This window comes from Meles meles, chromosome 6, assembly GCF_922984935.1.
Source record: "Meles meles chromosome 6, mMelMel3.1 paternal haplotype, whole genome shotgun sequence".
NCBI classification, from domain to species: domain Eukaryota; kingdom Metazoa; phylum Chordata; class Mammalia; order Carnivora; family Mustelidae; genus Meles; species Meles meles.
In genome coordinates, this window is record NC_060071.1 from 111242911 (window position 1) to 111375898 (window position 132988).

The 132988-nt window shown below is 36.2% G+C and overlaps 2 protein-coding genes across 2 annotated transcripts; both read left to right on the forward strand.

Annotated features, from left to right (window-relative positions):
• Positions 1–351: 351 nt before the first annotated feature.
• On the forward strand, positions 352–109950 carry LRRC9 (leucine rich repeat containing 9). Its single transcript, XM_046007218.1, has 33 exons — positions 352–419; positions 7468–7548; positions 7810–8028; positions 9294–9434; positions 10158–10221; positions 10530–10600; positions 15319–15501; positions 21379–21534; positions 23524–23720; positions 24623–24754; positions 29534–29710; positions 30044–30161; positions 38541–38673; positions 41024–41146; positions 41781–41896; positions 45268–45480; positions 50654–50773; positions 61072–61263; positions 62867–62992; positions 65839–65973; positions 66917–67094; positions 70133–70353; positions 72279–72401; positions 76029–76159; positions 78425–78533; positions 79285–79424; positions 82544–82680; positions 87977–88194; positions 92801–92869; positions 101643–101783; positions 104130–104274; positions 107892–108060; positions 108812–109950. The coding sequence occupies exons 2-33, from the start codon at positions 7501–7503 to the stop codon at positions 108849–108851; spliced, it is 4485 nt and encodes a 1494-aa protein (XP_045863174.1). The 5' UTR covers positions 352–419; positions 7468–7500; the 3' UTR covers positions 108852–109950.
• LOC123944766 (NADH dehydrogenase [ubiquinone] 1 alpha subcomplex subunit 1-like) lies at positions 31644–33657 on the forward strand. The gene is made up of 2 exons (XM_046010107.1): positions 31644–31676; positions 33330–33657. Exons 1-2 carry the CDS (start codon positions 31644–31646, stop codon positions 33540–33542), a joined length of 246 nt encoding a protein of 81 aa, XP_045866063.1. The 3' UTR covers positions 33543–33657.
• Positions 109951–132988: the final 23038 nt, after the last annotated feature.

Sequence of the window (132988 nt, forward strand, 5' to 3'; positions counted from 1 at the left end):
TCCCTGCCACTATGCCCACAACTCGGTGTTTCCAGTCCGGTCCCCTGATCCAGCGAAGGCAGGTGAAAAGAGCGCACAAACAGACCGCGAGCGAAAATATCCCCACCATTTCCCAGCAGCACCAGCGGGGTCTTCCGGGTGGACCCCTACCTTTGCTGATTGGTTGGAGGTTGCCGCCACGTGACCTAGAAACTGACTAGGCGGCTGCTTTCCCCTCCTCTGTTGTCCCCCTCCCCACTCCAAGGCTGGGGGAGGCGGAGGGCAGGTTTCCTAGGCAACCGGAGCTGCTAGTGTACACACAGCAGGCCCGGGATTAGAGAGGGTGTCGTGTCTGCTGTTGCAAGACAGGGATTGAGGGGTCGGAGTGGACTCTGGTCTGTCTCGGATTGCCCTGGAAGCCACCATCTTTCTGGGATAAGGTGAGTGTGTCACCTTGTGGCCTTCCGGCCTATGTCACCTGTCTGCAGGCCTCAGGAGTCTTTGTTCTCCTGTCCTCCCTCTCTGCCCGTCCCCGAGAGGAAGATGGGAGACTAGCAACGTTGAGGTCAAAGGACCCCGGTAATGGCGCAATGGAGATAACAATAATGAGATACGGACGTGTCTTTGGAGGCTGTCAGGGTGACCAGAGCAAAGGTTAAGAGGAGGAGGAAAGGGAAGGTGGCCCACAGTCACCTGTGCAGACTTTACTGCACACGTTAAGGTCCAGAACTGAGAAAAACAAGTGCTCCTTGGCCAAACTGGTTATTGCTCATCTAGGGCCAGAAGGGTGTTTTTTGTTGGGTCCATCAGTGCTAACAGATGGATTCTGATCTCTTTATACCCAAGGGAGGAGACAGTTTGATCATACAGAGCTTCTAGTTTGTAGAAAAGAAATTTGATTTTCTCGGAATACTACCCTACCAGGCTCTCCTGGCAGACAGAAACATGGTGCTTTACACCCTAATTATTATTACACTCTGGTCATCAAGTATTTACATATTATATATATTATTATATTATATATACATATTATACACATATATACATATTATATATATGTTTTATATATATATATATATATATTCCAAGTTATACCATATAGAACTCTGTAGCATGACAATTAATTCAAACTATTCAACAAATTTTATGGAACGCCAAGCAAGTGCCAGGCACCGTGATAGGTTCATTGTCCCTGCCTTTGGTGAACATATAACCTCATAGGGAGGAAAGACCTGCGGGCATCACAATACAGTGGGACAGGTGCTATATATAGAACATATGCAGACCTTAACTAGAATCACAAGGAAGAGAATGATTATAATATTACCAGAGAGAATTAAAATCTTCACCAAGAAGACCCTTGCTTTAAATCTTTAAGGATGTACGGAGTATGCCATAGAGTCAAGGGAAAAAGACATTTTAGGGAAGGAAGACAGCATATGACAAAATATAGAAATACCCCAGCCCATTCAGAGAACTATAGTTGTGGCCAGATGCTGAGGGTGTTGGGAGTTTGCGGTTGATGAGCTTGACAGGTAGGCAGAAGTCAGAGCATGGATGCCATGAATGCTTTCCAAGGGAAGAACCTTGAACAGGTATTTACCTTTTAGGACGCTGGCTGTCACAGTAGTGTTAAGGTTGGAATGGAGGCTTCAGGGCTTTAAAGAGAGCATCCAATTAAGGTGAAGTGATGAAGGCCTGAACCAAAACAGAGGCAAACAGAATGGAGAGGAGGGGGAAAATGATAGGCATTTAAGAGATATATGCAGAAGGATTTAATGACTGAGTGAACATGGAAGAAAGAGTAGAAGAGTGGTTCAGAATAAATCCTGGGTTTCTCATATGGATGATTACAAAGATGTGCCATTTACCAAGAGAAGGCATACACTAGGAGAAGCAGGCTGGCTGGGAAATATGACTTCAGTATTGAACACACTGATTTTGAGATGCCTGTGATACATTCAGATATAGCTTTCCATGTGGGAAGTTGGATTTGTTATACAGAAAAAAAGAAGATAATGATTAGTAAATTTTTCACCAAGAAGGAAACAATTGATCAGAAAAGTAGGTTTGAGGGGTACCTGGGTGGCTCAGTCATTAAACGTCTGCCTTCAGCTCAGGTCACGATCCTGGGGTCCTGGGATCCAGCCCCATGTTAGGCTCCCTTCTTGGTGTGAAGCCTGCTTCTCCCTCTCCCACTCACCCTGCTTGTGTTCCCTCTCTTGCTCTCTCTCAAACAAATAAAATCTTTAGAAAGAAAAGAAAAGAAAAGTAGATTTGAAATAACAAAGTAGAGAGAAGCCAAGGAGAAAAAGGCAAACCAAAAGAGAAAACTAAAAGAAGAGAGTTATCAACATTGTCAAATGCCATGCCAAGGTCCAGTTAAGTTGAGAGCTGAAACATGTCCAGTGTCTTTGGCAACCAGAAGATTGTTGTTGCCTTTGGCAAAAGAAGCAGTAGTGGCCTGACGTACCCCCAGTCAGGTTTCAGTGAGTTAAGAACTGAGTGGAAGTAGTGAAGTGTTGCTATAATGACTCCTCTATCTTTAAGTTTTTCTGTGAAAGCATCTAAAACATTCATTCATAGAATATAGGATAGGAGGACTTTTTTTTTTTCTTAAAGACAGGAATGATCTAACATTCATATATGAAGAGAAAGGAGACCCTAGAGAAGAAAAATGGGAATGAAAGGAGGAGGAAAATTGGACGTAACAGTGTTCTGAAAGAGAATGAAGACAATGGGATCAGTACACACAATTTAGACAAGAGAAAGAATACTTTTACTAAGACAGGAGTCAGGAAGGAAAAGAAATACATTTTTAGGAGGAAAGGGAATTTAAGGAATGAATGTCTGATGGTATCACTGTTCTCTGTTAAGATGGGGACAAGATCACGGTGCCTGGGTGGCTCAGTCGTTAAGTGTCTGCCTTTGGCTCAGGTCATGATCCCAGGGTCCTGGATTGAGCCCCGTGTCAGGCCCCCTGCTCAGCGGGAAGCCTCCTTTCCCTCTCCTAGAACACCTCCTTGTGTTCCCTCTCTCGCTGCGTGTCTCTCTGTCAAATAAATAAATAAAATCTTAAAAAAAAAAAGATGGGAACAAGATCATCTGCAGAGGAGGGGTGGAGGGAGACTTTGAGGAGAGCGGTAGAAGTTTAGCATACTCCCTATGTCATGAATCCCAGAGCTATATCTCTAACCCTATTCTCCTTAGAAGAGGAAGTTGAAGAGGAAAATATAAAATGTCTTTTGTTGAAGATCCAGCTGAAGTTAGACGCCATGCATTTGCAGTGATTTCAGCTCTGTGCTGGTGACGTAAAATCATTCAGCAGCACTCCAGAGTGGAGAGGGGAAGGAGGGGATTGGAGCAATCCAAGATTTGAGATTTGAAGGTTGAAAGCTGTAGAAGCTCCGAGTGGCTCCTAGTTCCCTGAAGGGACTAGAAAAAAAGATCTGTGGTCTCTTAGATGGTCAGGCCCTGAAAAGAACTTTCCCATAGTGGAGGAGAATGGGTGCAAGCTGGCCAACGGGGCACACCTCTTGATGGAATCAGAAACTTCAGCTGGTCATGGACCTGGGTCCACTTGTGACTGGAGGAAGCATGAGAGGCTTATAAGTACCAGGGAGGTTCAGGCTCTTCTAATTCAGATGTAGTTATGCAGATTATAGAACTGAAGATTTTAAAATTGTATTTTGTTTTGCTGATTAACTGTTGAATTCGAACAGATTTTTTTCCTAAATAAGATGAAGTGGGAAGTAAGGTTGGTATCCAAAACAGGCATATTTCTCTGTCAAGACGAAGTAGTCCCAAATAAATGGGGAGCTAGCTATACCTTGTTCTCAAGAGGACTGAAACTGTGAAGATGGAAGTTCTCCCTAAATGAAGCTTTACAATGGAATCTCAAAAACCCAAGTGAATTTTTAAACACTAAATATGAAATTATCATAGATTTTATTTGGAAAAATAAATCTGTTTTAAAGAATAGCCAAGAAATTTTTACAAAAGAATATGAGGTGGGAATTCATATAAACCACAGCAATTAAAACAGGATAATACTATAGGAAAAGATAGAGCTAAGGGAGAACACAGATTGGAAAGTCCAAAATTAGGCTCAAATATATGCGATAATTTAGTGAATAACAAAGGGCACCGTTAATTTCTTTTGGAATAGACATCTTGGATATAGACTAGATAACTTGGGTCCCCATTTGGTGACTTTGGATGTACTGAGGACAGGCCTTGTTCCTCATGTGGCCGTTGGAAGGCAGGCTTTCCTTTTAATGTTCACAGACTTTAAACCAGAATGTAGGGGAGGCTTTTCTGATGAGAAGTAGTGGTACAAAGCCCTCCTTTACTTAGTATGGCATCCAAATAAGCCTACGGAGGCAAGACTGTGGCCTGCCTCTATTTATGGGCCTCTGATGGAGTATCTAAATCCCTTCAAGTTGTTCCTTGCTTAGTGCTCCCTTGCCTGGCTCCTGCATCCTGCAGTGTAATATCTTGGGGTATCCAAGAATGGGGTCAAGAGACAGTTGCTGATGGCAAGCAAAGAAGGAAAGATGAGTATTACCTTCAACATAGGTCCATCCTCTAACTACTTCTCACCATCACCACTACCTCCACCCTACTACAAACACCATCCTCTCTCACTTACATTATTACAACTATCCCTTAACTGGTCTCCTTCCTTCTACCTTAGACCCCTATAGTCTCTTTTCAACAGATCCTTTGAGGGTGATCTGTTTCAAAACTTAAGACAGCACGTATTACTCTTCCCCTCAAAATCCTCATAGCTTTGCATCTTACTCATAAAATCTAGAATCTTCCAAAGGGCCTACAAATCACAAGCTAGCACATGATCTGGTCCTGCGCTACCTCTCTGATGTCACATCCTACCAGTCTCCCGTTTCCTAGCTGTGCTCTAGCCATATCATTTTCCTTGCTATTCTGCAAACATGCCAAGTATCCTTTCACCTTTTTTTTTTGAACGTGTATGAACAAAACAAAACAACCCCAAATCTTGCAATTTGCAACAACATGGATGTATCTAGAGCGTTAATGCTAAGTTAAATAAACCAGTCAGAAAAAGACAAATACCATATGATTTCACTCATATGTGGAATTTAAGAAACAAATGAACGAAGTAAAAAAAAAAAAAAGAGAGAGATAAACCAAAAAAACAGACTTTTAACTAGAGAGAACAAATAACCAGAGCGGAGGTGGGTGAATGGGTGAAATAGGTGAAGGGGATTAAGAGTATGCTTATCAATAAGAACACTGCATAATATATAGAATTGTTGGATCACTATATTGAAACTTGAAATTAATTTATCACTGTGTGTTAACTATACTGGTTTAAATAAAGCAACAACAAAATACCTTTCTCAACATCTCTGGCAATCAGTGCTCTTTTCCTAGCACTGCTACACATTGTTTTCTTATTTTCATATTTCCCTACTCATTCTAGTAAGATTTGGAGAGAGAGGGTAGATACAAGGACACAAGTCACCATCTTTTTTTTTCTTAAAACTTTAATTTATGTGGGGGCGCCTGGGTGGCTCAGTGGTTTAAGCCGCTGCCTTAGGCTCAGGTCATGATCTCAGGGTCCTGGGATCGAGTCCCGCGTTGGGCTCTCTGCTCGGCGGGGAGCCTGCTTCCCTCTCACTCTCTCTGCCTGCCTCTCTGCCTACGTGTGATCTCTCTCTGTCAAATAAATAAATAAAATCTTTAAAAAAAAAACTTTAGTTTATGTGTACACCTGTACATGTATATAATTTTGCATGAATGAATGAAAGTGAGCATATGCTTTTTAAATAAATACTTAACTAAAATTTTATTTTAAGTAGAATATATATATAGAAATCACACAAATCTTAGATATCTAATTTTATTTTCTCAAAGTCAATGCATTCCTTTAACCAGCACACAGATCATGAAATACATCTTCATCAGCACTCTGGAGCCCCTCTTTACCTCCTCCTGGTCATTCACCCTGAGAGGTAACCACTATCTTGACTACTTCTAATACCATAGATTGGTTTTCAAATTTTATGTGAACAGAGCCACACGGTATAAACCTCACTGTGTGAGTATTTTCCTTTGCTCAGCTTGTGTTTGTGGGAACATCCATGTTGTATACAACAATAGATTCTTTCTCATTCCACTTCCAGGTATAAACTCAGACTTAAGTGGATCTAATGTCTTGCATGATAAAACTATTCAGGGAAGCACTATTGATCTCCAAACTGGAGACATTCCAAACATCTACTAATAGTAGAATTAATATAAATGGTTTGTATATTCTTACTATACAGTACTAAACACACTTTAAAGAAATTTTTTTTTCTTTTCCATTTTTACGTAGCTCTATCCCTATCCAACCCTTCATGTCTATTATAACCACACTAGTTTTCACCTGCATCCAAGGCAACTCACGTTAACAATTCAGTATGTATATTTTCTCCTTACGTAATCATATACACATGCGTATACATATATATACATATACACACAGATGTATACCCATACATAACTACAGAGGAATTGTAAAAAGTGGGATCACAATATTCATCATACCTACATTTTGCTTTGTCATGTCATCATATTAAAGCCTAGATCCCTATATTTTATTTTATTTTTTAAAAATATTTTATTTATTTGATAGAAAGAGAGGATAGCCACAGAGGGAACACAGCAGGGGGAGTGGTAGAAGGAGAAGCAGGCTTCCCACAGAGCAGGGAGTCAAATGAGGGGCTCAATTCCAGGACCCTGGGGTCATGAGCTGAGCTAAAGGCAGACACTTAACTGAGCCACCCAGGCACCCCTAGATTCCTATATTTTAAAAATAGATACCTGGAATAATGAACATATTAGAAATTATCAAAAATTGAGTTTTTATTATAGCTACTTAGGTATTAAGCAGTTCATATAATCTAAAATGAAAATATTGGCTAATTCATTTTATTAAATATTTATTCCCATGCCAGGTATGTCACAAAACCCTGAGGTTTCTTTTTCTTTGCTAGTACACTTAGAGAGCTATGTTCAGTTTTAGACACAGCAGTATAGTAGGAAGGATACACTGGAGCCTGTTCAAAGGACAGAAACAGTTATCTCTTGTGAGAGAACTAAAGAGATGAACTGGGGAGTGAGGTAAGGTTGTAGACGAGAGATGACCATGTTCTTCAAGTATGAAAGGCTTATGACATGGAAAAAAACAACACTGGTCTTATTTGAACTCGGGGGAAAATTAACAATGGAGTGGAGTTATGGAGACACAGAATTAAATTCGAAATAGATTGATTTTCTAACAGAAAACTTTAGAGAGGGAATGGACTGTCTCGGGGACCAGAGAGATGGCTGGTATTATACTGTGTGAAAATTTCAGGCCACGTATGGGTAATTCCACCTAAGTAGCTTTAAGGCTCCTTCAACTTGGAATAACATGACTCTAGAATTTGTCTTATTTCAACTTTTCATTTTCCTTAACAGATATATTATTATGACCTTTATTTTTAATGGAAAATGATTGAATGTGAAAATCTAAACCAGGAAGAAGTAATTAAGGAACTGGTGAGTCAAAGCCAAATTTCTTTACAATTACTTTTGTAAGAATATTAAATGGAACATTTTTACACTCCTTTCTGGAGCTTACCTAGATTTCTTTTACCCCATGACCTTTGAAAGTAGAGAAAAACCATATATATGGTATAACTTACCCTTCTTATGAGTTAAAATGACATCAGTGCAATTGACAGTTTATAATGTCTAATAGCAAAATAATTTTTAAATTATTTTAAATAAGAAATAACCCAAATTCTTTTTTTGAAACAGTGTTTATGCAATGGTTTGTCTTATGAGATGGTTGGACAAGAAGGATCAGATACTTCAAAACTGGAGATGTTTTTCTCAGGGTATCCCCGTATAGTTGGATTATCATTATTTCCTAATTTAACAAGTCTCACAGTTGTTGCTCAAGATATAAAAGAAATTTCAGGACTAGAAACTTGTTTACGACTTAAAGAACTCTGGATTGCTGAATGCTGCATAGAGGTAAGTTTAAACATAACCATATATGAAGTATTTTATGCTGAATTCTTTGGCTTTGGAAAAATAGTTCCTTGAAATATATGTGTGAGTCATGGATCAAAACAGATGGAGAGGGCCATATATGATGAAGTAAAATAAAACCCTTTACCCAGTAAATCAAAACAAACAAAATAAATGGGTAAAATACAGAAATAGATTTCTACAAAGGAGAAAATAGAAACAAAGACTCAAAATGTAGACATTTTACTTTATAGTAATCATATCAGATCTAAATAATGCCCTGTATTGCTTAGTAGTAAATTGGTTTAAATTGGTTTACTTAGTCACTCACTATTGGTTATGTGAAGATTATAGTATCTAGGGGTGCCTGGCTGGCTCAGGGGAGCATGCAACTACTGATCCTGAGGTTGTGAATTCAAGCCCACCTTGGGTACAGAGATTACCTAAAAATAAAATCTGAAAAAAGGAAAAGAAAATTGTAACATCTGTAGTGAAAAGCAAGGTTGCAAAATGTATCATGAGTCAAGGAAAGGTGCATACCTTTCGACTCAGAAATCCCTAATTTAAGATTTAATCCTAGAGGAGTAAATCAACAGCAGAAAACAACATAAAGTTACCTGTTGCAGTACTATTTATAATATTTAAAAAATTAAATATTTCACACATACAGGTATTTTTAAGAATGTTATTATAGCTTATATAATATTTTGTAATTGTTAAATATTATTTGAATGATTACACAAACATTTTAGATGGTCTTAAGTTTAAAAAATCCACAAAATTATATAGGTATCATGATTATAGTATAAAAATAGATATAGAGTTAAAATTTTAAAAGAATATGAACATTGGAAATAGTTGTATTTAGGTAGAAGGATTGCACGTTTTCTCTTTTAAAATGTTTAGTTCATTTTGAGGCTCTTGGGTGGTTCAGTTGGTTAACCGTCCAACTCTTGATTTTGGCTCAAGTCATGATCTCATGGTTGTGAGATGGAGCCCAGCCTGAGACTCCGAGCTCAGAGTGGAGTCTGATTGAGATTTTCTTCCTGTCCTTCACCCCCTCCCCCCACTCATGTGCATGTGCTGTCTGTCTCTCTCTAAAATAAATAAATTTTAAAAATCTTTAAAATGTTTAGTTTATTTTGTTGGATACGGATTTTTGCAATAAAATGTGATTTTAAAAAGAAAATGTACTTATACTCTAGTTTATTAAAAGGATAATGCCAAAACATAAGTTAACACTATTCAGTCTCTTTTTTTTTTAACAGAAAATTGGAGGTCTTCAAGAATGTAGAAATTTAGAAAAACTGTATTTATATTATAATAAAATTTCCAAAATAGAAAATTTAGAGAAATTATTCAGATTGGAGGTTCTCTGGCTGAATCACAATACAATTAAAAATATTGAGGTAAGATTATTTCAGTAATTTGTATGTAAAGTCAAAGTATGTATGTTATCCCTGTGGAGTTTTAATCACAATGTCCAAGATCATATTAAGGACATATTTATGACTAGCTTAATTATTGTTAAGAAAAACTAACATGTATATAGCTTTTTTTTTTTAAAGGCAGGTCCTCTTTTTTTAAAGATTTTATTTATTCATTTGAAAGACAGAAATTACAAGTAGGCAGAGAGGCAGGCAGAGAGAGGAGGAAGCAGGCTCCCCGCTGAGCAGAGAGCCCAACGCGGGGCTCGATCCCAGGACCCTGGGATCACGACCTGAGCCGAAGGCAGAGGCCCCAACCCACTGAGCCACCCAGGCGCCCCACATGTATATAGCATTTTTAATGTGTAGAGAACTTCATATACCATGTTTTCTTTACTCCTCCCACCAAGCCTGGGAGGTAGGATATTATTTCTTCCTTGAAAGTTAAAAACAAAATGGAGATTTAGCAAAGTTCCTACTCATCTTCCTTCTCCCCTCCCCTCCCTGTTTCCTATTCCAATAATTCTCTCCATGTTCCAGAGAAACAAAGATGACTGCATTAAAGCACCTACTTACTTCTGTGCTTGTGAAAGTACACAGTACCCAGTGCTCAGAGCACATGGAGAACTAACCAGATTGATCAGATCATTTATACATATATATTTTACTGACTTCTTCTAAATGATATATTGTCTAAATTTTTAGGGCTTGCAAACTTTGAAGAATTTAAATGACCTCAACCTTGCTGGAAATCTAATAAGTAGCATTGGTATGTATTATTTCATTTGGAATAGGAGATAATGCTACACTAATTTTTTATCAGTATGAAAATTACATTCTTAGATTTCTTTTTTTAGATTCTTTTCTATGATATTTTGCAGAGCATCTCTAAATCTATGATTTTAGGATGTGAAAATATTAATCAGTTGTTACTAACTATACAGTGTTACTGTTAGCCTTACTTATATGCAAGAAATGATGATCATATACAACTACGAAATATGATAGGATATGAACAGGAGGTAAAAAAAGGAAATTAAATTAAATTTTTCTTTCATCTTGTTTTTTAAATTAAAGGTCGATGTCTTGATCCCAATGAACAACTGGAAAGATTAAACCTTTCTGGTAACCAAATATATTCTTTCAAGGTATGTTTAAGTGGAACAGTCTATATTTATAAACAACCTAGGTCATGAACCATCTTATTGCAGAAAATGTATTAAATTGTTCCTTCTTAAGGGGCAATTTAATTATTTTGGACTATTCAATATTCTAGGAAATTTTAGAGGCAGCTGCTTAAGTTGGCCCTAATGATCTCTGACACTAGTAAAACCAAACAAGAAACCATTTACTTAGCTTAGTTTTCATCCGATCTTTCTGGCTACACCTCTGGTTTTTCATCTTCTAACATCTAAAAAATGGGCTGCTCCAGGTTAGTCCCAGGATCTTTTCTCATTGCTATCTGTATTCATTATCTAAATAATCTCATCATCTTATGACTTTAAATATCTCTTATTCATTTATTACCCCAACTTTCTACTTTCTCTAACAACTATTTCTATTTCTACTTTCCCTAATAACTCCCAGAACTATAGACATTCTGCTATCCTAACTCAAACTGATTTCCTCTGCACTGAACCTTCTTCTCCTGCAGCCTTCTCCACCTCTCTAAATGGCATCTCCATTTTTCTAACAACTTAAGCCAAAATCCTTAGTCATTTTTTTTACTCCTTTTTTTCCTTCATAACCCATATCTAATCCATCAGCAAATTCTATTGGCTATACCTTCAGATATGTCCAGTCTGACCATTTTTTACCACCTAGATCTTTATTAACTTGGTTCAAGACACCGTTATCTCTAACCTGCATTCGGGGGGTGGGGGAAAGCCTCTGAACAGGTCTCCCTGTGTTACCCTTTCACTACTATGAGTGTTTTCTACACAGCAACCTGTTGTGTAGAAACCTGCTCCTTAAAAAATTTGTCAGATAAAATCAATCTTCTGCTCAAAATGCCCATGGCTTCTCATCTTTCAGAGAATTCCTACAGTGGCCCACAAGATTCTATATAATCTGGTCTCCCCTCACACTGTGTCTCTGACCACAGCTTCTACCACTTTCCCTTTTGTTTACTCCCATCCAGCCACTCTGGTCTCCTCACTGTCCTTGAACATAGCTAGTGCTCTCACCTTGGGGCCTTTGCATTTCCTCTGGGATATTCTTCCAGTAAATATCTTCATGGCTTATCTCCTCATTTCTTGCAGGATTTTGTTCAGATGTTATGTTCTTAGTGATACCTTTTCTGGCCAATTTTTGTAAAATAGCAATAACCCCTACTGTCCTCCCTAACCTGAAGCATTCCCATCACTCTTTCATTGCTTTTTCTTCTTGGCACTTATCCACATCCCTTACTAGAATACAAGCTCCATGAGTGCAGGAACCTTGCCTATTTTGTTCACTGCTGTATACACAATGCTTAAAAGAGTACTTTACATGTAAAGTATCAATAAACATTTGAATGAAAGAGAGGAAAACAAAAAGAGTTAATGTTTATGGTATATAACATAGGTGAAAACATAAGGCATTTACAATTTTGACAGTGTCCAGTTGAAAGTGCATACTCAAACACTTCCTCTAGACAGTAATAAAGATGAATAAATTCACTATAAAAATAATTTTGAATGATCATTATGAAAATACACATTTGCTCACTCAGAGAAGACTATTAGATACCAAAAAGTTACAGAATGAGGCAGAATGTTATAAACACTTTAACCAAAAGTTTTAAAAACATACTAAGTTTAAACAAAATTTTATTGGTCAAATTCAAGAGGAAATATTTGATGTGAACACTGAGGGGCTGACAGAATTTCAATAGGCATTGGAGGAGGATCTTCTATAATGATTCAGAGGGACTCCTGATCTTGGGGTCATGAGTTCAAGCCCCACACTGGGTATAGAGATTACTAAATATATATATACATGCAGTGGGAAGTAGGCATTCTAAGATGGGGAGAATAATATGCATGGAGATATGGTGGTAAGAAATCAAGGGGTATATTTGAGAACATCAGCAGAAGAGAGCAGAGGGAACTATGAAAGATAAATTTGGAATGCTGTGGGAGGCAATTTTTAAGCTAACTTATGAGACATGAGTAGGAGGTGCCTGGGGAAAGAGCATTCCAGGCAAAGTGTGAAGGACCTAAGTGGAGGGGGAAAGAGCATGGCAAATTCAAGAAACTAGAAATCTGTGGCTGGAACAGAGTGAGGGAGAGAATTTATGAGTTGAAGCTGAAAAAAAGTCCACAGTGCTGTGAAGATAAGGTTTTGTCCGACCAAGAAGCCATGTAGAAGTTTACCTGACCCTGGCTAGCATGTGGTGCTTCAGCCTTGTGGTGCGGAAGAGTGTAGTTACATAGAAAGATCTGTTTCTTTCAGCCCTGCCACAAGCCAGAGGCAGTATTGTACTGTGGTAACATGAAGTTTAAATAAAATAATAATGTCAGGCTCTTAGAATAATGACTAGCACCCAGTCAGTACTCAGTAGGTCTGCTATTTTGTGATTACTATCATTTGAATTACATTAACCTATTCTGTTTCAATCTCATCAAAAAAATATGGGTAAAAATTGGATTGAGAAAATTTATTATATGGCATAAAATTAAAAAGGTTCTCTATAACAATGTTTTAGAAAAACACTGAAACATGATTCACAGCAACTTTTACTATTCTCACAGTAAGAATGTCCCTGAAACACTATTGTCTTGAATTTTTATCTCCCGCCTTAAAAAGATACTATACTGGTGGTGACGGAATAACTTCTGTGCTACTTTCCATCCATAATAGGTACCATACCACCAGTTTTCAGTGAGATTTTGTGCTTTCATAGACTGCAGTGTCATCTGATGTTTAGACTATAGGTGGGGGTAGGGTAAGACTTCAGGGTTCAAACCCATCATAGCTCAGATGGGTGGTCAAAGGCAACACAGCCACCCAGAAATCAAAGAGAGTGTTTACTCCTTGGAACAGTCTGATAGCCTACCTTCCTTTGCCCCTGCAGAATTTGACCAAATAATTCTCTGCACAACTCTATCCAGAAATCTCCATTTCAGAGCAACTCTGCTTAGTCCCACTTCTGCCACGAGCCCAGTACTGGCCTCAGTGCCAGCCAGCGAGCCAAGTTCTCACTTGGCCAGAGAGAGTTCGGACATACATCGGCCACGTGACCCTGTCTTACTTTTGACTCTAGGAGCTTGACTTCATTACTTACTTCCCCATTCCATTTGTACTTTATCTTCAGAGCTATTACTTCCTGGGTTTTGCTTTGGGTTTCCCTTAACTCTGATTCTGACTCTACTAACTAGCATTACATCTGTTTAAGGCCAACCCCACCACAGTACCCTCCTCCACCAGGCCTCTATCGTGAGTTCTTCTTTAGTTTTTTCAACACTTAAAAATTACAACCACCATTCCTAGCTTAGAGACTGAGGCCCAAAGCCTATATAGACTCTTAGCTTCTAGACCTGTGTATATGTAAGCAGTTGGTAATAGAGGTGAGATAAATTCTGTAACAAAGGTAAACCCAGTGGCTAAGAGAGTTCATAGTAGGAGCATCTGGCTCATGCTTGGGTGATGAAACAAGACTCCCAGAAAAGATGGTACTAGATTGAGTCTTGACAGTTTAAGAGGTAAAACTGGGATGAAATTCAGTTCACTCAAAGGCAGCAGTGTGAGAGAAGGTACAATGATCAGTTAGGGTCTAGCACATTCTACAACTTCCACTTGTATGGTAGAGCCAAAACATGAAATGTCAGGTTTGAGACAGAAGAGACAAGAGGGAAGAATTAAGCAAGGGCCAGATGCCAAATAAAGGAAGGTGTAAACAGTGCCTTAAGCCTCAGGATAAAAGATGTTCCAGAGAAGCACTGGTCTGGGTGTGCATTATTAATCTACCCCTACCCCCGACCTGCGCAGGGTATGAGGAAAATGAGGCCCTCAGGATAAAGCTAGGTTTCAGTTGCCTTTAAATGGTAGGAAGGACATTTATAGAAAAACAGAAAAAAAAAAACAAACAAACAAAAAAACAACAACAACACCAAAACCCCCTAAAAATCAGGAAATCAATGATGATTATAACAGAACAGGGGTTCCCTAGCCTTTGATGAGAAGAGAAGATCTGGTGGCCTAGGAGAATTGTAAGCAGTGTTCCTAGAGTGCTAAGTGTAGGAAATGGTAAGAAAGGAAGCAGGAGACCTACAGATACACTGGGGAGGATTGTTAGCAAAGGGGCTGTGCAGAAGAGGCAATGTTGTCTTAATAAACGTGCCTCAGGTGACTGGCTCCAAGATCCCAGTTATAGAATATATAGAATATATGGTTTAGTAAATATTCTTTGAATATTTACTATATTTCTATATTCTTTGAATATAGAAGAGTCTGCTGTTCAATTATTGCTATCTATTCTTCATGTAGTTGACATGTTTTTCACTAGAGAAAAGAAATTTATCCATCTAAGTCACTTTTTTATTTTTTTAAAAGATTGATTGAGTGATTGATTTGACAGAGAGAGACACAGTGAGAGAGGGAACACAAACAGGGGGAGTGGGAGAGGGAGAAGCAGGCTTCCCGCCGAGCAGGGAGCCTGATGTGGGGCTCGATCCCAGGACCCTGGATCATGACCTGAGCCGAAGGCAGATACTTAACAACTTAACTGAGCCACTGAGGTGCCCCTAAATCACTTTAACATGTTTAAGCACATAGTAAAATGCATGACATTAAATTATGGGTGATCTTAAGTGTTCAAATCCCTCCTTTAGAAATGGGACAGTTGCCATTAATTAATTGAACATTATCATTGCTGTTGTTTTAGGACCTCACTAACTTGACCAGGCTGCGTCACTTAAAGGATTTGTGTCTGAATGATCCTCAGTATAAAACCAATCCAGTTTGTCTGCTGTGCAATTATTCCACACATGTATTGTATCACTTGCCCAGCCTTCAAAGACTTGACACGTTTGATGTGTCAGCAAGACAGATCAAGGAACTGGCAGATGTAAGTGCATCCCTAATCAGATATCTGTGACTTAAGTTTAATTAACTGCTTCTTTCTGGCTGTGTCCACATATGGTAGGTGGTATTATCTGGTATTATCTTGTCAGTTCTTGTCACCAACTCTGCTTTTGCCCCAGTGAGCTGGATATTTCACATAAATGTATATAAATAATAATATTAGTACTAGAATCTCAAATTTGATGACAGTACTGGAAGGTGAATTAATAGAAAAACATAATTTACACAAAACAAAAGAAATCTGAAAGATTTTCATGAATCTTAAGAATAACTGAACTAGGGGCGCCTGGGTGGCTCAGTGGTTTAAGCCTCTGCCTTCGGCTCAGGTCATGATCTCAGGGTCCTGGGATCGAGCCCCGCATCGGGCTCTCGGTTCAGTGAGGAGCCTGTTTCTCCCTCTCTCTCTGCCTGCCTCTCTGACTACTTGTGACTTCTCTCTCTCTGTCAAATAAATAAAATATTAAAAAAAAAAAGAATAACTGAACTAGTGCTATAGATATAAAAATTAATAAGGCTTAGCAGCTAAAATAGAAATGAAATAAGTAACCCTCTCATTTGGAATACTATATATCAAAATTAGAAAATGTCCATGGTTGATGGTAGTATGCCAGGATTAGGTAGATTTTAATCTAATTGAAGATGGTTTGGGGTTCTCTAGAAGTACAGGTGGATCAACCTCCCAAGGTTGATCACATCTTGGAGCAAGCCATTCCTGGGCTGTTACTGACAATGAACCTCCCAGTGAAGGGACTACTTTCACATGCCATCAAAGAATTCTATAGTTTCAGAATGGAGTGCTTAGGAACTCACCATATTTATTAATAATAGTCTTTCCACACTGTATTTCTTCCTCTCCTTACAGTCCAGTGTGCCACATTCATTCATCCAGTTAACCATCCAGTAAATAGGTTTTGAGCATCTAGAAAGTGCCAAGCATGAGCCCTCCCATCTTTTCCTTGTGGCTCATCTATCATCTCAATATAAACCATGCCTTTATCTATTTATCTTGTCCCTCTTCTCTTACTGGCCTGAGGATTTATTCTCAGGTTCCATTCTCTCCTCTCTTTTTTCCATAACTGAGATTATCCTTTCTCCCTCCCCAACCTAAAAATGAACTGTCTTGCAGCATCAAGCAAAGGGCTAGAGTTCTTATCTACTAGCAGATGAGCAGAGTCATCGGAGATTCAGGGAAGAATGTCTTCTCTAACAGTGTTAAGTCAAAAATAACAGTAAAACTTCACAGTAACACATTTTTTGAAATATCCATATATCTGCAGAGTTTTACATTAGGCAGTTTCTTCAAAGGTGAGCTGGTTCATGCTTCATGAAATTACTTGGCTTATTAACTTACCCAACAAATATTTAATACCTATTACATTCCAGGCACAGCTCAGGCCCTAGAGATACAGAGTGACTGAAGCCAACAAAATCCCTGCTTGCTTGGAGTTTACATTCTTATGAGAGAAAACAATAAGCACCTCAGTAAGGAAACAACTAGTACCTCAGTACTGATAAATGCTATGGAGAAAAATAAAACAAAGGTGCAGAAAATAGGATTATTGGTGGGGGCAGCGGGAGGTGTGCTGGCTATTGTATACAGATTGTTGGGAGAGGATTTCCTCAGGCAGCACTTTGGCAGAGACCTGAAGGAAGCAAGTGAGCAAGCTTTTTAGGGATCAGCAAATGCAAAGAACTTGAGGCAGGAGCATGCCTCTCATATTTAAGGAACAGGAGGTTAGTGTGGGTGGAGCTGAGTAAGTGAGAGGAAGAGAAGAGATGAAGACAGGAATGGTGGAGGGGGGAGATCATATGAGACTGTAGGATGTTGTAAAGATTTTGGCTTTTACTTTGAGTGTGGTGGAGTCACTGGAAAATTTCAAAGAGGAAAGACAAAATGACTTATGTTTTAAAGGGATCCTTTTGGCTAATGGATTAAGAATAGAGGATTTGAGGGAAAAGGCGAGTGCAGAGAAACCAGTTAGAGCCCAGTCACTGGGATAAAAGGTGTTGATGGTTTGATACAAAGAGTTAGTGGAGGAGATTGCGAAAAGTCGTCACATTCTTTAGTAGTTAGAAGGGCGGAACCCATCTGGATTTGCTGATAGATTGGATGTGAGGTGCAGAGGAAAGAAACAGAGGAATTCCAAGTTACTGGCCTCAGCAACTGAAGGAGGGAAGAAATTGCTCTTAATGAGATGAGGAAGAATAGGGAAGGAGTAGGTTAAAAGGAAAAATTTTAAGCATGTAAAAATTTTTTTAAAGATTTATTTATTTTAGAGAGAGAGAGAGAGCACACCCACATGTAAGTGGGGGGAAGGGCAGAGGGAAAGGGAGAGAAACAGGCTCTCCTCTGAGAGCAGAGCCTGATGCAGGCTTGATCTTATAACCCTGAGATCATAACCTGAGCCAAAATTGAGTCCGACACTTAACTGACTGAGCCACCTATCCAAGTGCCTCTTAGGCATGTAAATTTTGAGCGACCTTTTGAACATCTAAGAGGATATGTTCAGTAAGTAGTTGGGTATATGAGTCTGCTATTTAAGAGAGTTGCCAGGGTTGGAGATACAAATATGAGAGTTGAAGGCAGATAGATGGTGCATAGAGCCAGGGACTGGAGAAATCACCCAGGAAATGGTGTAAATGGGAAAGTGTGTTGGTTGGGTGTTAGAGACTGGGGAGAGAAGAGGAACCTGGAAAAGAGATGGAAGAGGAGAAGTAAGAGAGGTTCTTTTGACATTCTGCCTAAGGATGTCATAACATTTGGTTTAGTCTTGTATATGTCAGAAGTACTATCGTTAGAAGAATAAAATAAGGAATTGTTACATAGTTCCTTATATCTTCGCTTTCTTTACCCTTTTAAGGCAAAAATAAGATATATAATATAGCTCAGGTTTTTATTTAGATCAAGATGACTTTTCAAATTCAAAGTATTTTTATTTAAGGATTGCATATGGATTCCTAAGATACTTTTTCTTCATTACCATTCATAAGAAGACAGGTTGTGCCAGGTTGTAGCAGTTCTCCAGTGTGATAAGCCCTTGAGTAGAGAGTACTGTTGATTCTTCAAATTTTCACCCATGACTATGAGTCATTTGTGTAAACTATAAGTGGCAAGTAAAGTCAGGAGGATCACCATGGAGTCAATATGGGAAAGAGGGAAGAATATGGGAGTTCAAACAGAAGACTTGGATTCAAGCTCCGGTTGTATCCATTACAACCAGTCATTTGGCAAGGCCTTTCCCTTCCCACTATTAAAATAGTGATGATAAAAATAGTCCCTGTCCTGTTATTGTAGAGATGCAGTGAGTTAATGAGCATAAAACCCATTTTAATTGTTAAATACTATAAAAATAATTACTATGAAACTATAGTTGAGCCTATGACTTTTCATTCTTTTGGTAATCAAAGAAGCAAATGGAACAAATTTTGTTAGTATAAACATGTGACTGGATTTAACATTACAGTTAGACTATTAAAACAAATTTCTTCCTGTAATAAGTAAGTAATTCTACCAAAGTGGAATTGAGTGAAAAATGAGTTCGACATTCTCGGGAGCCTGGGTGGCTCAGTGGGTTAAGCCGCTGCCTTCGGCTCAGGTCATGATCTCAGGGTCCTGGGATCGAGTCCTGCATCGGGCTCTCTGCTCAGCAGGGAGCCTGCTTCCCTCTCTCTCTCTCTCTGCCTGCCTCTCTGTCTACTTGTGATCTCTCTCTGTCAAATAAATAAATAAAATCTTAAAAAAAAAAATGAGTTCGACATTCTCAAAAGTCCAAACACAAAAAAGCAAATTGAGTATAGTAGCCTACAAAGTCAGTTTGCCATGTATTTACAATTTACAACATAGTCTTCCCCGCTTTTCCAAAGTGTTAGTATATACCGTCAAATACGGACAAAAAAACTCTGTTTGATAACTTTTACTTACTGTTGTAACACTGTAAGTGATTTTGAAAGAGTTCAGGAATAGTAAAATCTCATAAAGTATGTTCCTAAATCCAGACATAGGTATATTCTTAATAAAATATAGAAGCACAGTAGAAGAAACTGTGCAGGGATATACCAGAAACTGAAATCAGTAGATATCTGTGGAAGGTGGGGCAACTGGCAGATGGGAAACAGGTGTGGGAAGTAGACTTTTCATTGTACACTCTTCAATTATTTTGATATTTAAAACATGAATATATTATTCAAAAATAAAAATTAGGGGTGCCCGGGTGGCTCAGTTGGCTTAGCCTCTGCCTTTGGCTCACGTCATGATCTCAGGGTCCCTGCTCAGCAGGGTTTCTGCTTCTCCCTGTCCCTCTGCCTCTGTCTCTCCTCCCCTCCTCCCACTAACTTGGGCTCTCTCTCTCTCTTGCTCTCTCTCTCAAATAAAACCTTCAAAAAGATAAAAGCTAAAGAAAAGCAGTATTTTTTTGTCCCCCACTTAAGGGATTCCCAGGTTAAATTTAAATTTCAGATAAGCAACAAATAATGTTTTAATATCATACTTCTTAAACTCAGTTATACTTAATTCACTTATACTCAAACATTATTTACTGTTTACCTGAAGTTCAAATTTAAGTTGGCATCTTATATATTATGTAGCAGTCCAATCTCTACCCATGTTCTCTCATTTTAGAATTCAACAGAAATTTTTTTAGCTGCCACTGACTCAAAGAATGCTTTGAGTCAGTGGCAGCTAAAAAAATTTCTCCAAATAGTCAAATATTAAGAAACACGACTTGCCATTCCCTTTTTTCTTCTAATTCAGTTGCATTTCCAAAATAAGCTCTTTTTTATCGAGAATTTGTTATACCTTAATCATCCTAAAACACTTTTTTTTCCCCTGAAGTGTTCTGTGTTATTAATGCCTAATTTTTTGCAGAGGAATTTAGTCATTTCAATTTCAGAACTTCATAATATGCATGGGCAAGGGAGTTCTTTTGGCCTGTTCATCATGCCATGTATTTGTGTCTATTCCATCTTTCACATCAAATAATTCTGTTGGGATTTTGTTTATCCACACGCTACCAAATAAATCACATAACAACAGCCTGCATCTAGTCCGGAACGGTGTACAAGGCTTCCACATTAACTGACGTACAGTTTTCCTAATAAAGAGAAATGCCTTCACTATTTCTAGGTCACATTTAATAGGGCATCTGATTTGTTCATTTTTTTCCTTAGATAGTTCTTTTTGACTAATATTGCTTATGAGTATTAGCTATATTAGCATAGCTGGTGTATTTTTCAATAGTAGATTTAATCTGTTTATCATCATGTATTTATTAATAACTGGGTGATCCATTGGTATTAAGGTATTCTAGGTAATGGGTAGATTGACAATTTAATCAGTTGCTCAATTTAAAACAAGTTTATTTAGAGCATCCTTTTAGAGAATTGGGGGGGAAACCCATCAAATCCATGATTTCTTAACCATCTGTTTAAAAACTCAATTGGATAATGTTACATTTGCTTTTAATGCTTTTCGATGTATTTTTCCCTAAATTAATCAAACAGGGATAATGTAATTACGTATTTGCTTCAGTAGTACTGCTTCTTTTGCAAAATGATATAATTTTATAAACTGAATTCTATTTGGAGGCTCTTAACATTGTCATCTTCGAAATAAATGTGAATATGCCTCACACTTAAATATTATCCACAAAGAAAATCTTTGGAATTTTATATTTTGCTTATTAAGTTTAAACATAGCACTATGTATCCATTATCATTTCAGCTGTCTTCATTATTAGCAAATGTGCATGCAAAACTTTCTAGTGGATTATATAGAACATATCACACTACTGTAATGCCACTAATAATTACTTTTAATGTTTTTTGCTCCAGCTGATTTTTTTGTGTTTTTTCCCCCTTTTAGACCACAGCAATGAAAAAAATAATGTATTACAATATGCGTATAAAAACTGTTCAGAGGCATCTTAATGAAGACCTTGAAAAATTAAATGATCGAAAATGCAAATTACAGAAGTTGCCAGAAGAACGCATAAAATTATTTAGCTTTGTGAAAAAAAATGTAAGATTTAATATAAAATTTCAGTGGCCATAGCTTCAGAAAACTGGTGATAAGAAAAAGCATTACTTTTTAAATTTTATATATATAATGTTTTCATTAAAACTTCCAAGTTTGCCCCCCAATTTTTTATTCCATTTGCTTGACTAAACTTCATTGTGTGCTTAGAAGTCTGCAACCATAAAAAGGTACAGGCTTGTTAATTTATAAACATTTTAAAAAGCTGAGTAACTCAATATAATTCCAAAAGTTATAAAGATCTATTAGAGTTATTTCTGCTGCATTTTTATTAGACACCTTCAGGCTATGCTCAAAATTCATATTTTTGCCTCAAGTGCTAAAACACCCCTTTACTAATATTATTAAGATATTAAGACAAGGTGGGAACTTTAAATCAAGCTATACTTAGGTAGTTATTTTATGTGTGCTTTTTTAACTTGGAGTAAATTGGATTTCCTTTACCAAAAGTAGGCTCTGAAAAATTAAGGATTATTAACTTCAAAATAGAAACTTTGTATATATTAGAACTTACTGTATTTTTTTAAAGGCAAGAAAATATAATCATTCAACGAATGGTATCAAAAACACAAACTATTTGGGAGTAGGGGAATTGGATTCTTAGTTTACACTTCACCAAAAATAAATGTCAGTGGGGAAAAAAGAACTAAACATAAAAATTTTAAAAACCTGAAAAAACTAAAAAAAAAAAAAAACCTGAAAAAACTGAAGACTATGTAAATGAATATGTTTATCCGATCTCAGCCTGCCAAATAAAAGAAATACTAGAAATGACAGAAGAACAGAGTGTAGATTCGATTGCAAAAAATAAAAGTAAAACATTTGGTACTTAAAAAGCATCATTAATAAAAGTAAACAATAAATGACAGTCTGAAAATGTCTTCAACAAACATTCTGGACAGAAAGGAAGTATTATTCATTGTTAAGATAGAATAGTATACTACCACTAAAACTCAAGTCTTTTAAATATATTTAATATTTTAAGTAAATAAATAAATAAATTTAATATTTATAAATACATTAATTATCATTAATTATAGAACATATAGATAAGTTATATATTTCTAATATAAGCAGGTTTTAATTAATGGTATAATAGAAATTTATCCTTAAAGTGAAACATTAACAGAATTTATTTTTGAATAAAAAAATAAACCAGTATATGGAAATCATTTTATATCTACTTTTATGTGGAAATGAATGTATTAAGTAAGACTGCAAATGTGAAAAATAATACCTCTAGATAAAATAAACTATAGACATTTTTATAAATATGCTTAATTTGTTTCTTAACAGCTGGATATAGCCATTATAGAGGGGGAGAACAGATAATTAGTTAATTTCTATTTATATACACTTCTCCGTGTATAGTACAATTTATCTTGAAATCCTGCAAGGCAGAGATAAGGCAAGGCAAGTGAGGCACTCACTGTGGGCCCAAAATCTGTGTGCTAAAAACCTCAGTAACCACAATAAATCATGCCTAGCGCAGTATTTTTTAAAAATGCAAATGAATGCCAACAAAGTCCATTATGAATAAGAAAAAACAAAATACCAAAATTTTAGACAAAGACCTTGCTATGCTGAGCCATATATAGGAGACTGCGGCAAAAAGAAAAAATAAGCATCCCTATATACATGTTTTATACATATGCTATGGTTGATTTTTTTCCCAGAATATTAAAGTACTTGAAAAACTATTGAAAAATTGAATAGAAATCATATTAATTTGAAGTTTAGGTATTTTATTTATACCAAAACCAGTATTTGTTATAATTTTACTTTGCCTTTATAATAGAAACAAACCCGTCACTTAATATTTAAAAATCCATTTCTTTGCTTTTCTCATTGTCAATTTAAAAAACTGGCACATTTGAAGTATTTAACTAGATTTTTATTTTATTAATTTAAATTAACTATATATTTAATAATTCCACTAAAAAGTTTTGCTCTCTGGCACACTGATTTCAACAGCTGGAACGGGAACTTGCTGAACTCAAGGGATCTGGCAAAGGGCACAATGATAGATCCAATAACAATAAAGTAACTGAACTTGAAAAATCAAAGAACTGTGAAACTGTCACAGAAGAACCGAATCTTCAACAGAAGATACTGACCAAACTAAATGCCTTGAATGAAAGGGTAACATTCTGGAACAAAAAATTAGATGAGTATGTTTTATGAATTATCTAGTTGTTCAAATTTGAAAATAAGAGAATAGAACAAACCTTCTAGGCTATCAGTTGAGCTCAGTTCCTTTCTTCATGAGTGGAAAGAACTGTATTATGAAGGAAAACATGGAATGTGTTTCCAGTCCAGTTCCCAGTAGAGCTAGACATCATTGGTTCAAAGTTGACACATGTAGTTTTTCCAGAGGCAATATTTACTTAGGCATAGCGAACTTGCCCCAACTGGCTTCCTGTCACATCACTGCTATAGTGTTTGCAAACTAAAAACGGAGCTGCTTCTGATGCAGAAAACTCACCACATAGATCTGACTGAGCAAAGCATATATATAGTTGTCCGGAATCATGTAGAAACAAACTCTGGTTGTGTACCAACTAGAAATATAAAACAAGAAGACATAGTAAGTACTCTAAATTTTTTAATTACTAGGGCACTAAATGGATAAGTAGGTTTGCCCTGTAAATACTACTACAACTAATAATAACCTAACATTTATTGGGTTCTTACTTAGTGCCAAATTCTTTGCTAAGAGCTTTACAAGAATTTTGCATATAATCCTCAAAAAAGCTTTTGCAGGTGTAGTACTATTAATATTGCCATTTTACTAAGAAACTACAGCATAAAAAAGATCTGAGAGCCATAAGTGGTGGAGCCAGGACAGCCTTCTAACCTCCACATATTCTGAAATTAACATAATTTGAAGTGATTTTAATTGTCAGAAATAGAATATCTTTTCCTTGGTTTAACTGTTAACACCAGGCTTTATTTATTCATTGACAGAAGCCTATATTTTCACATCAGCTATTAAAAAAAAAACTATTTTAATTTTATTGTGATTTTTAAGTGTTTCTAATAGCTTTGGTTTTTTTTTTTTTTTCTTAAATAGAATTGAAGCAATTTATCGTGTTGAAGTAAAGCAAAAGAAGAAAAGTCATGGATTATTGATCCCATTTTTGTTAATTGAATTGGAAACTGTGGGAAATATCCACTTTGAAGAAGGCACTCGATCTGATGACTGGTAAATCTATCTGAAATTTACTTACAGCTTTAAAAATAATTTTTGGTGCTTAAGATAGATCATCAACCAAAATACCAACTTATAAAATCTCAGGATATGCAATTTTCAAAAAAACTTATCATATAGAATATTCATCCACTGGAAACTGGCCATTACCTATTTTGCCACCAATACATTTTCTGTTGCCAGAATACAATTTTTAAAAGTTGATGGCCAAATATTAATTTTACATATGTTTACACTGTTCATTTCTGGACTAGATACAAGCCTGGATTCTGAATACTATATGAGAAGCTAGAATAGAGAAGGAGTGCAGAAGCAAGATTGGCCACAGGAGGTTGCAAACACTGGAGGAGCCTCCCTAGCAAATTTCCTGCAGGTCCATAGTCACAGTCAAACCAGTTGTCTAGAGCTAGCGAGAGTTGGGGTGCACATGGACTTTGTGAATTAAAATAAGGCATACACTTGGGGTGCCTGGGTGGCTCAGTGGGTTAAAGCCTCTGCCCTTGGCTCAGGTCATTATCCCAGGGTACTGGGATCGAGAGCCCTGCATCGGGCTCTCTGCTCACCACTGGGGATGCTCACACACTCCAGTACCACTGAATGAGTGACAGTACCCAGTGAAATGATGGGCCCTTATTCTCCTAGCCTCTACCATACTTGATGCTGCTAACCATTCCTTCTGTAACTTCACCTCTCTTGTTTTGTTTCTTTTTAAGATTTTATTTAATTATTTGAGAGAGAACACAAGTGGAGTGGGGGTTAGGGGGACCAGAGGGAGAAGCAGGCTCCCCACGTGAGGCTCGATCCCAGGACCCTGAGATCACGACCTGACTTGAAGGCAGATACTTAACCAACTGACCCAACCAGGCATCCCTCACCTCTCTTGGTTTTTGTACTGCGACATTTTCTATTTCCTTTTTATATTCTCTTGCTAGTCTCTTGTATTCCTAAACTTTTAAAAACTACTTACCGTTACAGTCTTTCTTCTTTACTCTATTCCTGTAGATGCTATCTGGATGTCCAACTGGTAAGGCAAACTCATCATATTCAAAAGAGAACTCATCTGTGAAGTAATAAAATACATAGTAAGGTTAGAGTCAGAAAACCTAGGTTACACTCTATGTACATAATCTTGAAACAGTCATTTAACCCATTTGAACCTCATCTCTAAAAATGAAAAAAATGAAAATCTACCACAAAAGATTACTGCTAGGATTAGACAAAGTAGTGTGAAAATTCTTAGTTCTTAATCTTTATGTTTTTGTTTTCTATCTACAAACCACCCTTTCTACTGATTCCTCCATTCATGTTTGTGGCACTACCATCCTGCCAGTCATGCAGACGCAATCAACACTGAAGCCATTCTTGACTGCTTTCTCTCCCTCAGTCTCCACCTCCAGTGAGGCCAAGACCCTCCGTGGTATCTCTAACATTCATTCTCTCCTCTCCGTAGTGGCCCAAATCACCTGCACACAGGGCCTCAGAACCTTCCTCTTAGATCTGCATGTATTAGGCACTTGGTATTTGCTAATCAATCAGTAAAGATAACTAAAGGATTTCCTATGTAGTCCCTGCTGGCATTTCCTACACAGAGAAAATTGTTTAAAACAAAAGCCTTTTATAACAACCTGTTACCTTCCAAATTATATTCAAACTCTTCACCCCAATATTCAGCAGCCTTCACTGTATGGTCTCTGAACTAGCCTAACTCCTTTTCAAGCTCCTTCAGAGTCAGCCAAACCATGTGTGCCTCACTGCTTGTGGCACATACCTGCTATACCACCAAATAAGTGGTTTCTTCTATTCTGCTGCCTTTGCCAGAATGCCCATCCTTGCCCACACGCTCTATCACTGTCTGTCAAAACTTACTTTATCTTCAAGGCCAACATCAAGAGCCATCTTTTGTGAGAGATTTTTTGTCATTTTTATCAGATTAGTCATTATTATTCTTTTTGAATCTTCATAGCACTGAGTTGTTCTCTCTCCTATCTTCTACTCTAATTTTGCCTGTACGTGTCCCATCACTTTTATGCTCCCTTTGTTTATAAACTCAATGAAGAGAGAGACTGCATTGGTGTTCATCTTTGAATCTTTTCTATTCCATTCTCTTGCTCAGGATCCATCCACTGTGTTTCTACTATGGGCAAGGTTCTATTCTAGGTGCTAGGGGTAAAAGGCATGGGTCCTGCTCTCATCAGGCTGCATTCTGGTATAGGAGATGATGGTAATGAAACTGTATTCAGTTGTGGGATAATTGTCAGTATGGAGAAGAATGGCATTCAAGCCAGAATGGGGATGTAGAGAAAGTTTTCTAGAAGTGGGGACGCTTGGTAAGGAGACGCTTTGATCTGAATTTTGTGGACAGATAGAAGTTGACTATACAGAGTATTAGGGGAAGGACTTCCCAGGCAGAGGAAACAGCATCTGAGCTAGTAGTCTGAATTTTGCCCTTAGATCTATGGGACTTTTTGGAGAGGTAGAACAGATTTAGATACTACGTTCTATAAATTTCTATAGTCATTATTTCAGATTCAGACTACAATGCATGTATCTCAAGCCAGTAATGACATGCCCTCCAGTGCATGTAGCATGTTACTAGCAATACTGTGAGAAGTATCATCCTCTGTGAGGACCTGGTAAGAGTAATAGTGGAAGTCACAGTACTTCTCTGTCAGCATAGGTCTGGTTCTCCCTCCTCCAGCAGTATTCCAGCACTCTGTGAATGATGTCTTTTCATCCCCAGCATGGCCAGGCAATGCAATGCACTGTTTCATTGCTCTGACCCCGGGTAGCACAGAGCCCATGTTCTCTTAGCACTGGGGTCGCCAGTCTCCAGGGCTCTAGGAATTCCATGCAAGGAAGGGCCCCGCTACTGAATTTCTAGGCAGAGGAAAGTTCTAAGAAAGGACCACACTTTGTGGAGTTTCCTGTGCCATTCCTGGTTCTTGCATTCCTGGGAACCAAACTAGAAGTTAGGTATTGTCCATTTATCACTGATATCTATTCTTTAAAAAAAAAAAAAAAAAGACTAGGGGTGCCTGAGTGGCTCAGTGGGTTAGGGCCTCTGCCTTTGGCTCAGGTCATGATCCCAGAGTCCTGGGATCCAGCCCCGCATTGGGCTCTCTGCTCCGTGGAGAGCCTGCTTCCTTCTCTCTTCCTGCCTCTCTGCCTACTTGTGATCTGTCTGTCAAATAAATAAATAAAATCTTAAAAAAAAAAAGACTAAAAAGAGATTTATTTGTTTATTTGAGAGGGAGAGAGAGAGAATCTCACACATGAGTGGGGGGAGGGTTAGAGGGAGAGAATCTTCAAGCAGACTCCCCCCAACTGAGCGCAGAGCCAAAGGCAGGGCTCAATCCCATGATTCCAAGCCCACTACCTGAGCTGAAACCAGAGTCGGATGCCCAAGTGACTGAGCCATCCAGGTGCCCCACTTACATCTATTCTTGATTGCCCTTTAATTACTATATAACAAAAGCTTTATCTCAATAAAATGCCTACAGCACTTGTTTCTATCAAAGTGCAACAAAAAGAATAATAACAATAAATAGGGTACAAGGAGTAATGAGAGCTTCTATGGTTTCGGGACATATAATGTAGGGGTGACCTGGACTGATTAGGCCCAGACAGTGATCCCTCTATACATGCGACTATAGGTTTCCCACTCCTCGTGATGATGTAGCTATTTAGCCAGACCTCTGAACTAATTATAGTAGTTGCAACACTACTTATTATATATCTTTCTCCCTATGGGCTGGGAGCTCCTGTGGGAATGGTTTGGTTTGGGCAGCTCACTTTTCAGTTCTAAGGGAAGAGTAACTGGGCAGCGCCCAACTGCCCTGGTTTAGTCTTTGCCAGTGAGAAATGCAAATACTCTAAATAAGTTTGTCTCAGGGAGAGACCACCACCAGGAGCTCACTTCAGTGATCCTAATCCACACTATGCTCACGCTTTGGCTGATATGCCGGTAAGGACCAGACATCTCATTACAGGCAAGTATATCCCATATAAGATCACTTAACTTCCTTTTCAAATTGATACATTTTAAAATATCATCTTAATTAAGCCAAATTCTGTGCTACTTTAAGACAGGACATGGCCCAGTAAGGGCAGTAAAGAGCATATGAGCACTTCCAAATACATTTTCTTGAGATCTTCACATAGCTGGCCCTTTCTTCTTCATTTCTTAGTTCAAATATCTTCTCTGAAAGATCTTACCCAAGATCAGTTTTAAGTAGCCCCCACTCCAATCCTTAGACTAAACTTCTCTTTCTTCTAAGACTTTAACAGTCTAGAAGTGATTTTATTTATTTCTTGTTTGGTTTTTGGCCAAGTTCTTACAATATAGGTTCACTGCGAGCAGGGACCTTGTCTCTTTCACTTCTATATCCCTGGTTATGAAGTTATTTGTGGTGGTCCAAGTGAGAGATGATTTGGACTAGGGTAATAACAGTGGTGATGACATAGTGTTATATTCAGGATGTATATTAGACGCAGGGCCAAACAGACTTGCTGAACGTGGGGCAGAGAGGCATAATGGAGGATTACTCAATCAAAGTATCTTTTAGTCAGAACACATATATAATAACTAATAAAACTCTTACTTTAATGTTTCAAAGTTTAGCCTCTCTTTTATTGATCGAATAAATGTGATATGCCAGTGTATCTTTAGCAAAAAACATAAAATAATGGGCTATAACTTTTATATGTAACTTTGTGTTCTTCAACATTTTTAGGACAATCTGTTCTTTGTATATCTTCTGTCTTCCCATATAGGTTTAACTCTTGCTATGAATTAATTCTCTCACGTTTTTGTACATGGGACTTCAGAACATATGGTATTACAGGAGTGAAAGTAAAACGTGTCATCAAAGTCAACAACCGTATTCTGAGACTAAAATTTGAAGAGAAATTCCAAAAGTTTTTTGACAATGAAGATATGCATGATTCAGAGTAAGAAGTTAAACTCTATAAGGAACATTTTTATAGAAGTGTGATTTTATTTTGTACAAGAGTCTTTCTGTTTTAAAAGTTAACACTATTAAAAATACACCTCATTAGTAAATATTGCCTGTTCATGCATTTTGACTAGGATGACTTTACCCACACTGGGGCTCTTTTTGAGATTGAGGGGGATTGGAGGCTTAGTAATGACGGTGAAACATTCATTATAAATGAGAAATATCCTGGGCAGGATATACAATTGTCTCATCTATAGCTAAGCTTTTTAAAAATCAATTCTCAAACTTCTTTTTTTTTTTTTTTTTTGTCTCAACTGTTCTTAAGGAACTCTCGAAAGATGCTGGAATGTCTTTTTTATGTTTTTGATCCTGAAGTTACAGTAAAGAAAAAGCATCTGCTCCAAATACTTGAAAGAGGATTCAAAGACAGTGAGACAAGCAAGGTAGCATAAAATGTCATTCAGAATAATGCTTTCTTCCTAATGAATAAAGGTCTGTCATTGGTTAGGCAGGGTTCAATTCTTAATCCTTTTATCCATATTTAAAACAAACTGCTGTTTCACAGCTTGGTGCTGGAAAGTATAGCATCTTCCTTCTTTGTATTATTCCAGAGTAAGTCCGTCAATTACTTCATCTGCCTGACTTTTTCTTTCTAGGTATCCTATTTTGTGTTGTGATCTTGAAATCTACTTCTCTCATCTGTTTTAAACTCTCTAACGTTCATCCTGAAAACACTTCCCACCTTGAAAAAAAGAAATCCATCCACTCGACACTGCTGGGCTTTCTAGCTATCATCCTGTTTTTCTGTTTCTCTTTTACTGCCATACCTCTTTATTCTATACTTCATTGTCCCCACCTTGCCCCTGGTCACACTGAGCTCTAAAATATCCAACCACCCCTCCTTATTCTTTCACCCTCTTGATAAGGCGGCTGTAACACGCAGGTATAGAGCGGTACCTCCTAATCCTTTTCACATCATGGCACACATGAAATGATAATGTTGCTGCATTTAAATCCTGGCTTTCCTGCTCACCAGCCATGTGCCTTCACATAGCTCTGGCTCTTTCTTCCTATCTGAATGAAGGCGGTATTAGCATCTAGTCCACAGAGTTGTTGTTAGGATTCAGGGAGGTATGCATTAAAGAAGTCTTGGATACTTGTACATCCGTGTTCATAACATCATTATTCACAATAGCCGAAAAGTAAAAACAACCCAAAGGCCCATCAGCAGATGAATGGATAGACAAAATGTGCTTTATCCATACAGTAGAGTGTTAGTCTGCCATAAAAAGGAATTAAATTCTGACACACGCTACAATGTGGTTAAACTTTGAAAGAATTATGATAAGTGAAAGAAGCCAAACACATGGGCACCAGGGTGGCTCATATGGTTAAGAGTCTGCCTTCAGCTCAGGTCATGATCCCAGGGTCCTGGGATGGAGTCCCGTGTCAGGCTCCCTGCTCAGTGGGGAACCTGTTTCTCCCTTTGCCTCTCTGTCTCTCATGAATAAATAAATAAAATCTTTTTAAAAAGAAGCCAAAGACAAATGAACAAATATTGTATAATTCCACTTACATGAGGTACTTAGAATAGGCAAATTAGTAGAGACAGAAAAGTAGAGACAGAAAGTAGAATAGAGGTTACCAGGGGGTGGGGAGGACAGAGGGATAGGGAGTTATTGTTTAATGAGCACAGAGCTTTTATTTGGGATGATGAACATTTCTGGAAATGAATAATGGGGATGGCTGCACAACATTATAAATGTACTTAATGCCAATGAGTCGTACACTTAAAAATGATCTAAGTGGAGTTTTACTTTATGTAGTTTTTACCACAATAAAAAAAAAAAATCACCGAAAAAGCATCACAGCCACTGAGTGGAGAATGGACTGGAGGGAGCGGGAGCAGATGACAGGGGCAGTCGATGGAGGAGATACCGCAGCAGCTCAAGCTAGAGGTGAGGGTGGCTTCAGCAGGGTGGTGTGGTGAGAGTGCCCTCGCTATACTTTCTAGAAGAGAAGTGAGGAGGAGGTGAGGAATAGAGGATTTTAAGGCGGAGGGTGCTCAGGGTGATTCCAGAGAACTATGAGCTATCATGGGCACAAAGGGTGGCGGAAAGACGGGGCTAACGTTTGTGTGTTTTCTGCTTACCGGACCCTGTGCTAGTGCTCTATGCCCTGCACCTCCAGCAGGAGACAGAGTATCCTTAAACCTTCTACCCGCCCTCTGGTAGGGCAGCCACCAACCAGAGGTGACCGTCGAACATTTGAAATGTGACTTGTCAGAATTGAGATGCTCTAGAAGTTTAAAACAAATAGTTTTGAAAGACCTAGTATAGAGAGAAGACTATAACATCTTCTATTGATTGCATTTTAAAATGATAATATTTCAGATATATTAGATTAAATAAAATGTATTATGAAATTTTACCCCCAAAAATTACCCAAAAAGTTCTTGGACCAATTCCTGGCACATGAAAAGTTTTTATGTAAAATTTACCATTATTATCTGAAACATCTGATGCTACGGACTGCTCTTTCCTTTTTGGAATTAGTTTGGCATCCACGATATTACACTATTGTTATCCTCCTATTCTTCTGATTATCCCTGCCTTTGTTTCCTTTTTATGCTTCCTCTTCCCTCTAAACATGAGAATACCACAAGATTAAGGTTCACTAATCTACCCTTTTTTCTCTGCACACTCTCAATTACTCTTATTGTTAAAATCTTAGAAATGGGGGAACATAATTGGCTAGAAAAATCACTGTGTATAGCACATCGATCTGATAAACTAGATTTCTATACTATGATGAGCATGCAAGGAGTAAAGATGAGTATTTGCTGCATCATTTAAAAGACGGAAAAGACTATTAAAACTAAAAACATGAGCTGCATAAGCAGTTTAGAAGATGAATTTGATTTAGATTGGCAGAGGTCTGGAGGGCAGGGGAAAATAAGATATTCTCTTTGATACCCAAGGACTTGGTAAATAGCCATAGAAGAGGCATTTAGTCCATCTTTGCTTTCTCCAGAATGTACATCCTCAGCCTTCTGATCTCTGCTCTGACACCAATAGCTGCCGTTCCTACCTGGTTACTCTGCCTTATCTCCTTATCTATCTAAAACCAGCCTTTAATCTTTTGTCCATAAGCAATTCTCCCGTCTTGTCATTTTCTACTAATAATGCTTTCATTCTCTTCACCGACCGGACCAGGTTCAAAGCCTTGAAATCATATCTGACCACTCCCTCCTCCACTATCCATATATCGAATCATTTACAATTCGTAGTGATTCTTCCTTTATGGCATTACTTGCATTCTTCCTTTCCCTCCCCATTCCCATTGCCTGCCACCACTTCGAACATTTCTTCCAGAAGTGCCTGAGTGGCTTAGTTGGTTAAATGTCCAGTTCTTGATTCCAGCTCAAGTCTTGACCTCAGGGTCTTGAGTTCAATCCCTGCATTGGGCTCCATGCAGGGTGTGGAGCCTACTTAAAAAAAAAAAAATCCGTCTTACTGTTTGCTAGTAGTTTCCTGGTAGGCAGTCCTACCCTTGGTCTTCCTCTCTATTCCATCCACCTTTAACAGTACAAATTAATCTTTCCTAAAAAGTTATTTTCAGAGATCCTGCCTGGGATCGGCGTCATGGCCGTGTGCTTGGTCATCCCCGGCATAGCCACGGCGCACATCCACAGGTTCACCAACGGGGGCAAGGAAAAAAGGGTTGCCTATTATCCGTATCAGTGGATTCTGATGCAAAGAGATAGGCGCATCTCTGGAGTTGATCGTTACTATGTGTCAAAGGGTTTGGAGAATATCGATTAAGGAAGCATTTTCCTGATGGATGAAAAATAACTCAGTCATGCTCATCTAGCCCTTCTAAAGGTTATGCAGTGTATTAACGGAGTGCATAATAAAAAAGTAAAATCAAAAAAAAAAAGTTATTTTCATCGCTCACATTGCACTGTTTCAAGATGAAAATTCTTCAGTAGCTTCCCATTACTGATAATAATGAAATCCAAAGCCCTCTGCCTGGCATTTAAGGCCCCTCAAAATCTACCTTCAGCCTAACTCCCTATTACCAAATATACAAATATCCCAGATGAATTATGTACTTTCCTTACGATTCTCCTAAACACACCTCAGTGCCATGCCTCCCTCTGATGAAATGCCCTTTCCTGCTTTTCACCTGTGGCAAACCTACCCTTCAACTCAAGGACTTCTACCTTTGTGCAGCCTTTCCTGAGTTCTCAAATGGTAGGAGCCCTTTTACCTAGTTTACGGGTCTATCAAAAAGTCAATATGGAGAACTATAAACGAATAATTTACTTAAAGAACTCTTGAGCAAACTTAATATATGTGCTGCCAAAGCGAGCACCCCTTTAGCAAACTTAAAACATATATACTTACAGGGGTGCCTGGCTGGTTCAGTGGGGAGAACATGTGACTCTTGATCTCAGAGTCATGAGTTTGAGACTTGTGTGGAGTAGAGTTTTAAAAAAATTTTTTTTAACTTTTAAACTTGTGGGGTGCCTGGGTGGCTCAGTGGGTTAAAGCCTCTGCCTTCGGCTCAGGTCGTGATCCCAGGGTCCTGGGATCGAGACCCACATCGGGCTCTCTGCTCCGCGGGGAGCCTGCTTCCTCCTCTCTCTCTGCCTGCCTCTCTGCCTAGTTGTGGTTTCTCTCTGTCAAAAAAAAACACAACTTTTAAACTTGTATTTCACTTGTCTTTTTTTCTTTAATTTTATTTATTTGACAGAGAGAGACAGCGAGAGAGAGAACACAACATGGTTAGTGGGAGAGGGAGAAGCAGGCTTCCCACCAAGCAGGGAGCCCAATGCAGGGTTGGATCCCAGGACAGCGGGATCATGACCTGAGTTGAAGGCAGATGCTTAATGACTGAGCAACCCAGGTGCTCCTTTTTGTCTTTTTTTTTTTGAGAGATAGGTATTATTTATTATTTATTTATTTGAGAGAAAGTGCAAGAGAACACAAGCTGCCAGGGGTGGGGGAAAGGGGTGAAGGGAGAGGGAGAAGCAGGCTCTCCACTGAGCAGGGACCCCAATGCAGGGGCTCGATTCCAGGACCCTCAGATCATGATCTGAGCCGAAGACAGACGCTTAACCAACTGAGCCACCAAAGCGCCCCATCTTTTGTCTTTCTTTTTATGTAGGGCTGAAACCTTTGATATGAGGTTGGAACTCCTGAGTCTTTCTTACATCAGGCCACAACCGTATTACATACAAGTTTCAGTTTCTTTAAAGTTGAGCATGAACTTAAAGATTCTTGCAAAGCAACTTGAGTACAAAAATCAAACTAGTTTTAGTTTGTATGATCCTCCCGGCTACCACCAAACTTCTGTGTTTGCCTCACCTTCATATATTCTAAAAGAAGCTTCTAATGATTACTCTCTCTGCAGTCTTACCAAAGCTTTCCACTTAGTTTTCATAGACACAACTCTCATTCTTTCTCATATTTCACTGTTTTATTTAATGTGTATAATTTCAATAACCAATATAACTGGTATAAAAAAAAGTTTAGGAACACAACTGGCTTTTCCTAAACATGAAACACAGCTGGGTGGAATAGAAATACATCTGTTTTTTAAAAAACTTTTATTACTGAAATATAGATGACAGTGTTATATAGTTTCAGGTGTACAATATAGTAATTCAACAATTCTATACATTCCCAGTGCATACCTCGACGTCTAGTTACCATCTGTCACCATACATTATTAATAATATTATTGACCAATTCCCTATGCTAGTATATCAGATATTTTTTAAAGTACCCTCTTATCCTTGAACAGTCACTATACTGTGGGTTCTAGAAAGGATGGAAAATACTGCTTAATCTTGTAAACTGGTTAAGTGGCAGTCAGTGGCAGTTGAAAATTTTATTGTAGCATGTTTGTTATACTGAAATGCAATTGTGTGTGTGTTTCTCTATAAGTCCGTGAGGGGAGGGACTTTCTTTAGAGATTCTTTGTGGAAATCTGATTCATGCATGATGGATAGTTGAATAGATGGGTAGATAACAGTCATACCTGTTTCTATATATCATGTGCTCTTCTCTTAAAAAGACTTTCCTTTAAAATTTCTGATTATCGGGGGTGTCTGGGTGGCTTAGTTGTTAAGTGGGTTCTGTGCTGGGTGGGGAGCCTGCTTGAGATTCTTTTTCTCCCACTCTCCCACCTAAAAAAAGAAAAAAAAAGTAGATCTTATTTGACGTATCTTGTGATGGTTTTATTTTTAATTATTTAATTTAAAATTATTTCCGTCTCCCCCCCTCTTTTTTTTACATTTTTTACATTTTCTGATTCTATTTTTTTGTTGCTATCTATTTTTAAATTTTTTTTTCCACCATAATCATTTAGTGTACTCCTAATCCCCTTCCCTACTTCACCCATCCCCCCACTTACCTTCCCTCTGGTAAATATCAGTTTGTTCTCTATAGTTAAAATTCTGGGGGCGCCTGGGTGGCTCAGTGGGTTAAGCCGCTGCCTTCGGCTCAGGTCATGATCTCAGGGTCCTGGGATCGAGCCCCACATCGGGCTCTCTGCTCAGCAGAGAGCCTGCTCCCTCCTCTCTCTCTGCCTGCCTCTCTGCCTACTTGTGATCTCTCTCTCTGTCAAATTAATTAAAAAAAAAAATCTTAAAATTCTGTTTCTTGGTTTCTCTCTTTTTTTCCTTTGTTTGTTTATTTTTTTTTTAAATTCTACACATGAGTAGAATTACATGGTATCTGTCTTCCTCTAACTGCCTTATTTCACTTAGCATAATACTCTAGCTCCATCCATGTTGTTTTAAATGGCAATATTTCATTCCTTTTTATGGCTGAGTAATATTCCATTGTGCATATATACCACATGTTTTTTATCCCTTCATCTATCAAGGGACACTTAGGCTGATTTCACAATTTGACTATTATAAATAATGTTGCAATAAACATGGGGGTGCATGACTCATTTTGATTTAGTGTTTCCGGTTTTTGTGTGAAAATACTTAGTAGTGTAATTACTGGATTGTAGTCTTGTTCTATGTTTAACTTTTTTAAAAAAGATTTTATTTCTTTATTTGATAGACAGAAATCACAAGTAGGCAGAGAGGCAGGCAGAGAGGGGGGGGGAAGCAGGCTCCCTGCTGAGCAGAGAGCCCAAGCGGGGCTTGATTCCAGGACCCCGAGATCATGACCTGAGCCTAAGGCAGAGGCTTAACCCACTGAGCCACCCAGGTGCCCTTATGTTTAACTTTCTGAGGAACCTCCATACTGTTTTCCACATTGGCTGTACCAGTTTGCATTCCATCAAAAGAGCACAAGAGTTCTTGTTTCTCCACATCCTCACCAACACTTGTTCCTCGTGTTTTTTATTTTAGCCATTTTGACAGGGATGAGGTGATTTCTCATTGAAGTTTTGATTTGCATTTCCCTGTTGATCAGCGAGTTGAATGTCTTTTCATGTCTTTTTGGCCATCTGTATGTCTGGAGAAATGTCTGTCCATGTCTTCTGCCCATTTTTTAATTGGGTTGTTTTTTAGGTATTGAGTTTTATATGTTCTTTATGTATTTTGGATACTAACCCTTTATTGGATATATTATTTGCAAATATCTTCTCTCATTTAGTAGGTTGCTTTTTGTTCTAATTCTTTCCTTTGCTATGCAGAAACATTTTGTTCCGTAGTCCTGACAGTTTATTTTGCTTTTATTTCCCTTGCCTCAGGAGACATAATCTAGAAAAATGTTGCTACAGCCGATGTCAGAAAGATTACTGCCTATGCTCTCTTCACAATCTTTCCCTCTGTTATTTGAGGGCCAAGACCATGCTATAGCTGCCTAATGCCATGCACATAGCTTGTATCTGATGTATATTTAGTGATATTCATTGGAAATCTGAGAAGGTTCTATTTACTGGAATGTGGAATTTATGGTAACATGAGCCACATTTTAGTATTTATTAAAAAAATCTTTAGATGACAGGTTTCAATAAGAAAAAATATATAAGCAATTCAGCATTTATAGAAAGCATATATTTTTAGATAAATTGGCTACTAATATTAAACTAGTAATAATGTCAAAACAGAGATAGTGACAAGGAGGAGCAGACCTGAGTTCAAATCATGACTTTGCTAATTTCTACTTCGTCCTTGGATAGACTGTATACTCTCTCTTATCTCTAAGTTTCCTACTACTAAAAATAGAAATTTTATTAACTTTTCAGGACTGCTTTCGCAGGAAGTAATGTGAATTTTACTGAAGTACTGTATTTCTGATAAAATACTTTAAGAAATAAATCTAGTCACTGAGCAAACCAAGATTTCAATGCATTAGCACAATGAGATGTATCTGGAAAGCAGTGTAGATTATTAAACCAAAAACACTTTATACCAAATCTTTATTTATATATCTTATATGCATCTATCTGTATGTATATATCATATCTAAATAAGAACCTTCACTGATATAATGTCACACAGGATTTTCTTTCTGGAATTTGCACGATTACTCATGGAGTATCCTTGCAAATGTGTAAAACTACAGCTCCTTCACTACACAGTATTGTCAGCCTTGACTCTGGCTGCTTTTATGGGAATAAATATTATACTGTATCACTTTTTGTAAACTTGTTTCCATGTAAATTTAAAATCTATAAATGGCCTTACACAACGAAGTTGCACCTGAAGGTTGTCTACTTCCTTTCAGCAAATCTAGCCTGACTTTTCTTTGCCCACACCCACAAACATTTATCAGTAAACCATCTGTATTGAAGCTGAAGTACTGTCAATTTTATAAAAATACTCAGACTTTGTTTTTTCTTTACAGCTGCCTCTCAGAAAAGAAGCTGTGATTCTTGCTAACAGCCTCAGTATGTGTGAGTGCCCCAGAATTGAATTTTTACAGCAAAAGTACAAAGATGAGAAGAACAACTCTCTTGAGCATGAGCTCTTCAGGCATGGTAATACAAATACACAGAATTTCTGAACTTTTTCGTTCTAAGTCATTAGTTAATTTCATAAAATTTTTTAACACTTGGTTTTATCAATCAGGAAGATTTTCTAAAAACTATTTTACTTATTATTTACCAGTGTGGTGATATATGACTTTTTGATCTATTACTTCAGTCAAGTTATGAACAAATATTTACTGATCATTGTGTAAACATTAATAGGATGGGACTCGTTTGTTACTCATGTTTAATCTAATTATATGGAACAAGCGCTTTTCACAGTCTGCTATGTTCATTGGCAAGACAAGACGAGCCTAGGGTCCTCTTACTACATTGCCATCCTAGCTCCTCTCTCTCAATCTCCTTTTATCTCCATTAACTTGTGTCCTAAAAATAAACTCAATATATATGCATGCCACACACACACACACACCACCATCACCACCACCACCACCACACCCCAAGTTCACAGGACAGAGAAAAGAACCTGGCCCAATGATGCAATAATCATCATACCAAGGCCAGGGGAAGGGAGGCCTTATTTGTCCTTAATCATTATTATAGAAGATAAGAAAACCCTGTTGTAAATCTAAAACTGGCTAAAGGGGTGCCCGCATGGCTCAGTTGTTGAGATGCTGCCTTTGGCTCAGGTCATGATCCCAGGGTCCTGGGACCAAGTCCTGAATTGGGCTCCCTGCTTGGCGGGAAGCCTGCTTCTCCCTTTCCTACTCCCCCTGCTTGTGTTCCCTCTCTTGTTGTGTCTCTCTCTGTCAAATAAATAAAATCTTAAAAAAAAAAAAACTGACTAAAGATGAACTGTGAAATGTATAGATTGCTTTATAAATTACGTCATAGAAGATAAACTTTTGGTACTTTCATTTATTCACAGTGATTAGTACCTTTATTTGCATCTTGAATATACAGATAAAAGTATATGAGCCAATTTGCAAGGCAGTTGTGGGAGAGGTTCCCTGTTAACCACAGGCTGGGGCAAAAAACCAGCTCATCAATCCTCTTACCTCACCCTCCCATTGTTCATTGTTCAGTTCCACCAGTAGTATGGAATGGTTACTGCGTGTTAGGCACCTGGTGGGTGATAGGGACACAGTCTCTGCAAACTAGACACGGTGCTCCTTTACGGTACTGACGAACATTAATAATCACACAAATAAATGTAAAATTACAATTTTCACAAGAGCTATAAGATGAAATATTAGTGCATATGATCCAAGAATATATAATGAGAACGGATGTGGTCAGGGAGTAAGGGATGCCTATTCTTTTTTTTTTTTTTTTTCTAAATTTTATTTATTTGACAGACAGAGATCTCAAGTAGTTGGAGAGGCAGGCAGAGAGAGAGAGAGAGAGGAGGAAGCAGGCTTCCCACTGAGCAGAGAGCCCGATGTGGGGCTCAATCCCAGGACCCTGGGACCATGACCTGAGCTGAAGGCAGAGGCTTAACTCACTGAGCCACCCAGGTGCCCCAAGGGACGCCTATTCTTTGGTCTCCACTATTCAACCTACTGAAGACTGAGCAGTCAGAAATTTGGTTAATTTAACTCTGTAAGAGTAATATTCGAGGTCTCAGAAAATAGTTCTGCTAAGATTATTCATGTTGAACTACATGTATTTGGCAGTCTTTTATTCAGTTAATAATAATCAGAAAATTAAGCAGATTATTGAATATAGAAAACTCCTTATTTGAAAAAAACATTTGCTTCTTTTTTCTCATTTTCCTCTATTCCCATCTTAAGAAACACCTCATAATATTTTTTCTAGATCCTTCTGAAATATGTTTCCCAAAACAATTAAGGTCTCAATTTTCATTTTATGACTCATACATCGTAAAAAAAAAAAAAGGCATCTCAATGTTTTACGCCTAGCGATTACAAGTTACTTTATAGGACTGACTCTGAGAGATCCTTAGGATTGAGTGAATGCAATGATCCCTTAGGAATCTAAAGGGAAAATATGTTTATCCATTCAGTAAAGACATATTGAGTGCCTCCTATGGTCTAAGCTATATGCTAGGTGCTGATGATACAGAGAATTTTTACCCAGTTAATAACAACAAAAATTTCTTACTTTAAACTACTTAATAAAAAACTTATTATTTTCTTTCCTTCTTCCTTTTCTGTAAAGCTCTGCTAGATATAATCACAGGAATCCTCTTTCATACTTACTTCATTTGGTCAACAAATATTTAGTGAGCTTCTGTTTTGCTATACAATGGCAAACAAGGTAGCCAGGATTTCTCCCCTTGCAGAACATATTGTCAGGTCTGCGACCATTAAGGAAAGTAATATGGGAAAGTTACCAAAATGAATTAGTGTTAAAATTATTTTTTATTCATATTTAGGCATCCTCCTCATTACAAAGGTCTTCCTTGGCCAGAGTGTTCAGGCTCGTGAACAGGACTCCATCAATCAAGCGAACTATCCAATGGTTAATTCAGTGTTCGTTCCTCGAAAATATATACTAAGTATGTCTGCTATAAAGAGAAATGTGCTTTAATTTTTCTGAATACAAAATGTTTGTGATTAATACAGATGTGTAGAGTTTAACTTCTACCAACAAAGTTTGTAAACTTTTCTAAAAAATCCTTTGTTAGCTACTAGGGAGTTTCTATTTTCCTATTCCCTACTTCAATGACATTTATGTGTGTGTGTAGATTTTTATTTTGTAAACGACACATCCATACATACTCATATACATTATACATAAATATACAATATATGTGTTTCATATATCATATAATACATATATGTATTTCAAAAGATGAAAAACCTACTTTTAATAGCAAAGGTTTTTGGGAAATACATTTGTCAAAAATATATGGCCACACATTGAATAGAAAAACGGTAAGTATAAAAAGGAAAAGGACATGAATAAAATTAAACCCTACTAGTCTACGTAGTGAAACCGTGACTAGTAAGTATTTCTAGAATTAAGAAACTGCCTAGGAGAGTGGAAAATGTAAGAAATAGAATACTCTTAATAACATGATAGTTAGAACTTGCTGAGTTTATTGTTTATTAATATGTGTATTAATGAAGAAATATATATTTCATTTTGAAGAGTATTTTTCTTGTTTTGTTTTTTTAATTTTACTCTAGATTCTGTCATGGGACAAAGAAACTGTGATTGCAGTGTTCGGCAGTGCAAGTGGTTTGTCTTTGATCATGACCTTGTTTTGCCAGAATACATTGTTGAATTTGAGTATATTACAGTGGTATGGATATATTTTTAAAACTGGAATTCCTTAAATAAGAACAGAACAGTAATTTGAAGTCTAGTAATGTAATGTCAGGTTTATATTAAACATGTCTATTTATACATAAACATATAATGGTTATTTGGTGAAGGGTTTAATTTTCAAAATAAATATTATGATACCTAAATGTTTTTATGTGCACAAATATATTACCTGAGTAATATATGGCTGTAGTCTCACTGAAAAAGTTTCAAACTACATTGAAGAATATAAAATAAACATGAAAATCTGATTTCACTTCAACCCCAGCACCACTCCCTTTCATGAAGAAATCCACTGTTAACAGTTTTGTGGGTTTGCTTTCAATCTTTTTTTCTATGTATTCATATATATAACAACATATACCATTTTACATAGTAGGATCAAGACCTAAGTATTTTGTGATGTTTTTTATCTCTAACAACATGTTTTGGACATATTCCCACTTCAGTACATATAGGCCTATACTACTTCTTTTTTTTTTTTTTTAAGATTTTATTTATTTATTTGAAAAAGAGGAGAGTGAGAGAGAGAGCACGAGATGGGGAAGGGTAGGAAGGAGAAGCAGACTCCCTGCTAAGCAGAGAGCCCAGTGCAGGACTCAGTCCTGGGACCCTGGGGTCATGACCTGAGTCAAGGGCATTCGCTTAACCAGCTGAGCCACCCAGATGCCCAGGTCTATCCTTCATTCTTTTGGTGGCTGCATACTATCCAGTAATAGTCTGATTTATTTGACTATTACTCTGTGGATGAAACACACAGGTTGTTTTCAGTCTTCTTACTATTTATTTATTTAAAGATTTTATTTACTTATTTGAGAGAGAGACAGTGAGAGAGAGCATGAGAGGGGAGAAGGTCAGAGGGAGAAGCAGACTCCCTGTGGACCTGGGAGCCCAATGCAGGACTCAATCCCAGAACTCCGGGATAATGACCTGAGCCGAAGGCAGTCACCAACCAACTGAGCAACCCAGGCACCTGAGTCTTCTTACTATTTAAAACAGTGCTTCAGTGAATATCATTATAGCTGCATCTTTATACAAATATGGAAGTTACTATGCAGAATAGATTTGTAGAAGAACTGGGTAGTCAAAGGATATACACATACTAAATTTTGGTAGATACTGCCAGTATTCTACACAAAGTCTTGGCCATTCTACAAATTTCCAACAGTATGTGACAGTGTTTGTTTCTTTACATCTTTACCAAAATAAGATATATCATATCAATTTTTTATGTTTCCACTATAATTGGCAAGAAAAGAAACTTTATTCTTTCATATACTTATGGATTATTTAGTCTTATAAACTACTTGTTATATCCTTGGACTATTTTCTATTGGACTCTATCCTCTTCATATTGATTGGAAAAACCCATATATGCATTCTTGGAATATTAACACTTTGTCTTACATATATATGTTGCAAATATTTTCTGTCACTTTTCTTTTAGATTTATTTCTAGCAAAAACCTTACTTGTCATTTTAATTTGTAATTTACTTGTTCATTTTTAGGAGGTCAGATCTCTCCCATCTTCCCTGTTGCGAATTCTGTTTTATGTCTCATTTCAGAAGGCTTATATAAATATTCTCCTTTATTTTCTTCAGCACTTATATAAATTATTTCTATAGTTTTCAACTTTTTAAAAGTCCATCTGGAAATTATTTAATATCTCATGAGAGGGGGATCAAATAATTTTTTTCTTAAAAATGGGTAGCTACTTGACCAAGCATCATCTTTTTTGCTCTATTTTGAAATATCCTCTTTACTGTTAAAATTATTTTCATAAATAAGAGATTTATTTATAGATATTTCTATTCTGTTCCATTGGTCCTTTTATCTAATCTTGGAGCCCTACCATATTGTTTTGGTTATTACAACCTTGATGATATGCTTTGATACGTCATAGCGCAAATTCCCTTCCTCTGCCCCCACTCATCTTTTAAAAAATTTTCTTGGCTATTCTTTTTTTTTTTTTTCCCTTGGCTATTCTTGAACACATTCTCTTCCAAATAAAATTCAGAACAGCTTGTTAAGTTCTACTTCAAAAATCTTTTTAGGATTTTGTTGAGATTGTACTGAATTTAAAAGTTAATTTGGGTGAACTGGCTTTTGCAGTAATGGGGTTCTCATCCAGGAACATTGTAAGTTATTTCATTTACTCAAGTCCTCTCTTACAGTTTTCTTTATGCTGGTGTTAAGTATAGTTCTGGGCATTTATATTTCATATTGTTATTATGAATGAGGCTGTTTCAGTCAAGTACGCTTTCAGCAAAAAGACAGAGAAGCCTAGACAAATAGTAAACAGAAGGACTCAAATAACAAGAAGTCAAGAGGTGGGCAGTCCTGGCTGTTGTGACTCTTCAGTCACAGATGTCAGCAAAGAACTTAGCTCCATCATTCATCTGCTTGCTACTTCATGAGCTCTTCCCATCAGAAGATTCACTTCTTTCTTCACTTCTGGGAAATTTTCTTCTCTTAATTCCTTTATTATTTTTTTCTTCCATTCTCTGTTCAGCCCTCTGGAACCTTGATTATTTAAACTTTGGGCATTCTGAATTGATCCTCCATGTCTTTTGATTTTTTCTCTCATATTTTATATCTCCATTTTAAAATTCTCTGTTCAAGAAGATTTCCTCAATAATAGCCTCACCTCACTAATTTGATCTGTTGCCATATTCATTTGTATTGAATATTTTTATTTTTAATTGAATATTTTTATTTCACTAATTGTTTTTATTTTGACTCTAAAGTATTTACCCTATTCTTTTCTATAGCAGCCTATTCTATTGTAGATGCTTTATTCTCCCAGGTTTTAAATTCTCTTATGGATCATTTTGGTTTTTTCTAGAGCCATTTCTATTTATGTGGTTCATGCTCATTCATCTACAGTTCTTACCATAATTATTTAATTACCTAGAGCATCCCACTGCTGTTTTGCTTGTTCACTCTGAACACCAGGTTTCTCTGAATCTGCTCTTCAAAGTGGTTATCTCCTATACATGTTTTGGCTACCAGTTACATTTCTGCTATTTGTCTTCAGTTCAGTCTCTTTTGATTTATGTCTCACAATTCCTTGTCTTTTGTTGGTGCCTTCTCCACTGCTGAAAAACTATTTAAAGATTATCTTTTGCCAGTTTTAAGGAATTTTCAATGGGAGGGGATAAACACATTTATTCTTAGCCTACAACTTTAATCTATTCTCATTGATTTCCTAATGTGATTCTAGTCATCATAGATATTACTATATAACTGAAAAAAAGAGGTAATTCATCTTTGTTACATAGCCTGTTTCTTGTTCAAAATGATAAATACAATCACCAAATTTTCAATACTTTTAATAAATTTTTTAGGTCAAGCCTCGCTCTTTATTTTCTTCATTCAACAATGTTATTTTAGAAGAAAGCAAAAAAAATTCAGAAGGATCAGTATTGTCCCAGGATTTGAAATTTGATGATGAAGTTATAAAAATGGATCCCAGGATTAAGCCCAGACCAAAACTTATTAGTTTGGATGATAAAACAATACTTTCTCTTGCCAAGACTAGCATTTACAGTCATATTGTGGTGAGTATTATAAGGAGTAAAATCTGGAATTTGGACCTCAAATTTGGAATCATAATCTATCATATGAAGTCTAAGGATACTAGAGCATCTATCTGGTGATGCCAGCCATCATGCTGTCAAAGTTAAAAATGCCTTGACCTTTCCTTCTTTGTGGACTAGATCAGTGTTGTTTGGTAGTAATATAATATAATATAATATAATATAATATAATATAATATAATATGTAATTTAAAATTTTCTCTTAGCCATGTCAAAAATGTTTTAATTAAAAGATTAATTTTAAGGGGTGCCTGGGTGGCTCAGTGGGTTAAGCTTCTGCCTTCAGCTCAGGTCATGACCTTAGGGTCTGGGATCAAGCCCTGCATCAGGCTCTCTGTTCAGCAGGGAGCCTGCTTCCCTTCCTCGCTGCCTACTTGTGATCTCTCTCTCTCTGTCAGATAAATAAATAAAATCTTTTTTTTTTTAAGATTTTATTTATTTATTTGACAGAGAGATCACAAGTAGGCAGAGAGGCAGGCAGAGAGAGAGGAAAGGAAGCTGGCTCTCTGCTGGGCAGAGAACCCGATGTGGGCTCGATCCCAGGACCCTGGGATCATGACCTGAGCCGAAGGCAGAGGCTTTAACCCACTGAGCCACCCAGGTGCCCCAATAAATAAAATTTTTTTTAAAAAGATTAATTTTAACTAATCCAATATATCTAAAATATTATCAATTCAATATGCAATCAATATGAAGAGTCATTAATCAGATAGTTTCAACTAAGTCTTTGATGTCCAGAGTATATTTGCAGTCTATAGCACTTTCAGACTAGCCACATTTCTTGTGCTCAACAGCCACATGTCGCTAGTGACTACCAGAAAAGACAGTAAAGGCCTAGAGGGTAGCCTTCTAGTTTACAAGGTATTTTATTCCTGAATAATAAGTAAGCTCTCTTTAAATGATTAAGACAGAAAAGTTTCAAATCAGTTTCCAGGATTCATCAACATAGAATATCAGAGCTTTATCTTTATAAAATTAATGAACAGAATTTGAGTTAGTACTTTATATACACTAGCAACTTTATATACACTGGGGCAGTTCTGTTGAGATACTAAGCCTACATCCATACCTTGACTTACAGATCTGTCCATTTCAAATCAGCTACCATTCTATCTGAACTATCATTAATTATCCCTGACCTCGACTACTGCGACGGCCCTCTAACAGGGCTCCTGGCACTCTACCACTGCAACACTGCACAACTCCAGGAAGATGAAATTCACATTATATGCTATTAATGTATTCTCTAGGTGCCCTTCATTATATAACTGAATATAACTCAGTATGGGGGCTAGGAGGTGCCTCCTAGAGCTGTACAACAGAGGCCCTGTCCTGCTTTCACTTTGAGCCCTCAACTCATTCTCCATGTGGAAGCTAGAGCAATCTTTTCAAAATGCAAATCTGATCATGAAATCTCTCACCCCTCACCACTCCTACTTAAAATCCTCAAATGATTTTCCATTGTTTTAAAAATAAAGCCGAAGTCCTTAATATGGCCTATAAGCTTTTGCATCGCCTGGTCCCTGGTCTGCCTTACCAGACTCTTCATATTACCCTCTCTTTAGCTCTCTGTGCTCAGCCTCCTTTCTATTTCTTAAATGCATTCTGCGTGCATCCAACAGAGCCTCCGCACTTGCTAGTCCTCCACGTGGAATGTTCTCCCCTGACTCCCTTCTCCTAGTTAATTCCCACACACCTTTTAGATCTATACTGAAACATTAAAATTTTCTCTTATCTCTGAGTCTAGGTCAGATTCCTTTGTTATATGCTCTGTATCCTTCCTAAATTGTAAATTCCACAGGGGCAGGAGCTATGGCTGGTCTTCAATATGTATATCCCCAGTATCAGGGCAACAATATAAGATGGTGTGGTGTGCATTGCACAAGAGGGCCATATCCAAAGGGTACCCTTTAAATCATAGAGTAGTATATATGCTACAATTTTCTGACCATTCTTCAAAAAATTTCTCATACTAACAAAATCGACATATTGTGACAATTTTCTAAAAGCTGAAAATAAAGGTATCTCAAGGAAAGGATGGATCCCGCTTTCTAATTTACTCATAAACACTGTGTAGTCTAGCTTCAGCTCTGCCATTTTCTAGCACAACACCTGGCACATATGAGATACTCATTACAAAAACAATACCTTTACAAACAGCAAGCAGTTCATCCAGAGAAAGTAGGTTTGCTTGAACCTACAGCAGTGGCAAGCAAATTGATATTTGATTGATAAACTGATAAAAATACTTGAGAAGACAAGTTATTCTCACAGGACCCTATCTTTCTGTGTGCGTACTGAAAGCTGAGATACAGATAAATACTCAGGATGATTTTTATCTTGAAAGTCAATTACATCGCTCCAGTGCGACATTTCTAGATCACTTGTTTATGATGAGTCTTTTTCAAGTGACTGGGGGAAACAAAAAGAATAAAAAAATATTTCTTAAAATAGTAAGTGTGGCCAACAGTTCTGAGTCTGCTTCTGAAAATATTTAGAAAACATCTGTTTTCAGGTTGTTTATGGGATTGCTGTTGTCCAACTACATCATCACCATTCACCAAATCTTCAGGTCTAGGAGATTAAGTTTTGACCTTAGCCAGTTATTATTAGAGAGGGAGGAAAGTTTTATAACAAGATGACAATATCACCATCTGTATCATAAATAGGCAGTCTAGTGATTACAGGAGCAATCTTTGAGCTGACAGCATGGAGAAATTACTGTTTCTGCACTATAATGTCAAGATTTCATATTTGAGTAATGCATTTTTGATAAAAAAAGCTTTAGTAATGAAAGGCTTAATAAATGCATGAGTTCTGATTGGACTGCATTTCTATGACAAATGTTTCTACAGATTTTAAAGGGATTAAATAAAAGTTAAAAAAAACAGCAATAGTAAAAAAAAAAGTAGGTCTTTTTAATTTTCTTTGGTTTGTAAGATAAATAACAGTGAGGAGAATAAGACTTCAGAATACCCTGGCTTGCTCTTGACCTCCACCTGACTGCCTTAATTTTATCAACACCCTTAGCATAAGAATGAAAGAACTTCTCATCCTAAATGTACCTATATGGCTCAAAAGCCAGAAAAACCTTCAAAGGCTTTTAGTAAGAATACTAGATAGTACAATAAGAATGTTTAGAAATCACACCATTTATTTTCCTTCCTTTTTGCCATTATTATAAGAGAAATATCAGGATACATACCTCTTACTTTCTTTTCAGTCTTCCCCACTAGATGGAGCTTTTTTTGAGGACTTTCATAAAAATAAATAAAATATATAGAAATAAAGGTGGGAAGTGAGGGAGGATGGGTGAAATGGGTGAAGGGGATTAAGAGTACACTTACTGTGATGAGCACTGAGCACTGTATAGGATTGTTGAATCATATTATACACCTGAAACTACCATAACATGTATGTTAATTTTACTTGAATAAAAAAAATAGAGTTGTTGTTAGTTGGACATCTGGTTTTTGCAATGACTTATTCATCTAGCATTTACTGAGCATTTGCTTTGCTTTAGGCAACGAGGTAAGTATTGGGAGTTCAAAATGAATTAGTTATTTTCCCTGTCTCATGGACCTCATTTTAGTGGAGACAGATACGTAAACAAACATAGGAAGCTTGGAGCTGCTGGGAGAACGCCACAGAAAGAGAGAAGTTTTGCGCAGATTTTTGAAGGATATGAGAAACTTAGTTGTTTACATCTTCCAGGCAGGGGAAATACTCTGTCTAGAAGCATACGGTTTTGAAAGATCCTGGTGTTACCAAGGAACACAGGGTGACTACGAACACAGGGTGTGTACCGGTGGAAGGTAAGGACGCGGGCTGGAATACAGGAGGACGCATGAGGCTGTGGCTGGAAGAGTAAGAGGCATGCATCAACAGGATGGGTTTTTGAAGGCAAATTTTAAATATCAGATTTTCTTTGAGGAACAGTTGCTGTGTTTTTAAAGACCCCAACTTTGGCAACTTGTGGCTAGATTTAAGTCAGACTGATGGTATGGCTATCCAGTAGAAACTATGCAGTAGTTCGAAGGACAAATAAGAGTCTGAACTAAGGCACTTGTAGTGGTAATGGTATGGAATGGCTGGTTTGAGAAACATTTCTACAGTCAAGTGTTTATGGAAAAGGGGAAAAGGGGGTGGCACACAATATCTGTTCGATAGACAGTGAAAGTCTCAATTAGGTCCGAAAACATAGACTGACAGGCAGATATAAAGGAAAAATGTTGTATTCAGTTTGGACACGTTAAGTGTAAGGTTTCTGTAGATGCTATCATGGATGATAGCGGTATGTAACTTGTAGAATAAACTACATAATTTCATCCTTCTTAACAATCTTAACCAAGTTTTGACAACTACTCGGATGTTTCTTGGAATTTATGTTATGTCCACAGTATAATAGGGTAGAAGATGGTGGTGGTGAGTGAAGAGAGCTGGGAGGTAGACACTTGATTTTATCATAATATCCATTTGTTGTGAATATTGCAGTCAATTATATTAGCACATTTTCTTGAGCCACTACTTATGATGTAGATTATGCGTGAATGTAATCTTCACTTGATATCATTCACAATGGTGTAGTCGAAAGATAGAAAAATAGGTAGTCATCAGGGTATCCCCTAAATATACAGCTGTATTAACTCCTTTTTATTGAGCACAGGATCAAATGGATAGGGAAAGTTTAGACCAAAATCTGATAGAGAAACATTTTCCTACCCCCTTCTTTGAGTCTGTCCTCCTGCTTTAACACCCTCAGCCTCTGCCCCTTAGTCCAGTGCCCTCATACAGTTTCCTGCAGTCAGGGTGTAGCCCTGCCATCTTCTCTTGTGAGACATCCTCGCCAAAACCCCAAATCTTTAGGGCCTACATTGTTCAGTAGCTAGCTTGAGAAACAGGCATGTCTCAATAAATATCTTAACAATATATTTAACTGTTTTCTAAAAAGAATTTCTAGACTAAGTAGAAAATCAAATTAATCAAGAACAGGGTCCAGTAATGCTATTATAAGCTCTACCTCTTAAAAGCATACATTAGGTTTACTTCTTATTGGCTCTCTCTTAATATTATTTAAATAACTATGATGTAGAATATAATCTGTCTTATTTTTTTTATTTACATTTCATTTCAGAATCTGAATCTCCATGGAAATAGCTTGAGTAAATTGAGAGATCTCTCCAAGTTAACAGGACTTCGAAAACTTAATATCAGCTTCAATGAATTTACTTGTTTAGATGATGTATACCACCTGGTAAGAACTGTCCTTTTGAAATTATTTAAGTAAAAGAATTAATTTAATAGATAAATTATTTATGTAATGAAGACCTCAAACATACTATATTCAAGATTATACAGCTCAAATTAGGAACAAAACACTGTGGTCTGTTACTTTGTCTAAAATAGATCTTAGCGGGCACCTAATTGGCTCGGTCAGTTAAGTGTCTGCCTTCGGCTCAGGTCATGATCTCGGGGTCCTGAGATTGAGTCCTGCATTGGGCTCTCTGCTCAGCAGGGGAGTCTGCTTCTCCCTCTACCTACGCCCTTCCCCCCACCTGTTTGTGCTCTCTCTGCATCAAATAAATAAAATCTTTTTAAAAATAAAATAAAATATGTCAGATTCAGATTCCATTTGCAAACCAAATATATACCTGTGGCCATAACTGATTTCTAACTACTTTAAAGTAAATTTATTTTAAAACTACTCCAGACTTATTTTTAAAATGTTCTTTGGAAATTGTCATTTCCATTTTCTTCTGCTCTTGTTTTCTCATTCTTATTTTTCTCCTTGTGAGTCTTTACTTCTTCATTTTCTGGTTCACCACTTCATATCTAAGGCTATTAGTTCTCTTCCCATTTGTTCATTATTCATGTTGTTATTTCTCTTTCTTTCTGCCTTGTCCTCTCTGTCACATGCACAGATCTTATTTGATTTGTGTTTGCCCTACCATAGATCATAGGACAAACACAGTAATGCACCATGTACACATAGCTAAGCATCTTATCTGGCTTTTGTTTTCTTTGTTATATATCATACAACAAAAGTAATTGCATATGTGGCTCCAGAACTCCAACCCAGCATCCCCTGTTTCCATTGGTCCCAAATCACTGGCCTAACTTTCCAGAACATATCATCATTCTCTGCTCTTACTCATTCCCTACCCCCTTTCAACCATATCAAAATGTCTGCATTGCTGCTTTCTCCCACTGTGGTGGGAGCTGTTGCTTTCCTTACTGATCTTAAGTTTTAGTACTTAATCTCCATCCTTATTTCTTTTCATAAGCCAAAGTCCTTTTGTTTTTTTAAGATTTACTTATTTATTTAAGAGAGAGACAGAGCGGCGGGGAGGAGCAGAGCGACGGGAAGAGAGAACTCAAGCCACCCAGGGGCCCAAAGCCGAAGTCCTTTTTAATAGAATCCCTGATAGTCTGGGTTCGATACACAGTTTGAGGAAAGAAGGTAGTTTAATAGAGGTCCCAAGACGATATGTAAATTGTTGCCATTTTTTATTTAACTTTTTTCTGATTTGCCAGTGGTTACAGAGGTTATAACAGTCCTAATTTTGCTTATGCACAAAATTTAAAGAGTAAACTCTTGAGGTGCCTGAGTGACTCAGTCGATTAAGCATCCAACTCTTGATTTCAGCTCAGGTCATGCTTGCAGGGTGGTGGGATCAAGCCTGCATCAGCAAGGATCAGCTTGAGATTCTCTCTCTCACCCTCCTCCTCTGCCCCTTCTCACCACTCTCACACACTCTAAAATAAATAAATCCTTTGTTTTTTTTTTTAAGTAAACTCCCAAGTCAGGCAAAGCACTTGGATAGTGCTTTTAGATAGCTTAGCCAGCTGCCCAGCATGTATTTTGCAGTATAATTTTATTGTTCTCCTTGGGTAGAAAAATTTCTATCACTGTGTACTTACTGGATTGATATTACTGTGGCCATTTTACAAACAAGAGAACTGGACAAATTGTTTGCCCAAGTGGTATTTTCGAATTTTAAGATTAGCAAAGGTAGCTAGAAATAAACCTCTCAAACATCAAGTATCTGATGTGTAAATGTGTCTTGAAAAATGACTGTAGGGATGTTAGGGGTGATCATAGAGAGGAGATACTCTACAGGTGTATAGTTTTTTATAGTTTTTTCCCCATTCTCAAGAAATCATTATCCTCACCTCTTTAGTAATCCTCTCCCTGCATTTCCCCCCCGTAGTTCTATCACCCAAATGTGCCTCCCCATCTAGCCACAATAGTTTGGTTTTGCCATTCTAGAAATTGTCTCTTTTAATTTATGTCTCTTATAATTTATTTCCCTCCTCTTCCCTTCTGTCCCCTTTCACTCTCCATAATATCTGTAGAAATACTTCGAGCTTCCAAAAGTGTCCCACAGTCTGGACCCTGTTGTTGATTTGCTTATGATATAACCCTACGTGACCTCAACCCTCCATATTGTCTGCTAATTGACAACTAGATCCAGAGACTGGATCAGGTTCAGGTTCCATTCCTCTGGCAAGTCTATAGGAAGCAGATGATAATCTGATTGACTCACTTTTCTGATGCCGGTAGCCATTGTTAATGCCTAGATCCATTAATTCATCAGTGATTACAAAATGGCAATATTCTTACTCTGTCATTTCTTTTTCATTTCTTAGTTAGACTGTTTTTGCATAGACATTTCCTTTTATCTGTTATTTGGTTATCAGTACTCCCAGTGATGTAGAAAATGCAGAACAGGGGCATCTGGCCCGCTTAGTCCGTAGAGCATGCAACTCTTGATCTTGCGGTTGTGAGTTCAAGCCCCGTGTTTCATGCAGGGATTACGAAAGAAAGAAAGAAAAGAAAAGAAAAGAAAAGAAAAGAAAAGGAGGAAGGAAGAAAAGGAAGGAAGGAAGGAGGAAAAAAAGAAAATATAGAATAGATGCTTACTTGTCTTTACCAATTTTGAAGATAATGAATTGGTTCCTTGTGTTTTCTCACATATAAGTAATTCCTTTTTTGTTTTAATATCATTAGGAATACATGGACTTAAACATACTCAGTGAGAGTCCATCCATTGCAACTTTTATCATGACTGAAGCTCAGATGGTCTCATCCTTAGCCAATGGGAGCATCTTAAAGTTTGCTTCTTTTGCCATGATCCTAGTGGTCTCCGATAGCTTCTTTACCACCTGGTATAAGAGATGTTCCACATAAATTTTCTGTGTTTTCTGTTGTAGACATGGGATTAGCCATTTCTTCAAGGAGCTCTAGTTTCTTTTATTTTTTAAAAAAGATTTTATTTATTTGAGAGAAAAAGAGAGAACATGAGCAGAAGAAGGAGCAGAGTAGAGGGAGAGGGAAAAAATGCCCAGCAAGCATGGTGCTGAGCACAGAGCCCAATTCAGGGCTTGATCCCATAACCCTGAGCCCATGACCTGAGCTGAAACCAGAAATCTGACACTTAACTGACTGAGCCACCCAGGCAACCCGAGCACTAATTTCTCTTAGAGACAAGTGATATGTCAGGGTTGGTATTTGTTTCCAGGTCATTCCATTGGATAGACAAATTTATATTGGTATTTCCAATTCAGATTCAAGACTGAAAATCATTTAGCTTAACCTTTTCTCTGTTACTTACAGCTATCTTTTTTTCTCTCACAGCAAGAATCCTGATTCCCAAGGATACAAAGTGATAGTTTAGGAATATTTAATAATTGCTCATTGTTTTATCGCTATTACACACACAATAGTCTCAGAATGATAGCACTAATACTCTCATCAATATGGTTACTAGAAAGATTTTTTTTTATTTTGTGTATGTTCTTTGCATTATTCCTCATTTTAAAAAAATAATTAAAATTATCATTCTGTATATATTTGGTCAGACCATGTAGCCTTGCACTATATACACTCTCCCTTTTAGTTCATTGCTAACTATATTTAATTGTTGTCACCACACCTTAGGCTGGTATCTCTGTAAACATTTGATTGTCTGAAAAATATCTGATTATAGATTCCTCAGGAAGGGCTTATGGGAAAAATATTACAATCCTTCCTTCCATTACTACATGTGGATTATAGTTTTTCTATATCCTTTATACATGAATGGCAGCTTTGCAGGATATAAAATCCTTAGCTCACAATTTATTTCCTTGGTCATCTTAAATGCTATTTTGTTTTCTTCTGACATAAAGTGTTGCTGTAGAAAAGTCTATGAGAATGTATAATTTTTTTTCCCTTAAGTTACATGCTTTTTACTTTTAGATGGCCAGTTTCTTTAAAGTCCAGTAATTTTAGTAGAATATGTCTTGGTATTGTTGCCTGGGCCAGTATTTTGGAACCACAGTGTGCTCTCCCAAAATGCAGATTAAAATGGTTTTTCTTTCTTTTTCTTTTTTTAAAGGTTTTTTTTTTTTAAATTTAAAGATTTTATTTATTTATTTGAGAGAGAGAGAGCATAAGAGAGTATCAGCAGTGGGGAAGGACTGAAAGAAGCAGGCTCCCCACTGAGCTGAGAGCCCGATGCAGGGCTCTACCCCCGGACCCTGGGATCATGACTTGAGTTGAAGGCAAATGCTTAACCATCTGAGTCACCCAGGTGCCCCTTTCTTTTCTTTTTCTAACCTGAAAGTTTTTAGCCATTTCTGTGTTTCCTTGTAGGTTTTTTTTTTTTTTCAGGGTCTCACCTTATTCATACGTTGAGTCTTTATCTATCTTTGCTATTTGTCACTTTCTCGAGTCCTTTTTCTCTCTTAAATTTTTTTATTAAGTTCAATTAGCCAACATATAGTACATCATTAGCTTTTTTTTTTTTTTAAAGATTTTATTTATTTATTTGACAGATAGAGATCGCAAGTAGGGAGAGAGGCAGGCAGAGAGAGAGAGAGGAGGAAGCAGGCTCCCTGCCAAGCAGAGAGCCCGATGCGGGGCTCGATCCCAGGACCCTCGATCCCAGGACCCTGGGATCATGACCTGAGCGAAAGGCAGAGGCTTTAACCCACTGAGCCACCCAGGCGCCCCCATCATTAGCTTTTGATGTAGTGATTCATTAGTTGCATATAACACCCAATGCTCATCCAATCATGTGCCCTCCTTAATGCCCATCACCCAGTTACCCTATCCCCAAGCCCCCTCTCTACTGCAACCCTCCGCTTGTTTCCGGAAGTCCAGAGTCTCTCATGGTTTGTCTCCCTCTCTGATTTCTTCCCATTCAATTTTCCCTTCCTTCCCCTATGGTCCTCTGCACATTCCTTAAATTCCATATATGAGTGAAACCATGTGATAACTTGTCTTTCTCTGATTGACTTATTTCACTCAGGATAATAACCTTCAGTTTCATCCATGTCGATGTAAATAGTAGGTATTCATTTTTTCCAATGGGTGATTAACATTCCCTTGTATATTTGAACCACATCTTCTTTATCCATTCATCTGTTGAAGGACATCTTGGCTCCTTCCAGTTTGGCTATTGTGGACATTGCTGCTATGAACAGTGAGGTGCAGGTGCCCCTTTGGATCACTATATTTGTATCTTTGGGGTAAATACCTAGTAGTGCGATTGCTGGGTCATAGGGTAGCTATATTTTTAACATCTTGAGGAACCTCCATACTGTTTTCCAGAGTGGCTGTACCAGCTTGCATTCCCACCAACAGTGTAAGTTCCCACCTTTCTCCACATCCTTGCCAGCATTTGTTGTTCCTGTCTTGTTAATTTTGGCCATCCTAACTGGTGTAAGGTGGTATTTCATTGTGGTTTAAAATTTTAAATTGATTTGATTTTACAGTTCTTCCCTTTTTTATACCTTCTCTGTCTCTTAAAGCAATTTTCTATTGTATTTACTATTTTGTGTTTGACTATTTAGTCTTTGTTTCTAAAATGTTTTTAATTTCAAATTCTTTTATGGGTTCTTTCATCTCACTTCTGAACTTTTCTAATCCAGATTTATGTTGTTATTTTATATTTTGAATTTTTCTTAACATCTTTTTGCTTGTTTTAAAATAGTAAGTTAATAATCTTAAATTTCTGAGCATATCTTTCTGGTGTACTTTTATTGCCCACAGCAATGTCTCTCCCTCTCTCTCTCTCCGCACCCCCACCTCTCTCTGCCGCCCTTGCACTCCTAGCTTTGTCTGGGATTTGATCTCAATACTTTTCTTTTGCTCATTTTTTAGTGAAATTACTTTTTTAAACTTTGAAAATGATGTGGGGTTTGAGAAAGCTTTCCTACCTTCACAGATCTCCCTCTTGTTTATATGTGCTTTAAAAAAAATGTGTAGTGCTTCTTTTCTGAGATTTTCTGACTCTATTCCCTTCTTCTATTTTTTCTCTCTGTCTCTCTCTCTCTCTCTCTCTCTCTCTCTCATTTTTGCCTTTTTTCCTCCTTATCCTGTTTCATTTTTGCCTTAGCCTCAACAGTTTCTTCTTTAAGAAGGATTCTATTCTAGAAGGGAGCCCTGGTGGGGCAGTTTTAAGGTTCATAAGTGCTAGATTGCTCCAGTTGCTTCAGACCTTTCTCTGATGGGTCCCATGCACTCACCTGGTACCGAAGAGGGCAAAACTCCTCCCAGCTATACTCAGATTTGTTGCCATACTTTCCCGTAAACACTGGCTGACTATTTGGGGGCTCTATTGTTCTCAGGTCCATCAGATACTGCCCTGATGCTTCCTTCTTCCTCTCACATAGACATGGATACGATGTAGGTCTTGTGGTTGTTGGTGGTTTATACTTACAGCATCTTTGGGGGCTTATGGGGCCCCCCTGTCATGTAACTTCATTATAAATGTTGTCCATAGAATTTGGGTTTTATCAATTTATTCTGTTTTCATGTGGGGATTCAGAGATTGAAAACCTATGCTGCCTCTGCCTCTTTGTTCTCTAGTAGTGAGCTTTGTATGTGTTTTTAATATGATTTATGGTTACCGTGACATTACAAAAGGTTATGATCTAGTTTAATCACTCACCTGTCATTCCTATTGTCTTCTACATTTTTTAAGTTGCCTTTGAGATATTTCATTTTTACTGTCATTTTCCTTAAGCATGTCTCTAACATGGAGAATTTCCATACTCCACTTGCATGCTAGAAGTTACTTCTACTAGGGGGCGCCTGGGTGGCTCAGTGGGTTAAAGCCTCTGCCTTCGGCTCAGGTCATGATCTCAGGGTCCTGGGATTGAGCCCCACATCGGGCTCTCTGCTCCGCAGGGAGCCTGCTTCCTCCTCTCTCTCTGCCTGCCTCTCTGCCTAGTTGTAATTCTCTCTGTCAAATAAATAAAATATATAAAAAAAAAAAAAAAGAAGAAGAAGTTACTTCTACTAGGTTCCAGAAAGTAAATGTATTGTTCTTAAGTGTTTATCATCCTGGCCTTGCCTTTTAAATTAAAATACCCAACATAACACTGTTTATATAATGGAAGACTTGGGCTTCATTAATGGTGGGAAAAATATATACGCTATATGGTTTTTTTTAAAAGCTTAAGCAAGACAAGATAAATTAAAAAGTCCTAAGATTCATGTTTGTCATTCACTCACCTGAACTATCAAGAAAAGAGAGTATCTAAGAGAAAGGAAGAGGAAGAGATTTTTTTTCTCTGAAAATAGCTCCACCACAATCAGAGTTGGCCAGGGAAAGACAAATATGTATGGCTATTTGCAATCTTGAACTAGATTATGTGCCTAATTTTTTATTGAGACAATACTTCCATCTTATCTTTTCCAATGAAAAATTTATTGCCAAAGTGATACCTAAAGAAAGCTAATTTATATTTAGATAATGAACCATTACCCCTAAGAATTTTTAAAAGAGGTGTTGTGGGTTTTAATCTTTGTAAGTTGGCTGTACTATACTGGAATTTAAGAATAACAAACTGAAGCACAAGAAATATTAAGAAAGAAACCCCTGCTACAAAACTGAAAATACTCTTCCATGAATATCTATGTTCATAGAGTCTGTTTTATATCTTTGGGAATATAAAAGTGAAGATCCCATCCCCGTTTTCAAGGAAAGAAGGCAGTTACTCTTTATGATATATGGTTCCAAAATGCTAGTCTGCATTCAAATGCCAGAATTTGGGACAAGTTTTTAACCACTTTATGATGAAAATTGGGAGAAGACAGGCCATGTAATAAATTTTTATAAAGCCAAATTGATTTCATTTAAAAGACTGTTCTAAGATTATGTCCTTAATACTATCAAACATCAGGTGCCTGGGAGGCTCAGTAGGTTAAGCTTCTGCCTTTGGTTCAGGTCATGGTCTCAGGGTCCTGGGATCAAGCCCTCCATCAGGCTCTCTGCTCAGCAGGGAGCCTACTTCCCCCTTTATCTCTGCCTGCCTCTCTGCCTACTTGTGATCTCTCTGTCAAATAAATAAATAAAATCTTTTAAAAAAAAAACTATCAAATATCCTTTTGTTCAAGAAATTACGATAGCAAATGATCATATGTTTGTTTTACTATGCTTTTTTATGAGAATAAAAAGTCAGTAACATTACTTGGTTCCCAGGAATTTTTTGAAAGATTTTAATGATCTGAAGGGGGAAAAAAAGATTTTTTTTTAAATCAGTACATTCAACTTCTGCAACCTGAACCACTGTAATAACTGCTTTTCCAAGAACATGAACTATAGCAGTGATTAATTCTATGCTGAATTCAAACAACTATTTGAATTACCTATAAAGAAATCAAGTTCACTGTTGATCTATAGTAATATTACCTTTTATTTTAAAAAATATGTTGCAGGGCGCCTGGGTGGCTCAGTGGGTTAAGCCGCTGCCTTCGGCTCAGGTCATGATCTCGGGGTCCTGGGATCGAGTCCCACATCAGGCTCTCTGCTCAGCAGGGAGCCTGCTTCTCTCTCTCTCTCTCTCTGCCTGCCTCTCTATCTACTTGTGATCTCTCTCTGTCAAATAAATAAAATCTTAAAAAAAAAAATATGTTGCAAACAAGATGGGATCAGGAGGGAGACAAACCACAAGAGACTCTTAATCTCACACGACAAACTGAGGGTTGCAGGGGAGTGGGATGGTAAGGATAGGGTGGTTGGGTTATGGACATTGGGGAGGGTATGTGCTATGGTGGGTGCTGTGAAGTGTGTAAGTCTGATGATTTACAGACCTGTACCCCTGGGGCAAATAATACATTGTATGTTAATAAAAATAATTAAAAAAAATAAAAGCATTAAGTGAGAAAAAAATATGTTGCAAAATGTCTTCTTAAAGTTCTCTTTATCTCTTCTTTGTTCTATGTCTGAATTAGTATACACCTTAAAAGAAAATTTTATTTGCAACAAATAGAAGTAACAAATTAAGTCTTAAAGACTTCTTACAAATAATTAGGTGAAGATCTAAATAGATAAATGGCTAAAGACAGAAACACAATAAACAAAAATGAAAATTTAAAAATGGCTAATACAAACACATGGAAAGATGTTCAGCTTCACTGGTAATAAGCAATGTAAATTAAAATAAAGCAGATGAAACTCGTGGGTATTTAAGAAAATGGGCCTTCCTATATCCTACTGTTGGAAGAAAAAATTGGTACAAACTTCCTTGAAAATTATTTAGCAGTATTTATCAAAAATCTTAACAATATAGGGATGCCTGGGTGGCTCAGTTGGTTGAGTGTCTGGCTCCTGATCTCAAGTCATGGTCATGAGTCTGAGCCCTGTGTTAGGCTCCCCACCATGCATGGAGCCTACTTTAAAAAAAAAAAAAAGTTAAAAAAATCTTATTATAGAAATCCTTAAAACTTACAATTCCACTTCTAAAAATCTTTTCTGAAAAAATAAGAGAGTCTCAGTTGAATTATCATGATCATGGATCTTTGTTGCAGTGCTGCCAACAATTAGAAGCCACATAATTGTTCATAGTAAATGTTCAAAATGATCCTAACAGGTCACTTATTGGAATATTATACAATCATGAAAAACCATTTTGAAGAATACTTAATGATGTGTGACCATCCAAAGGGATACAAATCTCTATATAATACAACCTAGTTTTTGTAAGAAAAATATTTGCATATATAATTAAAAAACAATGTTCTCGGTGGTTCCTTCTAAGTTCAGAATTACATGTGCTTTGTATTTTTCTTTTAATTTATTTACTATAGTTCCCAAATTTCCAACATAGATCATGTATTGGTTTAATGATTTTTAAGTTATTAAAAGTCATGTACTTTTAAAAATGAGAATTATAGAATAGGTTTAATTTCTACCTCTAAAAATGAAACTTTCTTTAGCCAGGCTACCAGAAGTCCAGATAGTCAGAACAGTAATTCCTTGTTTGTTGGGGACAACCTGTCTTGTCAGTTAGTCTTTGCCTTCTGTTCTATGAAAACAAACACTGTCACTCCACATTACAAGAGTGAAGTGAGAATTAAGATTGGTCTAAAAATAAAATACCTGTAGCTCTCTGGGAGAATACATATGTTGATACCTAATTGCAGTGTATCTACTATATAGGTTTTCTGTAAGAATTACCAAAAAGCATATAAAGAACTTAGTGAATCATAAAGAAAAGAACTCTGTAAATACTAGCTGTGACCCTTTTTAGCACCACTTCTATTTGTATGTGTTGCAGTATAACCTTGAATATTTGGATGCAAGTCATAACCATGTGATAACCCTGGAAGGATTTAGAGGTCTGATGAAACTGAAGCACTTAGACTTAAGCTGGAATCAACTGAAAAAATCTGGTGATGAAATAAATATGTTATGCAAACACACCACAAGCCTTCTTACTCTTGATATTCGGCATAATCCATGGCAAAAGGTAGGTAGCAGATGTGTTTATAAAAAGCAAATGATCATTTTTATTTCAAAGCCAGTTTCTCACTACTATCCAGTAATAGTCAGAAATAGACAAACTATCTTTGTTTTACCAGAAGTCCTTGTAAGTATCTCATAACTTTAGTGTAGTATAGTGATTAAATGAATCAAATGTTATTAAAAGATTTTTTTAAAATAAGCTCTAATAGTTTGAGAGTACTATGGCTTTAAGAATGTTAGATACTATTGCCATTTCAAACCTTGGGAGAGTTTATACAGTTTAGTGTGCTAGAACCTACTGTAATGAGGCATGGGACTAAGAATAATAGAATGTGGGAAGCCTGGGTGGCTCAATCGGTTAAGCGTCTGCCTTCAGCTCAGGTCATGATCCCAGGGTCCTGGAATCAAGTCCCACACAGGGCTCCTGGCTCAGGGAGCTGCCTTCTCTCTCTGACTGCCACTCCCCCTGCTTGTGTGCTCTCTCTCTCTCTCTCTCTCTTTGACAAATAAATAAATAAAAATTTTTACTTTTTCTTTTTAAAATTGTTTTTATTAACATGTAATATATTATTTGCCATAGGGGTACAGGTCTGAATCATTAGGCTTACACATTTCACAGCACTCACCATAGCACATACCCTCCCCAATGTCTCTAACCCAATCGCCCTTAAATAAATAAAATCTTTAAAAAAAAAAGAATAATATGGCGATTCACAGACCTGTACCCCTGGGGATAAAAATACATTATATGTTTATAAAAAAATAAAAAATAAATAAATTTTTTTAAAAAAAGAATAATAGAATACAGTAAGAGAGACATCATTAAAGGGGGGATGAGTATATCACTTCCCCTGATAAACCTGTATTATAAAGGCTTATGTTCTGCTATAAAGGGAAATTTGATTGAACACTATTTTTTTTCTTATCACAAAGATATACAGATTCATGCTAAGAAATTTCAGTATTCAATGATTATGTTTAAGGGTATCCCCAAGTATTTAAAAAATGCCCCAATTTTATAATTGCAAGAATCCTCCTTTCCTTGCTTTTCAAAAATGTATATAAGACTGTTCAGCATTTTAAAAAGAGGCTAATGATTGGCTCTATTAAATTGCCATATTACTGTGTTTACATTGTTGTGTTTTTTTCTTTTCTGCTCAGAAAAACTGAAGGATATTTTTCTTTTGACAGAGCATACCCAAAATGTGCCTGGTCATAGTACAACTCTCTTCCTGTTGCCAAACTAGATGTCAACGGCCAGAGATCCAGATAGAAATGCACACAGAGCTGACTAACTGCTTATCTAGATAACTGGGAGGCACTGCTGTTCTCTGAACACTTTGCACCACACTTTTCAACAGCTTACAGGACTTTCCTTCCTTCATAAGAGTAGAGCTACCCACCTTCAAACAAAACAGATCAGTTCTTAAATATAACTTAATTTCATTTATTAAAGAACTGAGTTAAGCCCTTATTTGTAGATATAGCTAATGAAGTGGGAGATACATAATTTTTAATTACATAGGAAGGAATGAAAAAGCACTCCATTCTGTGTCATAACATATGTAATGTTTTGTAAAAATTAACTTTTTGTTATTTTTCCCAAGCCAGCCACATTAAGGCTGAGTGTTATTGGCAGATTAAAGACTCTTACTCATTTAGATGGACTCCTCATTTCTGAAGAAGAAGCAACAACAGCTATGAAATTTATTACTGGAACAAAGATTACTCAGGTTGGATTTTACTGTTTAATATTTTTGCTATTTAGAATATATAAATTATATTTTCCATACTCTTGCTTTTTGTTAAGATTTTATATCCTCTCTTAGCATTCTAATAAAAAATCAGTTAATATATAAAATTCATATCACTTTAACTTTTTCCTGTTTAAATATATCCCATTTAAATACCAACTGGTTGTATGGATTCTCATCCCCGCACACTACCCCAAAAATCAACAAAAATGCCTCTAGGGTATCTGTTTTTTCCCTATCAACTTGAACTTATCAGAGTCCTTTCTAGAGCCTACATGAAAATAAACAACCTTCTATGGATAAGGTAAGCTTGGAAGCCTTGATAAAGCACTTAGTGAATTACCTACCTAGTACTGATATTATATATGTGTGTCTGGCTGAAGCGGACGTGCGTGCGCGCGCACACACACACACACACACACACACACACACACCCTATTAACTTGGGGGCATGGGGAATGTGCATATTATCCAGATTAAGAATGCTATACTTTGGCCAAAGTAGCTTCATCTTAAATATATTTACTCTAGTTCTCTGTTTAGTTTTTGTTAGAATATTTGAATATTAATTCCTTAATGTACTGTTTAATTTAGGATCTATTCAAAATGCAGGAAAGAAACGTTTTTGTTGCTAAAAATATAATTAATTCCTCAAGAATATTTGGGGTTTTACCCTACCAGAAATCAAAACTAACTAAAATCCTTTAAGACAATGCAGAATTGGGGCACCTGGGTGGCTGAGTCAGTTAAGTGTCTGACTCTTGATTTCAGCTCAGGTCTTGATCTCAGGGTCATGAGTTCAAGCTCCACACTGGGCTCCATGCTGGGTGTGTGGAGTCTACTTAAAAAAATGTAGATTTGGTACAGTCCAGGAGAACAGATCATAAAGACCTAATATAGACCCATACATACATGGAAACTTGATAAACAAACAGAGCTGCCTTTACAGATCAGAGAGGCTTGTCAATAAAAGGCACTGGGACAAGTGCATTAAGGACTTCACTATAAAAGTCAAAATCAAGAAAGTTTTAGAATTAGGAGCAGAGATTGTCATTATGACCATGAATGAGGAAAGAATTTATTACACAAGAAACTAAAGGCATAAATATAAAAGACTGGATGTGTCTACATTGAAATTAATATATCTGTTCCCTAAAAGGGCACACCATAAAGGGAAAAAAACAAGCTACATACTGGGGGGAAAATTTTGCAACACATCTAACTGACAAAAGATATTATTTATATATCAGAAGAAAGACAACCAATCAAACAGAAAAATAGGCAAGACACTGGAGAGGAAATCAGAATAGTCAAATCACAGGAGAAGATGCTCCACTTCACTAGTATTCAAGAAAATGAACATTAAAGCCACACAATCTACCAATTTAGAGTCACAAATTGGTGAAAGTTTTAAAGCTTGACAATATCAAGTTTGAAGGAGCAGTGGCAGTTGGTATAACCACTTTGGAAAATATTTTGGCATTATCTAGGAAAGCTGAATATATACTTTCCCTATAACCCCCAAGTTGTATAGCCTCTAAAGGAACTCTTGCATGTATGCAGCAGGAGTCAAGAATATTCCTGACAACAGTGTGAAAAACTGAAATCAGCTCCAGTGCTCACTGATGGGAGAATCGGTAAGGAAATACTATCTAGCAATGATCCATGAGTGAACTACCACTACATACAGCAGCACACATGAATCTCATGAACACAATATTGAGCAAAAAAGCAAATCATAAAAGAACACATACTTATTATTCAATTTACACAAGTTTCCGGTATGTGTAAGACTAAATTATATTTATGGGCACAAACATAGGTCTATAAAGCAAATGAATGGTAGATAGAAAATTTGAGATCATTTGACTGCTTCTTAGGGCACTGATTGATTCACATGAGGTGAATGATGGGTTCTAAGGGGAAGGAGAGGGAAAGGGTTAAGATGGGGCACACAGGGCGCTTCCAGGATAGGAGGAATATTGTAGCTCTGAAACTTGCTTAATGGATGGATTATATGGATGCTTGTATTACAGCTTTCATAGTTCCATAAATTTTATTTTGTAATGGTTAAATATCTGCTAAGATAAAAAATAAAATACATAAAGTATATCTGGATATTGAAAATATTTTTAAAGCAAAGAAAATGTCATATTTTAAAATTTTTATATTTATATTTATTTATATTTTTAATTATTAATTATTTTAGATTAATTATTTTTAATTTTAATCATTATAATTATACATAATTATAATTATCTATAAATATTAAAATATATAAAATATACTTATACTTATAATTATTTTATTTTATTTATATTATTTTAAATTTTAGATTAATGATTATTTTTTAATTTTAACAAGTATAATTATACATAATTATAATTATCTATAAATATAAAAATATATAAAATATACTTATAATTATTTTGTATTATATAATTATATATAATTCTATAAATTATATAATTAATATATAATTATAACATATAACAAAATATAATAATATAATATGTAATATAATAAATCATATAAATTATATAGATATAATTATATTTAATTGTGATTATTTTATTATGATTATGAATATAAATTAAAATAATATAAATAATGAATGATTAAATTAATTAGAATATTTAATATATTTATTTTAAATATATATTTTGATATAAAATTTTGCTTATATTTTATTTTATATTTTTGTGTATTTAAAATTTAAAAATTATTCATTGGGCCACTCATTTAGGAAACAATACTTTTAATATATATAAATGACCTGCTATATGCCATTGCATTTATTCATCACGTGTTTTTTTTTTTATTAGTTATCTCTCTTACGGCATTCTGGTACTAAAGAAGAGAGACCACGGATACTTAGTATATGGCCTTCTGCCAAAATTCTGACACAGATTTCAAAGTTAGGACCACATTTACATCTGAGTGGAAACTGGTACTTGAAGGTAACAGCTAATTCTATTAAACCTAATATAAAAGTTTAACTTCAATTGATTTTAATCAGCTTTGGTCTGTGTATCATAAAGAGGGTACAGATAGGTAAGGGGTAGAAAACTGGAAGAGCCAAATTAAAATTATACAAGGAAGTCAAGTTGTCAACATTAATGTCACAGTGATTACGCCTTAATCATGGTCACCACAGAACAGGAGATTTAGGATAAAGGTACACAGCAAGACCAAAGGGTAGGTTTTGATAATACATCAAAGTAAGCAAGCAAATTTGAAAGCTCAGAACCAGAGATCAAGCCAAAAGTTTGGGTGGCAATGTAAAAGAAATCAAGAATCCTGGCACAGTATGAGGGGAACTGATCAGAATTCAGCTGAGGATAAGGGGAAGAGTTAGAGGGCACCACCAGCTTCTTTTTGCTGCACAAAGCATCATACATTATTTTTACTACCAGCTATATACAGATATTTAGCTGTGATGCAAGACCAGTGACAGCTCTGGCTGACCCCACAGTGAGTTCGGGAATTGAATGACTCTTTAAATTTGCCCCAGGTTGGGCTGAGATGGCCAGGACTTTGAATCCCTTCATCATTGGATGTGGGCCAGCCTGGGAAGGAGCGTGACCTTGCAAGGGAGCTTTCTGTAGCTGAGGCTGTCCCAGAAGGTGGCGACAGCTGAAGGTTTTCCGCCAATAGCACTCCCAGCAGCTGGGACAAGTCATTCACTTCGGTGGGAATCTGACACAGCCCAGTGTCCAAGTCCCCCTTGGAGTTATAATCTTGTCAAATCTTACTCTTTTGTAAGTTTCACTATGTCTTTAGTTCCTGAAGGAATTCCTTTGATGACACTTCCCACATTTGGAATTATTTCATTAGCCTTTTTGTAGCACTGAATTTATGGATAAGATTTGGAAGTAACATAAAATATGAACTATTCTACAGATAACTGCTTTAAATTTAGATGGGCAACATCTCTTTGAAATCACAAATTTAGAAAAATTGGAAAATTTGAAATGGGCATCATTTAGCAACAATAGTCTCACTAAAATGGAAGGCTTGGAATCCTGTGTTAACTTGGAAGAGCTCACATTGGATGGAAACTGTATCTCAAAGATAGAAGGTATGTAAGAATTTGAAAATCTTAAAATATGAATGTTTAATTAACAAGAGCAAAAAATGAGTAACACTGAGGACAGAATTTCTGAGTCTGAGGAGGAAGATATCTAGAGAATTCCAAGAAGGTTTGGGTCAGAGCGTTCTGCACATCTACTGATGGGCTCTGTGACTCGTTGCTATGCGTAACGCATCTTACTAGCCGACTTGCACCTCCTCTGACTTCCCTCTCTCTCTGCCAATGTTTACCACCTATTACCAAACCTAGCACATAACAAAACAGGCAGTAATTAGTATCTATAGAGTGGGAAAAATGAATGAATGAGTGTGGTATGCTTTTGAAAAAGATAAAACAGCCCAGTTCATTTTTCAAAATATGGAATTAAGGTTACATTTGGAAATGTGAAAACTTTAACAAAAATGAAAACTTTATTCTCTAGAGGTTGAAAATCAAATGTACTATACAACCTTTTATAGGGACCCATACAAAGTACTATCAAGCAACTTTACTAATGTTGGATTTATCTGGGTATAAAATATTTCTGGTTGTGCATTTTGCTAACAAGATTATCTTGTCAAGAGGAGAAGGTAAGAATTGGAAATCATGACTGGAAGAGAATTTATACTTTACTCACTTTTGAATTGTTGGATACTTTTCAGCACATGTGTGTGTCCATTTTCATAAACTAGAAAATTCTGTTTCAAAAAATTACATATACAAAAGCGAGTACTAAATATCTTTTTAAAACAGCATGTATAACATTAGTTATACTTTATTTTGGTGGCTCTGAAATCTACTTCTAAAACTTGCTTGATCATAAGAATCACTTGGGACACTTAGTGAAAGTGTCCTTCACAAAGGCTTCTCCTTTGTAGATTTCATTTGAATAAACCTGGGGGTAGCTCAGAGATCTGTCTTTGGACCCATCACTTGTCTTCCATTCCCATACTATAGGGTGTTGGTTTTGTTTTGTATGTATAAATGAGAACCAGGTTTCCTTTTTATTCCCATCCATAATCTCACTGAAGGGAAGAATCCTCCAACCTATATTTTTCCTATACCTCCTTTTCAGAGGTAATAGTTTTGTCTCACTAAAGTTTATTTCTCTTATTTTCTCCAGACACAGATAGGTTTAATATCCATCTAAGGATTTTTGCCTTGATGGTTTTATCCTACTTGCTGGATAGTTTACTTTCAGCATTACAGTCTCATGATGAAGGCTTGTGTGAAAGGCCAGCAAGGACAAAATGTGTTGAAAACAAATTATTTGTCAAAAGCTGTAACTGATGTTCTTCAAGTGCCATTCCATTTGATTCCATAACCCCTTAGAAGCAGATTTCAATATGTCCTTTTTTTTTTTTTTAAAGTAGGCTCCACGCCCAACGTGGGGCCTGAACTTAGCAACCGTGAGATCAAGGCCTGAGCTGAGATCGAGTTGGATGCCCAACCAATTGAGCCACGCAGGCTCCTCTCAGTACATCCTTTTTATGGATGAGGAAAATGAGGCACAGAGGTTACAAAATTTTACATAATATACTTATGGTCCCAAATCTAGAAGTTATACATTTGAAACCAACTCTGACTCCAAAGTTCTCATCTTTCACCTTACCCACCATCCTACCTACACTTAAAAGTACCAGGGGAACCCTCCTCCACTGTTGGTGGGAATGCAAGCTGGTGCAACCACTCTGGAAAACAGCATGGAGGTTCCTCAAAATGTTGAAAATAGAACTACCCTATGACCCAGCAATTGCACTACTGGGTATTTACCCTAAAGATACAAACATAGTGATCCGAAGGGGCACGTGTACCCGAATGTTTATAGCAGCAATGTCTACAATAGCTAAACTATGGAAAGAACCTAGATGTCCATCAACAGATGAATGGATAAAGAAGATGTGGTATATATACACAATGGAATACTATGCAGCCATCAAAAGAAATGAAATCATGCCATTTGCGACGACGTGGATGGAACTAGAGCGTATCATGCTTAGTGAAATAAGTCAGTCGGAGAAAGACAACTATCATATGATCTCCCTGATATGAGGACATGGAGAAGCAACATGGGGGGGTAGGGGGATAGGAGAAGAATAAATGAAACAAGATGGGATTGGGAGGGAGACAAACCATAAATGACTCTTAATCTCACAAAACAAACTGGGGGTTGCTGGGGGGAGGTGGGATTGGGAGGGGGGAGGGGGCTATGGACATTGGGGAGGGTAAGTGCTATCGTGAGTGCTGTGAAGTGTGTAAACCTGGCGATTCACAGACCTGTACCCCTGGGGATAAAAATACATTATATGTTTATTTAAAAAAAAAAATTTGGAAGGGGAGGCGAACCATAAGAGACTATGGACTCTGAAAAACAACCTGAGGGTTTTGAAGGGTCAGGGCTGGGAGGTTGGGGGAACAGGTGGTGGGTAATGGGGAGGGCACGTTTTGCATGGAGCACTGGGTGTTGTGCAAAAAGAATGAATACTGTTACGCTGAAAAAATAAATAAAATGGAAAAAAAAAAAAAGTACCACCAGTACATAGCATACATAAGAGTTAGATTGTGGTAAGAGGTGACATATTCTAAAGTTCTGTCTTAAAGTACTTTTAAGTACACAAAGGTAGAATTAGGCCAAATGATTCTTTTTAGTACAAATGACGCCACAATGAGGAATACTTTAGAGAGTGCTGTTATCTACTTCCCTACCTTTACTGTTTTAAAATGGGGGCTGGTTGTTTTTTTGAGCTTTGCGTTACTATGATGGTGAAAAATCTTAATTATATCATTTGAAGTTCATTTGAAAGCAACATTCAATATTTCCTACATAATACCTTCCCTTAAAACCAAAAAGACTGAGTCAACTTAGAAAACCCAAACTGGAATTTATTAGCTGGGACTTTATACACATTATATCCTTCTTAAACAAAAACTAAAATGATAGTTAATAATATACAGTCTGTAAAGAGTAAGGCAGCCTGTCAGTTATTTTTTTAAATTAACTTTTCTATCCTATCTGAATCTTTTCTTGAATTTACTTATTTTTCTAGGCATTTCCAAGCTGACTAAATTAACCCACCTCAGCATAAATAATAATCTTCTCACTGGTCTGGAAAAACACATCTTTGACAACTTGCTTCATCTTCACTTCCTTTCTCTTGAGAACAACAGAATTACTTCATTGAGTGGTTTACAAAAAGCTATTACGCTGATTGAATTATACATAAGCAATAACTATATTGCTCTCAATCAGGAGATCTACAATTTAAAGGTGACTGGGGTGGCAATGTTTTTGTTCTTTAAAATATGTATTGTTTCTTTATATTATGAAAATAATGCATGTTCAATGTATAGGATTTGGAAAATATTTGAAAAAATAAAAATCAAGAAGGTTTACTAAAATGTACTTGCATTCAATTTATACATATATAAAAACATATATATATGTAACATAATGTCCCCAAGTTGACAATCTACTAGGGGAAAAAAAAAAATTTTTTTTTTTAGTAAAATAAAATATTCAAGCCCAGCCCTTCTAACTAGTGCCTTCCTCAGTATTTCTAAGGATTACCCAGTCTGGTTGGGGAGTAAGAGTCTTTTTTTTTTTTTTTAAGATTTTATTTATTTATTTGTCAGAGAGAGAGAGGGAGAGAGCACAGGCAGACAGAGTGGTAGAGGGAGAAGCACGCTCCCTGCAGAGCAAGGAGCCCGATGCGGAACTCAATCCCAGGATGCTGGGATCATGACCCAAGCCGAAGGCAGCCGCTTAGCCAACTGAGCCACCCAGGCGTCCCAGGGTGTAAGAGTCTTTAACATTTCCTGTTCTCAGAGGAACTCTTGATTATCTCTCACTTACTTACCTGTTCTTACTGGTGACTCCAACTCTTTCTGGCTGACTTTGCCTAGTTTTGTCCTCTTTAATTCTTCCAACAAAACATCTATTTCAAGGCTACTGTATAACAGGCTTTTCTGAAGAGTTGATTAAATGGAGGTTTACTACAGCACAGAAAAGGAATTCACTTCAAATCCATTGTGTGACTTCACTGTTTCTAAAGTTCCGTGGCCATTCCCTACCACTGGGATTCTCGTGATAACCTCTTTACCTTTTGCAGATACCGTATCGCTAGGATTTTACCTTCCACCAGAAACTTTTGTCTGTTTCCTATCTTTCCTTATGTTCAGTCTTCTCCCTTCCTACTCCCCCAATATAACTACTACTTCTTTTTTTTTTTTTAAAGATTTTATTTTATTTATTTGACAGAGAGAGATCACAAGTAGCAGAGAGGCAGGCAGAGAGAGAATGAGAGGGAAGCAGGCTCCTTGTGGAGCAGAGAGCCCGATGCGGGACTCGATCCCAGGACCCTGAGATCATGACCTGAGCCGAAGGCAGCGGCTTAAACCACTGAGCCACCCAGGCGCCCCATAACTACTACTTCTAAAGCTGCAGAGACAACCTGATTAATGATAGGTACAACAAAATAAACCATACATAGTGATGCAGAGTAGTGTTTCTCCCACTTGTCCTAACTCTCCCATTCCCTTCTACTCTAGGCTCTTCCTGCACAACAAAGGCACATCAAAATTTCCTGTCTAATAAGAAAGCACATTTTCCCTTAAGATGAATTCTGCTACTCTCTCAGAAGATAGAATAACATCAGTTTTATCACTCATCAGAAGGCAGTGTTTTTAATTCCTGTTACATCTATATACACACATGCATACTATTTAATTGGACAGTATTCCATAAAAAAGCATATGGTTTTAAACTTAGCAAAGTTCTATCTATGTCTTTACTACTGGTAGTAATACATTTAGCAGCAGCATCCTAAAAGAGACTCTGATCATTTAACACATACCACTGAAATATTGTATAAAATTTGAACTTACTGGTCTGCAAGGATAACTCCTGCAATAAAATATATACTTAAATCACCATGTATATCACTAAATGTACACTGAAATCACTATGAAATGATGATTGAGCAATTCAAATATTAAAATTCAAGAATGGTTAAACTAAGGAGAAAAAAACTTGCTGGAGTTTTATATATATATATGTATCTAGGGAGATGTATATCTTTGTATGTAGGTAGATGGATATGTATGTATATATGTGTGTAGAGAGAGAGAGAGAGGTAGAGACAGAGATAGAGATATATGGATATAACTTTAAATGTATGTACTTTTATTACCCAGGGTTTATGCAACCTGGTCATTCTTGACCTGTATGGAAATATTATTGTATGGAATCAAGAAAACTACCGATTGTTTGTAATATTTCATCTTCCAGAACTGAAAGCTTTGGATGGAATCTCAATTGTAAGCCGTTTTATGATTCATAGCATTTGGTTCAATTCATATTCATATATCCATAGGCCATAATCATTTTGAACATTGCCTTCTCACTCATATGATACCCAAACTTAGGTCTCCCAAGCACATCTTAGATCTGGGTTTTAAAATTTTCTCCTTTAGCCAGTTCTCATCTAAATTGAGATGACAGGAAAGGGAAGATGTTGCCTACATTTGTACCCACTGAATTCAGTGCCTAAAAACTTAAAGAGTACAATTTTATGGGACAGGATAGAAAACTGTTCTAAAGACCCACCATTCTCTTGGGCCTAAAGCCAGCTTCCTATTTCCTAGAAAAATACAGTTAATATTTAGGCAAAATATATGTGAACAAAAAAATGGTATGTCAGTGTCACTAGTCACTGTAAGTAAGGTGATGTTGCTGTCAGGTGGAAGACAGAAGTCCAAATTCCCCCACCTGGCCTCTGCTGACAACCTGGAGGTATGTGCTTTATTACCTGCCAGGCTAGGGTAGAAGCTCATAGTCCCCATAGGCCTTCACTGACTCTCTTCCCAGTCAGAAGTGCCTCATGAATGCCCTGCCATTATTACTGGGTGGAAGCAGAACAGGCTGCCCAAGTATTCTCCAGTAACACCTGTGTGTGGGGGTGCATTACTATTGGGAGAGGATGAAGATCCAAGCTGCTTGCTCAGTAAGAGAGGTGCTTTGTTCCACCAAGGCAAGAGGGGAAGTCTCTGTTTCCATTCTGCTTTTATAGGTGTAGATGGCACCATGATTTATTCCATGGAGTTTGGTTGGAGTAGACCCATTATTGTCTAAAAATTTTCTGGCTTATTAGGCTTTGCCTCTCCTAGTCCTTTGACTATAGAGGGCAGGTGTTCATGTGAATTTTTGTTTTCTCTTGTTTTCTGTGTTTCTGCTGTCTCCAGCACCAAGTACCACATACATGAAGCAAAAAGAAAACCCAGATGTAAAGGAAAACCCATGTCTGTATGTTTCCTTTACTCTCAACTGTGCCATAATCACACTTCTGACACCAAATGTGTGGGTTTTCCAAATATAAGCAATTCTCTGACCCAGAATTCAGCTGAATTCTGACACTCTCTATCTGGAGATAGGATCAGATCCCACAGGCTAAGGGCTCAGTCCCACAGTGCTGTCTCTGCCCCCACTTCAGACACCAGTCACAAGTACAGGTTGGCACCTACACTTCTGACTAACCAGCTATCAAAAGGAGGTTCCCGTGACCCTCTTCTTGGGTTTAATTTGCAAGAGCAGCTCACAGAACTCAGGAAAACATTTATTTACTAGATTAATGATTTATTATAAAAGGATAAAAAACTCAGGAACAACCAGATGGAAGAGAGGCATAAGGCAACGTATATAGGAGGGGGCACTGAGCTTCCATGCTGTCTCTGAGCAAAGCATTTTCCCAGCATCTCCACGTGTTCACCAACCTGAAGCTTCCTGAAGCCCCTCCTTTTGGGTTTTTATGGAGTTTCCACTATGTAGGCATGACTGATTAAATCAGTAGCCAACAGTGTATGATTCAACATGTAACCCTTCTCCCTTCTCCAGAGGTCAGGGGATGGGACTGAAACTTCAAACCCTCTAACCATAGTTGGCTCCCTGGAAAACAGCCCCCATCCTTAGGGACTTTCCAAAAGTCACCTTTTAACATAAACTCAGGTATGGTTGAAAGAAACTTGTTATGAATAACTAGATACTGTTTTCACTTCATGGCTCTGGAGCTATTTCAGGAACTGATGTCAGAAAACCCCCACTCACCTCCCTCTCTTTTTTCTTCTTTCTTTTCTTCCCCTATGTTTATCTGTTTTGTTTCTTAAATTCCACATATGAGTGAAATCATATGGCATCTATCTTTCTCTGACTTATTTTACTTAGCATAATATACTCTAGCTCCATCCACATCATTGCAAATGGCAAGGTTTTATTCTCTTTTTATGGCTGAGCAATATTCCATTGTATACAGGTACCACATCTTCTTTAACCATTCATCAGTTGAAAGTATCACCTGCTCTAAGCCTCTTTTGAAGTGTTAATGTAACATTGGATTTCCATCATTATATAACATTATATAACCTATTTATTAATAGGTTATATTTATTAATTCCTTCACCCATATTTCTTCTTCTCTCCATTTATACCCAAACTTTTCCACCTTTGGAAGGGACAATAGTTTGGGCCACTATGCTGGTCTAAACTATTAATTAAACTATTGTAGACAACAGTAATAGTTTTTAGCAAGTACTTTACTCTCAGTCAACTCCCATGTGGATAAGGTGAGATTATATAGATAGAAGCAAGACTAGTAGTAGGCTATATTTTCCCCTAGAAAATATAACTAAATTCACTGTTAACCCCAATTTTGTCAGATGGTGCCTGTCAGGTCCTCAGGAATTCTGACAGAAGGTTTAGAAACATATAGTTTCTTTTTTAGGAATCATGCCCATTTCCAGCCCTTACAGTTGTAGCCATGTCCTATGATCAGGTAGGAAACAAAAGTTGAGGCAATGTGGGGAAGAATAAAAAAGATAGTGGTGTATGAGCATCATCTTCCCTTACCAGGAATTGCATAGTCATACCAGCATTCTTTCCCACAGCTACCAGAAAAACAGAGAAATCTATGGACATTCCTTTAGCCCCACTCATGATCCCATTGTGTTAGCATTCTCATGAAGGTGTGTAAACGAGCCCTTTATGTTTTTATCTTCCTGTTTTAGACAACCAATGTTTTAATTGTCCATTCCAATTCTGTATCAAGCTATTACTCTTAAGGAGGATATCTTAATGCCCATTGTTGGACATTATGGGCTGTCAAGTATGTTTCTTGGTCTAAAGAAAGAACAGTCATTGGTCTAAATTGGCATGCTACCTTCTGTCCCAGTTCTTTTATAGCACTCTGAGCATTTGCATTTACCACTGGGTAAGCAAAACCCAGTCCAGAGTCAGTATCAATTTCTGTCAAGACCCTTTTATAACGCCTTAGGGCTACCAGAAACAGTCTGACTTGACAGCTATGTTCGAGGCCTTCCCACCAGGGAAATCTGCCACATGGTCTTCTGCAGTCTCGGTCCCTTTTGCTGGTAGACAGAACAGTACTTACTGCATTTTGTGCCTCAGAGGGTGCAAGAAGAATATGTCCACATTCAGACCATCTCTGCATTGCTGTAGACCCCCCAATGTCCACCTACTTCATAAACCCAGGTGGCCACCTTAAGTGAGCATATGGGGATATCTGCTTGTCGATTCCAATCACCTTTCTGATTGGAGTTCTGATGGACATCCATTTGTCCTATTTTAATGTACTCCTCAAATTTCCATAGGGCCCTGCCCCATATGGGCATCCTTTCAACAGGCTATGTTTCCCCTGCTCTCCTGCCTAACCATATGACTAGGCCAGGCATAGTGGATAAAAACTAAATATATATTTATTATAAATCACAATATATGCCAGGGAACTCAGCACAGTATTGTTCTTCCCTAGCTGGTCTGCCTTCTTCTCTGTACCTTTCAGTCTCCTTTGTATCATTTAGTCATCTGCAAGGGACTTTCTTTCTAAATGTCCTTATATATAGGAACCATCACTTTCTAAACGTCCTTATATATAGGAACCACCAGAGACTGAATGTGCAAAAGATTTGTTTGGTGGCAGACTTACTTCTGATATGATTGCAGAGCGACATGGACATTCAAACTTCACCCAAATGCAAGAACTAAATTGGACTTCATCATCCATCAGGTATAATCATTTTATTATATGCTTTTTGATACTATAGCTAAATATGTAATATCATTTTCTAAGTTTTATAATTTAATGCACATCTTATCCAGATGTAACCAGTAATTCAGAAAATCATCTTTCCTGCTTCAAAATCTCATACTAACTTCACCACTCTTTGAATGCATTATCACACATTATGATTTAAAATGTCATCATATTCTCAGGATCTTGAGATCGAGCCCTGTATCTCCACACTCAGTGGAGAGACTTTTTCTCTCTCCTTCTCCTTCTCCCTCCCCCTGCTTGCTCTCTCTCCTCTCTCTGAAATAATTCAATAAATATTAAAAAATAAAATGTCATCATATTACTCTAACTCACTACAGTCTGGCTTCTCCTGCCACCATTTCTCTGATGCTCTTCTTCTCACTGTCTTCCTGGCAAATAAATTCTTTTCTCTCCTCTCTTTTTCTTATTCTGCACTCTTCACACACAGACATCTTTAGCCATCATTTTAATTTATATGATGGCTCTTTAAATTTAGCCCAAACCTGAGCTCTTTACTTGAATATTCAGTTGCTCTTTAGATATAGCATGGAGAAGACAATATCCACCTGCTGTTGTTGCCCAACCCAAAAATCTAAGGGTCATTTCTCTCTACTTTGTCCTCCACTTGTAATTGATCACCACATTCTAGAGTCCATATTGTTAAGTATATCTCATATTCCCCTCTTATTTCCACAGTCACTACCACTGGCCTACATTGGGAAATGAAGTATTTTAGAAACTCTCTTGGTGATAGTTTTGTTTTTTGTGTGTTTCATAACCTTCCCTGCAAATCCATTTATTATCCATACTGTCTTCTAAGATGCAAGTTTTATCAGATCACTTCCCTTCTCAACCTTGTTCAGTGGCTTTCCACTGTCTACAGAATAAAATGTAAAATTCCTTTGTATGGGTTAGGGTTAGGGTTAGGGTTGGACTCTTTAGTTACTTATTTTTATTTCCTGTAATCCTTACCTTTACTGACCATTACTCTTTATACTCCAGAAGTTCTAGAATATTCTAGTTCCTTAACTATCATAAGGTGCTGTGATTCTGTTTCTACCTTGCTTGTACTTGTTCCACTACCTGAACTCTCTTTCTAATTTGCCTGACAAGTGCCTATAAATTCTCCAAGGGTCATTCTAAGGTCTTTCTCCACTGTAAAGTGACTCCTGACTTCCCCAGATCAGTTTTTCTTTCCCTAAAATGCCACTACATCTAACTATATTATATCTACTTTCCTTTTTTTTTTTAAAGATTTTATTTATTTATTTGACAGAGAGAGAGAGAGATCACAAGTAGGCAGAGAGGCAGGCAGAGAGACAGGAGGAAGTAGGCTCCCTGGTGAACAGAGAGCCCCATGTGGGGCTCGATCCCAGGACCCCGAGATCATGACCTGAGCTGAAGGCAGAGGCCTAACCCACTGAGCCACCCAGGTGCCCCTACTTTCCTTTTTTATTTTAATTTTTATGGATCTCATTTCATGAGGGCAGGGATGGTTTGTTTTCATATTTGTTGTAGCCTTTCCAAACACATTGTCTGTACTTGGAAATAACTAATCAAATACATTGAACGAATGACTTATTAATGGATAAAAGTATGTCATAAGGATAACTACAGGGTTTAGGATTTGTTTAAAGAAGTGGTTAAGGCAAGGTAATTTAGCTTTTTACTCTTTTCTATCATGGCACAAAGGAAGGTGGAACAGTTGTAAAGCTCTGGACTAGGAATCAAGCATTTTTTAACTATCAAAGCATCCTTACAAGGTGGAATGCCATAAAAATTTCAGGAGATTGCATAGAAAACTCTTTTTTCAAAGACCTCACCTGCCTTCTTTCCTCTTACCTTTCCCATCCCTAACCTCTTCCTGGTATTTCAGAAATAATATGTTTCACATATGTTCTCTGAAGCATATAACCTGAAAAATCTTGTGATTTACAATATCAAATTCATGAACACATATGTAACCTTATAAAGAAATTGGAGATGTTTGTTTTAAAAGTTTCTTTTATGATAGTGCTATGTTTATGTGGTAATGGACATTTTTAAAGCAATCAAATTCTATGTCATTTTCTTACCTATGTGTCCAACGAAAACATATTTATCCAATTATTTGACCCATACATTTTACATTAAGGCAATTCAGATGAATTATTTTCAAAATGTTTTTGGGATTGTACATGAATGATTCACCTACATAATTCTCCTATTAAAATTATGACTGTGTTTATCTAAATTCAGAACTGTGGATTTGATTCCAGTTGACCAATTTAGAAATGTATGTAATGTGAATCTACAAAACAATAATCTTACCTCATTCAGTGGATTAATCTATCTGCCTAATGTGAAGGTGAGTCATTCACAGATTTTTTTCAAGGTTTTTAATGCAAGTTGTAATCTTCTTTATTTTGGATTAAAATGTATTTTTATGTTATGAAAGAAGAGAAACATAAATCAAAATCAATGAGATTTAAATAGATTTTTAAAACCTTCCTAAAATTTTTTTTTCACCAAGCAAGAAACAGTATTACTTTCCAAAATTATTTTTTGGATTACTCAGTTTTATATGATTGTCTTGTAAGCAGTAACTCTTTGCAATAAGGTGGTGGGATGGAAAGTGTGCCTCTATAGTGAGGTGGGTATGGAATGAAATTGAGGGATACTGAGGTTCTCAAAGCAGCCTTTGTGCCTCCTGTCCTATACCTTTGGCTGAGCTATCTTCAAAGGCCTTTTAAACAGAGGCAAGTGGTGATCTGTCCAACTAAACAGTTATTTCATTCATATCAGGCTTGAAGAAGTTAGGAAAGTAGATTGAGAATGTTGAGCAGCTTTCTAGGGTCTCCATTATTTTGTTTGGAATCTTGTCATTTCCCAGCAAGTCAGATTATAAAAAACACATTCAAAGCCTAAGTCCAAACCTTTTGGGATATAAAAATTTATGTCATTTTAACATTGATATATTATTAAAGTATGTTGTATAGATCAAGTTTTATCTATACCATCTTAACAGTTTTTAGGATGTTGATCAATCTCAAACCAAAAATATATATACAGCAGTTTTCATATTTGAATGTCTGATGAATAAGGTGTTCTTTCTATAGGTCTTATGCCTCAATTATAATCATATTGAATCCATCATGCCCAGAGTAAAACCTCAGACTCACTTGACCAACAGACAGCTACTCTACCAGAAAGTGCCTTCAAGTGGCTACGGACAACAAGGAACTTCAAAAATAAGCAGGTTACTATTCTTTTTTTCACAATTACAAAAAAATTTGATTAGGAGTTTAAAAAGCAGTTAGTTGCATTAGTGATAGCAGTAATATACATTTCTCTTACTTTCATACTTATTTAATAGCTACATCCAAAAATAAATGTCACAAATGAAAAGATACCCAAAATAGTCCTTTGTCATTGTTTTTCCCGCTTCCTCCATTTCATACCCATGTTGTAAAAAAAAAGAAAAAGAAAACGAGAAGATCTTGTATGTTTAACTTTTTTAATTAAGATGCAATTCATATAGAATAATCTCACCCTGTATGTATGATTCAGTGATTATTTTAGGAGACACACAAAGTTATCCCATGACCATCTAATTCTAAAGTGTTTTCATCACCCCACAAAAGAACTCTTTACCCAGTAGCATGGACTTAGTTTTCTTTTAACATTTATTTTGTTTGTGTTCCTAAATTATTTATCTGGTTATTTAATGCCCCAGCACCAATGGAAAAGACTTTATAAAGAAGATGAGGACATACCTCCCACCTTCCAACATTTTTGGTAGAACACAAAGAGATATACATTATCTCTAACACAGAATACTTTTATCCCAGGGAAGAGTTGTGTTTTCATCCACCTTTCCCAAAGTATAATTTATGTACAATAAAATTTGTCAATTGTAAGTGTACAGTTTAATGAATTCTGACAAATGTATTCAGTCATATAACCATTACTACAATCAAGGTACAAACCATTTCCACCCCAAAAACCTACCTTAAATCTTTTGCAGTCCCCTCCCCCACATCCTGACCCCTAGAAACAACCACTGAGTTGGTTTCTATTGCTGTCATTTTGTCTTGTTCTAGAATTTCTTATTATTGCAATCATATAGTAAGGAGTCTTTTGTCTCTGGCTTCTTTCATTCAGCATAATTTTTTTGAGAGTCATCTATGTTGTTACAAGTGTCAGTAATTCATTTCATTTTACTGTTGAGTAGTATACCATTATAGATTATGTGACAAATTGTTTATCTACTTATTGTTGATGAGCATTTGGGTTGTTTCTAGTTTAAGGCTAGTTTGATTAAAGCTGCTATCTTTCATTTATAATATCCTTTACATTGGGATTATTCATATTTTGCAACAGCTTTACTGAAGTATAGTTTACATACCATATTTACTCATTTTAGGTATATACTTTTCCCCAAATTTATAGCTGTACATCTATTACCACAATACACTTTTAGAACATTTCTGTCACACACTAAAAAGATCTGTCATGTCCATTTGTGGTCAGTTCCCTTTCCCAGTTCTAGCTCCAAGAAACCACTAATCCCCTTTCCACGGAGTTGTGTTTTCTATACATTTCCTATAAACAGAATCATATAATATGTGGTCTTTTGTATCTGACTTCTTACATTTGACATAACGTTTCTGAGGTTCATCTATGTTACAGCATCTGTTAGTGATTCATTCCTTTCTATTGCTGAATATGTTCATACTCTGTTGGATGGATGTGCCACATTCACATTTATCCATTCACCAGCTGATGGACATTTGGATTGCTTCCACCTTGGGGCTAGAATTAAAAATGCTGCTATAAACATTTGTGTAGATGTATTTGCAAGCACTTATGTTTTCATTTCTGTTGGGTAGAAACCTAGGAGTGAAATTCGGGGTCTTCTGGTATTTTCATGTTTAACTTTTTAAGAAACTGCCAAACTGTTTTTCAAAGTGGTTGTACCATACTACATTACTAGTAAGAGTTTATGAGGATTCTAATTTCTCCCCATCCTCATCAATACTTACTGTTTATATTTTTTTATTACAACCATTCTAGAGGATTTGAAGTGGCATCTCATGATTTATAAGCATTTTCTCTCAATGACTTATCTTTTCATTTTCTTAAATGCTGTCATTTAAAGGAATTTTAATTTTTATTAAGTTTAATTTATCAACTTTTTCTCTTACAGATTGTGACTGGTGTTCTACCTAACAACTCTTTGCCTAACCTAACGTCACAACGATTTTCTCATGTTTTATTCAAAAAGTTTTATGTTTTTTCTCTTACATTTAGGCTTAAGATCCATTCTGAGTTAATTTCTGTGTATATTATGAGGTAAAATGTTAGCTCTAAATTCTTTTTTTTTGCATGTGCATATCTATTTGTCCCAGCATCCTATCCTTTTCCCTGTTGAATTGCCTTGGTACCTTTATGGAAAATCAATTGATCACAAATGTAAAACTTTACTCCTGGACTCTTAATTATATTCTATTGATCTGTCTACCCTTTTGCCAGTACCAGTGATTACTGCCGCTTAAAAGTTTTAAAATCAGAGATTATACACCTCCCAACTTTTTTTCTTTTTAATGATTATTTTGAACATTTTAAGTTCTTTACATTTCCTTTATAAGCAAGGAAATTTTTTGGTTGTGGGGGGAATCCTGCTGGGCTTTGGATGGAGACTGCATTGAATCAATTGATCAATTTGGGGAGAACTGCTATTTTATTAATACTGAATCTTCTAATCCATTAACTTACATAATCATTTCTCCACTTACATAATCATTAATTTATCTCAGCAGTGTTTTATAGTTTTCTGTGTATATATTTTACACTACTTTTGTTAATTTTTCTCAAGCATTTTGTTCTTTTTTATACTATTGAGTAGATTTTTTAATTTCATTCTCAGTTTATTGATGGTGTGGAGACATCAAGCTAATTTTTATATATTAATCTTGCTGAACTCATTTATTAGTGAAGTAATAGTTTTTTGGTGAATTCCTTAAGATTTTTTTAAATACAAAGTAATGTCATCCGAAAATAAAGACCATTTTACTCATTCTTTTCCAATCTGGATGCATCTTTTTTTCTTTTTCTAGAATGATTGTGCTGGCACTTGCCTTTCATTTCAAACAACTCTTTCTGTGCTTTGTTCTTTACCACATAAAAATGTTTTTAAAGACTAAAAAGTTATTATTATATATAAAATACAAAAAAGATAATATTATAGTTAAATTCTGGTTTACTGGTAAATTATTTTTTTAAACTTCAACTTGTAGTAAGTAAATAATCAGACTTTTTATGATACAGCTCATTTGAAATTAAATTTATGGGCTCGAACTTATGTGTGTATTTCAGAGATACAATGAGCAGTGAAAATTTGCCTCCAATAATGCACAGTTTAGAAGTGCTTCATTTGGGCTACAATGGAATTTGTAATTTAATTCAGCTACAGCTTAACAGACTAAGAAATTTAAAATTCCTCTTTCTACAGGGTGAGTAACAACACTGTCAATGTGTAAGACTTTATTATTATTTTTTTGACAATTTTTTATTAATTATTTTTTTAAACATATACTGTATTATTTGCCCCAGCGGTACATGTCTGTGAATCATCAGGCTTACACATTTCGCTGCACTCACCATATCACAAACCCTCCCCAATGTCCATAACTCAACCACCCTCTCCATGCTCCCCTCCCCCCAGCAATCCTCAGTTTGTTTTGTGAGAGTAAGAGTCTCTTATGGTTTGTCTCCTTATGGATGCTTGTTTCATTTTTCCCTTCCCTACCCACCAAACCCCCCACCCTGCCTCCCAAATTCCTCATATCAGAGAGATCATATGATAATTGTCTTTCTCTGATTGTCTTTATTATTAAAAGTTGATTTGATAATACTATTTTAATAAGCAAGTATCAGCATTAACATTTATTTAAAACAGATTGATAAAAATATTTTAGTAATCACAAATGGGTTATTTACATAAATAATGTAAATTCTTGGGTTATTTACATAGATAATATAAATGCGATATTCGAGGGCTACAGAATATTGTATTTCTAGCCCTAGAAAATGCAGTGGTCTGGGATTATATATGGTATTATATCATAATTTACTTTACATTATGTTAACTTAAAAAGCCAGTAGAAGGTAGAAAGTCAGTAATTCACAAGTACTTATGAAACCCAGAATTGGGCTAAGTACTAAGAAATACACAGAAACTCTATATTATTGTAATTACATATAGTTGAGAACCTTGCTCTAAAGTAGTTTAAGATCTACCTGTGAAGATAATATTGAAAAAAAGACAAATTAGTTCTGAGTAACTATTTGTTACTAACTTAAGTACAATAGAAGTTTAGAGAGACAAGAAATTGAAACACTAGAGGACTTTTTGAATGATTGATAAAATTTAGATTGAGGGTGAGCATGACCCCAAGAGTTTTGCAAGTAGTGGGGAGGAAAAGAGTCAGAAGAGTATGACTGTGATGTCTGTTGGCCAACATTTTAAAAGGGACCAATCTGATAAAAATAGAGTATGCACGTTTCTGAGAGAGTTATAGAGCCTCTACACATGATCGGTTTGATGTAGAATGCTCATTTTGCAATTGAAAATGGGTAGGAATTGTAAATCTTCAGAAAAGTGGAAGGGGAAAAAACAGTTTGGAATATTAGTCTAACAATAATTATTTAATGACATAGAAGAAAGGTTAGAAGACCCATCATTGAGACATATGGGGAGATATTTGTATAGTTGATTTGAGTATGATAACTTTTTTCTGAAAGACTGGCTTTTCTAGATCATATTTTTTAAAAATTTAATGCATCTTTTTGCCTATCAAATGTGCTATGAGTTGCCTCAAAAACACAAGAGATTAAGCCTTAAAAGAATAAGAAATTAAGCACAACAATTGCAGATCTTTTAAAAGATATGTGACATACCAAAAAAGCAGACAAGCTTGCCCTGGACAGTCTATTTAAATATAATAACATAAAAGGGGGGGGGGTGTGTTCTCTTGCCATGGCTAGTGTGGCAAATCAGAATGGAGCTATCTCATGCAGGGAATGAGGCAGTTGACTCTGACAATTATAACTATCATTTATTGAGTCATTTGGCAAGTATTTGTCTACAAAAATGATCTCATTCAACCTTCATAGAAACTCAACATGTTAAATAATTTTATACGCATTTTACAAAAAAAGAAATTAAATCGCAGTAGCGGTAAATAATATGCCCAAGTTTGCACCAGTGAATGGTATGGTGCAGAGTCAAACACAGCTCTGTGTGACTTCAAAGCACATGCATTTTTTATACAACAAATGACAGAAAGGGTCTGGGCTAGAGTGGTGTCAGTGGGAAGGGTGAGTAAAAGGTGACTCTAAACTGCATTTAATTTTGTCCTTAAGGATTTTATTTACTTATTTGACAGTGGGAGAGAGAACGCGCACACAAGCAGGGGTGGGGGGACAGCAGAGGGAGAGGGAGAAGCAGGCTCCCCACTGAGCAGGGGGCCCAAGGTGGGGTTGGATCCCAGGACCCCGGGATCATGACCTAGCCAAGGAAGATGCTTAACCAGTGGAGCCACCCAAATGATGGGAAGAATGAGACATTTAAAAAAATGTTGGATTTTTTTTTCAAGAAAACTCGACCACCTATGGTAACTGTCAGAGGATCAGGTTTGGAAATGTGGGAAGACAAAAACTCAAAGTGAAAACAATGTAGAGGGAAGTGGTTGGATAGGTAGTAAAGGCAGCAGACAGAGGTTGCACACTGAAGGCGCTTGTCCCTAAAAAAGAAGGTAAGAAGTCAGAACGTGGCTAGGTTATGAACATATTTGGAGGTTTCTAAATAGGTCAGTTAGGTTAAAGACTAAACAGGAAGAAACAATTCTGAGATCTAAAGGGGCAAGAAGGCAAAAGCTATAGGAAAGTAGATAAACGTAAGCAGTGATGAGGCCACGCCAGGGTCCAGGAAAGAGAGCTTACGAAACTACATTTCATCTGCTGTGTTATATTAGCAAGAAGATGGGGGAAAGTGGGAGCTTTGGGGAAGGGCAGAGTGAGGCTGTAGGGACAAGTTAGAGTCTTAAGAGTTAGTGGTCAAATTTATCTAGAATTTAACTCTTTAGTTAAGTCAGTGAGAGTTTTTCAAACAATGGTAAACGCTTGTAGTTAAAGAAATGTAGGGGGTGACTGGTTGGCTCAGTCAGTTAAGCATCTGCCTTGGGCTTAGGTCATGATCCCAGGGTCCTGGGATCAAGCCCCATATGGGGCTCCCTGCCCATATGGGGAGCCTGCTTCTTCCTCTCCTGCTCCCCATGCTAGAGTGCTCTCTCTTTCTCTGTCAAATAAACAAAATCTGAAAGAAAGGAAGAGGGGAAGGAAGGAAGAAAGATGTAAGAGTCCTGAAATCACATTTAACATAGTTGTTTTGGAGTTTTCTTTCTTAAATATAAGAAGTAATATAAATTTATAATAAATAAATAATAAGTTTAATGAACATTCTTAAATGACTAGTGGCCAAAAATATGCTATGGCAGACAATATTCAGCACTTGAAACTATTATGTACAATTTTTATGCCACTGGCTTTAAAATATTGAAAGTGATAGTCTAAGCACATAATTTCATGAAAGTAATATATTAACATAACTGAGACACTTTTCTCAGTCTGACTTGAAAAAACTCTTTTCATTTATAAGCAAGGCACTGGTAAAGTTTCAAAGTCCGTGATTTATTTCTGTAAGCAACTTTATTGGAGGTTGTGATGTTTAAACTTCTCTGTAAGAATAGAACAAAATAAGTTAAATTTACTACAGTTTACCAATTCTGAGATATCAGCTGCTTATTTTTTTAAACATACCTGAAATCTGGCTATGTATTAATTGATAGCATGTCATAGTTTACCTAACCAATTGTTTTTCTTTCTTAGTATACATAGAATACTGACATAGCTTAACAATTGTTGTAGTCTTAAATTCGATGAAATATGTTACATTTCAAGGAGACGAATTTCAAGATCACAGGATCGCACATTCAGTCATATATTAGTTTGCTAGGGCTGCCATAACAAAGTACCACCAGTTGGATGGCTCAGACAACATATGTATTTCCTCACAGTTCTAGAGACTAGAAGGCCAAGATCAAGATGTCAGCAAGGTTGGTTCTGAGACCCTCTCTTTGTGGTTTATTATATGGCCTCTGTGTCTTCAGATGATCTTCCCTCTACACGTTACCTGTGTCCTAATATCTTCTTATAAGGACACCAGTCATATTGGATTAGAGCTCACCCCCAAAGACCTCAGTTAAACATAGCTACCTCTTTATAGACCCTGTCCCCAAATACAGCCACATTCTGAGGTACTAGGAGTTTAAGACTTCAAAATATGAATTGGGGGTATGGGGGCGATCACAATTCAGCCCATAACAAGAAGGATGAATAGTCAATGAAATACAGTATGGTATAGTAGAAGCAACACTAAGCTTAAAATGTAAAGGTCTAGGATAGGCCTGGTTTTGCCACTTTTATATCTTTGTGCAAGTAACTTAAGTTACCTCAGTTTTCTGATTATTAAAAATGATAATATTTTCTCTGTCCTATTTTGAGACTCTAGTAGAAAACACATATAAAGTATTTTGCCAATTCAAGGGTCCTCTTCTTATTAATTATCATTATCATTAATACACAATGGAATACTATGCAGCCATCAAAAGAAATGAAATCATGCCATTTGCGACGACGTGGATGGAACTAGAGCGTATCATGCTTAGTGAAATAAGTCAATCGGAGAAAGACAACTATCATCTGATCTCCCTGATATGAGGACATGGAGAAGCAACATGGGGGGGTAGGGGATAGGAGAAGAATAAATGAAACAAGATGGGATTGGGAGGGAGACAAACCATAAATGACTCTTAATCTCACAAAACAAACTAGGGGTTGCTGGGGGGAGGTGGGATTGGGAGAGGGGGAGCGGGCTATGGACATTGGGGAGGGGAGGCGAACCATAAGAGACTATGGACTCTGAAAAACAACCTGAGGGTTTTGAAGGGTCAGGGGTGGGAGGTTGGGGCAACCTGAGGGTTTTGAAGGGTCAGGGGTGGGAGGTTGGGGGAACAGGTGGTGGGTAATGGAGAGGGCACGTTTTGCATGGAGCACTGGGTGTTGTGCAAAAAGAATGAATACTGTTACGCTGAAAAAATAAATAAAATGGGAAAAAAAATACTTACAAAGCTATTGATTGCTACAGTAGAGAGAAATCATACGTTATAAAGAAAGGATTGAGATTTCAAAGAATGTAATGAATGCTTAGTTCATTTTTAATTTTTTAATGTGATTGTGCAAAAATACGTTGAGAAAGAAATAATAGCACAATTAAGGTATATTCTTCCAACTTAAAACAATTCATTTATATTAATAAATATTTAAATGTACCTATTTAAATACCTATTAAAATAATCAAATATACTCGGAAAGTATATCTTCTGCAGCACTTTCATGTCAGTATCAACTATTTTAGCCCTCCATTACTGAACTGATAGATTGGATCAATTACATACATTGTATACATCACATCTTGGTCTTTCAAACATAAAGGAGAATTTCACCAAATATTATTTGATGATGAGGGTACCTTCCTATAAATACATTTCTATTTCTCCTTGAAAATATGTTCTTTTTAATATCTTACTATTTAAAAATCATTTTATAAAAAATATTTCAGTAAGATAGGTAACCTTTTATTCAGAAGATTTGGGCTCACCTGACCTATCATGACTTGTGTTTCTCCAGGGAATGAAATCAGTCAAATTGAAGGGCTTGACAATTTAGCAGTCCTTCAGGAATTGGTAGTGGACCATAACCGCATCAGAGCATTTAATGATAGTGCCTTTGCCAAACCAAGCTCTCTGTTGGCACTTCACCTGGAGGAAAATAGACTACGAGAGCTGAGCAAATTACAACCTTTGGTAAAACTAGAGAAACTCTTCCTAGGATATAATAAAATCCAGGTAACATTATTTTGTTTGTTATGAGATTTATAAGATTTAACTCCTCTGAACATAAAGGTTCCAAACACACCAATGAAAACTTTGCTAGCATGTTAACTTATTTATATGCCATGTGAATACTCTGTGAAGCAGGAGCATATAAATAGTCTGTGATGCAAAGATGTCCACTGTGTTCTAGACTTTTTAAACCAACCAACCCACATGGATCCACCTGCTAAAAAAAAAGTTAGCACTAAATGTTCTAAGCTCTTCTCAGCAGTCTTCTCTAAGAGATCTCTCTTGTTCTGGACTGTTCTCGGCCCAAGATATTTCTTTTTTTTTATTTTATTTTTATTTTTTAATGTTTTAAAATTTCTTTTCAGTGTACCAATCTCATTGTTTATGCCCAAGATATTTCTGTATCTCATTCCCAGATTTCCTCTGGCTCTTTTTTTTTTTAAGTTTATTTTTTTTAAGATTTTATTTATTTATTTGACAGAGATCACAAGCAGGCAGAGAGGCAGGCAGAGAGAGAGGAGGAAGCAGGCTCCCTGCTGAGCAGAGAGCCCGATGCGAGGCTCGATCCCAGGACCCTGAGATCATGACCTGAGCCAAAAGCAGAGGTTTAACCCACTGAGCCACCCAGGCACCCCTCCTCTGGCTCTTTAAACTTGGCATTTGTCCTTGGTCTGCCTAACATTTGAATCGGTTCTTTTTTTTTTTTTTTAAGATTTTATTTATTTATTTGACAGAGAGTGGGAGATCACAAGTAGGCATAGAGGCAGGGAGAGAGAGAAGGGGAAGCAGACTTCCTACCAAACAGAGAGCTCGATGCAGGGCTCAATCCCAGGACCCTGAGATCATGACCTGAGCTGAAGGCAGAGGCTTAACCCACTGAGCCACCCGGGCCCCCCGAATCAGTTCTTGATAATGGACCTTGACTTGGCTTTAATATTCCAACTCTACCCACTCAGGGCTTCCCTTACTTTAGTTTTACCTGCTCAGAATTCAACCTATTTCCTTTAGGCACTGTCCCAACTGGGCCTGCCCAAACTCTCTCCTGACATAGTTTGCAGATAAGAGGATTGAAGGTATATATAACCTTACACAACCCTAACACTTCTCTCAGTGTTTTAATGATGATCTGTTAGCCCTCCTCTTACCAATTTCACTACTTCTCTCCACACCTCTAAGACAATCTCAAAGACAAAATAAAATGTGGACTTCCACCCAAGAGCAGGAACCAATTATATCTTGTCCACATTTGTATCAGAATATAACTAGCAATCAATATTGATTATATAACTATGCAATCACAATTGATTATGCAATCAATATTTGTGGCTCTACTTGCTAGAGTTCAGGAAGTCCCTTCTGGAGTGATATAAAAGCCTGTTTAAGGCTAGAAGGACATCATGAGCATTGTCCTACACAGCAACTAGGAAACAGACATACAGAGAAAAATAGCATACAACTAATTTATCAAGATTCAAACAACTTTCATCTGAAAAAAGCCTTCCAAACTGGCAATGATTCTTGCAAATCTTTATCCAGAGGAGATCTAAACTGGGAAAATTGTAATCCTATGGAAAATCTTTCCAGTTGTAGCAACTAAGCTGACGGAAAAGATTGTCATATCAGATTTAACATGCATGGATCTTACCCAGTATCAAGTTTTACTAGAATTTCAAGGATACACAGGGTCTGGGACATTCCTGCAGCTTCTCAGGTCCTTTCTATATACTCTCTAGCTTAAATTAAAATATAAGATCTCCAAGTGAGATTTTGTGTGATTGATCTCATATAACAAGGAAGTGTTTCACTTATGAAATGCCTCCCATTTTATACTTGAGGTTATGTGATATTTTATAGGGAGCCATGTCTGATAATTCTGTAGTTGTAGGTTTATTTACTATAAGCACTCCTTAACCAGGGAGATCCTGCTAAAAATAATTCATATATTAAGGACCTTTTTCCTAGTGAGTATCATTGGTCTATTTGACAGCACAGCTATTTGCCATCATAATTACAAAGAGATTAGACCAAGTAACTTGCTCATCCCGAGTGTCCTTGCCCCACCTCCCTACCCTTCTTATCCACTAAAGGAAGAGAAGGAATGGTAGATTCACTGTTATAACAACTTACTCCCCAGTAACTTAAGTAGGATAATGTCTAGTTGAGGTTATTTTTTATAAAAATTCAATACAGTTAATAGACAACCTATATGATAAATCATGGGAAATTATACATACATCATGGAATGAAGGGGTATTGATTGTTTAATGATCACCCCTCCATGGCTTATTTTTATCCTTGAAATAGTATTTTTCCTTGAATTTAGATTGATCATTATACCATCAAACTTATTCTAACAATATTATAGTACCTTAATATAACCATACATTTAACTGGAAAACATTAACTGAGAGGAGTAAGAAGTTGAATTGGAGATTCTGTTTAATTTTACTGAAAATAATATGTTCTTCAAAATTCTTAGCTCTATTCAGATTTTCTTTTTGGAAGAGATTTTTTTTTCTCTTGATTCATAGCAATATGGGTAGGCTGACACCAGCATTAATTTCCACAAATGGCCAATCAGATTATAACACTTGGGTTGATAAAGACCTCTAGAATAAGAGGGAAAAGGCACAGAAAAATTAGGAAGATAATACTTCAAATGAAGATATACGCGGCCCTGCATTAACCTATTTTAAAATCTTTCATAAACTGCATATCCTTGATAACAGATTCCAGTGTGAAGCTTTTCACTTAGCCATCATGACCCATAATGTAGATTTGGAAAATTGTTGCCTATAGTCCTGCCTTTGCAGATAGAATCCCAGAAACACAACTGAAAGGTGAGTTATTTAATTCAACTTAACGGTCCTATTTGATTCCTGTGTCTAAATGATTCCCCTATCTGGCGTCAAACAACTGTGTCTACTTTCAATCAGCTCAGTAGTCACCTGAGGCTGGAAACGACTCCAGGAAATACTCCATTGCAATTTCTTGCCCTAAATGAAAGGCCCCAATCTAAGCCTAACTATTACCATGATTGCCATAAGCACTTATCCTGAAAATGGACTTGAAAGATAACAACTATTGGTGTGTTGGTTAATGTTTAATGGCTTGCTCTGGGGCCGGGGGGAGTCCTAATAAATAGCCTTTGCCAATTTCCATGGTATAATTTCTTCCACTATAGCCAATTTCAAGTTAAAACACCATCTCACAAAATTCCTGAAAATTTGCCATATTTAGCCAGTACAGAGTAAGTCCAACACTCCATTGTGAAAAAAACATATTAAAAATGGGAAGTCATCAGTCCTCTTCCCCAATTATAAACATACTCATTTTTTATGTCTCTTTATACCTGCATTATCCTCTACAAATTTAACACTGTTTCTCATATTAGCATCTCCCATGAGAAACAAACATTTTAATTAGAAATACTTCACTAGTGAACCCTGCCAAACTCTGTTTAATTTGAGGAAATAATTGAGAAAAGACTTTCACACTTTTATACTTTCTAAGCAGGCTTTGATTCCACAGACAGGAACCACCTGTGGGTCAAATGCATAAAGATAAGACAGATAATTGACTATCAAAGCTTTTCTAAAGTCCTCCATTATGACACCTCTAAGATTCAAATTGTAAAGATGAGCCATTTTAATCAAATCCCACTTCTGAATGGTCTCAAATAGGTCTAAGGTTTTTTTATAGTTGCTAGCTGAACTGACTATATCTACTTGTCATTCCAAATAAGAATAGGAGCATATCAATAACTTTATTTTATCACCATAAACTAGCAGCAAACTAAAATTGGGCTTGTCACCTAAATTTTGTCAGAAATAGCATTTTTTAAAATAATTTTGCAAAAATTAAAATGTATTTGCAAACTTTCATTCATGTTAAATAGGTAGTAATAAATAACTACCCAGTAGTAAAGACAAGTCATTCAACTAGAAAAATAGTTTTTCAACTATATATACTCCCAGAAAATATATCAGGATGTAGTCCACTCAATATTACATATTCCTTTATGGTTAAGTTTGTGTTTAAAATTATTTAGACTCGGAGTGCATGGGTGGCTCAGTCGTTAAGCATCTGCTTTGGGCTCAGGTCGTGATCCCAGGGTCCTGGGCCCACATCGGGCGGCACCCTGCTCAGCGGGAAGTCTGCTTCTTCCTCTCCCACTCCCCCTGCTTGTGTTCCTTCTCTTGCTTGTGTCTCTCTCTCTCTCAAATAAATAAATAAAGTAAAATTATTTAGACTGGATTTATCATCTTTTTCATACTTCTGGGTTAATCCTCTAGAGAATTAACCAAATAAAATCTTAGCCCTAGACCATAACTTTTCAGAGAAGAAATTTAGTCTTTTCTTGCAAGTGCTGCTATATGGCCTGTTTTCCCTGTTAGAATATCATCTTTACCAATCATGCATTTGGAATTAATAGTACATAGATTTGTCCTTAATCAAAAATACGGAATTTGTTGCTCAAGCTCACTTTGGAGAATTCAATCATGAGCTAGCTGTAATCCAGCACTTACATATGACTACTTCAAAACAGTGTATATTTAAAAATATTAGATCTACCCAAATAGTAATTTATTGATTAACTTTTGAATAGGATATGGCAGAACTGGAAAAACTTGATGGTATCTCTTCTCTCAGAGAGCTTACAGTTTATGGCAATCCAGTAAGTATGTTACTTTTATAATTAATCAGTTAATTTAGTTATAGTTGTATATAATCTATTTTTATATGTGGGGATTTATCCATTTCCATATGTGTAGACAGTTATCCAAGCACAATTTATTGATTACTGTCCTCTTCCAACTGGTGAAAATATATAAGAGGATCTGTTTCAGCGTTCTACATTGTATTCATTGGACTATTGTCAATCCCTATACCAATATTATACTGGTTAATTATTAAAGTTTTAGGTCTGGCAGAGAAAGCACCTCTAAATTTCCTTCCCTTCGTCTTCCTCTTTTTCCCTCTTCACTGTCTCAGCTGTTCTTGGCCCTTTACAACTGCTGTGAGTTTTAGGAAATAGCTTTTGAAGTTATGTGACAGTCTTGCTGTCACATAAAATTCCACATTTTATTCAGAATTGCATGGAATATATAAATTAACTTTGGGAGAAATCTGCTATTTTTCCTGTTGGAGGTTTTGGAGGATCAAATAAGCAGCACCTTTACTCACCTAACATCTGAACAAATTGACAGATATAACAGTGGCAGATGGAGAGGGGAAAATATTTTGCTTGGCTTCATGAGGAAGCCAAACAGACCTGCTAATGGATCCCAGAAATAACAATCATGATCACCCAGTAACAGGAAATACTTAATTGAATTCTCTCTACAGAGGAGGAGAGCTTCTGCAGGAGGAAGACAGGGCATTCTGTAGAAATATGTTCCTTCCCAAGACAGGAGTTAAATATGCTCAGTTTAATCTTTCCCACTTTCTCAATTAAGTCCCTCTGCTCCTAGTAGAGGAGTAGAGGGGCTGAGAGAGACAATAGTGCCACATCAGAGAGAGCTATTCAAACCAAGACATAACAATAAGCAGTCTCCCCTAATATACGTAGTATTGAGGTTTCCCCTTCATAAGCATGGATACCCATCCCTATATTTAATCTATGTTCTACAATAAAATTTAAAGATTTCTCTTAAAGGTTTTAATAATCTTTGGTTTGATTTATTCCATTGTTTTAATAGCTATTTTGAACAACATTTGTTTACATGTTTCTAATTGTTTGTTGCTGAAGGATAGGAATTCTGATTTTTGCATATTACTCTTTCTCCAGGAACTTTGCTGAACTCTCTTTTTAGTTCTGATGGACTGTAAATTTTGTTGGATTTTCTCTGTAGACTATCATATTATCTGCAATAATGACTCATTTCTTTCCAACCCTTGTGTTTTTTATTTCCTTTAATTCTCTTAGTGTGTTGACTAGGACCTTTACTAATGTGTTCAATAGAAGCACTGATAGTAGGTAACAGACTTCAAAAAACACTTTGAAATTGTCACTATTAAATATGAGTTTGCTATAGGTTATGGGTAGATAACTTCAACATTTTAAAGTAGTTCCTTTCTAATTCAGTTTACTACCTATTTTTATTACGAAGTGGCTATCAGTCATAGGATTTTGACTAATTGGCAATGCAGTTTTCTCTTTAACCTGCTTTAGTGTTAAACCATCATTAATCCTGAATTGAATACTATTTAGTCATGTGTTATACTTTGCTGAATTCAATTTGCTAAGGTTTCATATAGTACATCTGTATTTATGGAAATAAGTAAAATTATCCTGTAAATGTCTTCTTATGCTATTCTTTAAGTTCATCAAGGCTGTTCCTCATAAAATTAATTGGGAGCTCTCTCTTGCAAGTCTATGAATTAGATTATATTTGGAAAAAACTCATGTGTTCCTTGAAGGATAATTAGATCTTTTTTTTAAAGATTTTAAAAAAAAATTATTTGAGAGAGAGAGAGAGAGCATGCACAAGCAGAAGGGGGAGGGAGAGGGAGAAGCAGAAAACCCCACTGAGCAGAGAGCCCAATGCAGGATTTGACCCCAGGACCCTGGGATCATGACCTGAGTGGGAGGCAGATGTCACTGAGGCACTCAGGCACCTGGATAATTAGACCTTATCTCTAAAACAATCTGGGATCAATATTTTTTGAAATTAGATTTTAAACTACTTATTCAGATTATTTAATGGCTATAAATCTAACCATGTTTTCTATTTCTCCAAAAGTTAATATTGAGAAGTTACATTTTTCTATAAATTTGTCCTTTTTTATATAAATTTTTATATAAATTTAAAATTTATATGTATGTATACTATCTGGACATAAATACATATGTATTTATATGTGTGTATTACTATCATAATACGCTCATGAATTTTTTTTAAATCTCCACTGTATTTGTGTTTTTTCATCTTTTTTTTTAAAGATTTTATTTATTTATTTGACAGAGTGAGAGATTACAAGTAGGCAGAGAGGCAGGCAGAGAGTGGGGGGAAGCAGGCTCCCACTGAGCAGAGAGCCCGATGCAGGGCTCAATCCCAGGACCCTGAGATCATGACCTGAGCTGAAGGCAGAGGCTTAACCCACTGAGCCACTCAGATGCCCCTTTTCATCTTTTTTATACCTAAATTTGTTGATTTTTGCTTTTCCCTTTTATGTTTGATAAGTCTTGCTAAAGGTTTGTCTATTGTATTAATCTCTTCAAAGAACCATATTTTGTTTTTATCAAGTGTTTATTTGGTTTCTTTTTCAATAATTCCCCCCCCTTTATTATTTCCTTCTTTTAGTTTCTTGGAATTTACTTTTTTGACATTTTTAACATTATTTATTCAACTATTTTTAGCATAATACTAATTCTTTGATAATTCTTTGATTTTAGCATAATACTAATTATTTATTCAACTATTTTTAGCATAATACTAATTCTTTGATTTAGCTTTTATTTATTTAAGCTTTTATTTAAATGCCAGTTCATTAACATACAGTATAATAGTAGTTTCAGGTGTACAATATAGTGATTCAACATTTCCATGCATCACCTGGTACTCATTATAACAAGTGTACTCCTTCATCCCCATTGCCTATTTAACCAATCCCCCCATCCACTTCCCTTCTGGTAATAACCATCAGTGTGTTCTCTATAGTTAAGAACCTGTTTCTTGCTTTACTTCTCTCTCTCCCTTTTTTTTTTCCTTGCTTGTTTTGTTTCTTAAATTCCACATATGAGTAAAATCATATTTTGTCAAATATGTCAAATATGTCAAAAAGACAAATGGCATTTGTCTTTCTTTGACATATTTCGCTTTGCATGAATCTGCCTAGCTCCATCCATGTCACTGAAAATGGCAAGATTTCTTTCTTTTTTATGACTACTATTCCATTGTGTATATATATGAATATGTAAATATGTATATATACATACACACACATCCTCTTTATCCATTCCTCAATCAGTGGACACTTGAGCTGTTTCCATAATTTGACAATTGTACATAATCCTGCTATAAACATTAGCGTGCATGTATGCCTTTGAATTACTGCTTTTGTATTCTTTAGGTAAATACCTAGTAGTGTGATTGCTGGATCATAGCGTAGTTCTATATTTAACTTTTTGAGGACCCTCCATACCACTGTTTTCTAGAGTAGCTGCACCAGTTTGCATTTCCACCCACAGTGTAAGAGGATTCCCTTTTCTCCCCATCCTCGCCAACACTTATTGTTTCTTGTGTTGTTGATTTTAACCATTCTGACAGATGTGAGGTGATATCTCAGTATGGTTTTGATTTGCATTTCCCTGATAATAAGTCATTTTGAGCATATTTTCGTGCATCTGTTGGCTGTCTATATGTCTTCTTTGGAAAAATGTCTATTTGTGTCTTTTGCCCTCTTTTAATTATCCATTTTTGGGGTGTTGAGTTTTATAAATCCCTTATAAATTTTGGATACTAATCCTTTATCAGATATATCATTTTCAAATATCTTATTCCATTCAGTAGATTATCATTTAGTTTTGTCGGTTGTTTCCTTTGGCTGTGCAGAAACTTTTCATTTTAATGGGGTCCTAATAGTTTATTTTTGCTTTTCTTTTCCTTGCCTCGGGAAACCTATCTAGAAAGAAGTTGCTATGGCTAATGTCAAAGAAATTACTGCCCTGTATTCTCTTCTAGGATCTTTATCATTTCACCTTTCATGTGTAGGTCTTTAATCCATTTTGAATTTATTTTTGTGTATTGTGTAAGAAAGTGGTTTTCATTCTATTGCATGTAGCTATCCAGTTTTCCCAACAACATTTGTTGAAGAGACTGTCTTTTTCCCATTGGGTATTCTCTCCCACTTTATTGAAGATTAACTGACCATATAATCGTGGGTTCATTTCTGGGTTTTCTATTCTGTTCCATTGATCTATGTGTCTTTTTTTTGCGCCAATACTACACTGTTTTGATGACTACAGCTTTGTAATATAACTTAAAGTCCAGAATTGTGATGCCTCCAACTTTGCTTTTCTTTTTCAAGATTGGTTTGGCTATTCAGGGTCTTTTGTGGTTCCACACAAATTTTAGGATTGTTTGTTCTATCTCTGTGAAAAATGCTCTTGGTATTTTTATAGGGATTGCATTAAATGTATATATTGATTTGGGTACTACAGACATTTTAAGAGACAAAGAAGGACACTATGTAATAATAAAGGGGACAATCCAACAAGAAGATATAACAATTGTAAATATTTTTCTCCCAACATAGGAAGACCCAAGTACATAAAGCAATTAAAAACAAATATAAAGGAACTAGCTGATAATAACACAATAATAGTAGGGGAATTTAACACCCCACTTATATCAATGGACAGATCATCTAAGCAGAAATTTAATAAGGAAACAATGGTTTTAAATGACACACTGGACCAGATGGACTTTACAGATATATACAGACCATTCCATCCTAAAGCTATAGAATACACCATCTTCTCGAATGCACATGGAACATTCTCTTGAGTAGATCACATACTGGGTCACAAATCAGGTCTCAACCAACACCAAAAGATTGGGGATCATTCCCGGGGCGCCTGGGTGGCTCAGTGGTTTAGGCCGCTGCCTTCGGCTCAGGTCATGATCTCAGGGTCCTGGGATCGAGTCCCGCATCGGGCTCTCTGCTCGGCAGGGAGCCTGCTTCCCTCTCACTCTCTCTGCCTGCCTCTCTGCCTACTTGTATCTCTCTCTGTCAAATAAATAAATAAAATCTTAAAAAAAAAAAAAAAGATTGGGGATCATTCCCTGCATATTTTTGGACCATACTACTTTGGAACTGGAACTCAATCACAAGAGGAAATTTGGAAGGAACTCAAATACTTAAGAGGTTAAAGGGCATCCTACTAAATAATGAATGGGTTAACCAGGATATTAAGAAGAATTTTTAAAAGTCATGGAAACAAATGAAAATGAAAATACAACTGTTCAAAACCTTTGGGATACAGCAAAGGTGGTTCTAAGAGGGAAGTACATAGCAATACAAGACTTTCTCAAGAAGTGAGAAAATTTTCAAATATGCAACCTAATCATACACCTAAAGTAACTGGAGAAAGAATAACAAATAAACTCTAAACCAAGCAGGAGATGAGAAATAATAAAGATTAGAGCAGAAATCAATGAAATAGAAACCAAAAGAACAGTAGAACAGATAAATGAAACTAGAACCTTGTTCTTTGAAAGAATTAATAAGATCGATAAACCCCTATCTAGACTTTCAAAAAGGGCAAGGACCCAAATTAATAAAATCATGAATGAAAGAGGAGAGATCACACCCAACACCAAAGAAATACAAACAATTATAAGAACATATTATGAGCAACTATATACCAACAAATTAGGTAATCTGGAAGATAATGGATGCATTCCTAGAGATGTATAAAACTGAAACAGGAAGAAATAGAAAGAGAAATAGAAACAGAAACCTGAACAGACCAACAAGAAAATTGAAGCAGTCATCAAAAATCTCCCAACAAACAAGAGTCCAGGGCCAGATGGTTTCCCAGGGAAATTTACCAAACATTTAAAGAATTAATACCTATTCTTCTGAAGCTGTTTAAAAAAAAAAAATAGAAATGGAAGGAAAACTTCCAAACTTGTTCTATGAAGCCAGCATTAACTTGATCCCCAAACCAGAAAAAAAACCACCAAAAAGGAGAATTACAGACCAATGTCCATGATGAGGATGGATGCCAAAATTCTCACAGAGATACTACAAATAGGATCCATAGTACATTAAAAGAACTATTTACCACAACCAAGTGGGATTTATTCCTGGGCTGCAAGGGTGGTTGAACATTCACAAATCAATCAATGTGATACAACACATTCATAAAAGAAAGGACAAGAACCATACGATCCTCTCAATTGATGTAGAAAAAGCATTTGAAAAAATATAGCATCCTTTCTTGATTAAAAACTCTTCACAGTGTAGGGGTAAAGTAAACATACCTCAGATCATAAAAGCCATCTACAAAAAGCCCACAGCAAATATTCTCAATGGGGAGAAACTGAGAGCTTTTCCCTAAAGTCAGGAACACAACAGGCATGCCTACTCTCACCACTATTGTTCAACATAGTACTAGAAGCCCTAGCTTCAGCAATCAGACAACAAAAAGAAATAAAAGGCTTTCAAATTGGCAAAGAAGTCAATCTCTCCCTCTTTGCAGATGACATGATACTTTATGTGGAAAACCCAAAAGATTCCACACCAAAATTTACTAGACCTCACACAGGAATTCAGCAAACTGGCAGGATATAAAATCCATGCACCGAAATCAGTTACATTTCTATACACTAACAATGAGATAGAAGAAAGAGCAATTAAGGAATTGATCCCATTTACTTTTGTACCAAAAACCATAAGATACCTAGGAATAAACCTAACCAAAGAGGTAAATGATCTGTACTCTAAAAACTGCAGAACACTTATAAAAGAAATTGAGGAAAACTCCATGCTCATGAATTAGATGAATAAACACTGTTAAAATGCCTATGCCACCGAGAGTAATCTATACATTCAAAGCAATCCCTATCAAAATACCATCAACATTTTTCACAGAGCTGGAACAAAGAATCCTAAAATTTGTACGGAACAAGAAAAAACACTGAATAGTCAGAGGAATGTTGAAAAAGAAAACCAAACCTAGTGGCATCACAATGGCAGACTTAAAGCTTTATTGCAAAGCTGTAATCATCAAGACAGTATGGTACTGGCACAAAAACAGGCACATAAATCAGTGAAACACAATAGAGAACCCAGAAATGGACCCTCAATTCTATGGTCAACTAATCTTTGATAAAGCAGGAAAGAATATCCAATGGAAAAAGGACAGTCTCTTCAACAAATGGCTCTGGGAAAACAGGACAGCCACGTGCAGAAGAATGAAAGTGGACCAATTTCTTACATCATACACAAAGATAAACTCCAAAATGGATGAACAACCTAAATGTGAGATAGGAATCCATCAAAATCCTAGAGGAGAACACAGACAGCAACCTCTGTGACCTCAGCCATACCAACTCCTTGCTAGACATGTCCCCAAAGGCAAGGGAAACAAAAGCAAAAATGAACTATTGGGACTTCATCAAGATAAAAAGCTGTTGCTTTTTACCTACAGTATTAGAAAAGACACTTATAAATGACATATCAGATAAGGGTCTAGTATCCAAAGACTATAAAGAACTTATCCAACTCAACATCCCCAAAAAACAAAGAATCCAGTCAAGAAATGGGAAGAAAACATGAATAGACATTTCTTCAAAGAAGACATACAAATGCCCAGCAGACACATGAAAAAATGCTCCACATCGCTTGGCATGAGGGAAATACAAATCAAAACCACGATATCACCTCACACCAGTCAGAATGGTTAAAATTAACAAGACAGGAAACAACAAACGTTGGTGAGGATGTTGGAGAAGGGGGAAACCTTTTACACTGTTGATGGGAATGCAAGCTGGTATAGTCACTCTGGAAAATAGTATGGAGGTTTCTCAAGACGTTAAAAATAGAGCTACCCTGAGCTGGCAATTGTACTACTGGATATTTACCCCAAAGATACAATATAGTGATCTGAAAGGGCACCTGCACCCCAATGTTTATACCAGCAATGTCCACAATAGCCAAAGGGTGGAAAGAACTGAGATGTTCTGATGGATGGATAAAGAAGAGGCAATGTGTATGTTTGTGTGTTTGTGTTTAGGTATGCATGTGTGTGTGTATATATATATTCTGTGAGTATATGTACACAATGAAATATTACTCATCCATCAGAAAGGATAAAAATCTTACCATTTACATCAACATGGATGGAACTGGAGGGTATTACGGTGAGTGAGATAAGTCTATCAGAGAGAATCAATTTTCTTATTGTTTCACTCATATGAGGAATATAAGAAACAGTGCAGAGGATCATAGGGGAAGGGAGGGAAAATTGAATGGGAAGAAATCAGAGAGGGAGACGAACCATGAGAGACTGTTAACTATGGGGAAAAAAAAAAGGGTTGCTGGAAGGGAGGGTTGCTGGAGGGGAGACAACAACTTCTGACTTGTTGTCCAGAAGTCACGTGATATGATGAGCACTGGGTGTATATACAACTGATGAACTACTGAACTCTACCTCTGTAATTAATGATATACTATATGTTGGCTAATTGAATTTAAATTAAAAATAATAATAATAATAAACCAAAAACTAAATTTAAAAAGTTTGAATCTTCATCTAGTATATTAGGGAATTGAGAAAACTTTCAAAAAGGGAGCTCCTATTTCTATTGTCTATTATAACGAATTAGCTATCACCTGTCATTTTTACTACCTGTGTTAAATTTCCTTCTTTATAAAAGTTAATCTTTGAAATAAAAGTTTCCTTAAAGTAATAACTTGTTATGTGTAACTTTATTCAGATTTGCAGAAAAACATTACATCGCCACGTGCTCATATTTCGGCTGCCTAACTTACAGATGTTAGATGGAATTCCTGTGAATTCAGATGATAGGGCTAAAGCTGAATTTCACTTCTCTGAACTCCAAGCAAAGAAAACTTCGGTAATATTTCTATTATCTATACTTTTCCTTTTAAAATACATAATTATTAGTAAATTAAAACGAATTTACCAGGTAAATCTGGGCTATGATGTTTTCGTAGATTATTATAGTATCTGTTTTAGTGATTACTATCAAAAGCACCTTGACCTGGTGAATAGAGCACATCTACACACATAAATTCCAGGGAAGCTCCTTTTTCCAGTAATGTAATTCGGCATTAAGAAAATTATTTAAAATTTGTGTGCCTCTTGCTCAATATCTCAGATAATCCTAGACGGTAAGAATCTACAACATATCACTTCTATAAACCAAAACTAAATCTTTTAGTTTAGCAGCTAGGAAGGGAAGGAAGGAATTCTGACCTCAACTCTCCAGACTATGTAGTTCATCTAACAAGGGAGATGTGAGCTTCTTTCCTTATTGGCCAGAAAAATTGCACCTCTTACCTACAAACTCTAAAAAAGGTATCTGACCATGACATGAAAGCAATTAGAGACAGAAACCACAAAAGCATATCATTAGGAAATTCTGTCCTCGACCACAAGGATTCTTCACAACCATCCTCCACAAAGACTAAACACAGAAAAGCTATGGTTTTTTGAACAAAGAAGTAACCTTATTAGAGCCGTGCCTTTGCAAGGTTTGAGAAAGAAGAGGCTGGAAGTAGGGAAACCAGGTAAGAGGCTTTTAGAATAACCCAAGAGGGACATTATGAAGACCTAAACTGGGGGTGGGGCAGTAAGAAGGTAAGTGAACCTCTAATGTAAGTGAAAGCCAGAGAGCAAGGGCATCAGTCAGTGAACAAAGATTACTTTAAAAATGCATACTGAAAAGAAAAGAGGTGAGACTACTACTGTAGATGCTTTCACCTAACTCAGTGGATACCCAACACTCTTCGTCCCTTCTGTAAAACAAACTGATTCCCAGAGCACACTGGACATTTGATACTATATATACTCAAATTTTAGCTGATGAGTATTTCACTAAAGGGTTTGCTTCTTGGCTAGTCTTTTCTATTTTTCATAGAGTAAATTTGGATTTTTCCCATTACTATCCTATGATATGATAATGTGTCTTGAGTGAATCTAGACACATATTCTTGCCTTTTGAATCAGTGCCTTATATAAGAACTTAATTACTTTTCTACTTATTCTATTTGTAAGCATTTTATTAAAAATTATTATTTAATTCATCTGTACAGGGTTAATAAAATAAAGGGGATATTTTGAAGTCTATATTTTAGAGAAATCTATTTTAAGATTCAATAATCATGCTTATTTTCATGGCTAGAACAAAACTGAGCCATTATTTCTTTTAGCTATTCAGGAGACACAAAAACAGAAACCTTTCCAAGTTTATCAGTTCAGTCTAACTTATTTTTCTTTCAATTACTGCTGTTCTTTCTTTTTTAACAGCAAGTAAAGAGGGAATAAATGAACTCTAAAGTTGTCCTTTAAACCAGAACATTTTGGTGCTTTGGTTTCAGAAGAAAGTTGAACAACTTTCTAGATTAGTAACGGGAAGAAATTCCTACAAAGGAATTAGTTGGGGAATTTGGGACTGACCAGCTTTAGTAAAAGGCTTGATACTTTAGTGCTCATTACAAAGCTGCATTCTTGGTAACACTTCCTGAAACAGGGAAATCGATCATTTTGCACAAATGGCAAAGCCTGTATCTCTAAATAAGTTGAATATATTCCAAATTCAGTATATTCATATTTTTTAAAGTAAAAACAAGGTCAGTCTTAATGAAGACAGAGCAAGCATAAACTTCTAGGGAAACCAAGGGTCTCCAAGCTAAAATACTTCTCTCCTCTGTTTGCTGACTCCTGAAATTCTTTTAAAAGCTTCTTAATCCTCAACTAATTTAAAATGTAAACACTCTTTAGAGAGTTAGCACATTCATTAAAAGTGATTATTATAAGATGCTTTCCTTAGTCCCCATTTATTTAGTTGTTTGTTTTTGAAAAACTAATTAGCAGCGAGGCACTTGATGAGGTAATGTGAGGAATATAAAGATGTGGAAGGTATGACTCTAGAAACTCCCGCTCAGTAAAAAAGAAACAAAGGGGGAAAAGCTTAATTCTTGTTTTCTGCACTTACCTTGTTAAGATCCTTTGGAAAGGGAGACGTGCCATCACACTATTGATGAGTACAAGGCAGTCTGAAAGGATAAAACAAAAGGTTCTGAGGGAGGGTAAGGGTTCGAAAGACTTTTACAGTTTAGACATAACTCCTGCCCTAGAGAATTTTAGACTATCAAATGGAACTTATGGTAAGAACTAAATCTGTTGATCTGAGTTTTAGAAGTGAGGTGTTCTTAACTATTTTTCTTTTATTATGTAGTGTATTCCTGTTACCAATTCTCCGATGGATGGTGGGTCCTTTGGCCAAGTGAAAGCTCCTCCCATAAAGATAACAAATGTAATTCTGCCTGGTGCATTTAGCCATTACCTGGGATCTGACTTCACTTTAACTCCTGAAGTTGAAGGTATTTTGACAGAGTTTCAAAGTAAATGTCAAAGCAAACAAACAAAACACTTCATTTGAAACTGAAATCTCACTCTGACTTCTAATATTACTTAAAATTGTATTTTTAAATTTACATTTACTATAATTGCATGTTTGTTCAATTTTTTTAGAGTTGAAAGTATAATTTTATTTAGATGTTACTTGTACATAATCTATAGTAAGAGATACAAACAGATAAAAGTTGTTTAACAGGAGGTGTGGTTTTTTAAAATACCACTTTAAATTCAATTTACAACAGCATTGGTAATACTGCAAGGTGACAGATACTCTGATTTATAAAACAAAAATTACTTATTACTCTGGCTGATACATTCCCAGTAGTTTTTAATGGATTAAAATGTATCATGTATTCCAGCTGCAAATTATTATAAAACGTTCAACCTAGCCACTTGGTGGCTCAGAAAAGATTTTGGTATTCTAAAATTTACTGAAATAAAAATGTTAATTTTCTAACCATATATTATCACTAAAGAAAAACATAAGTGTACCAAATCTCATGGTTTGGGGTTAACAATGGAAAACCAAATCACATTATGTTTGTGTAGTTAATGTGTGGTACCAAGTAACCTTCTCAGCCCCTCTGCCTAATCTACTATATGAGAAAAAAGCTTGTAGGAAAGTAATCTAAAATATACATGGAGGGGGGACTGAGCGTAATTTAAAATAACCTTACAATATATAACTACTATTTTAAAATGTAAAATCCATAGATATGAAATATGCTTTTAAATTTTTCTCCATTCGTTTTAATAAATAATTTTTGAAAATGAAAACTGAAAATTCAAAATACTCACTTTTCCCTTTTCATGTAATAGCACAGTAGAAAAAGTCTGGATTTAATTTTAGAATAAATCAAATTTCCTGAGAAAAATACTGCAAAAATAATCTAAATTGAATTTTAGTCATTTTCCATTTGTTTAAAGGCCATGCAACACATTAGTGCAAAAGCGTTCATGTGAGAAAATCAAGTCAAAAATAACTTGTTGATTAAACTACAGGAAGACAACAAATAATTAATAGGCTTATGAATATTTGTGACTAAAATACCAGTAGTTCTATTGTAGTAAGATATAAATAGAAGATAGTAGCTTTATGTGTTCTCTTCATCTTGAGAACAGAAGAGACTTAAAAAACAAGGAAGTGTTACCAAATAGAAGTTCTAGAATTATACAAGTAATTCCTAATCACAATAAAACAATACTTACAAAACAAAATACTTTAATGGAGATAAAATCAGACTACAAATGGTAAAATCCCAAGAATAATGCTAACAAAGTAGGCCTTTCTGCAAAAAAGAAAAGGGGGAGAAATCAAAGAAAGAAATGTAAAAGTCCATTAGTAACCACCACTTATATTCAATAAAATTATGGTGACTGCCTCCAAGAAATGGAAACTCAGAAGCATGTGTCCAAACAGCCAGTACAGTTGAAAAGACTCAGGTAACCTGATAGAAGAAGCATGGTCTCAGGAAGGAGATACAGACATTGGGCTTTTCAAAGTTTAAAAATCTATGTGACTAAAAACAAATGATGGGCTTTATCCAATGACAACCCACAAGCCAAATCTATGTCCACTAGGGGACCCCTGCAAATGATTTGGGGGCGCTACTCAAGTTCTCAGGAGGACTCATTAACAAAAGCCCATTGGTCATGGTCCTGCTTAGACAACTACCATGAACCAGACAACTCTGTCTTGAGCTAAAGACTCCTTCATCATGACTGAGAGTCACAAATAACTGCCATCTGTTTGAAATGCTATACGTAGGTAAGAATCCCTCGTAAGCGAAGTAGCTTAGTATATTTGTGAATTCAATTCTGTAATCGAAGTCTGGGGACATTTATTGATTCTGAACAAGCAGTTACCCTTCATCCAAAAATTACAAGAGCAAAGCTGCTATCCTTGAGGTTTGTTCAAGTTTCATGTGGTCATTCTGACTTTAGAGTCTCCAGTATTTTGGGGTTTTGCTGAACCACTGATATGTTTTAAGTAAACATTTGCTCATGTGAACTTTGTGATACTGCACAATTATTTCCTGAATTATTTATTTTCAAAGCTTTTGTTTGACTTTATGTATTTCATAGCATATGAAACCAATTCATTACTATGTCCTGCTAAAAGTAGAAAGTCAAAGGTTTAAAAATATCTATGACAACAGATTCTTGGGTACAAAGAGAAGAACAGACTTTATCCTTGAAACCACAAATAAACCATGAAGCTAAAACTAGAGAAGAGTTTCAAGAGGTAGAGCTCTATAGACCGAGTACATTAAAAGGACAAGGTATGGAAAGGAGTCCTTCTGTTATACACATTTTAATTTGGGCTTAGATTAAACCTATTCCCATATTCCAGATCTTTGCTGGTTATTTTTTGGTAAATCTGGGGATAGCTACTCCTCTGAGGGCTCACATCTTCCCTTCCTTATAACATCCCACTTTACATGGGCCACTGTTGGACAATAAAATTGAACATCACAGTAATTATAGAATGATTTAAGAACCTACTAAAAATAGTAGAGTGCTCTGTGTGATTATTTTAAAAAGAAATTCAGGTAAAAGAAACCCCAAATAACTTAATTTGTTAAGAGGTTATTTTTTGTTTAACTTATTTTTCATACTTCTATATACGTATGGCATTAAGATTTTAGTCACAGTGAGAAGTTTTATGCTTTTGTCCAGTAGATATAATTGTCAGTAAAATTGGACATCCCAAATTATTATCCTCCTTAGCAGTACAATGTTATTTATCTTCCGGAATGTCATCAATATCTTTTCTCTTTTTTTGGCAGTAGTTCAACCTTGGATTCATCTCCATCATGTCCTTCTCAGATATCTGTCTTCAGAATTTGTTGTGTGACTATTATTTAGGGTTTTCTTGAAAAGTCCTATACTCTGTCTCCTATTTTTGGACTATGTTGCCACAATTTTTGTTCTGAAAATTGTGGTCATCTTATCTCTACATTTATTATAGCACACAGCTCTAGCTATTTATATTTTTTAAGATTTTTTTCCATTTTATTTATTTTTTCAGCGTAACAGTATTCATTGTTTTTGCACAACACCCAGTGCTCCATGCAATACGTGCCCTCCCTATTACCCACCACCTGTTTCCCCATCCTCCCACCCTATATTTTTAAAAAATTACCAAGAAACAATCAAGTAGATTCACTAACTCAGAGGAATTTAAGCAGCAGTAAGTGCTAGAAATCTATTCCAATTTTATATTTTTATTTAAAATGGTTTTTTCTTTTTTTTAAAAGATTTTTTTTTATGTATTTATTTGACAGACAGAGATCACAAGTAGGCAGAGCAGCAGGCATAGAGAGGGGGGAAGCAGGCTCCCTGCTGAGCAGAGAGCCCGATGTGGGGCTCGATCCCAGGACCCTGGGATCATGACCTGAACCAAAGGCAGAGGCTTAACCCACTGAGCCATCCAGGCACCCCTATTTTTATTTAAAATGTTTTAATTCATGTTATGAAATATGTACAGCACACATTCAGTTGAAGGGCAACCAAGATTTATTACTTAATTCATTTTATTACTTAGTGCTTCTCATTGTTTCACAATTCTTAATTTCAGACAAAAAAAACAAGAATGCAGGCATTCTGACAAATAATCCTCGGAGCATCCATGCAGAAATAGCTTTTCGGCAACTCAGAGGAATAAATCTCTCTCCGTCTCTTTTATCACATCAGAGTATGGCATCTCCAACTGCACAAATGTACCAGAGCAACCCAGATGAGGGAAGGTAAAACTGTTGTTTTAATATAATTTCTCATCATTAAAAAAATCCCCAAATTTGCTAGTCACATATAAAAATGGGAAATATTGTTATATACTATTATTTATTTACTGAGAGCTGGAAAAAACTGTCAGATAGCATAAGGCTGCTTCTCCCACATTCACCAAACTTTTCCAAAGTCCTGTGTAGAAATGGCTGTCAAGGTAGAATAGTTCTCACCTAATGCATATATAAGAGAACACTGAAATAAACACATAATTGCACTCTCCCAAGTCACTTCTCATTAAATATGCAAAGCAGTTCACTTATATTTTGAACAACAGATAAATTCAATTCCGAAATCATAAAGACCAAGAATTTTGTAAATTCTTCAAGCCTGGTCTGGGCCCAAGCCCTAGAGCCCAGCTCAGTGCCTAAGAACATGTTACTTCTCATTAAGAATCCACTCTGTTGCTCAACAGTTGTCCACCTAGATTTCCATTTCTACCTGTCTCCTGGCTTCTTTGTAGCCAATTCATCTCTTAATGACCTCAGCAGCACATCTAGTGTAGACCTGCTGACTTCCCTGCTAGGTCCTCAGGATAACCTGGTTTTTAGATGTCCAAGAATAGAGTCATTTTCTATATTGTACTGTCTTTTTGAAATTGAACACATATAAAATACAGAAATTATTTCCTGCAGAATTACCTTAAATTAGCTGATCCATTAAGAAAATAAGTCATAATTATTTGACTCATAAATATTTTATTTCTGACAGAATTCCTGGCAGCCACTTTCCCAGATCAAATCGAATGTAACTGCCTAGAGAAATGAATATAGACACCAAGAAACCTATTTCTGTTTAGCAGTTGTACAAAAACTAGCTGGCAGTGTCAGTGAAAAAAAAATCTAAGACAATCATGTTACTTATTTTACTGAAGCACTTCAGTTCCATATGAAGATAATCTCTATCAACCTGGTTGAATTTTATTTAATATCACCTCTCTTAAACTTTCATTATGGTTATCTTGTTCATTTGAATTTCTGTATTAGAAAAATCATGAACCATTATATCATATAATTTGAAAAGATAGAAGTGACATAAAACAAAGTCCAAAGAATCAAGAATTTAGTCCTGGTATTGGAAGCATTTAGTTGCAAAATCTGATTAATGGCCTGTCATGTGAAGACACTAAGAAAAGGTAATTCCAATAAATAAGCATATCTTATTTGTTGAATATTTACTTATTTGGGGTTACCTAAAACTAAACTCGCATTTCTTATCAAACACAACTATTACTAAAGCCAAACTGACCTTTGCTCATTGAACTGCAAATTACTTTTTTAGGACTATCATTGGGCTTAAGCCTGATCTGCCCTATTGTTAAGCAATGAAAATTATGGGCATCAGTAGTACTTCCTAAAGGTGGCTAACTGTTAGTGCAACCAGGCATTCATGCTCTAAGAATAAAAAAGTACTATTTCAAATATAAAATTTGTTAACTGTACCCATATTAATATAATTTTATAACAATTTTAAGCTAATAAGAACACATGTTCAAATTGAGTGGACACGTGTAAATTTGAAACCCTTAATTATATTTCACTGGAATAATTTTTCTAAAATATTATGATGTATAGTCCTAGGACAGATCACAAATAAATCAAACATGGTTTTGAATATCATTGTTTTATTAAATACAGTGCTTTAAATTAATGACTAACTTGCCAACCATATTTTAATATAAGTGGGCTCTGATTCATGAGCCCTTTTTCCAAGTATTGATTCAGCACTGCATGTAGTTTTCATACTATTTTAGATGTTCCTTATATGAAAATAAAGTTTTACTAAAATATTTGTATTTTATAATCTATCTGGAAATAGACTTAAAGATATTTTAGAAACTAATTCCACTGTGTACGCAACAACTTGTATCTTTTCTTCTTTAAATGCTATATGCTTGTGATGTAATCATGTAATATTTAAAATTTCAAACCTAATACAGATTGATTTTATACTTCGTAATGTGTGGTTTTTAAACAACAATTACTCTTAGGTGAAAATAAGATCCTTTGTTTAAAAAAACAACTATGCAGTTCTTAAGATGTCCAGAAGATGTCTTTGTTGCCCTTTGGTTTTGACAACTGCTTTCCTCATGGTACCCTGATGAGTGTCTGCTCTTCTCTCTTAATAACTTGGTATCATCGACTTTTTTTCCTAGATGATTTTGTGTAAATTAAACACTGAATATCTGTTGCTTTTGTAATGACAGTTGTCTTTTAAAATAATAAACTGGATGGGAAAAATAAGTATAATTGGCTTTCACTAGAGAAAAGGAATTTTCACGAATTAAAAAAGTACAAAGCAGGAAAAACATTATGTCACTTCAGCATCCACTTAACATTTAGCATTTAACATTTAACATTAACATTAGCATATTTTCTTACAGCCATTTTTTCTTATGTATTTGTTATATATTTGAGATTTATCATTTGATTTTTATGTATTGTTAAATTCTGAGATATCTTGCTATTTCTATTATATATATATATTTTTTAAGATTTTATTTATTTATTTGACAGACAGAGATCACAAGTAGGCAAAGAGGCAGGCAGAGAGAGGGGGGAAACAGGCTCTCTGCTGAAGAGAGAGCCCGATGTGGGGCTCGATCCCAGGACCCTGGGATCATGATCTGAACCGAAGACAGAAGATTTAACCCACCAAGCCACCCAGGCACCCCTCTATTATATATTCTTAATTACATCTGAATTTCTTGTTAAAAGTAAATTTATAATACATAATTTTTTTTTTTAATTTTTAAAGAGGGGAAAGGAGAGGAGGGGCAGAGAATCAAGCAGGCTTCATGCTTATCTTGGAACCCCATGCGGGGACTCAATCTCACAGTCCTAAGATCATGACCTGAACCAAAATCAAGGGTCAGACGCTTAACTGACTGAGCCACCCAGGTGCCCCAGTAATACATAATTTGATAGTAACACTAAAAATAATACAAATTTGTACCTAGACATTGCTAGGTTCTATACAGAAAATAGACATAGATCCAATCTTTAGAACATTTTAATATAAATATGTGATAAATAATTTCATATAAAGCAATGAGGGGGATGATTACTAACATAATCTACACAGTTCTCAATTTTTTTCTGCCGTGAGAGCAAATGTCAATGACATGATAGACAACACACTTCATTCCCCTAAGAATGCCTAGATGGGTTAAGCCATTGGTTATGTGCAGTTCATAAAGCAATAGCTATAACTTCATTTCTTTCCTGTTCAACAAAACAACTATTACTCTCAGGTGAAAATGAGATCCTTTGTTTAAAAGGTTTGAATTGAACATGTAATTGGACATGAGGGATGTTTTTATAGGAGTGACTTTAGAGCTGCCCGAAATTATTCAATTAAATGATTCACAAACAGGAATTTCATAGCTACAAATTATTTGTAACCTACTTCACAACAGATTATGACAAAACAGGAAGTAGTACTTTAAATTTACAAACCACTAGCCCATATTTTACATGGTTTATCTTAATAACCCACTCTATGAAACAGATATGACATATACTGTCTCCATTTATAGATAAAGAAACTTGCTTAAGGAAAAGATATACCAAATGCTGGGTTTTTTCCAACTCCGAATTCATTACTTTTTCAATTTCTACAAGTGAATTGACATTTGACTATTACTAATGTGCTGTGTAATCAGCTCTTGTAGAGCCCTAATGTATGTAAAAACTGTAAACTATTCATTCATTCTCTTTAGCTTAGGGAAAATGCATAATTTCTACAGTAAAATTAGTTCTTTGCTCCTAGCAAATGTCTTGATAGATTTATTTTATATGCAGTCATATGCATGAATATATGACTTGTTTTAAATTAAAAACAATTCCACAAACAACCTGGAAAGTTAAAAATTGGGATACTTTCTAGATTAGGAGCCTAGAATGCTGAACTGAATATAGATGATATCAAAGTCATCTTCTGATATCTATATATGAATGATTATAATAATTATTCAATAATAATTTTATTATTTACTTCTATTTTTATAGACTTCTCTGATTAATGGCACAAAATTAACTATGGTTGTGTACATATTTTTGCCTCGAATAATTAGTATGTACTGTGTGTATATGTTTGCAGGCACCCATGGCCAGTTTTAAAATAATTCTTATATTTAAGTAAAATGCCATTTCACTATTTATTCATATCTTTCATACATTATGAGAAGTATTTGTTTTAAAACATTAGATCTTATTGTTAGACATGCTTTAGACTCTTAGCTTCAATTAAATGTTACATAAAAAGAAGTAAATTATTTATAGTTCTGTAAGAGTAGAAATAAGCACTTATGGCCAAGTTCTGTTGGTTGTTCAATGAATCTGCTCAAATAAATCCTTTTTATGAGATAGAAACTGGCTGGTTTTTTAGAATCCCCTGCTATAATATGATTTTCTGGGTGAGCTCCAAGTGCCTGCCTGCTTTTCTTTTCTTTTTTTTTTTTTAAAGATTTTATTTATTTATTTGACAGAGAGAGAGATCACAAATAGGCAGAGAGGCAGGCAGAGAGAGAGGAGGAAGCAGGCTCCCCACGGAGCAGAGAGCCCGATGCGGGGCTCGATCCCAGGATCCTGAGATCATGACCCGAGCCAAAGGCAGCGGCTTAATCCACTGAGCCACCCAGGCGCCCCTTTTTTCGTTGTTTTTTTTTTTTATTTTTAAAGATTTTACTGCCTGCTTTTCTTATTCATCTCTCTGCACTTGCCTTCATTATTGAAATATTTTTTAAGATTTTTATTATTTTTTTAAGTAATCTCTACACCCAATGTGGGGCTCGAACTTACAACCCCAGGATCAAGAATCGCATGTTCTACCAACTAAGCCAACCAGGTACCCCTATTGAATTATTTTTAAAGAAAAACTCATACAAATTTTAATTCACAGTTGCCTTTAAGAACTAGTAATATAGCAGGAACACCATTATTTTTTTTAGTAATATTTTACTTCTAGAAGTTTTTATTTTTATATCTATTTATGTTTTTATATTCATAAAAATATGAATTATAATATTCTTTATTACTCTTTTTCTGTAATTGATGAATAAAAATGTTTTATAAGCTGGGTGCTTGGGTGGCTCAGTTGGTTAAGCATCTGACTCTTGGTTTTGGCTCAGGTCATGATCTCAGGGTTGTGAGATCAAGCCTGCATCAGCCTCTGTGCTGGGTGTGGAGCCTGCTTAACATTCCCCCCATTTCTTCTCCCTCGGGGCCCCCCTTCTCCCACCCTCTTTTAAAAAAAAGAAGTTTTGCAAACTACTGAAAAGACATTTCTCAAACCAAATTTGTTCATTTTTTTTTTAATCTTAAAATTTTGTTTTGGCGGGGCGCCTGGGTGGCTCAGTGGGTTGAGGCTTCTGCCTTCAGCTCAGGTCGTGATCCCAAGGTCCTGGCCTGGGATCGAGCCCCACATTGGGCTCTCTGCTCAGCAGGGAGCCTGCTTCCTCCTCTCTCTCCACCTGCCTCTCTGCCTACTTGTGATCTCTGTCTGTCAAATAAATAAATAAAATAGTTTAAAAAAAATTTTTGTTTTGGTAAGGATTTTTCCTTACAACTAAGATAAAATGAATGATTTTATAGCCAAAACATGAAATGCTGTAACCTGAAAATATAATATTCAAAGGAACTCAGAAGTGAAGTAGCTTTGGAAGTGGTAATTATCTGAAATCAAATTATTGATCATTTATGTTTTATTTCTTTCTTTTTTTTTTAAGATTTTTTATTTATTTAATTGACAGAGAGAGATCACAAGCAGACAGAGAGGCAGGCAGAGAGAGAGGGAAGCAGGCTTGCTGCTGAGCAGAGAGCCCGATGCGGGACTTGATCCCAGGACTCCGAGATCATGACCTGAGCCGAAGGCAGCAGCTTAACCCACTGAGCCACCCAGGCGCCCCTGTTTTATTTATTTCTTAACTGTATGGTCTCTTAAGGATATCAAAAGCCAATTCATCAACATCATCATTTTCCATATAAAACACATGGGATTCTGAAATGCTAAGTTTAAATTTTAAATTAGAATAGATTTCTTATATTGTATCATTAAAAATAAAAGTATTTCCATAGGCTCTGAATAAAATTCGAATTAACTTACAAATGTTTAAATACATTTCACACCAGAAGAGTTACATTAGTTAAGCATTACAAAGAGGGGGAAAAAGGGTTACTTACTATTTTTGTAAACTCTTTTTGGTTACATTTATTTTTAAATAAAAATATCTGTATTTTAAATAGAAAAAAATAAGATCAAGTGGTTTTAAAGCTGTAGATTTTATCATGGACCATGCATGTTTTACACCTTGATTATTACTGTAAAATTTTTTTTCTAGAAAATGTTTTAGATAATTTTAGCCATTTGGCTTTACTATTTGTTCATCTTTACTTATAACATAATGCCTCCTCTCCCACCTCTCCCCTCCCCAAAATGTTTTGCAAGTATGTTTCTCAAAGAACAATAAAAGAGGCTAATCTGTAAAAAATATCAATAACATTTTTAAGTTTCCAATTATTTCTTATTTCTTCCCATCAGTTTGGCTGAGAATGGGTATTTACAAACACTGGTAGCCTACTTCCTTATGTTCTTTCACTTTTTTATGAAGTGCTTTAAAAGAGTTCAATCAACCTTCATGGTGCATTTTTAGTTAAGGAAATAGAATAGGGAGAAGTCAATTTGAGCTCCTAGATGAACAAGTGTCTTGAGAAAGAATAGGCATAAATGGGTTTAGAAAGCAGAGAGAGTAGGAAGTAAAATGCAGTGAGCAGAGCACTCAGAGAAGCCAGATACAATGGAAAGAGTAAAATACTGCAGAGCTTTTTAAGCTACATACAATTGGAACAATGGACTTGATCCAGCCATCTATGTTAAACTGTTAAAAGGTGAAAAGGAAGCTGGAATTCTATAAAGAGTGTTGAGGAACAGTAGAATGAAGAGCTTTCAATCTAAAGAGAATGAATGCAATCATTCAATAGGATGGAAATGAAGTCAAAATTGGCATATTTCCCTGGTTAATTGACCTTGTGAAGGACTCTGTTCAGTTTTAGGTATGAAGCCATTATTAGCAACAAAATAGTCTTCAAATTGCCACCTTTGGAGTTTTTAAACAACACACAGTGTATGTCTGTGAATTTCATACATACATACCATATACACATAAATATGCAAGTAAAAATACAACACATAGGTCTCATATAATTGTAAGAATTTAATGTTATAGTCTGCAGAAATCAATACACTATATATGTCAAACTTCCCATTCTTCAAGAACAAAAAAGGTTAAGTTAGAGTCAGTGGCAAAGATGCAAGTGTATAATTATAAAACCTTAAAAAAGAAAACTAATCTAAAATAACATATAACTCATAGAATAGAATACTGCGGCATGACTGAATGGCTTAATTTTTTTTTAATTAGCTGGCAGTCAATCAGAAGAGATTTTTTTCACATTTTGGGAAAACTTTTTTGAATGCAATGATACACTTCCCTGGGGGTGAAAAATGATACACTTCCCTGCTTTAGTAACTAGAATAAATAAAATTTTATTTTCCATGATTTATAGTACCTCAGGGTTATAGTTGTGCATGATTTACAATTTTATAGAAATATACCTGAAGAAAGTATATAGAATGTGCCCTGTAATGTTTAGAATGAAGGTATATCTAGGGAAACACATCTAAAATGTTTATAAATAGAAGCTGAGTAAGACTAAAGTCCAAACATTTATTAATGTTAACATGTTGGGCTATTAACTTTCAAAAAGAATGAGAATGTTAGCCATTTAATCATCATCCTTTTTTCTGTTATTAAATGTTTTAAATATTTATTCTCTTTAGACTTAGTATTAACTGACAAATATTGACATTATCAAGGATTTAAACAAGAGCTACAAGAGACTTTAGCAACAGTGAAGATTTCCTAGTATCACAGAACTGTTTCAATATAATGCTAATTCCAGGGTTTGTTTGTTTTTTTCAGTGCATTCTAAGAAAATAAGAGGAGAAATATGTACTTACGAATGAATATTTCAGTTAACTTCAACATTTAGAAAAGAAATAATCAAAAACAGTTATTAAGGATAATAAAGGCCAAACTTAATTTTTAAAGAGCTTTATTCTCATGGGGGAAACAAAAAATGAAAAAAATTAGTTTTTGCTAGAAAACACTTTTCTAACTCAAAAAGTAGTTGTTTCTAATATTAGATCCTGCATATTTTTTATTACTTTCAATTATATTCAAGAGATCAAAAAAGAATATTATTATGAGCCTAGATGAGGAAAATCAAGTGAAAACAAAGCAGAATATTGGTATCTAAAGTAATTTTATTCATATTTGGTTATAAATAAGTTTACCTCCCTTACTGGATCTTAAACATTTAAGTTATTTTACGTTGAGATCAGTTATTAATATATACTGTTTTGTTTCCCACTGAATTTTATAATTTTATTTATTATATTTATCATGAGTCTTTCCATGATATTTGGAGGGAAAAGAACAAAAACGATTACCTGATGGTATAAGATTATAAAAATATATTAAAAATTTATGGACCTGTAAGTTTTTTAAAAATTGATACTATTTCTTTGATATATATCACTTTTTCGTCTGTATGTGTGATCAAGCTTACTACAGCTAACTGGCCTATATATTATTATTTTTTAAAGATTTTAATTTATTTATCTGAAAGAGGGAGAGAGAGCATGTGCACACAAGTAGGGGGGTGGGTAGAGGCAGAGGGAGAAGGAGAAGCAGACTCTCCACTGAGCAGGTAGCTCGACATGGGACTTGATGCCTCGACCCCAAGATCATGACTAGTGCCAAAGGCAGATGCTTAACCAACTGAGCCACCCAGGCACCCCTAAATGGTATATATATTAAAGAGGTGAGCACATGAATAATGTTTTGGTAGAGAACAGAGGATACACAAGTAACAAAAAGAATGACATAAATCAAAGGGCTGTCCTCCTACATAGAAGATTGCTTCTATTTCATGACATTACACCCTTAATGTTCTTTTACACTTATAAAAGAAATATACCTCACCATCTGGGAGACCAAAAACTCAATTATATACCCTTATCAAATCTTCAATATCAGTATAACAAAGAAAGCAATATCAGAGCCAACCCCACTAGCTATGAAATTATTTCCCCTAGGAATTATAAATGTAGAAGACTTCAGGGACCTGCCACATAACCTAAATGAAAGAGACCAGATAAAAGAAAAATGAACAGCCAGAAATATAATCAACTGCACTATTACTGAATAAAATGTGTTAGTTTCCATTTGCCCTTCCAGATCTACTCTACACCTTTTTCCTGCTTTGTGACTCTAGAGAATGACTAATGGACAACGTCAACCAAGGTTCTTTGTCTATCTGGCAGTTGGATTTAGCCAATGGAAGACACTGGCAGTCTGTCAAAGAGAGGGAGAAGAATAAAATTTAGCCTTTAGTAGTATAACTGTATTCCTTTACAAGGGCCCCAGCTCCTCTTAGGCTCTCCTAAAACTCTCTGGATTCTAGCAAACTCCCTCCTTTTGCACTTCAGGCCTAAGACTGTTGCAAATTTGTAATGCTTCGCCAATGCCAATCTTCTAAAATTCATTACTCATCTGGTTTGGAACTGACACCCGACACCTTTTTCTTCTACAGCAAGATGTTAACGTGAGGTTGGAGTTGTGATTGCAGCATGAAATACAGACTTCAATTCTGGGAGCCATATTTTTAAATTAGTCTCACGGCCAGAAAAAAGTGTTCTCAAATACAAGAACTTTAATTGTGGATAAAATCCCTCACAGTAGTTTTTACATATTAGTCTTGCAATGTCTATAGAATTCTGCTATTCCAGTGTCACTTTATTTAATTTTCAATTCATTAATTCCACTTGTAACTATTCATTCTCTTGATGGATGTCTGGGTTCATTCCATAGTTTGGCTATTGTGGACAGATGAATGGATAAAGAAGATGTGATATATATCTATATATATCTATATATTTATATATCTCCAATGGAATATTACTCAGCCATCAAAAAAAATCATGTCTTGCCATTTGTAACAACGTGGATGGAACTAGAGGGTATTACACTACGTGAAATAAGTCAATCAGAGAAAGACAATTATCATATGATCTTACTCATATGTGGAATTTAAGAAACGTAACAGGATCATAGGGGAAGAGATAAAAAAATAAAACAAGACAAAATCAGAGAGTGAGACAAACCATAAGAGACTCTTTTTTTTTTTTTAAGATTTTATTTATTTATTTATTTGACAGACAGAGATCATAAGTAGGCAGAGAGGCAGGCAGAGAGAGGGGAGGGGAGAAGCAGGCTCCCCGCTGAGCAGAGAGCCCAATGCGGGGCTCCATCCCAGGACCCTGAGATCATGACCTGAGCCAAAGGGAGAAGCTTTAACCCACTGAGCCACCCAGGTGCCCCAAGAGACTCTTAATCATAGGAAACAAACGAGTGTTGCTAGAGGGATGGCAGGTGGGGTATGGGGTAACTGGGTGATGGACATTAAGGAGGGCACAGGATATAATAAACACAGGGTGTTATATAAGACTGAAGAATCACTGAACCCTACCTCTGAAACTAATATATTATATATTCATTGAATTTAAATAAAAAATTAATTACAAAATAACCATTCTTATTATAGTATTAAGAAAACTAACTGCACAATTAGTTCATGAAGTGTAAAATCATGTTAACATTGAAATCAAGTCTTTAACTCCATATATTTATAAGCGTCATACAGGCGAACACTTGCTTTTCTGGAAATTAACTTCAGCCTAGGTAAGGGGGCCAGACTACTCCTTGTCAAACTTGCAAAGACAAAATTTCTCTAGGATTGAGTAAAGTAAACCATATGTCTGGTAACTACTAGTGAATGTCTTTCCAGAGGAATTTTCAGAGCATTTAGATGTAATACCAGCCCAGAAGTTTGCCCTTAAACCAATCTTCATTTGTGATCTGAGCCAAGAATTTTGTGGATGATTTGGTGGTTGAAAAAACTCTTCAAATCCATGCTTGACTAACACCAAACCTAGTGTACAGCCCAGCAATCTATAGTATCATGCATACAGTTCACTAAGCTCCCAGCGCGACTCCACCTCCAACTCTACTGTGGATTTTTTTCCCCTTGATTATAGGTAATTTACTGTTTTGGACTGAAAGCCTAAAGAATTATTTTTTTCATTATTAAATCTTATTAACTATAGCCCTACTCCATGCTTCAGAATTTTTCCGTTTCCTTTATTGTCAGCTAGTATTAAAAGTTTATGGTTAGGTCCTTCTCTGTGGTTGTTGATGGAGATTTTTTTTATTGTTTCTGTCGTTGTAGTTGTTATTTTGTTAGAAACTGGGGACAGTGATTCATTCACCTATTTTAATCTAGAAGTTCTTACATGAAGATTTTCATGTCTTTCCTAAACACTCAAAAGTAATTCATGTATGATTTTAGTGTCTAAAATACTGAGTAAAGCTACATTAATCTAAAGAGAACCTAGTGTATTAAAGATTGGTTTTTATCAATGTTAGTAGAAATAAAATGAGTTTGATTAGTAAATTCAAGAAGTGTATACATAGAAACTTTGAGAAAAGTTAGATAAAATGGGAAACACCCAACAGAAGCAAAGAATGTTTTGTATTTTTTCAACCTAAGGAGTCAGAAAGCTGATACCACCTACTATGGATTAAGGTTTTGGTAAAGCCTCATGACTACTTTTGGTTGTCCTGGCAATGGGAGCTCTACCATATGAAAGTGATATTATAATGAAAACAAAATCAAACAAACTCATGCACATGAATACATGAGAATTATAGGCAAAAAAAACTTATGGTCTAGCTAGCTCTATCTTGGGAAAATGTCTGGGGATGTTAAGTTTGAGAGCGTTTGTGCTCTATATAATAAGATAATGTAATCAAGGGTGATGTATCCATAGTAACTTATCCTTTGTACTTACGGCAGTCACAACCTGGAAGGTTTTTGCATTGAGAAAATGAAGGAGCTTATTATCTTCCTGTCAAGTATGAGATGGCTGGGGATTTAGGGAGTTCTAGCTCTTTGTTGTTTACATAGCTTTCACCATCCTTTGCTGTGGACCCAGGTTTATTCTGCACAAAGAGAAAAGTGGGATTAAAACTAAGAGTCGGGGCGCCTGGGTGGCTCAGTGGGTTGAGCTTCTGCCTTCGGCTTGGGTCATGATCTCAGAGTCCTGGGATCGAACCCAGGGGGCTTCTGCCTTCGGCTTGGGTCATGATCTCAGAGTCCTGGGATCGAACCCAGGGGGCTTCTGCCTTCGGCTTGGGTCATGATCTCAGAGTCCTGGGATCGAACCCATGGGGCTTTCTGCTCCAAAGGGAACCTGCTCCCTGCCCCCTGCCCCCTGCCCCACCCTCTGCCTGCCTCTCTGCCTACTTGTGATCTCTCTCTCTTTCTGTCAAATAAACAAATCTTAAAAAAAAAAACCAACAAAACAAAACTGAGAGTCAACACAGAAGTTCCTTACTCCCATCAAGAATCATACTGACCCCACAATTGTACATCTGTGTTCTTCTCTGTAGAAGTAAATAATTTAACATTTACACACAGTTTTTCCTGTAACTTTCACAAACATCTCTGCCATTTCTTTAACTTACTGATGGAAAGAATTTCTAATCAGGTTCACATTTACAAATCTTTGTTACTAATCAGGGTACAGAATTTTCTCCTGCACTCAATAGACTGTGTAGTAAAAGAAGAAATCTATTCAGTCTTTATCCCTGGTTTCTGACACAAAGCTCCTAAAACCCTTGGAATTTTCTGAGTGATGAGTATCTTTTGTCATTCATAAGGAACCCTCTAAAGAACACCTGAGTTTATGCTAATGAGGTGACAAAGGGTGGAGCTGTAGATAGCATCAGTATGGATCTGATCACCAGAAAGACTCACTAATTAGAGGGGTAGAACTTTCAGCCCCACTCATGACCTCTGGGAAGGGAAAGTGGGGTAGAAGCTAGAGATTAAAGATTTGTAACAACTCTTCATAATGAGCTTCCAGGTTGTTACACAGTCCACATGGCAGGTTGGTTGGCATACCCCAGGTCCATAGGGACAGAAGCTCTAGCACTAGGGACCTTGTGCTAGACCTTGCTCTATGTACCTCTTTTTCGTCTCTATCCTTTATATCTTTTATAATAAACTGGTAAACATAAGTAAATGTTTCTCTGAGTTCTGTGAGTGACCCTAGCAAATTAATCTAATCTGAGGAGAGGGTTATGGTAACCTCCAATTTATAGCCAATCAGAGGCACAGGTAACAACCTGAACTTGAGGCTGGTGTCTGAAATAGGGCCAGTCTTAGGAGACAGAACTCTCAACATGTGAGATCTGATGTATCTCCAGATAGATAATGTCAGAATTAAGTTAAATTTGTATACACTCAGTCAAATCTATTAAGAAATGGAGAATTGCTTGGGGCTGTGGGGTAAAAACACACTGGAGCATTGAAAGAATACTGATGATTGTGGGAAAATACCACAGGTAATCATCTGTGAATACTAAAATTAATAGATAGCAGTATAACCAGGATATTAGAACAGCTAAGAACTTTCTCACAATATATTTTAACTGCAAATAGAAAAATAGTAACTTGACAGGGGAAAAACCTGGTAAACACCACTTTAAGTGATCAAAGTTAACATTACCAATAATAAGATATAGTAATAACCTGATATGATGTACTGATGGTTCTGTGGTATTCTTGTCAAAAAAAAAAAGTGATCATGAGAAAATATCAGAAAGACCCAAACTAAGGGGCATTCTACATGTAATTGGCCAATAACTCATCAAAAGGGTCAAGGGCATTAAATAATGAAAACTGATGAACTGGGGCACCTGGGTGGCTCAGTGGATTGAGCCTCTGCCTTTAGTCATGATTCGGGGTCCTGGCAGGGAGCCTGCTTCCTCCTCTCTCTCTGCCTGCCTCTCTGCCTACTTGTGATCTCTATCTGTCAAATAAATAAATAAAATCTTGAAGAAAAAAAAAACAACTGATGAACTATAATAGATTGGAGAAAACTAAGGAGAAATAACAACAGTGTAATATATGGGATGCTGGATTGGATCTTGGATCAGGAAAAGGACATGAATGGGAAAACTGGTGAAATCTGTTAAGTTCTGTAGATTAGTTAACAGTATTTATCAATGTGAATAGCTCGCAAAATAAGAAGGCTGGAAAACCAGGCTCTTAGAATGAGCTCCGTGGAAAGCTGAGTGGTCAGAATCATAGGCAATGTCATGATACAGGAATAATTTAATTAGGGTACTGCTGCCTTGTTGCTGCATGGGTGCTACTGGACACTCTTCTAACTATTCCTGCTTCTTTGCTTTCCATGATTACATTAAAAGCCCCAGGAACATGGCCAAACTTACACTGCCTGCCAAAACCTGAGTTATAAGAGTTCAAAACAAGCATCAGTATTTTTGAACTTTCCAGGTGGGATCCTGCTTTCCCACTAATGCTGCCACAAAAGCAAACAAAAGAAAAGGATTTAAATTGGGGGCAACCAAAAAGCAATAAATATGCAGTATGTGAAATGATTTAAACCATTTTAATGGAGTTGAATAGGAACACTGATGTTTAGAATTTTTTGAAGTGGCTTCACTATAAAGCGGGTATAGTAAACTATGGGAGCTGTTCTTTTTGTCTGCCCAGACAGTTTTTTTACCTTGTTTCTTCAGATTCCTTTAGGAAACTGCTCAATTCTATATTAGTGCTGGGGCTGCCGCTGGTAGGGGTAGGCACCCAGGACTGACATTGAGATACGGACATTACAAGAGTGATTTATTTCTTCCACTGCAATTGCTCAACTGGTTAGGTCCTTTGGAAGTCTCTGAAGCATTTGTCTGCCACCAAGAGAGAATCTATTTGAAGAATAAATCAATACAAACCAAGAGTGGAGAAAGTCTTGACAGTGGTCTTTGAGCCTCTGGATGCAGTCTTAAGACCTGCCCTTGGACCTCCCAGTTACATAAGCTAATAAATCTTTCAGGGAATTCAATTGGCTGCATTTGCAACTGAAAGTGTTCTGACAATGCACAAGATGTAGAAGATAATATCCTTTCTGTTTTGAGTTCTACAAATAAAGAGTAACGAAGAAATACATTCCCCCACTTCCCACAGTAGGAGTAGGAAGGGTATTTGGTCATCAATTCATAAAAAAGATGGTTTTAAAAGTAAAGAAAATGCAACTTAGGATCAAAGGAACTAGGGTCTAGGAAAAGAAAAGCTGTGAAGTTAATTGCTTGAGAAAGTCAAAAGCAGGAGTAAAAGACAGAGATTAGAGCTATACCATAGGAAATTCATATTTGATATAAGACTTTTCTTAATAGGAAAGAAATAATTGAATATTTCATAAGGTTATTTTTTTAAAGATTATAATCTGGCTTGCCTGAGGTGGGATACAACTTAAATAATGTTATAATAAAAGTCAAAGGATCCACTACAGTAAGATTTATCATTATCTATAAAATCCTAACTTCTCAGGGCTCCTGGGTGGCTCAGTGGGTTAAAGCCTCTGCCTTCAGCTCAGGTCATGATCCCAGGGTCCTAGGATTGAGCCCTGCATGGGGCTCTCTGCTCGGCAGGGAGCCTGCTTCCCTTCTCTCTCTGCCTGCCTCTCAGCCTACTTGTGATCTCTGTCTGTCAAATAAATTTAAAAAAATTTTTTTAATAAATAAATAAATAAAATCCTAACTTCTCTGGACCTCTGGTTTCTCACCTCTAACACAAGCATCTCTTTTCATCTCTAAAATTGTGATTGAACATTATAGTCTGACAATTACTTTTTGCTACTACCAACATACATGAGCTTAGAAAAGCTTGAAGAGCAAGTAAAACAAATTTCAAATCATAAATTTGAACATAATACAATATAATTTGGTGATACTCAACTTAAAATTATTTTTCCAACTGGCACAAAAACACATAGCTCAATGGAACAGAACCCTCTTAAAATGTTGGTGGGAATGCAAGCTGGAGCAGTCACTCTGGAAAATAGTATGGAGTTTCCTCCAGAAATTAAATAGTGCTACCCTATGACCCAGCAATTGCACCACTGGGTACTTACCTCAAAGATACAAATGTAGTGATTTGAAGGGGCACCTGCTCCCCAATGTTTATAGCACCAATGTCCACAATAGCCAAACTGTGGAAAGAACCCAGATGTCTTTTGACAAATGAATGGATAAAGAAAATATCATACACACACACACACACACACACACACACACACACACACACAGGAATACTACTCTGCCATCAAAAACATGAAATCTTGGGGCGCCTGGGTGGCTCAGTGGTTTAAGCTGCTGCCTTTGGCCCAGGTCATGATCTCAGGGTCCTGGGATCGAGTCCCACATCGGGCTCTCTGCTCAGCAGGGAGCCTGCTTCCCTCTCACTCTCTCTGTCTGCCTCTCTGCCTACTTATGATCTCTCTCTGTCAAATAAATAAATAAAATCTTAAAAAAAAAGAAAAAAAACAAAAACAAAAAAAAACCATGAAATCTTGACATTTGCAACAATGTGGATGGAACTACAGAGTATTATGTTAAGCAAAATAAGTCAATTAGAGAAAGACAATTACCTCACTCATGTGTGGAATTTAAGTAACAAAACAGGATCACTGGGGAAGGGAGGGGAAAATAAGACAAAATCAGAGAGGGAGACAAATTGTAGGAGAGCGTGGTGATGGGTATCAAGGAGGGCACATATTGCATGGAGCACTGGGTGTTATACATAAACAATGAATCTTGGAACACTACATCAAAAACTAATGATGTACTGTATGGTGACTAACATAATTAAAAAAAGTAGGAAACAAACAGAGTTGCTGGAGAGGAGAGGATGGGGAGACGGGTAACTGGGTGATAGCTATTACGGAGGAATGTGATGTAATGAGCACTGGGCATTATATAAGACTGATGAATCACTGATTTCTACCTCTGAAACCAATAATACATTATATGTTAATTAATTGCATTTAAATAAAAGAATAAAATAAAATATTCTTTTCCTAACTGCTTTATACGTTTCATTTTTTCATGGTACTGTATTTTTAAATCTATCGACTAGCCCTCTTTTCAACTTCTGATGCACATCTAGAAATTCATCCATAGCTTCAACCACTTAAAAAAAATTGTATTGTAGTAAAATATACAAAATATAAAATTTACCATTTTTACCTTTGTCTTTTCAAATGTGGTGGAACACATAAAATTTACCGTCTGAACCATTTTTAATTGTACAGATGAATGGCATTAGTTCCATTCACAGTGTTGTGTTACCATCACCCCCTCATCTCTAGATCTCTTTGCACCTTGCAAAACCAATACCTGTACTCATTAAACAATAACTCCCTATTCCCCCTTCTCTAAGCCCCTCGCAACTGCCATTTTATTTTCTGTCTCTATGAATTTGATTACTCATATAAATGGAACCATACAGTATTTGCCTTCTTGTGACTGGTTTGTTTCACTTAGCATTATGTCTTCAAAGTCCATCCATGCCACAGCATATATCAGAATTTCCTTCCAAGGCTGGATAATATTCCATGGTATGTACATACCACATTTTGCTTATCCATTCATCCATCAATGGACAGTTGGTTTCCTGCTACCTTTTATGGAATAATGCTGCTATTATGAATAATGCTGCTATGAACACTGGTGTAAAATATGCCTTCAAGTCCCTGCTTTCACTTCTTTGGGGTATATCTAGAAGTAGAATTTCTGAATTATATAATAATTCTATGTTTAATTTTTTGAGGAGACACTATACCATTTTTCACAGCAGCTGCATCATTTTATAGTCCCACAGGCAATGCCCAAGAGTTCAACTGAGAACTACTTTTATATATTAAAATGTTTTATTTTTAAATAAAATACATTTCAAAAGCAAACACTGAAATGATCATCTAACCATGTTAAAACAGCTATTTTCTAAAATCTAAAAGCTTTCTCATTTGTATATTTTTACAGAACTGTAATACTTTATATAATTTTTGGATTTTTTTTCTCCATTATACATCTAAGCATTTTCCATGACATTCCTACAAAGCCCCAATTTATCATTTTAATGTCTGTACTATATTCAGCCAAAGGGAAAATATTATTGTTTTCTTAATCATTGAAACTTTGAACATTCAAGTTGCTTCCAATTTTACATCATTAGAAATATACAAATACATATGTTCATAAATTCTTTTTCTTTCTGTTGAATACTTTCCATAGGAAGGCATTAATGTTAAAAAGTTCATACAATTTTTAGAGTTGTTGACAAATATCACTAAATTTATTTCCAAAGGGACCACAACAGTTTGTATTAACCCTAGCAGTCTCACCACAGTGACCCATGACTGGAGTGAGTTATCCTTCCACTCATCTCTAATTCCCTAATAAGCTGCCTATCACCTGGTAAACACACAATACAATTTTACTAATTGAATTCATGAATGGATAAATAAGAATGCCATTTAACTGAATCCTCACCATTCCTGAATCTTATTTTGTTTGCTAATTTATGATAGCCAGTGCTTTTTAGACTGGCTTAAATTATTTTAAAGCAATAAAAAATTTGGCCAGCAAATCAGAAGGTCCATTAAAAAATGAATCTTTGGGGCACCTGGGTGGCTCAGTGGGTTAAGCCTCTGCCTTCGGCTCAGATCATGATCTCAGGGTCCTGGGATCCAGCCCCGCATCGGGCTCTCTGTTCAGTGGGGAGCCTGCCCCTCCCTCCCTCTCTCTCTCTCTGCCTCTGACTACTTGTGATCTCTGTCTGTGAAAAAAATAAATAAAATCTTAAAAAAAAAAAAAGAATCTTCATGCTAGCATAAAGATCTTTCTTGGTATGTAAACATTTTCCTATTCATTGTCAGGTGTAATGTAATTTCACTCAATTATAACCTTTCATTCTAAACATAAAATAGTATTGTGGGGTCACTTTTCCTAACTTGCCATCTTTTGTGGTATTGGGTAGATACAACCTCTATTTAGCAATTATGTATAAGCAAACAAAATAGTATCAGCCACTCTCAACTCATCGTAACCAAAATGTCATTGGCTCTAGGTTTTCTTTGTCTTATTTTGGCTTTTTGTCTGTGAATTTTCTAGCCATTAAACTGTGAGTTACTTGACATTAAGTAATGTTTCTTTTTCATCTTTGTACCTGCCAAACTGACAAAAATTTCCATGCTAGGAATCACCAAATATTTTTGGTGTACATATTATGCTATATATGTTCTGTTTGATCTAATTGAGAATAATTTTAAAGAATCATGATAAAAATAAATTATATATGTATCAAAATACATATTATAAGGCACTCTCTTTATGTTAAAGTACTAGAATAAAATTATCAAATAAAAAGGAAGATTTAAACTATCCTGATATTCAGCATAGTAGTCAATTCTTCTTCATGAGTTGTAAATTATAATGGGGCTGTTACAAAACTGTCAAATTCTTCCCAAAGCAATCTTCAAGTTAATCAGCATGGACAATCACTCTTTTCATTTCTATGGCAATAAGAAAATTTTAAGCAATATCTTTTGATTGGAGTTGTCTTGAAAATTGCTTCATTGGAGGCCTTTATTTTAAAATGCAATAAGCCTGAAATATTAAATGTAATTTGTCATGCAGCCTAGAGAAAGAATGAAGCATTTGGTACATTTTTCCTAATTGTTTCTGATTGCTGCCTGGGTAGCTCCAGCACTTCCCCATCTTCAAAATCACCTTCCAGAGCTTCAACATCTTTGACCATTACTTTTAATCAAAGGGGCTAAACATAAAATAATTTGACTATTATGTAGCAGAAATCTTAACAATACTGGCTTTCACATTTTTATTTAATTGACCTTAAAGAGAGACTCCTCAGAAACTAAATTGTTAATGAATTCTGATTAAGGTGACAAATTACCTAATGTTAATACTGACAGAAATCACTGTCCCAGGGAAAGTGGTCAATACTAAAGTCACCGGAATTCAGTTTTCCAACGGTAATCATGTTTCGTGAAGGCCTGCTTAACAATAAATAAAGCTCATTCCTATGTTTAAAGTGTGATTATTTAGAAAACTTATACACCTTAAAAATTTGCATAAATTTCCTTCACACTCAGAGCACTGTTTTCTTAAATTTCCACATTATAATCTGAAGTTCCCATGTCCATTTATCCAAGAAGGAAGAAATCACTGTTTGAATTAATGCTTTGACAAGGAGTGAGAAAAATATTGGTCCAGTAAATAGAAATTATGAAAAGGGTGCAAAGTATTGTTGAGGGTTCTCAGGTAGGACTGCTTTTGTTTCTTTTTTTTTTTTTTTTTTTTTAAAGATTTTATTTATTTATTTGACAGACAGAGATCACAAGTAGGCAGAGAGGCAGGCAAGGAGAGAGAGGAGGAAGCAGGCTGTCCGCAGAGCAGAGAGTCTGATGCGGGGCTCGATCCCAGGACACTGGGATCATGACCTGAGCCGAAGGCAGAGGCTTTAACCCACTGAGCCACCCAGGCGCCCCCTGCTTTTGTTTCTGAACAGAATGACTCCTTTTCTTTGGGAGGAGGTAGTAATGAATGGGTTATTAATGCTATAATTCAAAGGAGGGGAAATAAGTTTAGGGCCCTCCTTGTTCACGTTCTCATAAGGCAAACATTATTCACCATGTGCACCAGAAAAAAAAAAAGGAATAAAAATTCTTCCCGGAGGAATTCACTTCACATTCAGGTTAGTATTTTTAAGATGCACTATAGTTTGTTTGTTTTTTTTAAATGTTGGGGGAAAATGGACACAGATTCAAAAAGGAAATTTTATAGAATGTAACTTTTAGGTTTTCATAGTCCAGTGTTCTAGCCCAGAGTATATCTGGGCATATCAGTGATAGAGGATCAAGTTGCACAGGGACACTGACTGAATTGTGGAATTCAAAGTGTATGCCTCTACACTAACTGGGCCACTCTAAATAAAAATATTTTCATTCAAATTTTTCAGCAGAGAACATAAATATATGTTGGTTTTTATTACATATGTTAGGCCCAATGTGCCCTTAAAAAAAAAGCTTGTCTCTAAAATTTTATTATTGTTACCAAAAGAAAAAGTTAAGAGGGAGAAGATTCACAGGGGAAAAAATCCATAATTTTATATAAAACCACAAAAATGATCCATTGTTTCTTTTAAGTTTTTATTTAAATTCCAGTTAACATACAGTGTAATATTTGTTTCAGGAGCAGAATTTAGTGATTCAATGCTTACATACCCAGTGCTCATCACAAGTGCCCTCTTTAATCCCCATCACCTATTTAACCCATCCCCCCACTCACCTCCCCTGAGGTAAGCCTACTGCTCTTTGTTGTTATATACATTTTCTAATTCCAAAGTCTTTTAGAAGGAAAATTTCTATGTAAAAACATGAATCCAGTATTTGGCTTGAAATTCATACACAACAGAATTTTAATTCAGTAGGATTAATAATTATTTTAATATTCGTTTCTATACATTGGTTTTCATTTAAGCTATAAGCCTTTTAAAAAGCAACTCTGGTAAAAAAAAATTGTGTAATTACTGGAATAAGTTTTATTAAAAATGGTTGTACTTTATTTTTTTTAAAAAGAGAGACGGTGGTGTGGGGAGGGGCAACAGGAGGGAGAGAGAGAGAATCTTAAGCAGGCCCATGCCCAGCACAGAAACCAATGTGGGGTTCCATCTCATGACCCCTAGATCATGACCTGAGCTTAAATCAAGAGTTGGATGTTCAACTGACTGAGCCATCCAGGAGCCCCCCCAAAATTGTTGTACTTTAGAATTATATTGCTAGGGGTGCTTGGCTGACTCAGTCAATGGAGTGTGGGACTCTTGATCTTGGAGTTGTGAGTTCAAGCCCCACACTGGGTGTAGAGATTACTTACAAATAAAATCTTACAAAAAAAAAAAAAAAGTTATGTTGCTAAAGACAAGCCCTGTATGAAAATTTCTTACATTAAAAAAAACTAAATTTTGGAGCGCCTGGGTGGCTCAGTGGGTTAAAGCCTCTGCTTTCGGCTCGGGTCATGATCCCGGGGTGCTGGGATCGAGCCCCACATCGGGCTCTCTGCTCAGCGGAGAGCTTGCTTCCCTTCCTCTCTCTCTGCCTGCATCTCTGCCTACTTGTGATCTCTGTCTGTCAAATAAATAAATAAATAAATCTTTTTTAAAAAAAGGGTAAATTTCTTCCATTAACATTTAGACATTGCTCATTCAATAAAATAGGATTCCCATATATTTTATGTTATATATAGCATATATACATGTCTATATAAGTAACACTAAATGCATAAAATTTGCATATATACCAAAAATTAAAATTTTATATGCAACATTGCAAAGAAATTCTAATCTTGAGAATGTATATATAAGTTCAGCAAAGGCTCTCACTTAGTATAAAATGAGCTCACTTCAAGGATTCCTACAGATATATTACTGGAGTGGTCCAGATTCTAAGCAGTCTCTGATTAGAACATTATAATTATAATGTTAGAATATTATAATTATAAATTATAACACTATAATTTCCAACTGTAATATAACATTTTTTAAAAAAACAGCATTTCTCTCCCTATAAAAGCATCCATATTGTAATCATTTAATCATAGAAACTAGCAACTATATCTTCCAATCATTTTCTGGATAAAGGTACTATTATAAAACAAAAATCCACTATGCCACCTTTCAAGTTATATAGTGGCTTGGTGGGATTTTGGGAGGCAGGGTGTAGAGATATTTTTGGTTGTCAGTTTAATTTTGAGTGCAATTTTATATTTGAACATTACAAAAGTGATACAAACTGTTAAACATACTTTAACAGCACAAAAGAGTAACATAAAAAGTAAAAGTTTCCCTTCCCATCAAACACCGATTAACTTCTAGAGGATAACTTCTCATAGTTCCTTATGTATCCTTCAAAAATAAGCATATACAAAGCATGCCCATGCATATATTTAGATTTTAACATAAGATCAGATCATGTTAGGGTCTGTTATCAAAGGAGCGAGACTGATACAAAGCGAAGATCAAGCAAAGCTTTATTTCACGCCAAGCATCAAGAATCAAACTGACCGTTCGGGGCCGCCTCTTACAGAGAGAGCGAGCGACTCCCAGCCTCACAGACTAACTTTAATAGAGCAAAGGCCATGTGGTTGAGCCTGGCCACGCACAGGTGGCCAATGAGATTGCAACACACAGAGAAAGCTGCATAGTCATGCTAGGTCACACACGGGTGGCCAATTGAATTTAAACTCACCCCATAGTAGCTATTTGAACTAGCCTATCACCTTGGTCAGGATTGGCGCCCAAAGGTGGGGCCCACACTCCTTGGTAGCTGGGGAGACAGTATACACACTCCACTGATTGGATGTCTCCACCTGGCCCGACTCATCCCAGAATTCCGGCTTTGATATCTCCACCTGACCTGACCCGCCCTTGTATTTGGGCTCTGTTATCAGGACTGGTCGACCATATTTTACTGGTTTCCTGGACTTGCTTTTAAGTAAGTTCCCCTGGGGGGTGGGGGGCAGGGTCAGTTTAAGTTTTACTGCATAAACAACAAAATCACTGTTTAACCAAGATGAAATCACTCAGGCTAAATAGGCCCTTACAATCAAACTATAACTTTTAAGTTATACAAATAGTAAATTTTAAATTTTTTACTTAAGTTAGACATGTTTGCATAGCAATACATGCAGATATACTTTATTTACCTTATTTAACTTGTTCTCTGTTGAAGAATGTTCTGTGTTTTGCTACATTGTAAATACATCTTTGTACAAATATCATTGCATACTTAGGTGAGACATCTGTAAAGGTGGTACATCTGTAAAGTATATTTCTAGAGATGAAATTTCTCTGTCAAAGGGAACTGCAGATCAAAGCTAGTTTCAAAGTGTACCTCCAATCTACTATCCCGCCAACATTGGTTACTGTTGATACTGTTATTTATATTTTATGTATAAATTTTGTTGTTGATATGTAGTTTATGTACAAGGGTTTTGTGTTTTGTTTTTTTGCTACATGTGGTTTAATTTCCCTTAAATATTTATCTGTGAATAAATGCCAATTTTCATATTTTTAAATATATTAACCCAAAGGGAGCATCCCATTGTAAGCTGTAGGAAGTCATTCTAACCAGTGTGGACTTTTTCATTCAACGGCAATAGTATCTTGAATCTGGAGAGATTGTGAGAAGGTATTTAAACTTTCCTCTACCTTTAGACAAATTACACTATACTCCCTCTCCACCCTCCCCCTAAACACACATTCAATTACAATTTCAAACAAAAATTTTATCAGGCAACTTGTTCATTGCATTTCCCTATATATTCATTCTAAAGGAAAGTGAAGATAATGTTCACATTATCCTAAACAGTTGGTACATTTATAAATAAAGAAGTTAGCAGGTAAACGCAAAGAAAAGGACATCTAAAAACTTCAGCTCTAGCTTTAGAAATTAGTATTACTGAGACATATCCTTGGTAACAGTGTAATAGAAAAGGTTAATTTATGTTCCAATCTTAGCGTAGGATGCTGGGAATAGACTATGAAATCTCATCTGCACAATGCGCTCTTACTTATGTGTGCCAAAATAAGGGGAAATTGTTGTAATTCAGATCTACGTATACCTTAATTTTTGTAAAGAGTGAAATAGTGAATACACATGTAGATATTTAGAGTTTGAGCTTTCAGTGAAAGTTACTTTCACAAACTCTTAGAAATTTTAACATAATTTTTTAAATGAAACTCTAGCCTTTTAAATATTCCAATTTAGTGATTTTCAGTCTATCAACAATTCTACTATGCTCTTTTTAAACAAATACCTAAAATA

Coding starts and splice junctions, on each gene's coding strand:
- LOC123944766 (XM_046010107.1), top strand. CDS start 31,644: ATGGAGGAGATACCGCAGCAGCTCAAGCTAGAG. Junction 31,677..33,329: donor CGCAGCAGCTCAAGCTAGAG/GTGAGGGTGGCT, acceptor TTTCCTAAAAAG/TTATTTTCAGAGATCCTGCC.
- LRRC9 (XM_046007218.1), top strand. CDS start 7,501: ATGATTGAATGTGAAAATCTAAACCAGGAAGAAGTAATTAAGGAACTG. Junction 10,601..15,318: donor ACCAAATATATTCTTTCAAG/GTATGTTTAAGT, acceptor CTGTTGTTTTAG/GACCTCACTAACTTGACCAG. Junction 104,275..107,891: donor TTTAACTCCTGAAGTTGAAG/GTATTTTGACAG, acceptor TCTTAATTTCAG/ACAAAAAAAACAAGAATGCA.